General features: G+C 37.6%; 4 protein-coding genes across 6 annotated transcripts in view; 2 read left to right on the top strand and 2 right to left on the bottom strand.

The window, feature by feature from the left end:
- Window positions 1-22,940: 22,940 nt before the first annotated feature.
- On the bottom strand, window positions 22,941-118,389 carry LOC145783114 (dynein axonemal heavy chain 1-like). The gene is made up of 80 exons (XM_082594888.1): window positions 118,208-118,389; window positions 115,628-115,723; window positions 115,198-115,270; window positions 114,776-114,956; window positions 114,177-114,469; window positions 113,619-113,780; window positions 113,124-113,262; window positions 112,267-112,401; window positions 111,517-111,674; window positions 110,942-111,045; window positions 110,537-110,647; window positions 109,918-110,085; window positions 109,608-109,779; window positions 108,428-108,629; window positions 107,694-107,792; window positions 107,350-107,575; window positions 106,621-106,823; window positions 86,878-87,019; window positions 86,437-86,592; window positions 80,649-80,847; window positions 79,992-80,140; window positions 79,387-79,536; window positions 76,809-76,976; window positions 76,138-76,302; window positions 75,476-75,597; window positions 74,899-75,004; window positions 74,134-74,347; window positions 73,569-73,753; window positions 72,137-72,219; window positions 71,851-71,964; window positions 71,366-71,603; window positions 71,052-71,222; window positions 70,191-70,280; window positions 69,807-69,918; window positions 69,326-69,547; window positions 68,918-69,090; window positions 68,387-68,526; window positions 67,896-68,028; window positions 67,442-67,615; window positions 66,766-66,885; window positions 65,674-65,832; window positions 65,039-65,158; window positions 64,187-64,327; window positions 63,700-63,831; window positions 63,424-63,610; window positions 62,626-62,799; window positions 62,040-62,072; window positions 61,270-61,454; window positions 59,046-59,174; window positions 58,371-58,475; window positions 57,881-58,077; window positions 57,270-57,429; window positions 56,275-56,459; window positions 55,546-55,715; window positions 53,147-53,343; window positions 52,519-52,638; window positions 51,913-52,089; window positions 49,985-50,146; window positions 49,414-49,574; window positions 45,859-46,016; window positions 41,223-41,425; window positions 40,138-40,359; window positions 39,213-39,386; window positions 38,702-38,862; window positions 37,493-37,718; window positions 36,294-36,489; window positions 35,808-35,923; window positions 35,233-35,385; window positions 34,520-34,684; window positions 34,029-34,250; window positions 32,923-33,054; window positions 32,080-32,250; window positions 31,637-31,816; window positions 27,873-28,049; window positions 27,541-27,711; window positions 27,077-27,207; window positions 26,295-26,439; window positions 25,659-25,865; window positions 23,731-23,906; window positions 22,941-23,225 (listed from the first exon to the last, which is right to left on the bottom strand). The coding sequence occupies exons 1-80, from the start codon at window positions 118,325-118,327 to the stop codon at window positions 23,045-23,047; spliced, it is 12,729 nt and encodes a 4,242-aa protein (XP_082451014.1). The 5' UTR covers window positions 118,328-118,389; the 3' UTR covers window positions 22,941-23,044.
- Window positions 91,215-105,363, top strand: LOC145783554 (uncharacterized). Its single transcript, XM_082595454.1, has 11 exons — window positions 91,215-91,361; window positions 92,311-92,425; window positions 93,096-93,283; window positions 94,096-94,248; window positions 95,373-95,479; window positions 95,724-95,874; window positions 98,818-98,979; window positions 100,114-100,325; window positions 101,090-101,515; window positions 102,007-102,367; window positions 104,046-105,363. The coding sequence occupies exons 1-11, from the start codon at window positions 91,215-91,217 to the stop codon at window positions 104,301-104,303; spliced, it is 2,280 nt and encodes a 759-aa protein (XP_082451580.1). The 3' UTR covers window positions 104,304-105,363.
- Window positions 118,390-122,365: 3,976 nt separating the features above from the next.
- Window positions 122,366-123,663, bottom strand: LOC145782941 (zinc finger BED domain-containing protein 5-like). The gene is made up of 2 exons (XM_082594701.1): window positions 123,090-123,663; window positions 122,366-122,472 (listed from the first exon to the last, which is right to left on the bottom strand). The coding sequence occupies exons 1-2, from the start codon at window positions 123,661-123,663 to the stop codon at window positions 122,366-122,368; spliced, it is 681 nt and encodes a 226-aa protein (XP_082450827.1).
- A 14,657-nt stretch (window positions 123,664-138,320) lies between these two features.
- LOC145783142 (uncharacterized) overlaps window positions 138,321-144,179 on the top strand; it is an 8,207-nt gene continuing 2,348 nt past the window's right edge. Inside the window, exons 1-9 of one of the 3 annotated variants that reach the window (XM_082594929.1) lie at window positions 138,321-138,578; window positions 139,399-139,531; window positions 139,796-139,945; window positions 140,080-140,175; window positions 140,703-140,825; window positions 141,157-141,290; window positions 141,978-142,102; window positions 142,450-142,635; window positions 142,845-142,957. In XM_082594929.1, the coding sequence (XP_082451055.1) occupies window positions 138,379-138,578; window positions 139,399-139,531; window positions 139,796-139,945; window positions 140,080-140,175; window positions 140,703-140,825; window positions 141,157-141,290; window positions 141,978-142,102; window positions 142,450-142,635; window positions 142,845-142,957 (1,260 nt within the window). In that variant the 5' untranslated portion in view covers window positions 138,321-138,378. Of the gene's footprint in view, window positions 138,579-139,398; window positions 139,536-139,787; window positions 139,946-140,079; window positions 140,176-140,702; window positions 140,826-141,156; window positions 141,291-141,977; window positions 142,103-142,449; window positions 142,636-142,844; window positions 142,958-144,179 lie in introns of those variants that run through there. The other 2 variants (XM_082594928.1, XM_082594930.1) reach the window with 2 other exon arrangements.

Below are 144,179 nucleotides of genomic sequence, written 5' to 3'. Positions count from 1 at the left end.
AACGGGAATCTGCGAAGAGACCATGGGTCTTCGAGTCAAGCAGATACCCCAGATTCTAATAGAAGTTCTAAAATTGCGATAAGAATAATTCAATAACGAAAATTGAGACAAGGTGTTAGAAGATGGTCACAGAGAAATATATTTAGTAGTCTATCGGTAGCATAAAGGTAATACAAAATTAATCGTGCTAATATTTGGCGATGAGTGAATATTTGTGTTGTTTTTTAAAAGAATAAAATGACAATTTACGCAAGCTCGTTGGTAAGGAGTTCCAGACTTTTACTCCGGCATATTTAATGCTGCGCTGGAGTCGGGATGAGGCGTAACGTGGGACAAAATAACAATCATTGGAAGAGTGTCTAGTAAGACGTGCATTATACATGAGTTTGGTTTTTTCAAAGTAGTGTGCGAAAGGCAGAGGCAATACATCCGTATCAAATTTAAACATGAATTTAGCAATTTCGTATTCGTACAAATCTTTAAGCTTGAGTATGTTAAGTTTCTTATAGAAAGGTGTGACATGATCAGACCACCTGCCACCTGCTACTATTCTGACAGCCTTATTTTGTAAGGTGCTAAGCTTGTTCATTTGTGTCTTGCAGCATGAACCCCAAATCGTTATCCCATATAGTCATATACGATATGAGAATGTACCAGTGCGTAGTATAATTGTAATAATGTTTTGTTTGGGAGAATGTATTTGAGTTTCGACAATATCCCTACAGATATAGAAAGTTTCTTGTGGAGCATATTAATATGAGGTTCAAAATTTAGACTATTGTCAAAAATAATGCCAAGGTATTTGGCAAACTTAACTTGTTCGATCTGAACACAATTATAAAGTACATTGATATCTTCTGGGTAGCTGCATTTTTTAGGAGGGATTACAATGACATTTGATTTGGAAGGATTGATAACTAATTTATTGGCATTAATCCAGTTCTTGATGTTAAGTAATTCAGACGATATTTCCTTTTCTAAGTAGGTTGGATTAGGAGCGTTAATTACCAGGCAGGTATCGCCTGCGAAAAGTCTTGGAACAGAAGACGTGCAGTTTGGTAAGTCGTTTACGTACAATAAAAACAGTAATGGACCCAGCGTTGAACCCTGAGGTACACCGTGTGTTATGCATCTCTGTTCAGATTCCTGTTCATTAATCGCGACATACTGCATTCTGTGAGAAATGTTTGACGCCCTCAGGTTAAGAAACACTGTATAGAAATGAAAAACAATTCTTTTTTTGTCGGAATGTAACAGTGATAATGAAGTTAACAATAAAGTACGGGAACAAAAGAAAAGGTGGAAAAACCAGAAACGTTTGAGATGTGTAGCCTACAGCAGGGTTGTGCAACGTGCGGCCCGCAGGCCAAATGCTTAGTCTGGTAGGCTACATGTGAACAATTCATTGTGGAGTGGATTATTGTAATTTCGCACCTTCTGTTAACCATTTTAGAAATTTCCCACCGGCCACCGCTAATCCGTTGTATTTAATTATTTGAAACGTCAGAAGATCAGAGGCGGAGCCCTGCTCTCGTCTCTGGCTTTATCGATTTTTTATTTGATCTCTTGCTTTAGACCTTTTGTAGAGCCGGTTTGCGTCAAATTTAGCAGTTGCCTAATATAAGTCTATACAAGCAGTTGGATCTTAAAAGTAGAAGTAAAGAAGTAGAGGTATTGGAAGAAAAAAAAAAATTGAAAAAGTGGCAATTGAAAAGGGCAAAAAAAACAGTTGAATGAACTCAATACAAAACTGCAGCAAAAAAAAAACAGTACGGTGGTCACAGCGGTAAACCATAATCTCTTCGTGGGAAAATTTTAACATAAAGTTCCCGAATCCGTTCGTCTGTATATAATGACCGAAGAAACACACACTTGAACTTCTTTTCAAACAGTGTATTTCTGTAAAATTAGCCCGCGGCTATCGAAATGGCTGGTGCAACGCCTTACACCTCAAAACTGTCACTACGATACAGATTACTTGGATAAAAGACGGAGAATTTGTCCAGTTAGCAAGCACCAAATAAACCAGTTAAATGTGCGACCGACTTCCAACAAACAACTTCGAGAATGAATCAGAAAAATTTGTGATAACTCAAAGGCGACGCAACATTTCATGTTTAAACCGGTTTCAACAGGATTGACACGAGTCTTACGGACGATGGTGCAATTTTGGCTCATGTTTTAGGAATTTCCATGACGTAATATTCAGTAGACCCGAACGGTTTCTACATGACGTTTGACCAGGCGAACAACCGTCTGGAACATAGCGACCCCTAGTTATGACAGTCTGACATGGCATAACTAAAAAAGAATTGACGACAATTGTGAGCCAATGAATAAAAACACATGATACACAAATTGTTTGAATCACTCACGTTTAAGTTAATACGCAAATACAAAGGACATGCAAAGAATGAACAGCAATAAGAACACGACGATACATGAAATTGGTACCATAGGTATTACTGTAGGTACACGCAAAAATGATGCTATATACAATGATTGCGATAATAACCGACTGTTCTGGGCTCAGACAAGTGTCGGCCACCGCAGACAAAACCAGGCTCAAACCCTAACACTTAGGTGTTCTTTACGGGGGCGAGGCACGAAATATCCCTCAACACATAGTCTACTTTCACTTTCCCCGTACTCTCATCATAGTTGCAGACGGCAACTTTAGCTCTACGAACCACAGGCTTCCCTTTCCTAATTTGTGGAACTACCTCATGCACCCTCCCAAGTTGATACTTCCCACGTTTACCAATGTCCTGGAGAGAACCTACCACAAGTTGACCAGGCTCCAAATTCTCGGCCATTTTTAGCCATTTTTTCCGGCCCTGAAGACCTGGCAAGTAAAAATCGATCCATTTACTCCAAAACTGATGAGAAAGTGACAAATTGAACCGATAATCCCTTCTTAATTGGTCACGATCATGTGGTTGCCCAACAGCACAGTATGGGTCTAAGTATGGGGTCAAAAGTGAGGCAGGGGTGATGACAGTAAAATCCCTAGGGTCGTCACTCAAAGGTACCAAAGGGCGTTCGTTCACGATCCGAACGGCACTGCCTGTGTACGTAAGCAGTTCAATAAAATTGGGCTTACGAATTGAAGAGTCCAAAATGTGAAAAAATGCAATTTTAAATTGTTTAACCATTGCCTCCCAGGCGCCACCTTGCGCCGGAGCATACGGAGGTATAAATTCCCAGTTTATCTCTCTCTGTCTCAGGGCGTTGTGAAATTCAGCTGATCCTATCAACTCGGGTAACTTCTTAGATGCTGCCTGAAAGGTACTTCCATTGTCGGAATAGATAGCATTAACCTGCCCACGTAAATCTGTAAACCTTGTAAAGGCAAGTAAAAAATCACTCAGCGACAATGACGTAACCAGCTCAACATGAATAGCGCGAGATGCCATACATGTGAACAAGAGTCCCCAAGCTTTTTTGTGACTTCTACCTTCAACAAAGGTTAAAGGTCCAAGATAGTCTAAGCCGCAATCAAAAAAGGGTTTCCTATGCGCAGTTGTGCGAGACAAAGGTAAATCAGACATGAGCTGCCTTATAGGTCGTGCTTTCTCAATCGCACATACACCACAATCATTAAGATACCTCTTCACGGAGGCATTACCATTAGCGATCCAAAACTTCTGTCGCGTAGACAACAAAGTGTGCTGTACTCCACAGTGCGCATTTCCATTATGATGCGACAGTACAACAAGCCTAGTGAAGGGGTGCTTCGAAGGCAAAACAATCGGATGCTTTGCTTCAAGAGAGATCTCGGGAGAATTACTTAAGCGCCCTTCAATGCGGATTACACCAGCGTCATCTACACAAGGTCTGTACTTTTTAAGTGAACGTAATTCTTTCAAGCGTTCCTTCTCACGTTGCGAAGCGCCAACACTACCTCGCTTTATCACTTCCTCAAGGGCATCCGGCGATCGTTTGGTCATTAAATGTACCACATCGCCATACACGCTCTTCTGAACAAACTTCACAGCCAACTCTGAAGCACTGTTAAGATAAGATGCATCCAGTTTTGGCTTCACAAAGCTACGCTTTCTCGTTTTACAGCACAAAAATTCAACAAAAGCAACCAAATAAGCGATTCTCTTTTTCATAACATACAAAGAAGGTGCGGCCTCGATCAATCTGTGAAGACCACCCTGTCCAACGTCAAGCGACCCCTCTTCGTCACGAAGGTATAGGCTATGGACAGGTACTGGAGTGGCGTTTTCTACAGATGGAATTTCTTCACACTGATAGAGAAGACTAGAACCATTCAACCACAACTCTCGAAATTCTTTCTTTGTAATAAGATTTGGCCGTGTGCCAACATCAGCTGGGTTCATATCGGTAGGGCAAAAACGCCAATCCTGGGCTCCAGATAACAATAAAATATGCTCAACTCGACGCGTAATAAACTTATTCAAACGTAAATCAGGGTTTTTAACCCACTGCAACACAGTACGAGAATCACACCAAAAATACTTAAGGCAGTCGGGCATCTTCAATGCCTCGTAGGCCTGCTTCACGAGTCTTGCTGTATTCAAAGCGGCAACAAGCTCTTTCCTAGCTATCGGCCAAGAAAACTGATTTTTTACAACAATGGTAGATTTACCCAGAACGAAAGACACACTCGGAACTCCGTTAACCAGTCTACGTAAGTAAACAACAGAAGAGAAAGCTTGATTCGAAGCATCACTAAACCCATGCAATTGATATGAAACAATATCATCCGGACTGCACACACCAGAGTTTGCAAAATACCATCTCGGTAACGAAAAATCCTTAAGCAGGTCCAAAGAGCGAAGCCACGACTCCCACTCTTTAACAAAGCTATCAGGGACCTCGGTGTCCCAATCAAACTTGTCTATCGCCAATTGCTGAAGTGTAAGGCGTGCTTTTAGAAAAAATGGCGCTCCAAAGCCTAGCGGATCAAAATTTTGTCCAAGCTGACTGAGCATACTTCGGCGCGTGTGTTTAGCTAAGGGCTTTAAGGAACATGCGATACGCATCTCGTCAGACTCGGTTTGCCACACACAACCCAATGTCTTCGCTGATGGCAAAGTCATATTTTCAGTCTGAAAGTCAATGTCACGAATCAAAGGTGAAAGCATCTCATTATCCAAATTTGACAAGACAATCATAGCCTCCTTGTTAGCACTCCACTTACCAAGTTTAAACCCACGGCTATCAAACAAAGCAATTGATTCATGAGTGATTTGCTGAGCTTCCTCTAAGCCAGTGGTTCTTAACCTGTGGGTAATTACCCACATGTGGGTAATTTGAAGATAGCAGGTGGGTAATCAGCTGAACCAGAATATATAGAATTATAGATGTAACAAACAATGTCACAGCCGTAAGTGGTAAAGTTGCTTTATTGCTTACACTTTCTTTGATGTTTTGAGTCCCTTCAAAACAACCAAACAAGCACAGTGATATTTTATTATTTTTAAAATTGTTTTGTCGTAGTAATTTATTTTCTCATCATTTTTGTCGCCAGTTTTATGTATTTTATTTTTGTGACATAATAATAAGATTTTTCTTGTATAATCAGTTCAGTTAGCTAAAACCTCAATTGCTAAGGTAACAGGGATCAGTTGTCAGTAGATGTTACAGAAAATATATTTCGCACTTATTCAGTGCATCGTCAGTTCTGATAAAGGGCAGTTAAAACCTACAAGTAATGTTTTAAACAACATTACAGTGACGCAATAATGTCAAAACATGAGCGTAAAAAATTGAAAAAGCATAAGCGTAAATATTGAAAAAATGCTGAATGAAAACTAAACCAAGCCGGCAGTAAAGTAAATTACGTATCAAATATAAAATATATTCTCGCTCTTTCATCAATTCTAGTTTATATTTTATATTTGATACGTAATTTACTTTACTGCCGGCTTGGTTTAGTTTTCATTCAGCATTTTTTTAATATTTACGCTTATGCTTTTTCAATTTTTTACGCTCATGTTTTGACATTATTGCGTCACTGTAATGTTGTTTAAAACATTACTTGTAGGTTTTAACTGCCCTTTATCAGAACTGACGATGCACTGAATAAGTGCGAAATATATTTTCTGTAACATCTACTGACAACTGATCCCTGTTACCTTAGCAATTGAGGTTTTAGCTTTCTAGATATGGAACAGGGATCGTTTCAGAATAAGACTAGGTCAGAAAGCGAGGCAGACTCCGACGCAGCTCAGCATCAGCCAAGAGCAGTTAGCAACAGTTCAGTTAGAGTTGTTTTATGAGCAAGCTTAATGGCTGCGTTGCTGTTTGAAGTATATACTATATAGTATAGCTAAGTGTACATTTAGAGTTAGTGTTGAGACAAGCGAGCTATATTCTTTTGAAGATGAAAGCTTGGGAAAATTCTGGGGAAAGCATATCCAAAAGTTGCGCAAAAATCACTAACATTGTTGACTATGTAGCCTATATATATTCTACTTATCTCTGTGAATCACCAATTTCAAGTGTTGTTGCTTTGAAATCAAAATCCCGAAACAAGCTATTAATTAGATCTGGAGTCAGCTTTGAGTTGTGCAGTATCCAAAATCGCACCCAATATTGCATCGATTGTACACAAAACAACAAGATCAAATGTCTCACTGACACTATTGATGTCGTTCTTTGCATTAAATGTTATTTTTGTTGAATAACGCTGTTCTATATTTTTAATACGGAAAAATAGATAAAATTAGATTTTGGGTAATGGGACTTTGATCTGGACAGAAATGGGTAATAAGGGAAAAAAGGTTAAGAACCCCTGCTCTAAGCTATCAGCCGAAAATATAAAATCATCCATGTACATATTATTTGCAATATTGCAGAGAGTCGATTCACCAGCACTGCTGGGATTCTGCTCCATCATTTTCTTTATAGCCAAGCAAGCGATATACGGGCTACTCTTTATTCCCCAAGGGTGTACACAAAAACGAAATGGTACCATCCTACCATTTTCAAGGTCATCATCTTCAAACCACAATATACGAAACAAATCCCTTTGCGACTCAGGTAACTTTATTTGAAAGAAGCATTTAGTCACATCAGCCATGAGACCAAATCTACCAAGCCGAAATCTAGCCAAGACATCTACCAGAGGGTTTAACAAGTCAGGACCCGAAAACATTACATCATTAACACAAGTTCCTCGAAATTCAGACTTGCCATCGTAAACAATGCGCTTTTTTAATTGTGACGTAACAAAGTACGGTAAATACCATTCAAATCCCTTGACATTTCCTGCTTCACCAGTACGCTCAATATAGCCATTTGATTTAAGATCTTTCATGGTGTCAGTAAGGAAATCACGAAGTTCAGGTTGTTTTAAAGCTTTCTTCCTTAAAGCAGCAACTCTATCTGACGCCAACACAAAATTGTTAGGTAGATCAATATCTTCCTTCAACGGAACAGGTATCTCAAATCGACCATCTTTCAACTCAATATTCGGTTCAACAAGTTCTCTAGCCAACTTATCATTGCGAGACAATTCACAGGTTTCATTTTGCAACGTCAAATCCTGAATGACTTTATTCAGGTCTGCTATTTCCATATCACGAGACTCAATTTTACGCTGAAAGCCAGAGATTACATCCGACTCTGAAGACGTCTGCACTCTGCACACTTTAGCAACGCTTTCCTCTAAGGGTGACTTACCACCACAAGCCAACCAACCGAGAGGAGTGAGTAAAGCATGCGGTTCACTACGATTTTCACCAACACGTTCTTCTTTTGCCCACATCAAATAAGCGTTGTCGTTGCCAATCAGTACATCTACAGTACTACAATCATTCAAATGAAACATATTCACGTCATGAAAATGACGGAAACCATTTAAATCTTGTTTATGCGGTAAAGTTTTAACATCATCAGCCCAAGCTGGGTTAACCACCGAAGTTATATCACAAAACAGTTCATCTGTCTCTAACGACTGGATGTTGAGTTTGACAAGGTCAGCACAAGTAGCTTTCTGACCAGCCAGAGTATCCATTTTAAACGACGCTTTATCGTACGGTTTAAGATCAAGTTCACACACCAAATCACTCGAAACAAACGTCAACTGCGAACCAGGATCATGCTGACAATACACCAACTTCGATTTGCCAGTCATTGGATTCAAAACACGAGCAGCAGTAACGCGGTTAAAGGCTGCTTTAACATTTCCAATCTTAACATTACGCACAGGAACTCTGGCACGAGCATCATCTTTACCGACCGAATCCAGAGAATCACGTGACGTCACATAAAAATCATGCAGAAAAAAATAGTGTTTCCTATCGTTGTTAGGCCCACACTTACGACAGTTATTTGCATGAACGCAATCCCTAACCATATGCTGGCGCAAACAATTCAAGCATTTGCCAGCTTTCACAATGACATCTCTCCGATCTTTAGGTGTCAAGCGCAAAAATTCTTTACAATTAGACAAAAAATGATATTCAACTTGACCACGTGACGAACAACAAATGCATGCCGGTAGGTTTTTACGTCTGGCTTCACCACCGCGCGGTGCGCCAACAACAGTCGAGTACTGCGAACTCCCTGACATCACATCATCGTGGGGTTTTACGGACGTCTGCCTAACCGGACATGAAGGCAATTTTCCTTTGCCAAACTTTTTAAAATGCTGCGACTCACCAGAATCGCCCATTAGCATAATGCTAAAATCAGTCGACTTACGCGTTTCCTCTCGTACAACAAAATCGAACAAACTCTGAAAAGTAGGCTCATTAGTGCCACCATACTGATCACCTAAAAAGTCAAGATAACGCTGCTTAGCGTCAAACGGGAGTCGCTTAGCCAAATCCAAAACAAAACGTCCTTCCAATTTGTCACGCTGACCATAAGCTTGCGCGTAAAGCAAACACTGCGATAATTCATCTTTAAACTCTTTCAGATCACTGGAAGAGGTCGAAGTCAATTTGCTACCATAGCGATACTTTCTAATTTCCGGTTCTGCAAAAAGACCTCCACGAAACCCAAAACGCTGGGACAAGCGAGCTAACGACATTTCTATCCTGTCTTCCTCTGACAAGCCAGGGGTGTCAGAAACCAAATTAGCAATCGTTTGCGCAGCTGTTCTAACACAAGCTGCTTGTAGCAAAGTCAAACAAGTCCCCTTAAAGGGCGAAGCTGCCATTAAGGCCGTAACACGATTTTTAAAGAAGATAAATGGCATATTATTACCATCGTAACCAATCAAGGCCGCCTTATCGAAAAACGTCCTACTATTTTGGTATTCAAAAAAGCAATCTTGCTGTTGAGAACTCGATTTAGCGGGAGAAGACAAGCTATATCCCTTAAGGGGCTGAGTGGGCTCAGTCACATGCACAGCCCGATCACGATCCTCACACACGTTAAAATCAGGAGACGCAATACGCCTCTCACAACCACCCAAATTACGTGTAGCTGGGCGATCAAAACCTAGCGGCGCAGAAAACTGTGAAGGGGGCAAAGCATTACTACTAATGGCGGCCCCGTGACCTGTACGCTCTGGGGGAGGAGTTCGGTTGTAATTCGCAGACCTTGGCTCTACAGCATTCGGAAGACCCTTAGCCGCGGCCCCGAGACCTCCTGAAACAGCTGGAAAACGTGTGGATTGCCCTGGTCCACTCACAGGTTGAACGGGCGTTTGGAAAAGGTTATGTAAATTAAACTGCGATTGATGTTCATTTCTGGAATGCCTAGAAGAGCCCTTCTTAGAGCTACGCCGAGAGCCCACCTCTGATCGATATTCAGCTAAAACTACCTCTTTACGTTGTTCAGCCCTCAACTGAGCGTCTTTGAGTGCGAACTCAGCAGCTCTCGCGGCGGCCTCAGCTGCTCTCGCTTCGGCCTCAGCTCTCGCGGCAGCCTCAGCTCGAATGGCCTCAGCTCTCGCTTCGGCCTCAGCTTGTATCTGGAGCTCCTCTCGTCTTAGCTGCAGGTTAATTTGTGCCACTATCCGAGACGAAGTCATAGACATCCTAGTGCTTACATTTGAGGCGCTATCCTCAGGATGTATGTCAGCATCCAACATAGGCCTATCTGAGAACTCACTTTCTTTTTGTTCAAAGTTATTTTTTAACGAGTTAAATTCGGGGTCTACCCTATCACGAAGTTCTGCCAAGATCGCAGAGTTAAAGATTTTAGTCAAAAGAGCATGGAAATGCCGTAATTCCTCTTCTAAAGTAGATAACTTAGATCTAAAAATTAACAGTTCCTGCTTATCACTCAAAGAACCTAGGGCTACAGAAAGTTTGCCAATTTGAGTCAAAATATCCCGTCTAAGATGCCGGGCCTCTCGAACTGACTTAGCCTCATCGTTAATGGGTCCCTCCCCAGAATGGCCTGCCCGACCGCAAAGAACATCATCAGGCTTAAACTCAGTCGAGTCTACGGCGGTCGAGTCCTTGTCGCCACCGAGTGTAGACATATTAAATGTTAGGGCTAAATTTAACAATTAAAAAAAAAAATTAAGTTACACAAACACACAAATTTATTAGGCTACAGTAGTTATAAAAAACTTAACTGCAAAGACAGTAAAAATACAAAAAAGAATTTAAATGCACGATACCGTAGCTGTACGAGTATGAAGTCCTAAAGTCCACAAAACTTGCTTGGATTCTTCCACTTGAATCTACAAGCACAGATGGATTGTCTTTTAATCTTCTTTCTTGCCAATGAATGTCAAAGTTATTTTTCTTCTGTACCAAACTGAGAAGAATTGTCTTTACTTTTCTTTGCTTCTGTAAGAGTGTAGACTACCAACCAACAAATCTTCTTTTATTATTTCTTGTACTTCTAAGTAGTTCTTCTGCACTAGCTGACAACAAACACGTCGTTTATTTTTATGCCTTCAAGTGCTTCTTGGCCTACCAGCTAACAAATTCGTTTTTTATTTTTATTTTTTGCTTTAATTTCTTCTTGACCTACCAACTGACAAGAATCGTCTTTTATTTTTCTTGCTTTAATTTCTTCTTGACCTACCAACTGACAAGAACTCGTCTTTTATTTTTTATGGTCACAGCGGTAAACCATAATCTCTTCGTGGGAAAATTTTAACATAAAGTTCCCGAATCCGTTCGTCTGTATATAATGACCGAAGAAACACACACTTGAACTTCTTTTCAAACAGTGTATTTCTGTAAAATTAGCCCGCGGCTATCGAAATGGCTGGTGCAACGCCTTACACCTCAAAACTGTCACTACGATACAGATTACTTGGATAAAAGACGGAGAATTTGTCCAGTTAGCAAGCACCAAATAAACCAGTTAAATGTGCGACCGACTTCCAACAAACAACTTCGAGAATGAATCAGAAAAATTTGTGATAACTCAAAGGCGACGCAACATTTCATGTTTAAACCGGTTTCAACAGGATTGACACGAGTCTTACGGACGATGGTGCAATTTTGGCTCATGTTTTAGGAATTTCCATGACGTAATATTCAGTAGACCCGAACGGTTTCTACATGACGTTTGACCAGGCGAACAACCGTCTGGAACATACGGTATGCGAATGAGATGTATGGTCATATAAAAGGCTTTATGAACAAATTACGACTTTGGAAAGCCACATACAGACTGGAAATCTTTTCCACTTTCCAACTTTGAGAGACCATGGAATGCATCCTCAGAAGAAAACTGAATTTGCAGACCAATTTGAAAAATTGTTGTATGAATTTTTAGCTCATTTCAAGGACTTTAAATCTCATAAACATTTGTTTGATATATTTTCTTCGCCATTCAACACAGACATTGACAAAGCACCAGGTGATATCCAATTTGAACTGATTGATCTTCAAGAAAAAACGGATTTGAAAGCAAAGTATTTAGAAATAAATCTTGGCAATTTTTACCGAAAACATCTCAACCAAGATGACTTTTCACATTTGAAAAAATTTATGGCTTCAAAAATGGCTCTTTTGGGCTCAACGTATTTGTGCGAACAATTTTTTTCTAAAATGGGCGTCATAAAATCTCCCTATCGATCGGTTCTGACAGACGAACACTTGGAAAATGGACTTCGAATTGCTAGCACTTCCATTGAAGTAAATTTGGAAAAATTTGTGGGGAAAAGAAGCCAGCTGCAAACTTCTTACTGACCTCGTTTAAAGACTGTGTGACAATAGATTTAAATAGCAGTTTTCTTCAGAAATTTATACGTCTTAATTCATTATTTCTGCAAGGAGATCCCCTAATAATACCATATGAATATTGAATAACAAAAAACTACTTTTTTGTGCCTGCAACTACTAGAAATCATATGTTAAATAAACATGCGGCCCGCGGTTTCACCCAGTTATTTATATCTGGCCCTCCTGTAAAAAAGGTTGCACACCCCTGCTAAAGGCAACTACTTTCAATTCTCTCATTTTCGCAAACCATCATTTTTTCCCGATTAATTTTCTTTTTTCAATTTCTCTTTCGCCTGAGTTGTGTGATGATCTAGTTCTAGTCGATCAGCATTTCGGTCCCTCAAATTACCCAAAAGTTTAATCTATTTTGCTGGGTGTTATCTCATGATGTGCAACTTGACTACACACCAGTGGAAAAGAAATTGCACACTAAGTACGATGCATGCAAAAAGTAGGGGAGTAGGTGTTGCGGAAGGCACTTTCATTTCGTATTGATTGAAGGTGTGTCAATCATTAAAAATTTTCATTTTTTAATTTTTTCCTAAATATTTGCCTTATCTTTAAACCATTCTGCTGGAATTTTTTTCCATAATGTGCAACTTTAGCTACACACTCGTGCAAAGGAAATTTCTCACTGAACACAATGCAAACAAAAAAGTTGGAAAATAATATGTCTCTATACACACTTTAATTGATGTTTGTTTTCATGATGTTGCCATTTGCCATATCGCATTTTATGCCGAGTTGTAGTTTATGGATTACCTTTTTTAGCGGATAGCGGAAAAATTATTTTGTCAGAATGACGACGGACTGACAGTGATCATGAAAGTGTGATTGACAAAATTTTTTGGTCTACGTATTAACTGCATTTATAAAGTGAGCTGTTCAATTTTAATCATAAATTAAGAAATTTTATGTTGGATATTTCATGACCATTGGCCAGTTTTCTATTTTATTTGAATAAGATGCTCTGTAGTTGAAGAATTTGCTGTGTGACTGTCACAACATTGTTCATTCGGATTGTTGCTGCAAGCCTTGCTGACCTCGGTGAGTCAACTGAACTGTCCTCTATAGCCGCTTGACTTATGTTTCAAGTACTTGATTTGCACATTAAATGCGATAAACGACTATGTGAACGTTCTGCCGCAATAAACTAACAGATGTAACGATATCATTCAATCAACCTGGTTTATTTCTCTGTCTTGTTTTAAAATGGTATTCCAATCAATCAATGGTTTATTTGCCAGGAACACTACCGTACATAGCTGAAATAGTCAAGTTGTATAGCTTATACACTGCAAAAGTGGCACTAGTTCCCATAATGACAGGGAGATAACAAAATGACCATTTGGTCTACTAGTCAATTGCCACCCTATTGACTAGTGATAATTACCACTCAATTCCCAAGTGACACATTATATAAAAGGAAGTGGCTACATTTACGGCGCCGTAAATACAGCCATTCCATGCCTTTTTTTAAATCTTTACGTCGCTTTTACTGCGCACGCGCGCTGGTGGGTATTTTTTCTTTCTTGAAATAACAAATGAAAAAAAGTGCATTATATAACTGCATTATATAACCGAAAAAGGCTCTCACCGAAAAGGCTCTCACCAAATCGGACTCACCGAATAGTAGCAGACCCTGAAAAAACGGGCAGAACAACATAGGTGAGCAATTAATGGAAAAGCCTGACGCAGTGCAAAAGTGGTTCGTGTAGGGTAGCTGCATCGGGGATGAAGGAACAGAGCTTAATGGAATTGTTTCTTCATTCTGCTTTTTATTTATGGTTTGCCCAATTATGGGAGAGATTTTTGTCTGCTGTGCTGAGCAGAAGTTTGCACAAATGCAGTACAGGTGTCTTGATTTTAGTTCACTAGGTGCTCGTTTGGAATGGAAACCATACAACTTAAAATGGAGGAGATGGATCAACTTCCAGTGCTCAACTGTTCATCAACCGAGAACAGAGTGACAACTTATTTTCAGCAAAAATTTGAGTGTTAAGTGTAGTGGCAGACCTTTTTTTTTGGTGTTTACTTTTTTTTAGTTGACTTTAAACACACACTAGGTTTACAATTTGCTCAAATGCTCAAAAGCTGTTCAAATCATATCAAAATAAACTGATGTGATATGATTCATTGTGCAAATCAAGCAGGTTTTTAAAACTTTCTAAAATATGTGAACACCCAAAAAAATGGTCAATGTATGCCACTGATTGAATGTTTGCATTTTGCAACAATAGAGGGTTGGCTGATGGTGTGAGACACAGTTAACCGGGCTCACAGTTTTTTAAACATCACCTTGAAGTTATTGGAAGTAGTTTTAAAGATGATTTGTTATGATGTAGTGCTAGTGAAATGTAGTTCCTACTGGGAAATTTGCAAAATGGCTGTGGAAAAATTTGTTTAGCCACACTTTGCAACATTAACTGATCTTATAGTAGTGTACAGTGCAGTGTTGATTGGTTTAGTTTGAGTATTCTTTAATACACCAACTTGTAGGATTTTATAGATTACATGAGTAATGTACGTACCATATTTAATAGGCTAATCTGACAATCATTCAGATGTTAAACTTGATCACGGGTCCACGTCTTTTAGGCGCAGACAGTTAGGCGCCGGTTAAATAGGCGCGCACACTGTGGCGTCTGGATATTTAGATGCGGAGCACTGTGGCGCCCGTTCATTTAGGTGCTATTCCTAGTAAAGTCTACAGATTGTATCAGCTTGGCAGGTAGGGCAATGCTTTTCACACAAAATGTTATATTGAACAGAAAAATATGTTGTTTTGTTAATGCGCGTGTGGAGATGAGGTGCGAGACAACGCTCTACTACTCTTGATATTAGCACTTCTCCACAGGACATTTGCTATGCATCCTGAACACAGGTTGCAGCCAGATGAAACCTTACTTAATCAGTTTTCTTTCGCAATTACTTCTACTCGGGATTGATTGGTCGTGCGGCGAGTTCGTATGAGACAACGCTCTACTACATGAATACATTTCTATAAGGCATATGAACCCTATAGCTACAAGTTGCAAGCATAAACCCCGACTAGGTGTAATTATTTGCTGCAATTATTGCTGTAATTATTGCTAGGTGACTTTGCTCGCTATTACACCTAGTCGGGGTTTTGACGGAAAACTAAGTTACTCTTCACTCAAGCCTACCACCTGCTTGAATATAGGCTACGGTATATTTTTGACTGATGCTTAGTGTAGTTATTATTTGACTCACTAAAAGTGAACTCAGTCATGTTCGGAAACTTAAGTAATTTATTGATAAAGCTTTCGCCGACGCAAACCTGGACTAACAACAAATAAATGCCGAACACACGCATTCAAATACAATATATTTTTCTGTTCAATGTAACATTTTGTGTGAAAAGCATTGCCGGTTTAAGCAGCTTCACTCACGGAAGCCATGACATAGTTTTTTGTTCAATATAACAATTTGTGTGAAAAGCATTACCTTACCTGCCACGGTACACGACAACTGGGTGAGACAAAGTGGGCGATACCCACTTGGGCGACGAGACAAGTGGGCGACGGACCAGGTGGGCGACGAGTCAAGTGGGCGACGGACCAAGTGGGCGACGGACCAAGTGGGCGACGGACCAAGTGGGCGACGGACCAAGTGGGCGACGGACCAAGTGGGCGACAAACCAAGTGGGCGACAAACCAAGTGGGCGACGAACCAAGTGGGCGACGGCCAAAGTGGGCGACGGAAGCGAAAGTTTAGCCGTTCGGAAAAAAATATACGATTTTTAATTTTTACTTTAAAATACAATGATTGATTTGTGGAAGGGAGGCAATGAGAGTTCTCGCGCTGAGTTTCACGAAGCATTGGAAGCAACATTTTCATTATTTTTTGTAGTCTAGTAATAACGCTTGCTGTTTGCTGTTAATTTGCATTGTGACATCATCTTGACACGCTTGACACGCCGCAAATTGCAAAATAATGTGTCAAGATGATGTCACAATGCAAATTAACATCAAACAGCAAGCGCTATTACTAGACTACACAAAATAATGAAAATGTTACTTCCAATGCTTCGTGAAACTCAGCGCGAGAACTCTCATTGCCTTCCACAAATCAATCATTGTATTTTAAAGTAAAAATTAAAAGTCATATTTTTTTTCCGAACGGCTTTCGCTTCCGTCGCCCACTTTGGCCGTCGCCCACCTGGCTCGTCACCCACTTGGTCCGTCGCCCACTTGGCTCGTCGCCCACTTGACTCGTCGCCCACTTGGTCCGTCGCCCACTTTGTCTCGCCCAGTTGTCGTGTACCGACCTGCCACGCTGATACAATCTGCAGACTTTATAAGTAGCACCTAAATCAGGGGTCGGCAAACTGCGGCCCGCGGGCCAAATGCGGCCCGCGGACAAACTTTTTGCGGCCCTCGAACGATCTTACTTTTAATGCATAAACTAAAGTTTCATCATTATGTACGCATGAACTTATTTTATGTCATAACAATGTCTACTTTTGTTAAAATAATCAACTTTGTTTTGGCAAGAGGCCTTAACCACAGCCAATTCAAAAGTTTATTTGAAGAGATGAATGCTGTGCATCAAGATCTGGTGTATTTTTGCGAGGTTAGATGGCTAAGTCGCAGTGCTATGTTACAACGGTTTTATGATTTGCGAAACGAAATAGTGACTTTCTTGAAACAAAAGAATGCAGGTTTCGGCATTGATGAACTTAGTGATCCTGATTGGTTAACAGATTTAGCCTTTCTCAATGATTTCACTTCTCATATGAACAAGCTAAACTTACAACTACAAGGAAAGGAGCAATTTATTAATCAGATGTATGATCATATTACTGCCTTCGTACACAAGCTACGTCTTTGGGAAACTCAATTAATCAATTCCAACTTTGCTCATTTTCCCAATTTTGGCCTTTGTAAACCTTCCAACCCTGATAAGTAGCCTACATATCACTTATCGTTTCCACTAAAAGTAACTTTGAATCTCGATTTTGCAATTTGAAAAATCAAAAAACAGATTCGATTTATTTGCCTTCCATTTTCAATGGATGTCAATGCTGTGCCACATGAGATGCAAATGGAAATAATTGAACTTCAATCATCCAACATATTGAAGGCCAAATACGATTCAGTTCCAATTGCCAACTTTTATAAAGAATATGTCCAGAAATCCACTTATCTTCATCTGTATGACAATGCAAAATGTGTAATGTGCACGTTTGGAAGCACATATTGCTGTAAGCAGCTTTTTTCAAAAATGAATTACGCAAAGAATAAACTTCGCACTCGCCTGTCAGATCGCCATTTGAATGACGTAGGCTACAGTAGAACTCGGTTAATCCGGATTCGGTTAATCCGGATCTTCGCCTAATCCAGATGAAACTGGAAGTACGAGTCAGGTTTGATAGAACCGTCATCGGTTAATCCGGATCTTCGCCTAATCCGGATGGAATCGCCGGTTAAATCGAATCCGGATTAACCGAGTTCTACCGTATTGCAAATATCATCAACAAAGTTGCCAGTTGATTTAAACACCTTGGCCATGACACAGAAACAACATCATCCTTCACATTGATAAATGATAAGTAAATAAAAACAATGCAGTGCATTTTAATACGTGTTTGATAATAAATATGAAACGGCAACAAACACGTCTCATTGTGCAATAGACACAGGAATAGGAGTTGCAGGTGCGCCATGATTTTAAGGATAATGTGGCGATTGTTTATAGGTTGAAATTTATGCGGCCCGCACGTTACCGGAAGTTTGTAGATTTGGCCCAGTACTACAGAAAGTTTGCCGACCCCTGACCTAAATGAACGGGCGCCACAGTGCTCCGCACCTAAATATCCAGACGCCACAGTGTGCGCGCCTATTTGACTGGCGCCTAACTGTCTAAAAGACTTGCTCCCTTGATCACATTACTCGGCTTCGTTTGCCTATGGTTTAACAAGACAAACTCTCTACCGAAGCTCTATAATCTGACAGTGCAGAAGGAATCCAGAAAAAAGTTGGGAAAGGACCAGTTTTACCAAAGTAAAATTTATAACATAGACCAACAATCCAAAACTTAATGTCCAAATAAATGAAACAGAAAGGAGGTATGGAGGGCTTGCCCCCCAGAAAAATTTGACAAATGTTACCGTATCTGGTTTTGGTCATTTTTTAGGCATTTTTAGAAGCAATATTTTTTTTTTATCAAGATGCACACTTTGTATGTAACCAAATTCATCAAATTAAAATTGAATTAGAGTAGAAGTTTTGTTTAAAATTTAAGTCAGCGTACCATTTCAAAATTTTTTACTTGCCACCACAGAATGCTTTCAATAATTTCTTTCTTGAAAGTTTGTATAACCTACTGTAGTGTGTTGTTGCCTTTCAGCAGGCTAGATCTTTTAAAATTTTACCTGACGTGCCCCCACCTTCACAGATAGCATTTTCACTTCATAACCTATCTTGATTCACATCAAAATTTATCAATTTAATTATTACTAATTAACTAAGCTATTTGAGTGAGCAGTGTTTACTTTGAAATATTGCATCACTTTGTTAGTTTTTTAGACACAAAAGGCTAGGTAGGCCTCCATTCCGAGGTTTGGAAAGCAATAAGTATAATACAGCCTTACATGATTTAATTAGCTATTGATTTAATTATCCAGCTTCTGTAGTACCGTATTTTTTATATTTTTAAACAGTCAAAAACATTAGACTGACTAAAATGAGTTGGCCCCTAATCAGCCTTGCCCTTCCCGGCCGCGAATTTTTTTTCCCACGAGCTTTCTGTCTCATTGGTTCTAGTCACTCTAAAAGTAAGATTTTCCGAAAGTGTTTTGAGAGATTGGTTGATTCAGATTGCGAAATAACTATTTGCCAATGAAATTGTGCAATGATAATAAAATATAAGCTTTCCCTAGCCCTACTTTTTTTGAAAAGCTCTAGTGCACCGCAAAAATTAATTTGAAGAAAAAAAAGTTTGACTTCGACGGGCGTCGAACCCTCGTTCTCACGAACACTAGGAAGAGGATGAAACCACTAACTCAACCGTGCCAACGAGAAACTGTTGCATTCACACGGCTTTAATACAAACTTTTACCAAAATATGCAAATGAGACAGAAATCTCGTGGGAAAAAAATGTTGCTCCCCGGCCAGGGATGGTTAACACATCTCGGCATATATTTGTCACCTGTAAAAAACATGGATAGGGGGTCAAATATCATGTGATGCAATTTTTCATTTTCTTCACATTCCAACGTGATGTTGTGATGTGACGTGTTTGACACCCTCGAGAGTGGCATTCGGGTAACTCTAAATGAATAGTTACGATAATGCATAAATTTCCTTAAAACCAAATAAGTGCTTTAAGATCTCATTGCAACTATCGCTTGTTTTACTTGGGAAGTCAAATATGTGGCAGGTGGTTCAGTAATCTTTGTTTATGGGAAAGGTTAACAGCAAAAGATTATTCAGAAATGCTGACGTTGCATTAACAAGAAACTCTATCACACTGACATCAGAAACGTCCACGAATTTGCTGTGTTTTGTACCACGTGGAATTTGAACTTCCGTTTTACATTGTTTTGTTCAGTCTATGACGTTTACAACGATTGGCTGGACAAGGTTACAGCCAGATTTGATATGAATTAGTGTATTGCGGCATGAGTTATGAAGTGCAACAAATTTATTTCGGTTTGCTACAGACTTCTCAAGAAAATGCAGCATTCGTAGCATAATTCACTGAGCAAATCTTTTGAAGCCAGCGCAATTTTCATTTTATCATTAGCACTGTCAGATACTCAGGTCTCAGATTGCTTGCAAGCGATGGCTTGGCTTTTATTGACGAAAAGAAAAAGTTTGTGCTGTAATTTTTGTGCGCCCCAGGGCAGAATTGCACAAACATGTGCCGTGTTTAACATTCCAACGCGATGAGGCGTGACGCTATTCTCTTATTTTCTCGGTACTATCCAGAATAGTGACACAGTGCAACAAGAAAGTACAGCCACTGTTAATTTTCTTCAGCACTGTTCGTATCGTTTTGCTTGCTTTGCAGTTTTTCTAGCGGCTTTCAGCATTAATTTTCCAGTTTACTAGTTAGAAAATGAAGATTTTTAATTTATTTTTTGGCTTCACAGTGGTTATATACTGCCTGTGTGAACAATGACAGGCAGCATTGCTACCGTGCTGTTAAGAAACTCCCTATCATCAAAGAAAAAGATCATCTGTGGAACACTGAGCGTTGAAACTGTAAAAAGGTTACTTTTTGCTGACTGGGTTAGCATTTTGTCGTATATCTTTTACATTGACGATATTGATATCATACTAAGTTTTTGCACGCAGGTGAATGGACGAGTCAAGCTGAAGTCACCTGATGGCGGTTTAAGATTGGGCTGATAATTTCTCAAGCGAATATTTGGATGGTGTTAATGCTGGATCCAGCAGGAGATACGGACATTACATACGGCGCCAGCAACGCGTTAAACATTGTCACGCGGACTGGTTGACGACAAAGAAAATTTGTCAATTTCTTTTACACCGTAGGGGAGACTCGGGTAAGTTGGCCCAGCAAAATGAAAAATTGAATTTTTGAGCTGATAACAAAACATATGTTAAAGCGAATGCTATTGAAGAGTAGAGAATTCATCACTCTAAAAGTGGACATATTCTTGCATCAAACAAACATTCTTAGGTATATAATTTTTCAAGTTTTCCGAAAAAAATAAAATGGACCATCTTGCCTTCATGTGCGGGTAATTTGGCCCACCATGGAAGGTAAGTTGGCCACGTGGAAAACATGTCCATCTACGGTATATTAAACAGTGGAAAAGTTCTCTTTCTCCCCAATTTTATTTTCTTTCTAATTATTTCTTGGTTTTATAGAGGCATAGCCTACATACCGTACATAATTTATTCTATGTATGCATTCATGTATGGTTTATAATATAATCTACTGTTAGGCTATAATCAGTTCAGTTGTTTTTTTATTTCTGACCATCATATTAAAACAATACAGGTCAACATAGCAAAGGTCAAGAAAAAGGTAGAAGCGACAATGCTGTATTTTACCTCAGTAAACTTTTTTTACATGAGTAGCCTACACCAAATAAGCTTTCGAAAATAACAAAGGTTGTATCAAACATCATGTAGTTGGAACGGCATGCCTTTATTCCTAACGATCTGGTCACCTTAACGGTACTGATAGGTAGGACCTTGTTTGCAATAGGCTACAAACCCCATTTTTGCATGTGTACCAATATCGGAACATTTTTTAATGTATCTCCGAAACGAGGTACGTTTTAGACCGTCGCTTGAGAAGTGGTTGATACACATTTCCGCGATTGGTTTTCTTGATTAGGCTACTTAGCCTACTATTATTACCATATGGGTTAGGAATAATTTGTGGCATAAAAACGATGTTAGGAAGTGTATTATTGTTATTGATCGCTTAATGCTGATGTAAAGCCGCGATTTACTTACTTTGGATACTTGATGATAGACTACTTCAATCTTGCAAAAATAAGTCATCGTATTAATTAGTCAATTATTATCATTCTATGTAATACCTCATGAAGGCAAGTTGGCCATGGTGGCCAACGTACCCACCCACGAAATGGGCCAACTTCCCTGCATGGCAACCACATTGCAAAAACTAAAATTTATGTCAAACTATCGAGCTTCTAACAACGGTTTCACAGTCAAAGTGAGCCTTAATAACCACTCTAGCGCTGCACTCACTAAATAATAACCTTTCTTATATAGTAAGAAAAAAATCACTCGACATCTAAAAAATTCCAAAATCCAAAAATTTCAAAAATCATAATTTTTCATACAAAAATCGTGCTCACATGTTTATACTGCTTGCTAGAGCCTCCCAACCTGGTGATAAGATAGTTTCAACAGCACTTTCTCAGTATGCGTACGATACGTAACAATGACTATTTTAGTTAAAAAATTATTTAGAGTGGGCCAACTTGCCTACTGGGCCAACTTACCTGAGTCTCCCCTAACCGTTCCACTAGCAGATTATTTAGTTTCAAAAATAACTTCACACTGATGTAACTGCATCTGACGCCCAAATTAAGTGGGGCTAGCCTTGAAGATATGGGTGCCACGTATTCAAGCTGCGTCGTTGATTAAATGTGAAAAGCTTAACTCACCTTGTCAACATAGCAACTGCACATTTTTTTTTTTGTTTTTTACTGACATAAATTTTTGAAAATTTTACTTAGTGTTTTTTCTCTTTTTCTAAACTATAAAACTGTTTTAAGGTGATGTGACAGTTCCAAATTTTGAAATGGTCAACCTGTTTCGGTCTTAAGCATGTCATAACGTTCGCGTTTGGTCGCTTCTACCTTTTTTTTAGACCTCTGCTATGTTTGGCATATGTTATTTATGTTGTCATGCGCTAACCAAATGAGCTTTCTGAGCTACCACATGTCCGCCCCGATAGCTCAATTGGTTAGCGCGTCACTTCTGGAACGAAGAAGCTTCAAGATCAAGCAGCGCTGGTTCGACTCTCGGTGTGCGCTTGAGCAACGCACGTTAAGGACTGCTCTCCATTCAGCGGCATCTAATGGTTGGAATAGTTCCCCGGCAACAAGACTTCAACAATCGGAAACTTCACTCTGCCAATCTCGGTGACCGGGCCTGTGTCAGTGATTCAAAGCCTCTACAAGTATGCGAAACTGCCAGGATTAAGCTATGCAAGAAGCTTTCCCAGTCCGAGGATAAAAATTCAATCACTGAGTAAACATCACTTTGAATCGATTTTATTTCTTGGAAATACATCCCTAAGAATAGATCTGAACAAAATTGAACCTTGCAATAACTACACTTGTTAAAATACCAATTTATTCCATTTAAAAGTTTTCTGCACATATTGAAGAAACAGCCTAAAAAAACACTTATAATATATCTTGTCTAAAAACAAAATAACTTTAATAATCAAGAGCACAGATCATTGCCACTCCCCGTTTGACCCAATGCTTCTGTTCCATGTCCGTTGGCAATTCGACAGCAATGACGTAGTTTGTAGAATGGCCGGTCGTCGACAAGGTACCAGCCCTGGTCAGTGTCTTGTAGATGGGGCAAGAGTATATTCCTGTGTTCGGGATCACCCTGTGATGTCATAGAAACAAGTGTAGTGTCAAACAATTGAATATAAAAATACAATCCAATGATATAAGTAAGCTTATGAAGTTTATTCGAAAACATTTTATCAGTTTTTAATTTGGCCGTTCTTGCTCGTGAGTCAGAAAGTGGCCCTTCAATTGCAGCCAGTGCAATATCTCAGCGTTGTTTTAGCCAATGAGGAAGAGCTGTGTCACTTGATGTTCGCCACAGGCGAAGGCTGGTAAGTCATATAGGCAAAACAAGTTGATGAAATGACCGATGCTTGTAGGCACACGGAGTGTCGGTGTGGTGTTCCATCTCGTGCCTGACACTATTCGTCATGTTCTCAGATACTTGACGTCAATTAGCCTAGTCACCAGGGATTTTACACTACCAGTATACCACCACAATTTTCGTTTCCAAAGATGACTTTTCTCATCTTACTATACTATTAGACCGCATTCTAATCGGTAAACAAAAACATTAGTCTGCTTCAAACACAATAAGCTACCTGTTGGGTACAGGGATTAACCACATGCACGCCATGTCAGTGTATAACTCTTTGGGATGGGACTCAGCCAAAAGCATTGTTTCATGATCCCATCTCGCCCCCTCAAGGTGTAGACCCCGGATGTAGCAACCATCTTCGGGGCGGTCCACAATCTCTGATGGATCCTCCTTCACAACCTGCGAAATACCCGGGTTAGTGGTGACAGCGATATGGACAATGTCCCCGCACCAGTTTATGGCCTAATCCTTGATGACTAACTAATAATCCCTACACAGGGATATCCTTGTTCCTACAGTTGCAAACCACCTAAACAAGATAGCCCAACGGTGATTGCAAATCCAATAGCGGCGTTCCAGTGAACATTGATTATCTGAAGGCGCAGTTCTTATCGAGATTGTGGATAAAGATAGGCTATCGCTTATCAACCTTCTCTTCGAACAGGCCAAGGCTCTAAATTCTAAAAGAAACGTGAAAGTCGTAAGCTGATAGTTTATTGAAGCTGGAAACAGGTCTACGGCGCTCCGCTCTTCAAAGCCTCTGTGTAAACAAAACACAAAACTGCCTGTTCATTCTAAGGCGATGTGCTTCAGTGAAATTTATTGGAATTATTCTGGTAAACATGCCAGTTCATTCATAGCTTGTCACGTCAGTGTCGGAGCTAACTGAGAGCATTGTTAGTCACCTAACTAATGTTTCTTAAGACGCCACAGGAAGGGCAGTTGGTGAAGATGTGTTGAAAAATCTTTGAAGATTGCGTATGCTTGCAGTAGCCAAGTCTACGTTTGGGGTGTGCGCTTGAGCAATCTATTACAATGATAGCTCTCCATTCAGCGGCACCTAATGGATGAAATAATTCACAGACAACAACAATTCAAGTACACGCGGAAACTTTATTATGTCAATCTCGGTAATGTCCTTACGTCAGGGTAGTGATGGTGCGTCAAAGGTTCAAAGCGTCTCCTGTAGCCGCAAAGTAGCATATATGCAAAACAGCCAAGGCCCAAGAGTAACCTATCCAAGGCTATCTCAGTTCGAGGATACAGATTCAAACTAACCAACTAATTAAGTTAGTAGATCTTTCAAGTCCAATTGCTCGCCTAGCCTACGTGGCAGCTGAGTTAAATCGAAATCTCAGTTTTAGCATGCTGCACTACAAGGAGACATGTTCGCAAATGCATCAACTTTTTTTTTAACCAAGTAGTTGAGCTATCAAAGTTAACGTTGAAATTGAAGTGTTTTAAAGGAACACCTGAATGCAGGTTGAGCACACGTTTTGTATCTTGGGGATTTTCAGTTTTTTCACTTTTATTTAGAACCACACTTTGAGGAAAAACCGAATATTGCTGATGGGACAAAAAGGAACGCCGTTCCGATGTGTCCCAAAAGAGGTTTTAGTGTGATTAAAGCTAGTTTCGTTCAATGAGACATACAGGAATCGAAATAAGCAATGTTATGCTAATAGTTTCATTAAAATTGACCCGATAGCCATTTTTTCTAAATCTTGGATTGTGCTATTCTTGTAGATTGTGTCATCGATATATTGTAGAAAGAAAACATGGTTAGATGTTATTGGCTTAACACTACAAATGCTCAGACAATGAATTACAAGATGATGTACAGTGTACATTCAACGTGTAAAAGATTAAACAATCTCATTTTAGGCTAACGAGAAACCGAAGTTCATCGCATACCCAAAAACAGACGATCCGCTTGTGAAAAGCGGAGCAAGCATTTTATTTTGAAATTGTGCGATGAACTTAGTCATGTACCTTAGAAACAAAAAATATGATATGGTATGTGAAGATACTAGACTTGAAGAGAAATGATTGTCCCTTTAAACAATGTTTGTATCATGCATATAGCGAAAGTTGTACGACAATTTGGAAAATTATTCTGCTTTGCCCCATTTTCACCTGCACCCGACTTACCGCGAAACCAAAGCTGATTGTGTCGATGGAGATTACTTCCTTCCTGGCGAAGTTTTGTAAAGTTCCAGTGAGAAAAGCTTGTGGAAAAAAGAATCCTGAAATCCAAAACACCACCGGCACACCGGATTCGACCCAGGTTTGAATGAAATGTATTCGCGTAAGTAAATCATCTACCCAAGATGCCAACGGCTTTAGTGAAGGATAAGCCTGCAGAAATAAGACAAACTTAGACACCACTTGGTTTGGTGAAATATATTTAAAAAAAAAAATACATCAAATGCAGTTATTATAGTCTCTAAAACATGTTGTGATTGTTGTACAAATGCTTTAAAAAACATTTATTTAAATTAAAAAGCATCGTAAGATATTTGGTATTTGATTTCATGGTAACACTCCATTGAAACATAGCATTTTGGTTCAAAGTCTCTGAACATTAACAGTTAAATCAACGTTGCTGGATGTAAGGTTTCTTTGTAGATAAAAATATGCGTTTGCAAACGAAGTTATCAAAGCGGATGTTGACGGATAGGTCGTTCCACTTACATCGACATAATAGCTTAAAATCAGACATCCTTCTTTTTAGGAGAAAAACGCTCAACAGACAACACGAATCAACAAATTAATCTATTCACTAACCTTCCCAGACCAAAGATCGGGAACCTCATTGATGAAGAGGGAATTAAACATCTTTTCAAGAGATTCTGACATAACTACTAACCCTTTGATAGCTTTCAACAGATCGCTTGATGATTGAATGATCGCACTGAGCAATCTGTTGTATCTAGGAATAAGATGATTTCAATCAGCTTATAACGGATTCAGTAGCGTATTGTCACAATGCTGTGTCCAGTACAGTAGCGTTGCACAGCTAAATTTTAAACTAACCATTTGACTGGTTATTGGATAGCAAGAATAAAAAAAATCCAAAATGTAACCAAAACATAATAAGCATAAAAACTAACATCATGGCCCAGTACCATTTCATTTATAAAAAGCTTGCGTCGGTTTATTGATTCGTAGCAGCCTAGTAGAGCTTCCAAATTTTAGTATTATTATCAAAATTTTATTATTAATTTAGTATTTTACCAAAAAGTTAATCAGATGAAATTATATTTTTTAAACAGCCCAAAGTGGGTACGTTTCAAATTGGACCTATTAGGCGACGAAATGTCGGTTTCAAATTTATAAATAAATTTAAAAAAAAAACATAGAGATAACTGTCGTTTGTTTCAGATGATACTGTTATTCTAAACACGTTTATTAAATTTTCTCAAATCTGTAGTCTAAGCTTTCATGAACAAAATTCTGCCAACGAAAGACCAAGAAGCTATGCAACACAACAGAATATTTCTAACATAGACTATAGGCAATAGATATTTATACTATCACCATCTGTGGTTATATTCTCTTTGACTCACCGAATGACTTCTTGAACAAGTACAGTGTTCATTGATTCTTCGTATAAAACCGGATATTTGTTCATCACTTCTTCAAGGTTAAATGGATGAGAAACTTCGGCCAGAATTGTCATGGTCACTTCTTCAACCACCTAAGAAAGAACTCCTCCTTACAAAAAAAACGATTTAAACTGGAAAGTATAACGATCTGTTTCTATCTTGCCTTGGAAAATTAAGCAATCAATCTTACAAGAAAATATTGCAGATGTGGCAGGAGAGGCTGGCTAAAATAGCCTGATTGGCGATTGACTGGAAATTATGGAGCTATCAATTTAAAAATGAAGCAATAAATTCAGTGCAACTTCAATAGTTAGCCTACATGTTTAGCACTATACAGAAAACCTCACTGAAGATACTGTAGATAGTAACCGCTTGTCTAAAACCAAAGTTTGATAGGTTATCTACTAACTAATAGTCTTTTATACCTCTTCGCTTGATCTTCCTGAAGCTGAAGAAGTTTTAGGTTGAAGATGGATTAACGCATTTAGAGTGGCAAAGCTTTCGTTCTGTGCGAATGTGATGTTCGCGTTGTCGTGCATTCCGAAGATTTCCGGAGTATCATTGATCGGAAGACTTCGGATGTATTCAACGTACACCTATCCAAACGGAAAAGAGCACTTGAAGGATCAAACGAATTAAATAGATGTCACCAAAATGAAAAATGTAGCCTACTGCTTGAATTCAGCAAATAAGATGCCATAGAAATATAAGCTAAAATTTATAGGGTGACAACGTCAGACTATAGCCTACAACTTACCTTATTTTCGCTGTTCGTGTCAATCTGCCTGTACATTCCACTGGCCGAATACTGGTGGCCGACTTCTAAAACATCGTGGCAGTAGAAGTCGGACAGTATGTTCATCATGCACCGTCTGTCCCAATCGTCCGTCACCCGTCCGCCATAGTTGATATGACCAGCGGTGTAGGTTAAGCACTAAATGAAGTCATGTTTTTCAATATGAGTGAAAACACAGAGCGCTCAATATTGTACTTGAGAAAATAAATCAATAGTTTTTTTTCAAGTCTAAACCTTAAACCATTTGACCAGGTTAACACTCACAATAGTATTTCAAAATTTTTTTTAATACAAAGGTTTTGGAAATATGAAGGTTTTGGACATTCAGAGACTTTTATTTATTTATTTAACATGTAAATTTGCGTTTTTTTTGGGCTAGTTGTGCTGATAGTAATCTTCTGTAATTTTTTCGTTTCGATCCAGTTGTGCTGATGAATCCTATAGGAAGAAAACCGGTTCCACAACATAATTTATATTAAAAAAAATTTTGAAATACTATTGTGAGTGTTAACCTGGTCAAATGGTTTAAAGTTTAGACTTGAAAAAAAAACTATTGATTTATTTTCTTAATGATTGCTTTCTGTGTTAGGTTGATCGCCCATTTGAGGAAGTGTCATGGTACCTGATCACCTTTACCAGTTAGTTTTTCTCACTTTTGATATTGTACTTAAACGTAAACGTTTATTGTTGTCACCACAACAGCGGTCCAAGTTTTACAGATCTTGAGATACATAATTGCACTCTTTGAGAAGAGCAGGCGGTTGTTCCTTCCGGCAGTGAGACGACTCGTCATTGGGAAGATAACTTAACAACTACCTTTCAGAAGTGTCGTAGTGAACAAGCGAAAACAACGATGACTTTGCATACAATAAGGTCAGCAAGCGACAGCTAAGATAGTTAAAATGGTTATGCGTCTATTCAAAGCCGATAATTCAAAGTGGTAAATTCAAAGCCGATAATTCAAAGATAACAATTCAAAGCGGTCGATTGAAAGCCGATAATTCAAAGACGACAATTCCAAGCGGTCAATTGAAAGCCGACAATTGAAAGCCGGCAGTTCAAAGTTGACGATAATTAATCCGCTTGATTGGAAAAGTCAATAATTGAAATTAATTAATCTTATTGTGATGTGATAAGAGTGCGAGTTCGTACTGTACTCAAAAGTCCATCGTTTTGCAATGCTGAAGTTAGTCAGAAGTCGAACAAGGAGTAGTATGGATGTTTCTTTCACGAAAACGGAAAGAGGAAGGAATAAAGCATGCCATGGCGGCTACTGCTATAATCACGACAGGGATAGTAAGCTTGGTGAGGGGTTAAGCTTCTGGTTGTGTGAAGAGTATTGGAAGGAAAATAAGTGCAAAGCAAGAATGCATGTCTGCAATGAAAAGGCAGTGAAATTTGTTGGAGAACGTAACCACGCTCCAAATGGTCAGCGTAAGCAGGTTTTGGACGTTTGTGCCCAGGTTAAGTTGCAAGCAGCAACGTCTTACGCTACAACTCAGCAAATCATTACGGCGGCAACAGCAGATTTGCATCCAAATGCAGCAGCTCAAATTCCTGAGGAACGTGTTTTGAAACGCAGCATTCAGCGAGCCAGAAGGCAAGTACAAAATATTCCTGTGGAGCCGTCAAATGCTGAAGAACTGGTAATTCCATTAGAATTCAAGAAATTGGATGATGGTACTGTGTTTCTGCTTTATGATTCTGGGCCTGGAAATGATCGCATATGCATCTTCAGTACCCAGCGTAACCTTGAACTTCTCTCTCAGAGTCAAAGCTATTTCTCTGATGGAACGTTTAGCACAGCTCCAAGCCATCTCTTTCAACAGCTATATACCATCCATGCTATTGAATTAGGCACAATTGTACCTCTTGTCTATGCTCTTCTTCCGAACAAAGCTGCTCAAACCTATTGTCGACTTTTGCAGGCTATAAAAAACCTTCGACCTCAAATAAATCCAATGTCCTGGATGACAGACTTTGAGAAGGCTGCAATCAATGCCATTCAAGACAATTTTCCCGCAACTTCACTGACGGGCTGCTTTTTCCATTTATAGCAATGTGTTTGGCGTAAAATACAGCAATTTGGATTGGTAGCAGCTTATAAAGAAGATGATGGAAAGTTTGCAATGAGTGCGCGGAGCCTGGCAGCACTTGTACCAGAACAAGACGTTGAGAACGCATTACAAGCCCTAGTGATAGATGAAGAATTTAATCACCGAATTTAATCACCGAATTCAACCTGTAGCTGATTACTTTGAGGACACTTGGATTGGTCGACCAACTCGCCACGGGCATCGAAGACCTGCTGTGTTCCCAAATGAACTTTGGAATGTTTATCAGCGCACTTTGCGTGGAGAGCATCGTACCGACAATAGCATTGAAGGGTGGCTATCGGTTTTCAATCAACTGTCGGTTGCTTTCGTCCGTCCATCTTTCGCTGCATCAACGCTCCTAAGAAAGAGCAAAAACATAACGAAGTCCTAATGGAACGTCTTGTGGCAGGCCACAATCCTCCATCTCGAAAAAGGAAATATGAACAACTAAATGAACGGATCCTTCGCATTGTGCAACAGTATGATGCTCGAACAACGGCTCAGTATCTGCGTGGAATTGCTCACGACTTTGGCATGTAGTTTTCTTGCGAACTATTTTCTGTTAGAATTGTCGGCTTTTGGTATGTAATTAAATTGAAACTGTTTTCTTATGAACTATTTTAGGTTTGAATTGTCGGCTTTTCTCTGTTTTGTTTTTTGTCGTTAATCTCAGCTTTGAATTATCCGCTTTTAATTGACGGCTTTGAATTTTCGTCTTTGAATCGTCGTCTTTGAATCAACCGCTTTGAATTTTCGTCTTTGAATCATCAGCTTTGAATAAACGGCTTTGAATTTTCGGCTTTGAATTGTCTGCTTTAAATTGTCGTGCTACCAGTTAAAATTAAGCAAGTGAAAATTGAGCATGTCAAAACTTAGCAAATTAAAAATCATGCAAACACTTTGAGTTTTGATAACAAAACGCTACCATTGGTTGACCTAGTTTATTTTGAAGATAACTACAGGCCCATTGGTAGCACAGTCATGCAATGAGCACATCAACCTCTACGATTCTTTATCCAGTTGTGGAATATATGTGCCAAAGGACACAAGATGATGTTGCACAAACAACAAACTCGATGGCAACATAAAATTCAGAGCTTCCTTACGCCGCACCACTCTTCTGTGTGAAAGTTATGCATGCAACCAATATTAAAGATAAGAAAGTTTTTAATAGGATGAATTACAAAGAATTCGAGTTGTGTCGAAATTCTTCAGACAAAAATACCGTATGATGAACAACGTTTTCCTAAAAATTACTCCAATGAATAAATTTATAACAATGTTCTATCATAGCTCTACAGATATTTTTGATCTTGATTTTTCCACCATAAAAATCTCTCGCAAGAAAGAAAGCATGTTCCAGAATTGTCACAGCAAATTATATTTAACCAACACGTAGGTGCATAGCCCTTTTTTACAAATTTCCTTGAAGAAATGATCCACGATTCTTGATTCTAATATGAAGCTTGTTGAAAAACATGCTTAAATCATCACTGTTATGACAAAGAAGAATAAACTACCGCAGAAGCTAAAGAAAACATAACGCAATGTGAAGTATTGGTCATGCAGTGAAACTTTTAAATAAAAAAAAGCGGAATAAGATTTCACATCAGGTGAACTATTTCTTACCTTGAAAGGCATGTCTTCGTATTCGTTGAGAAACATCTTAAGCTGCGATATGCAGATACGTAAGTCTCCATTGGTGAACTCGTATGGTATGTTGAAGCCCAGAGCGCCAAACTTTCGTCTCTCAATAGCAACTCCGTGGAAGAGACAGAGAGAAAAGAGAAGTGCCTTGAATTCTGTTTTCTGAAAATTTTAGCTGTGATTCTATCTGTTGAATGTTCGTTTTGGCATACATCAAGCAAGCCAATCTTTCTGAAAAACTGAAAGCTCACCACTGGCTGGAGTCCATAAATAGGTAAGATGCATGCCTGGATTGAAATCTATTCAACAAAAGTTGAGGAGAGCAGAAAAGCAGTCATTTGTTTTTACGAGAAGCATTTGTCATTTGTTTATTTTCTTCTTAAAGTAAAATGATTTCGGAAGTCACTAAAAACTTTCCTTCTTACCTTAGAGCAGGAATTGAGAAATTCATCATTATGCGCTGTATAGGCTCGCAGTAAGTTCGCTTTGATGCCGCGAGGAGGTTCGATCGTCATCTTGCTTCCGTTCTGTAGAATCGATACCGGGAACTTGTCGCTTGGCATGGACGTCAGCCATAGTCTGAAATCCCGGTGGACCTGCAAAGTTGCTTCTGTTCAGAGAAAATTAACGTTGACTACCATGAGTCGGACAACGTTGGCTGTATGGAGTATAACCGAGTGGTGAGAGCCCTGATACGGCACTCAAAAGGGCGCCGGTTCGACACCGCTCAAGGAAATCTTTGGCAAGACACTTAAAGACATGCCTGAAAAGTGGGTTCCTTGCATTCCCGCCCACTTAAGGTAAATCTTCAACTGCCGAAAGAATAGTTGTTGAAGATTGTCAAAACTCCACTCTTATTGTTTTTAAACAAAAATCGTTTATGCAACTTGTCTCAAACGGCCCAGGTCATTTTTTTTTTGACCATCACAACGAAAAACAATATATGCCAAACATAGCAGAGGTTTAGAAAGAGGTATAAGCGACAAAACGCGAACGTTACCTAAAACTCAAACAACCTTTTAGTCAAAATATAGACCTTTTTGTTCAAACCTGGTTGTTCAAGGACTCGCGAAACTCCTCTAAGTATGGGACTTATTTTTATAATGGTCAAAATGGAAATCCTGTTTTTACAAAGGATACGTGCGCAGGACGTTCATTGCGCAAGAAGTGCTGTCATCTTGCGTTATGCCTGCTTATAAAGCACAATAAGACATGACGTATGATGTTTGGGATTAACTTCGCTGCCCCTGATGATGTAACAACAATACCTTGTCGGGATCAATGGATTCAATTAGTCGTTCAAGGTTGGGCATCCAGCTCGGAGCGAGATGGCAGTTTTGAAAGAACACCCACTTCCCTCGTTCCATTGCACTGCGTATTAAAGCTTCTGCACGAGGGCCCTATTGAGCCCAAAATACAAAAAAAAATTAATATAGGCTACAAAAACTTAGGATTTTAACACATAAACACTTTGTATCGATAATACTTAGTACATTTTCGGCTTAAGCCCAAACAATCTTAGATGTCTTGAATTGTTTTATCCCTTTTTTTTGCTTCTTTACATTTAAGAAAAAGAAAGAAATTTATTCTGGCACTTTTATTAACGCTATCACACATTTTTGGGTTGCAATCTTGATCTCAAAAGAATGGCTTGAAAACTATCTGTGGGACACCAAAATAAATAATTTTGTTCTTGAGTCAACAATCCCGAACTGAGAACTTTCACAACACACAGCTTCGAATTCTTAATAAGCTACAAGTTTTTGTACATTTGAAACACATCACAAAATCATATGTCTCCATTCTTGTTTAGTATATTTTCCACTAGAATGAAATAAAATCTGTTAAGGTGTAATAAAAATTTCACTGAGCATCTTTTTAATATTTTACACTTGCGTTTAAACCACAACATAATGGTTTTAACCGATACTTCATTTATATTATCATTTAATTTTTACCAAAACGATGACCATAGAGTAAAAATAACTTATGGCTTGCAAAGTTGAGTAAAGCACTTTCAGGAACAGCTATTACTAGCCTAAGTGTCATCTAATAGCTGGAGCAGTTAATGACGCCAACATTACATGGTAATGTTCGAGTGGGATCAGCGAGCCGTCAACCTCAGTAACCCAACCAGAGTAGGCTAAGTGATTCAAATCTTCCACAACTGTGCAAAACTACTAAGCTTGAGCTTCCAGAAAGCATCCAAAGATTAAGACTCGCATAATCGATCATACAAAGGCAATGAAATTAAGGTGTTAATATTAAGGCGTTAAGGTTTAAGGTGTTAATATTAAAGCGTTAAAGTTTAAGGTGTTAATATTAAGGTGTTAAGGTGTTTAACAAGACGTATAGTATCATCAATGTGGCACACCTGTCCTTGCCCGAGTGAAATAGCGGACAGCTTCTTTGAGAATCTCATCTCTTCTGCAAATTTGTACAAATCCGCCGCAGGATCGGTTCCGGCGGAAAGGACAAAAATAAGCGGAGTTACAGGGGAAGATTCCTTGAAGACAACCGATAGATCGCTCGACTGTGGCTCGATAAAGTGCTGACCCATGTGACGTGCCACATAATCCTGCATGGCACTGGTGACCTGAAAAGTTTTCAGGAATTAAAGGTAAAGAAGCTACAGTAGCCTTTATCTTTAGAGAAACTTAGCCGTGCCGCTCATATGGTGTGTTCAGAGGTAGCCAATGTCTTGTTCTCTAACATATATTTATCTAATGTAAATTGTTTCATTTAGTGATTCCATAAATTTAGTAAGAGGAGGGGATTAGCCTCTTGACTTAGGCTACTGTCAGTTATGTTTGGATAGTATTTTATTTTTGGTAGCCTACGTTATTATAAATGTAGCCTACTGACCGTGTCTGCTCTTAAGCATCGAAGAACAATGATCTTTTGAAAATCATCGAGATAATCTTCCCAGGATCCTGGAAGAGGCTCCCGGTGAGGCTCAGCTGAGTCGAACATGTTCTTGAATCCTTCAAGATGAGATTCAAACTCAGGGACAAATTCCAAAAACTTGGGCTGAAATAGAAAAGTTTATTCTTAGATAATTTCTTTAAAACCGAGCGCAATAAAGTTTGTATTGAAGAATGGTTCACAATTTGTGAAAAACGAAAACTGCAGCGGCTAATTTCGGCTTTCTGGGTCTAATTGGTTATAACAGAAATCGCGTTTGTGCATCGAAATTTATTGTCTGTTTATTTAGCAAACTGTGGGAACTAAAAGAATAAAAAAACATCAAACGACAAGATGGAATAAATTTTGTTTCACGCATTCGATCAGTTATACCGTGCGTAAGTAACCTAATAGGCTATCTACTACCATGAACATAATGTGCAGAAGTGCACGCATTTCTGCTTTGTACAGTTGTACACTCCTGGCACTTTACTATGAACGATGACTACAGATTGAAAATCTCAAACTATCGGAGTCGGTTATTGTTTAGATTCTACCTGATATGAACGGCGATGCTGCAAACCTGAGGAACAGAATTTTTCCTGGACACTATTGGTCAATTTATTAACTGGCTTTTGATAATTTTGTTTATGTTTCTGTTCATGCCAACCAACCAAAGTCGAAAGCATCAGTACGTCTCCCCAAGATCTCTCTGAAATCCACGACGGTGAAGGATTAGGGAGACGATGCGATACAACAGTTCCTCCGGCGATTAGCCACCTCCACTCATCTGGGTCGATCTTTCCCTCGTGCATCTGGATGCGGACCTGAAATGTTAAAGATGACGTAATAGAGATGAGTTAAAAAAATAGATTTGATGTTGTGTTTGTCACGGATGAGGAAACCTATGAGAACAAGTTATGGAGGGAGGATGTAGCTGATATGAAACTGATGAAGAAGAAACCATTCGATCATGCGAGTCTGCTAACAATGGGAGCGAATAAAATGGCAACCCTATGAACTGGAGTTTACAGATTTACGTTTGAAAAAGTATCATTTTAATTGGGGCCATCATATTTCTCATTAGTTAGGAAAGACAAATTATAGCGAACGATCAAGCCCAAAAGTTTGCCGTAGAGCGAATTCGCATCAGCATCAAAAAATGAAATAGGTAAGCCTTTCCAAATAGAGTCAAAAACTCTATTTCTGGTTTATGGTGCTTAACAAATGTCAGTTTTTCATCACTCACGCAAAGTAGGAAAGCGAACATGAGCTTGTGGCGTTCAAAGAGCGATCTGCAGACATTGGAGTACAAGCTGAAGGTGTTGTAGTCATTGATGTTGTCGATCCGTTTATTGATCGTATCTAATGGTTGAAGAAAATCATTACAATGGTTATGTTTGCCCAGCCAGCAAAAGTTATCGTTTTTGCATCATTTCAACGTCGTATGACAACTATGGATTCATTTTAACATGTTTAACATGCTTTGGTGAACTTCAGAATATATTAATCAAATATATTCGACTTCACGTTGAAAAATTAACTGACAAAACAAAAAGACGTCTTCATTGATTAATTTTGTATTTTCTCGCTGAAGAGAAAGCTTTAAACGAGGCCTTATACAAGGCAGTGTGTTACAGCATTTCTAAAATTACAGATCTTGTCTTTAAACAGTCCAAATACTGGACAGAGTATTTGAATAAAAAGTTAATCAAAAGCAGCAAAAGTCAAACACCTGCGCGTTCCGCATTGGCGATGCTGTTGAGGAAAATACCAACAAACCACTCCAGAGAATATTGGTACATGGGGTCGATGTTGGCTAGGTCTGAGACGCAGAAGAAAAGTATCTGGGTCCTCACAGCTACGGGAATGTATTGCGATCTCGTGACGTCAATGTCCTTCTCCGTCTGCTCGGCTATCACCACCTTGGACTGCGAGAAGACGTTTGTGGCATGAAAAAAAAGATTTTGTTTTCGTATCGATTGGGTGACAAGGTCAACCACTAATTTAACAAAATGGAAATAATAGACTTATGTCATCACATTACTACAGATTATTATTTTTAGATCATCTCGTCAACTGTATAATCTAATAATAACAATGGTAGGCCTATGTGTCGTTCTACAATTGTCGAGGTCTTTTAGCGACAGGGCTCAATTCAAATTTTGCAACATATTCATGACGTCACCACATTGTTACCCGACTTATCCACATTGCGTTATGTAAAAAAGAACGTAATCGCTAACGTTTTTGTCATCTTTCGGCATGGTTCAACCTGGAATCGAACTCAGGCCTACCAACACTGGAACCGAATGCAATAACCACTCGTCCGCAAAGTCGGTAACTGCAAAATCTGAGATGTTCCAAGCTGGACTCGTGGTCTACGTAGCATGGATGACCAAGTAACACAATGGCTACTTAACATCTGGTTGGTTTTGAATCTTTGTCCTCGGACTGACAAAGCCTTGATAGGTTATTCCTGGTAGTTTCGCATACTTGGAGGCTTTTAACGTAGGGCCGGTTATCGAGATTGACCGAGTGAAATTTTACGATGGTGGTTGAAGTTTTGTTGCCGGGAAATTATTCTATCCACTCGGTACCACTGAATAGAGCAGTCCTGAAATGCGTTGCTCAAGCACACACTCCGAAAGCCGAACCAGTGCCGCGCAATCTTGAGTTGAGCACTTAAACACTGAGTTAACCGGACGGGGGACATTTAGTTCAGCGGGTCTACGCCACTGTTTCAGAGTGATAAACTGAAGAGTCTGAAGTCTGGAACAAGACTTCTGAAGATACTTGAGAAGCGGAAAGCAGACTATGATTGCCCTCTGAGTTAATTTAGTGGACAAAATAACTACCCTTAGCTATTAATAATTGAAATAGTATTGTTACGCATTATCTTAATTCATCTCTCTTAATGGCAGCTACAGTTACCTTGATTTCCTGAGCTTTCAATTTCGACTGTTCCAAGACCTCGATGAGTTCAACATTATCGACCGGATTTCCTTCACTCGTGCTCAGCCGAGATAGAATTTGATCTTCGATGTCTTTCAGTTCCTGCCTCATCTTAGCGTTGGTGATAATCAATTGATTTTTCGCATCTTCCAAATCCGGTCTCTCTTCCGCCACCGCCCGACCAAGGAGCTGGTCTTGTAGTCCACTAAAAACAAAGATAAAAAACCGTTTGCGAACCAAAATAGGCTAATATCGAAACTGTCTGATTCGTTTCAAATTATTTGGTAGGATTGTTTGAAACACCAATCTTCCGAAATATTTTGTTTCAGTAGAAATAGCACTGAAAATTTGGTACCCGGTCAATTGGTCGAAAGACATTTGGTCGACAGTCATTTGGTCGACAGACATTTGGTCGACAGGACGTTTGGTCGACAGACAATTGGTCGACAAGACATTTGGTCGACAGGACATTTGGTCGACAGACATTTGGTCGACAGGACATTTGGTCGACAGACATTTGGTCGACAGGACGTTTGGTCGACAGACATTTGGTCGACAGGACATTTGGTCGACAAGACATTTGGTCGACAAGACATTTGGTCGAAAGAACGATTCATTTTAGGGTTAACTAACCCTAACCTAATCCTAACCCTAACCCTAACCTTAACCCTAACCTAACCCTAACTCTAACCCAAATGTCCTGTCGACCAAATGTCTTGTCGACCAAATGTCTTGTCGACCAAATGTCTGTCGACCAAATGTCTTGTCGACCAAATGTCTGTCGACCAAATGTCTTGTCGACCAAATGTCTTGTCGACCAAATGTCCTGTCGACCAAATGTCTGTCGACCAATTGTCTGTCGACCAAACGTCCTGTCGACCAAATGTCTGTCGACCAATTGACTGTCGACCAAATGTCTTTCGACCAATCGACCGGCCACCGAAAATTTGAGGCAAGTAAATTCTCGCAGACGGCATAGCCTAATTTGTAAAAAAATCGACTTTTTACACTGTTTCTGCAAAACTGTAAATATGCTACACAAAAAAGTTTTTTACCGCAGATGCATATTTACAAATCAAAGTTAAGAATATGCTTGTATAGCGTATGTCAATGTCTTCGCAATAAAATCTCACGAAATTCACATGAAAAATTGACTAAAAGTCAAAACATATTTCTACACATATGGACCTAGGTGCCAAAGTAAAGTTAACCACGGTAACTTTAACGGAAACCTCCGGAGTATAATGCGGGTTGGGTAGCTTTGTGGTGATGTAGAGTTTAAAGTCATCGTGGTAGGGAATGACGGCGTCGCCCAGTTTGATCACCGTGCCACCTTGCTGCTTAAAAGTCTGTGAAAAGATTTTGATCAAAAACAATCTAATTCAATGTATTTAAGATCTTAAAAGAAAGTAATCGTCAAACCGCGCACAAACGGTAGGATGACTCTTGTAGCTCATGAACTTAATACTTTGTCTTATGAGCAAAAAATTGAGTTCAATTTAGGAATTAGAGTTTCTTAAGGTCATCAGTTGCGCTGCTAGAAAAAACAACAACAAAAAAACAACATTTTCTGGGCATCGGTATTAGAAGTTGCAGCTTGAAATTTTTTACTTAAGCAAAAAAGCCGCATTTCAACGATGAAAAAAGCTTTCTCAGAACAACTATGAAATATTTCGTCATCTATTCGACCGGTTCAAACCTGCTTAAGCAAGATCGGTTCAATGGCGGGATCCAATTCTTCGAGGACATTTTCCAATAGCATTGGTTTGCCGAATCGTACAGCGTTTTCCAAGCTCCGAAGAAAATCTTTGTCAGTCAACTTGATGACGTCTAGACCATGATCTTTCTCCATATGTTTGACCCATTTATTAGCCTACAAAAATTTGTTTAACATCAGCCTCAGTATCTTTTATGAACAAAATAAACCGAAATTTGAAGATTACTTTTGCGTAACCTTAAAGTATCACATGACACGACGTATGACACTCGTACGTAACAATGTAGGGGGCTATAGTTACGTTTAAACGTAAAAACGTAAATACGTTGCGCGTTTGAGTAAATTTCATTCGTATAAACGCATAGGCCTATGTTGCAAAAGTGTACAGAAGACGGATTTTTGAAGAATTTAGAAACCGAAGTCTTGGTTTTAGGCAGGAGTCGGAATGGAGCCGGAGTTTGAAATTCTTGGCAAAAACAGGAGCCGTATTGGAGCCAGAGTCTGATTTTTTTGCCAGTTGATACACAATTAGCCTACAAATATTTGCGCTGTACTTGGCGCAGTTTTTATTTTTGTGCACCGTACTTCTATGGTTTATTTGCTAAGCAGTAATTTTTTCATTTAAAAACATGCTTTCTTTGCATGGCAGGAGATAGGGAAGTTATAAGTGCTATACGTAGTAGCCTAGGCTAAAAAATCTGAAGTGCTGTTCATGTTTTGCGTTTGAAGTCGGATTGGAGTTTGAAGTCAATATTCTACAAATATTTAAAGCAGAAGTGGATTTGGAGTCGCATACTTCGGAGTCGGAGGGGAGCAGGAGTCCAGAAAACCTGATACCTTACACCTCTGCTACATTTTTACTTTTCCATAAATGCCGCGTAACTACAGCGCTCATTGTAGATCTAACCTGTCCTTGAGGGTCGATGAACAACGGCCATCTCCGGGAGTAGAGAACGATTATACCATTCTCAACACTCAAGTTATCTCTCGGTAGTCCAAAGATCTGCCAATTTCTGATCTTCACCGGATCACCAAGAGTCGCCACCAGAGTGGGATGTTCAGTTCTTGGAACTTGGCAATCATCCAAGTGGGACTTCCATTCCGAGAGCAAAACCGATCTGTACTCCCCCTGTTGAACAAAAAGTATTTGTAGGAAGGAAAGAGATTTTTAATAAATTGAAAAGTTGTGTAAATATTTATTTATTCCAGTTTTTATCGAGTCTAGCTCAGGGACGCAGCCACGGGTGAGGGCTTGGGGACAATTTCCCTCTCCAAATTTTTCTTTCTAGCCACGTCACTGGTCCAGACTCTACCTAAAGCGAAGGATTGCCTTTCAGTTGAACCGTTGTAGTTCGGTTGTATACAGGCAGCAGATAGTTCTGTAAACTTCCTTTCTCCCACCAATCTGGTCAACCACCAATAAACACTCACTCGCTAGAGTTTGAAAAAGCCAGTTGCAATGACAAGTTCACGATGCAGTTTGCGAAGTCATTTTAGACAAGGACAGTCTTGACATATTTTTGAATTCTGCAGTTCATTGATTATAAGAATCTTTCGTCGGTTTGAAAAAGCTTTGTGGAAAGCTTAAGCTGGGCAGTTTCGCACAAGGTACTTGATTAGGCTTTGGGCCATTAGCACATGCCGGTCACCGAGATTAGGTCTACAGACAACATTTTTTGACTGTATCTTAATCCTTGTATTTAGTAAATCACCCTCTCTCGACCACGCTTTAACGTTCGCGTTTTGTGGCTTCTATCTTTTTCCAGGCCCCTGCTGCCATGTTATGGCAAGTGATGCTGTTTTTTGCTGTGATGGTTGGAAATAAAAAAGCACGAATGAATGACAGAGCAGAGTTTTCTTGTTGAAATGTTGTTCAGTGAATTATTTCATTTACTAGAAGTGCCACCGCGAACTGTCCTTGAAGGTACCTTGCTCAAGCGCCAATCCCTCAAGCGCCAATCCCAATCTTCTTTCACAGAAATCTTTACTTACCGTAAACGCCCCAAGATACGCCACAAAGCCAGCCGAGATCATGACGTCACCGATGACGTTGGCGATCAGGTGATCCAGTGACATCACGGTTTCCTGCCAACGGATTTTTTCGTCAGCCAGCCCGGTGATGAGCTTGTGGGCGCGCACCAGCCTCTCCTCACACAACTTGCACTTGTTTTCCAAGTCTTCTCTCCTTGTCACACCTGCAGAAAGAAAACATTGGGAAATTTAAATTTAACTCAATGTCTGCTAATGGCAAAAACAACCTAAAACAATTGATTGAGTTTCGCTTTTAGCAGCATGATCGTTGCTTACTTCACAATATAGATTTTAACGACCTGTTTTAGCCTGATGCTGCGAGTTCGCTATGGCATGGCCCACTGCAGATAAGGCCAGATTTGTCACATTTTGAAGGATTTAATTAACAGGCTGACTCAAATTGTCTTAAACATTGCAGTTTCTACAACTAAAGTTCTTTCAGAAAATATTGTAAGAGGGTAACAAACATTTCCTTTATTAGTAATAAGTATTTAAAGCTTTGTACGATATCGTGAGCTTTCTTTGAGTTGATTGATAGTTATTAATCTTCATAAATGCCGACTGTAATACGAAATTAAACCTCTATCAGAAGTAGTTTTCTCCAAACCATCAACATTAACGTAAACGGAGAAAATAAACATTTTCTACAATTCAGTAGATTGTTTCTGATCTTTACTCAATGCACATTATAAAAAAATACGTCTTGGCAGAGCCATTGAGTGCATAATTGGGCCCGGTACCAAGCCAAACTCCGGGTCCCCTCAAAGTTTCAATTGGCAATGCACAAATAAATATACGTACGACCTGAATTTCTCTTTCACAAGTTTCCTTTTTCTGCATAATTAGTGCAAACTATTATTTATCACATAGGTCCTCACAACAAGTACGGTGTGTGGAAAAAATAACATACATAAAATAATAACCGTTTTAAATACGTTTGCCTGCAGAAATGACAAACTTTAGAAAAGATCCTGAATACTTGGTGCAAAATAACATACGTCTTTTTTTAGCATACACACAACACGACTACAAAAATAATTGCCAATGCAGCAGCCAAAAGAAAGACCATGAAATTGTAATGATAAATGTTTATCAGGGGTGTAGTCAGGGGGGCGAGCAAAGGGAGCAATTGCCTCCCCTCGAAATATTTTAAAGTAACATTTCACACTCTATTACAGGATCATTTGACAAAGTTTTACTATCAATTTTGGCTGAAAGAATGGCAATTTTAAGATATATTTTTAAAAAAATTCTGGGGGAGGACCCTAGTGAGTGCTCCACCTTCGATGAATCTCGTTGCCACTCCAGGCTCACTCACATATGAAAAAACACTTATTTGCCACCCCTGAAATTTTGTGCTGGCTGCACCCCTGATATTATATTTAATAGCCTACGTAAAATTTCAAGATTTATATTTGATCTTGCTTCACACCATCACATACACCAAAGGGATGAGAATTATGGTATCGCTACTTTACAATCATACATTGTTTTGCATAAAAATACAAGAATTGTACAAATATCATCGGATCATTGAACAAGCTTTGAAAACTTTACTTGGTCAAATTCATTTGAACAGTCTAAACATATAGTACATACAGTAAATAAGTGTAGGCAATGGGTTTAGCAAAATGCAAGATAGTTAACCTATTGATTTAAAAAAATACACTTACAGAAGTTGAAGCCAAACTGATTGTCAGTCATACATAAAAAGACTCTATTTATGACAAACAAAATCCTTAAAAATTGTTGAATGTCATGTTGGCAAATGTGTTTGGTATCACAATAACTACTGTTGTCTTTGTTGCTTTTCACAGCACGTACAATTTCAGAATACATGCAATAATTAGGTGCAGGTTGATTGTCCAAGATACATTGAAGAAATGACTAGAAAAAGGTAACATACAAAAATCATAAGACAATTAACACTCTCAGTTGTGGTACCCAGCTGATTAATTAATACCAATTTTTTAACACATTGTTTTGAACATATCTACAACGCAAAGGTACAAAAACCAACAAAAGTATAATAATCATCACGTTCCTATCTTGTAGGAGGGTTTGGATACAATGCATCATTGTTCATCACGAAGAGCACTTCTTAGTCTTACAGCATTTTTATAACAAAAGTAGAGCACTCCTAATGCAGTAAGCTACATACTCACCAAGGCACTGAGGTTTAACACCAAGGTCTACTGAAATCTGTACATGCCAACAATACCAGCTCCACCAGTCACTCTGACTTCATCAACGGATAACGAGAGAGGTGAACAGGTGGTAGACAAAAACTTTCTAATTACTTTTATGTTCATACATGTCACTTAAATACTTTTGTAGTAAGTATTAATTCTTTCAACTTTGTCTTGTTTTGAAGTTGTTCTTGAACTCCTTTGTTTTTGCTTCTTGTTTTTATATGTGGCAAAGCTTCTTTATTAATGAAGTAAAACCTGGTCAAATGCTGAGTCATTTTCAAACCACTGATATTTTATTAAGAAATTGGAATGCCTTTCTACCACCAGAAAGTGGTCCATCACCATGAATATGCTTAAAAGCAACTTCATTCCTTTGTTCAACATCACACAACTGAACTTTCCCTTCTATTTTCCTGTTCTTTTTTTGATGAATGAACTTTCCACGGAAGGACACAATCATTTAAATACAAAATTATAACTTTCAAAAATGTTTGTAATGGCCCTGATTAACTGTAACAGCAAAAATTCTGCATCTAAATGGTGATTGCTATGAACTACGAATAAAATTAGATAAAAGTCTTCGCTAAGCACCTTGTTATAACGAGGATTTTTAAAAGTACCCCACTTTTGAGACGATGTTTCAGCCTAACACTTACCAGCAAAAAATAAACTTGTTGCTTCAGGATGTTCACAAACGAGTTTAATTAAAAAAGCGATGGCATTTAAAAAAGTTTTTTCTAGTAGACTCACTTTTTAACATATCCATCATGTATTTTTGTTTTTAAAAACACAGCTCCTAAATGTCAAAAAGCTGTTTATGGTAAATATAACACAGTGGTACTTTGTTGGCTATTGTTGCCGCAAAAGTGTTTTAACTTGTAAAAACATTAATGATTTTGTTAGATTTGTTTCAATGTTAATATTATGTTAAGACTAACTTGATTGAGCAGTCTTTGACCCATTGCAGATTTAAAAGCATTTCTAACTCCTTCAATCCTATTTATTTCCAGTAGATTTAGTCTAAGTCTAAATTACCATAGTCCAAGTCTAAATTACCATGTTGTACCGGTATATCGTGATTTCGGGTATTGAACCATTTTCAGTACAACTCCATAACCAGCACGTTAAAATTTACAGCAGTTCAGTTTACAAAAAGGCTAAATAAAAATGACTGTGGCTATCATTCCCATACAAGGGTTGCCAGAGATGGAATTCTGCCCAATTTTGAGAAAATACTGTAGCCTACGTTAAATTGCCCACTCCATTTTTTTTTTATAAAGTGTAGCACACTGCAAAAACTTAATCCAAATACAGTCAAGTTACTACAATTTTTCATGCATATTACAAAGTATTTGACTTGCAATAACTTGAAAAGATCCAGTGTCTAAATATACCGTACTTGGAGCAAAACTAAAGTTCTTAATTTTTTATTATTACAGTGCAGTGTTAAACACTTGTCATGCAGCCACTTAAAAAATGTGGGCATAAAAAGATCTGGGGGCTTGATTTAATTCTTTCAATTGTGATCACTTTCACAAAAGCATGGCTAATAAAACCTACTGAGAGACAAATGTCATTTTGAATAAACCATGCCATAATAGCAACCACAAAAATGACTGCAATGATGAATGATGAGTTTTTTCATGATGAAATCAGCACCTGTCAGTTAGGCAATTAGGCATACTTTAAAGCTTGGAAAAACTTAAATGGTATAGTTTTTGCATAGGCAAAATAAAACATTCATACTTGTTTGACATATCATTGGGCTATGTTAGCTAAAGCAGTAAACACTAGACAAGGCACTCTAACAGCTGCAAGGTATTACGGCATCTGTTAAACATACCCAAAGATTAAATTGGTGAATGCCTAACCTATTCTGGTATACCTATGCCTGTTGAACTGCCCAGATACTTTTCAGTTTTAACTATCAACTAAGCAGCTTCAAAAAGAAAACAGACCCATCACCAGTGGTTTGAACTGCTGGACTTGGCTGGGTTGCATTGATCAAAAGTCACACCAAATAGCCAGTTGAGTATGTGGGAGTGGCAAATACATCATGTTTAGTTAACTCTAGTTAAAATAACAATAACACACGAACTTTTTATCAATCAACTGCTTTTAACTTTTCTTTAGCAATCGCTATCTTTTCGAGTATCCTGCCACATTTTGCCAGCAACTCAGACTGTTAATGTTTCAATGAAAAATGTGACAAATCAGGCCAGACTCTAGAGGGGGCCATGGCTATGGTAATAGCGAATCGCACTAGCTGTCGGAACACAGTTCCCTAGTCATGTGCTATGATGAAACAAATAAATCAAAAAGGGTTTCCAAGAACGTATTATTTTGTCACAACAAAACTATCGTAAGCAAATAACAAGACTCACAAACACTTACAGCAGACTTACATTGTGTATATTTATCTTGCAATGTCGCTATGCCCTGCTCCACTTCTTCAAGCTTTCCTTTAGCCTCGTCCAGGATAGCCTGAGTGCTCGCCAGTTCAGACTGGGCTTGTAATAGCGCCGCGCGTTTCGGGGCCACTCCTTTGGCAACGTAATGGTATCTATAAAGATATACACAAAAAATAATTCTTCTTGTTTTCATGGAAGTTTCTATGGAAGTGAAAGTTGGACCTACAACAAAGAAATTCACAAAACAATTAATGTTTTTCAACTTTGGTGTCACAGAAGAATATTAAAAATATCATATAAAAAACACATTGCAAACGAAGCAATTAGAAAAATAATTGTAAGGCAAGATAGACTGGCAAACGATTTAGTAAAACAAAAGATGAAACTCGCGGAACATATTTTGAGAGGGTCGGCAGGACAGCTACATCAATTGGTTATTGAAGGTATGGTGAAAGGAAAGAGGTGCACAAGAAGAAGGAGACGAAATTGGGGAGCTAATGTAAAACAATGGGCTGACTTGTCAAGCATCGGAGAAGCAAAAAGAGTGGCAGTAGAACATGATGTGTGAAAAAAATTGACAGCCAATCGTCGGCTCGGTGACGACACAAGATAACGATGATCCTCGAACTAAGAAAATATTTTCCTGGCAGTTTCCTTAACACGAATACTTGCGGCAGGTCACAAGCTATGGGAAGCTGAGAGCTTGATATTCCAGAGGTAGCTTAAACGCAATGCGCAAAGTGGAAGCAGATGCCTCAATAACTGTGCAGTGTGCACTGTGCTGTGCAGTCTTTCGCTGTTCTTCCAGTTGTTTATTGTGTTGTGCCTGCACTTCACAGGCCCGTAAGTGGGGGGGGGGGGGGGGGGCGCAGGGGGGGCGAAGCCCCCCCTGCAATAATGTTGGCCCCCCTGAAAAAAGTGATGTTAATTAGCTCTGTTCGCTAACTTTTCAGTTTTATACCCAATTTTCTTGTGTTGTTTAATTGTAAACATAGTGTGTTTAATGTTGTGTTAGAGTTAGACAAACTCGAGATTTATTGCTGGTAAGATCCAGAGTAGGTTATACCAGTTTACAACTGAGCTAAGCAGTGTGATAGCCGATCAGTCTCCAGAATGCTGTGCAGTTGACTGCCACTAAGCGTTATTAAAGTACCGGACAATCACCTTGACATTTGCGTTCTAGGTATGCTTCTATGCATGCAGTTTGAAACTTAGGTTGGCAGACAATTCACGGTTTTACTCATCTGTTAGTGCCCTTTAAAGAAAAAATAAAAACTTCTTGGACCGTGAATCGCTCTTTCCTATCCACTATATACGAAACTGAAGATAGATAACTTATTCCACCAGAGGCGGCATTGCAAGTCGCAAAACAGTTCCTATATGACCATGTGGAAGTTGCAGAAGACCAGGATTCCAATATAATACCGTACTGAAACTCTGAAAGAACTGTATAATCAACATTCAACAACTGGCATTCTTGAATGTATATAAGCTATTGTGGCATCATTCGGGTCCAGTAGTGCGGTTTGTGAGAGTGGTTTTTCGGTCTTATCTCGGATAGACAAGCCTAAAGGCAGGTCTATGTTCCAAGCGAACTTATTGGTTCTATTGGGGTTTGAAAAGGAAATGACCCAGAAAATAGCCCGGGACTTTTTTGTTGATAGATTCAGTGGTCCATCCACGCCTTCTGTTAAGGTATGCGTAGGACCTAGTCCTAACAACCCATCTACGGCGAGGATACATTTCACTAATGGTGTGAATTAGCTTCTCAGTATTATCATTACGGGATTGATCAGTTGATCTTGAAGAGATGATTGTTGATTCTGCACTAGAAAATCATGAGCTGCATTGTAGGCAACGATTATTTACAAAACGATGAGTGACAGGTGCAGCGGCTGCAGCCCTATTTGATCATAGTTGAACGCCTATTTTCTATATATTGGCCAAGTATATTTTGTGTGATTTATGCAGCGCATTAGAGGAAAATGTAAATGAACTAAAACGAGCTCAAAGTTCATGAAAAGCAATGGATTAAATAACAAAAGAATCAACTACAAAATCATACATTTATATGCCAATTTTTAACCATTTTTATCACTATTGATGGTCGGATGTTTTAAAAATGATTTTGCTTCTCAATTTCCATGCTGTCGTCATTAGGCCTATGACTGTTTAAGCTGCAGCATGTAATTCACTCTATATTATAATACCAGTTCACGCTGCTGTTTCTATGCTAATGTAAACGCTGTAATACGATTAACGTTTTTGCGTAAATATACCCACATTGTGTACAAATGTTGTTTTAGTACATGAAGGCAAAAGTTGGGCCCCCTCTAGGATACTTATTGATCCCCCTAGTGCTCCAAGCTAGTTACGGGCCTGGCACTTCACATTGTAATACTACAAGACAAGTTATTACAATGTTAAAATACATTGATTACTACTATTATTAATGTGAAAAATACAGAAACTTGAGATAAAAACATAGGGAAAACTAGTATAATTTGAACCCATAACAGAAAAACGGCAATAACTCTATAAAATGAATGTCAATTTTCTTTAATGCAGGTACCACTACAGCATTATGTAGCATATTTACCAAGTGTCGTTCAAAAGTTATCAAAAACAAATGAAATAATAACATGACAACAAATTGAAAAAGTGGTCTAAATAACACAATTTTGAGTATAATTTGGACCAGGGGTTTGTTATTTGGACCACAGACATTGCCAAAAAAAACTTTTCAAAATTTTGTTTTTTTTCTATAAAAGTAAATTGTTCTTCATGTAGTCTACACCAGCTTTATCACTGATGAAGCAATACTTTGAGTGCAATTTTAAAACACCTGATTAAAACATAATATACAAAAAGCAACCTTTGGTGCAGGCCAAAAAACTAGTCCAAATTACATATTGCTGTTTAGTCCAAATTACAGACTCCTACTGTGGCATCTAACAATATTGATTATTTCTTTAACTATGCAACTAGAAGATTTATATCTGCTGCACTTCAATCTTAGTCAGTAAGCAGTGTACCAGCACAATATGAGACTTTATTGATTGAAGCTCTTCCATACAGCATCTCAAACCATCACTAGATCAATTTGAAAAGTAGCACAAATTCGAACAGCTATCACGTTTCTAAATCAAATGGACCGAGATTTTAGTGATGTGGATTATTTCAACTTGTTCACAAACCATAATCAAAGACGTTTTTATAATATAGATAGAGGTGTTTGTCTATATTACACAATGGTCAAAATAAGACTACTTTCCCCAGACTTTGTACGCTCAAAATATGCTTTTATGTAGTGGCCAGGTTTACGGTATGTAAGTGGCTGCAGATTTACTGTAGATTTAAGTGGGTAAGTAAAGAAGCCACAAGCATGTTATTAACAGTTTTGGCGAAAAAAAATTGATAAGAAACAAATCTTGATACTTTGGTGCGGTGTCGAACCAACACCCTTTCAAGCATCGTGCAAGAGTTCTTATCACTTGGTTATGCCGCCGACAAAATACATTAACAGACCTACGCACAGGCTATACGTACTTGTGCATTGCCCTGACCCATTGGCATATTGAAGTGCATGCTTTGGATACTTTAGCAATCGCAGCAGGCATGAAGTCGTCGCTATCGATGAAAGGCTGTATCTTTGTGATGGCCGAATCGGATATGTTGTCTTTGTCGTATTTGAAAAGAGATTCTAGAAACTTAGAGAAAAAACATAAAAAAAATTAGTCAAGACTTTTCTGAGAGAAAAAAGGCTGAAACTTTAATGATTTTTTCTGCACTTAAAGTCTTTTTGTGGCAACAGTGGCATACAAGCAAATCAGTAGCTTAGTAAAAATTCCCAACCAAAATGTTTGGTGACGCAGCTGTGACAGGCTGTCGCAAATATTCCGTCTTTATCAGTTAAATAAATCAAAAATCATTCAAATCAAATCTACAGCTCAACACGGACAACAATCAATAAGAATAGGCCGTATTTTATTTGAGGACATTCAAATGTTTAAAAGGTTATTGCACCAATGACTATAGTCTGTTGCTATACAGCCACAAAGTGAAGAGTTTTGAACAAAACGTCTTCATGTCAGTGTTAAAACAATCCAACTACTTTCACCTTCGTGGGATCTTGGAGAAGAGCTTTTCCAGCATCCCAGTAGTCATCTAATTTTGTCCCCAATTTTTCTCCAGCCACCTTCTTGGGCTTCACTCCCTGCATGATGCAGACCGCCTCCATCACCATCCTCACGCCAGCAGGAGGACGCATCATCGTTCTAACCTGGAGGAGGAGAAGGCATATTGCAAAAAGAAACAACATAGAACATGATAGGATTCCCACAAACCTCTAGAGTATACCACTACACACTTCATTCATGTCTACTTGAGGATAAATACTAAAGTTAAATTGAAGAGGTGAGAATGATAAGTACATAAGTCACAATTTGGCCAACACTGAGTTATCGCTTATTTTGAACTTCCTTATTTTGGACTTCCTTTGCAGTCCAAACTCACCTACCAAAATTTCTTAACTGACAGTTGTGCATTTTTTAAAATAGGAATTTTTTACGATAAAAGTGCTTAGCCTAATTCCTTTAACAGCCAATCAGATGGCTGGTTAACCTCACGTAACATCCAATGCCGGCTTGTATCAGTGTTGCCAGATAAATAATTATGTCTCTAAACTGGGACAACTTCAAGGTTGTTGTGGAAAAAAACGTGATCAAGAAAACTTTGAAATACCGTCAAGAAATTATGCTAGTCATTTTATTATCATTTCTTGTTTTGTCACGCCACCGATTTTGCAGTAACTGAGATAGCCTAGTTGCAAAGAAGCGAGTGTTCTTCCTAACTATCAGCACAAGGCTGAGCACTCACTAACACAGCATAAGATTATGAACAGACAAAGATAGCCTAACTTTTGCAGCAAGCTAGGCTCATAGATTTGCGCTCTTATCATTGTATACTTGCTTGCTAAAGTTTAAGCTCATGGATTTGAGCTCAGTTTATTCAATACTCACTGCAGCATACACTATGCAACAGTGTTCAGCAAAAGAAGTGTTGCCGAGTGTTTTTTAAATTTATATACCACAGCAAAAAAAACACATCTTCAACACAACTAATAGTATCTCCACTGCAAGTGGTAGCTATATGACACTACTGTAATTGTTACCAAAAATCATGTAAATGTAAAAATCATGTAAATCATGCAAAGGAATAGCCTACACGTTTTTGTTCTGAAAAAGTTACACGCAAAAAAAGTACTTAAGTCCAAATCGTTTTTGTTAAATTTCTTAAAAACAGCACTAAGCCAGAGATGGATACTATGCAGTATGCATGCTTATTTATTGCTTAATCGTCATTAGACAACACACTGAAATATGCAACAAAAAGCAAAAATTGCTTCTCCTGTGGATTTCAGGAAACGTAACAAAAATTCAAATGCCGATGTCTAAAAACCGACATTATGTGTCTTAAGTACTTTTCGTTCCCATCTCTTCAATTAAAACTACAGTGTGGATGTTGTATGTACCCTACGAGTACATAGTCTAATACTCAATAGTTGAGTGTTTCCCAGTGGGAAAATAAACTCATCAAACTTATTTGAGAAACAAAGAAGACTAGACTGGTCATATTAGCCGGTACTCTTAGCATTCTAAATCCTTTCAAGCAATAACTCATCATATCCATAGCCAGCTAGTCAAGTCCTATCTGATACACCTTAATCTACTGGTAAAAGTGGGTGGCGTAAGTAAGGGGAGCAGCTGACTCGAAGACTATATGCCACTTCGCTGCTTCCTGTCGTCTGTTGTATCGCAGCTGTGATCGCAGGGCACTGTATGTTATCGCAATGGGCGCAAATAAAAGCATGATTATTATTATTATTATTAGCGCCTTTTCGATCCAACTATGTCAAGCGTTATGCAAAAACGAACACAATCAGTACCGTTTTTAAAGTCATCGGTTTGACCCAACCTGGAATCGATCTCAGATCTACTAGCACCAGAGCCGAAGGCGCAACCACTCAAATGTACCCAAAATTCTTACTTCTGTTACATCGGTTTTGTTGAGAGTTTTCAAACTTGCAAGCGCCGCTTCCAATGCGGGCAGAGCCTCATCGAGATCTCGTTGAGCATCGGCGGCAATCGCGCCCGCTCTTTCCGCATGAACCGACGCTTCAAACTCCTGCTTCTGCACAACGACCTGAGTGTCTTTTGCCACAACCTGTTGAAAGATAATAAATGGAAGCAGAGACTAGCTATATGTACGTAGGCTTAGATATAAAAAACCTTTATGGCATCCTTGATATTAACTATTCTAACTATATCAGTCTTAACTGCCGCAATGGAGTTCATGGTTAGTTTATGCAAATAAGAGATGTAATACCTGGCAAAAATTTTATGTTTCTCACTTCTATTCGTAGTTTGCAATGCTTACTGCATTGTGGCACAATAACTTACATGAGAAAAAAAAGACAAATAAAATGTTTTCTGCTTTGCCACAACGTGCAGTGTGTTCGTTGAAGCTTTGGACATCTGCGCGGTATTGATCGTGCTCATGAGGCGGAAGCAATTGTATGCCGCTTCCATCCATAGTTTAGTCAACTGCCGTAGTACATCTAGATAGAATATCGTCTTTTTGTAAATAACTCACTGTGTCCTTTGCTATTTGCTCCATGGTGGCAACAGTCTCCATGGTGGCTTCCTCCAGTTGAGGACCCATAACTTCCAATTCCTCTTGCATCCTGGACACATCATCTGCCGTTTTCAGAAGCTGCAAAGATGAAGAAAGAACTTGACTGCTGGATACATACTCCGATATTTAGCTCAAAACAATCTATAACATTATAATGTTAACATTCATTTGGTATATCACCTAGTTTGCTATTTGCTACTGTGCTTCTGTTTTAATAAAACACAACCACTTTCAAATTTGAAAAATTATTATCTATCCTGAGATGTGCAGCAAAAACAGAAACAACAACAGTGAAACTGTTTGTGAGAATACGAGTTAAGTGAGAAGTTTTCGGACCCGTCTTACGACTCCTTGCAATATAGCACAAATATTAAATGAAGGAAAGTGACAGAAATTCCCACCATACAGCAAAGAAATCTTGCATATTCATTTTTGAGCTAGTTCTATATCCTATTACGCTAAAAAGCGATTTTGATCTTAGCGTTTAATTCCAATTAGTTAGTTCTATCTTATTAGGCTAAAAATTATTTTGGTTTTTACGTCTGATTCCAGTCAAGTTGATACTAGAGCGAATCATTTTCCTTACCTTGTCCAGACCAATCTTCATCCGGTCTCGATTGTGCGTCAACTCGTGAATTTTCATCCCGATTAAATTGCTGAAAATGCCCAAGACTTCCAAAAATGACGTCGGCGTGACGTAATTGTGACGCGACAATTCCAGTAAGAAGCGGTGTGACTGTTTGGAAACAGACTGGTGAAAGGTGACGCACATGGTGATCATGCCTGAGAGAACAAGATGCATTTTTCACCAGGATTTCCCAACTTACTAAGTTCTATTGTAGCCGATTAAGTTAGACATGCATGACAGTGGTCCATGACTTCCAGGCAGGGCCGGATTTAGACCATGAGAGGCCCTAGGCTATTCCATTTGTGAGACCCCTCCATATTTTTGAGCTCAGAATTTCTCTCTAAATAACATCCCATGTCATTGCTTAATGTTAAAAATATGAGTGCATTAAACCCTTCGTTCTTTTCATTTTCCACATTCATGGGTGCAAATTTTTAATTAAAAGAATAAAAATTTAGTTAAGGCAGTTTTGCTTTTAATTTCTTTGATCAAACAACCGTTACAATAATTGTAAAGTTTTTTTTACGAGGACATAAGAAATAGTTACAGCCATCAAACAGGGTAAGACTAGGCTACCAAATTTTTTTCTAGCTTTCGTCAAAGCAAAATCATGCGAAAGTTAATAAAAATTTATCTGTGTAAGTTTGTCACTCTCAATGCACAGAATGCTCAGTGCGGACAACCTTTCTTGAGACATTGTCGATCTCAGTTTATTTTTATGCTTTTGAGCCTTGAGAAAGATCTCTCTCCTGAGCAGTTAGTGACCATTAAGCTTAGAAACAGTCTTAATATTGCTTCCACATTAGGAAAGGCAGTGTTAATTTTTTCCTTGCACATAGTTTCATAAAGTTCTCCATGAGAAGGAAATAGATTGCTTTTCTGTACCGGTAAGCCCTTGGTTTTGTGTTTGTCTCACGTACAAATGAAAATGTAGAAGTTCATCAGTAAGTTTCGGGTCAACATCTTCCGGATACCCTTCCTAAGTTTTATACTTTGGTTGTCCATTTTCAGTTTTAGCCAAAACTCTGGTGGGCTAAGGTTATCACTATCATGGAGAGCATTGCACGCTTGAGGCAAAGCTCCCTATTCTTCTTGCAAATGATCTAAATCTTCTTTGTTAACATCAGAAGGAAAGTTGATGCTTCTACTCTCAAAAAAAAAAAAAAAACTAGATTCTCCAAGAAAATCAATAGACCACTAGATTATTTCAAAAACACTAGATATAGTGAAAAACCACAAGGAGTGGCAGCAGTGGCGTAGCTAGGGGGGGGGGGGGGAGCGGACCGCCCCGGGTGGCACGTCTGGGGGTGGCACTTTCAGACCACGATTTTTGATTTTGATTATAATCTGATAAACAAACTTCATTTTCACATGCTTTTTCTTGAAGGGGCGCCAAAATCTGAATCCGCCCGGGTGGCACATTCCCTAGCTACGCTACTGAGTGGCAGCCCTGATGTCAACTACAGATACTGTTTTTTGCAGAGAAGACTACGGTACGTTAACATGGAAGCTTTCAGCAGAATGCACGTAATAATTGCCTTTATTGTGATGCAAACGACGTAATAATGACTGTTCACAACGTGGTTGAAACCAGTTGTGTATAGAATTTTCCACTCTGAAAAGCTTGATATATATATATACTTTAGGTAGGGTTTAAACTTGTCAAGTTTTTAAAAGAATTACAAACTTCGAAACCGAATTTCGAGGCCCCTGGACGTTGAGGCCCTAGGCTTCAGCCTGCCTAGCCTATTGGTAAATCCGGCCCTGCTTCCAGGACATGGCCCGGCACCGCTCCGTTAAGTGTTTGTTACCAGGCTACACATAACATAAACCTTTATTCACACACTTAATTTCTGCTCAATTATTGGTTATACTGAGGCTACGGGTAGGCTATCTACGTTTTGTAACGCAGCGTTATTAAAGTTGGGAAATCGCTTTGGTTATAAAACTAGGAATGATAAGGAAAAGAAAACGTCTCCGAGATTCATAATAGACAAAAAATATTCGTTCGCTGAGGAAAAATAACTTATTTGACTGAAACCAATCCGTGAGTCAAAGAAAGTTTAGAAACGTTGAATTAAGTGAACCAAATGCCACTCTTGGGCGGTGGTATTCTCTGCATAACTAAACCTATTAGCTTTACACATGGAGGTTTACTTTTGCAGAGCATAGCACCGCCCAAGAGTAGCATTTCGTTCACTTAATTTTGAATTAACTTATCCAGGCCTTAGGCCTATATCTAAACAAAGATTTTTTTGCAAAAAAAAAAAAAAACGTATTTGAAAGTGAAACAATGCCAAGAATCGGCAAGTGGTGCAGCTGGTTGTTATTTAAACATGATTCTTATTGAAAATTACCATCCAAAAGTTCAGGGTTTGAAGAATCGATGTCAGTGATCTCTCCGAGAAAGGTCTTGGCCACGCTCTGCAGTGCCTCATCTGGCCACTCACTGAACCAGTCGATCGTGCAGCACGTGATCAGTGACGGAAACATTCGCAGTCGAGCGCGGAATATCTCGCCGATCGGGCTGAAAAGCAACGATCGGTTTTTGGCGATAGCTTCCTCAGGGAACACAATTAGCTCACTTGCAATCTACATCGAGAGTTAATTTGAACAAAAAAGCTATCCCTACGATGATCGCAAGTGCTTAAAAAAGATGATTACAAATCACAGATTGCAAAGTTAATACCAAATAACAAACAAATAGAAATTTGCGTTTGAAAGTTTTCCCTTTTAGAAATTTTCTAGCCATTCAACTCGGGAATGGTTGGATGATGTCCCACATCATAAAAGCCTCTTTTGTCTTTGCATAATGTCAAGCAGTAAGTCTGAGGATTATTTACAACATCTATCGGTAGATTTCCGCTTGTGAATCTAAATCACTGGCAAAGCGAAACAACAGTGTCTTTAATATTGAAAAAAAGTTACAAAGTCAATATACAGTATGTTTATAGCCCCAAGCACAAGAAACTAAACTCATAGTTTAGCAAAAGTTTCTAAACCAAGTTTTTCTGTTTTAACGGCAGATGTGTCGCAAACGTCTGAAAAAATTCGAATAGGTTAACGTAACATATTCAGTTATTCACCTCATGCACGCTATGGTGTGTAGATTTGATCTCACTCGCTTTGTGAAGGCATTGAACAAGTTGGACTTGGTTGGGGGAAGTCCCTGGTCAATCACGATTGGTTTCATAGCAGAGAAGATGTTGTCCAGATCATCAATAGCGTAAATGTTCGGTACGTCACCGGAGTTAAGGATGTTGTTCAAGTCCTGATTGAGACGATGAAGTATTTCAAAAATTTCTTTTAAGTTTATTTATTAGAGATATGCAGAACTGCAGTAGAAAAATCTCACAACAGAGAAACTTGGCGTCTCATTGCCTACAACCCTCGACGAGAGGAAGGAACTTAATGGTGATGATTATTAGAGGTCAAAGACGCTTAAAACCTTTGAAACCATTTGCTAAATCCAATGTTTTCATCGAAGTAACTTTACATTAATCGTTTCTGCCTGCAAAGTCTACTGCAAAGGGGGCGGCGAGGAGTAAACTGCTGCCAATAGCACTCTTTACGTAGCTTACTCTGTCTGTAAGACACCAAACGGGACACACCGAATTTGGAGAAACTAGCCTGACCAAACTTTTCACCACCTGTCTTGAACTTTGAAAAGCTCTATTTTTTATGAATAGGGAAGCAAAATTTTGTTTCCTTAGGAAAGTTTCCAAAAGGAAAGTTCTAACTTCTGCCATGTTTCTCTAGATAATGTCTTAGACTAAGTGTCTATAGTCAGTCTCTTTTGCATTAAGTGTCTCTCCAGATCAAGGCAATCATATCAATCTCTCGATCACTTCAACTGCAGTGTGACTGTAACATACAATTTTTGTAAAAACCTGCGATTTTTAAAGCTACCGTAGTCCGTTTTCTGTTGAAATCACTCAAAATCTAAATTTCTTGCTACTTTGTAAATACTGTGATTGGCATCTACTTAACCCACAGTAGCCTACCGTTTCTGCGTAGCATTCACCTTTCTGAATATTATTTTAAAAGCATAAAAAAAAACATCTAAAAAAGCGGTATTGACCTCTAAGAACGACTCGCTTTTAATTTGAGTGTCACTGAACAAGAATGTGATTGGTTGATTCTGCAGTCCTGCTTTCAACATGCATCGCTTTATATCTTCCCTCCAGTCTGACACTCCGTAGTTCTTTGATAATTCAATTTGAAACAACTCATAGTCAGATCTGTGATGACAATTGAATGAAAATGCTTAAAACAACCACAACTTGAATCAAAATTTAAAAATACAACTTTCTATGAGTAGTGAGATAAATTTAGCCTCGTTATTATCATTATGGTCATCATCATCATCTGGTTGTCATAGCATGGTTAGGTGAAACTCTGTAGTTGTAATTTTAAGCGATAATAATCGTCGGAAAGCAATTATAAGCGGTACGTCTAAGATTTAGGTGGAATAATGATACAAAGACAGTGTTTTAAAGCTTTTTTTAGATTCCTTTTACCCAGGTGAAAATAAAAGATTTAATAAACATAAAAAAAAACATATCAACACGAATAATCTTAAATGTACTCACTAGCTACATACATCAATGTGTAATGTTATGTTACATCAATGTGTATAGATTTATAAGATTCTAGCACATAAATTTTCAAAAAATAGAAGTAAAACTTTACATGTAAGTTGCGAGTCTTGAAAGGCTCTGCCGACCGCTTCCTCCAACTCCAAGAAGAAGAGCGTTCCCGAGAGGTTGCCGAAGGATTCTAGAAATGCGACAGACATGTTGGACAGCGTCAAGAAAAAGCACGAGCTTCATTTGAGCAGTATTCACTTGATTGTATTCTTCGAGGAACTCTTCCATGACAGTCACCATCTGAAAGTAACAAGTAAATTTGCATTAAAGTTGTCCACTACAAAAGTATAGAGAGGTTTTACGATATAGTATGACTGTTGTAACATCTCCAAGTGCGTCATGTGATATTGTTTCCATTTGTTAGTGAATTTTTGAATTTCACGTGAAGCCAAATCAATAAATATGACATAAAAAGTAGTTCAAAAAATACCAACGACACTACAACAACGACACCTCCCTCCTTGCATCTTCATATTTCAAGAAAAACAATACTGTACATTTTTCATTGACTGATTCCTATACAGTTATCTTACTTGGTTATGGTCCTCAATGTAGCTGTATAGTTTGAATTCAGCATTTGGGTGCATGAAGTCTCCAAAAAGAACTGGACGAAGAGGGAGGACATCTTGTATGTCGAGCTGAAAACAAATCATATCAATACACAAGCAAATTCTTCTTTTGCATGTCAATGCCCGCTTTCAAATCTGTTTCCACTGTTGAGGCGTTTTAACTATTTTAAATATTTTTGGTCTTGAGGTGAATAGCCTACGCAGAAGACCAGTTGGCCGGAAAAGACTTACCGCTGACTAAGTTACTTTTAAATATTTCTACAAAAGTCAATGAGCTTGCTTAGAAGGAAGCAAACCAACAGATGAGAGTTCGATTCTCAGTTGGATCCATACATACGATTAAAAAAAAATTGCTGTCCAACTATTATACCTTTTACAACAATGTCAAAAATACCTCAATTGATTCTTCTTTAGTTAAGCGAGCTACACAACAAGATTCATAGACCTTTTGTTTATGGTACATCTTTTTTAGAACAAACAAACTTCGTTTCACTTTTACGAGAAAGGATAAGATCGAAAACCTTATAGTAAAAACATAAATTTCCACAAAATATTAAAGGCGAACATCCTCCTTCACAAAACTTTTATGTGAATTTAAGATATTTTTTCTTCAAACCTTGCAATTGTGTGTTGTGTTACCTTAAAAACTTCAGTTATTTTGCACTCCAGTTGCTCAGAGAACCAGTCGCTATCTTCTGCGCAGACAAGTCGATCTTGAAACACACGGCAACTTTCATGGAACCACAACCTGAGAAGCATCTCCTTGGACTGCAGCAGAAAAGCAAAGTTTTAGTCTTTTCCGACAAATTTCACTCAGCAAAAAGTGCCATTTTTTTATCGTTTGAACGTTTAGCGGCGTTCAATCATGTAAAATGATACCTTTTTGCTGGCAAGAATATGTCATAAAGATTTTTCTTCATTACAAAGGTAAATACAAAATCGCTACAAAAAGCTTGAGACGGTTTACGCCAGGTGGCGAATAAGTGGCTTGTGTTGATGCAAAAACAGATGCAACATTTATAATGATATGAAGCTAAACAAGACATTGAGAAATATAACTTGCAGTTTGCAATATATCCCCAGTTTGAGCCGTTTTTTTAAAACTTAATGGGACAGTTAATTAACCTATAGTTTAGCTTCATATCACACGGGTGTGGCAGACTTGGTGACCAGTTCGGTCCTTCTGCCACTCCCATCATCATCAGCAAACAACCTAACTCACATAGTAATCTTGTATTGTTTTTTGTTTTTTTTTCACATGTGCCGATGATGCAAAATAAAAGAACTTCTTCTTCTTCTACAATACTCGAAACATCTAGACCAGAGGTTCTCAACCTTTTAAAATTCAAGAACCACTTTAAAAAATTGTGTCTCAGTCACGGACCACTACTCCCCTTCCTCATCCCTTCTCTTTCCTCCTCCCCTTGTAACGAACAAATGTCATTTATTGCTTGCTAAGTCATAAACAGTAATTGGTTTTAGAAAGAATGCTACATTTAGTGCGAACCTTGAGCTTGCACATTTGAGCATAGCATATCCAAAGGAGGTGTAATACTTGAAAGACTCAATCGGAGTTCATCTTCGACTTCAAGTCAAGAACAATACTTCGTTTTTATTGTAACCAATGCAGAAATTCACATTCACTAAGATAAGAAGTTGCAAAAAGTAAAATAATTTTCAAAGCTTTCTGAGACAGTTGTGGATACTCATGTGAAGCTTGTATCCAAAATTTTATCAAGCTCACTCTCAGGTGGATGCAACATATTCAATGTATAGTGTCACTGGTCAGCTCACGGACTGGAAACCCATGAAAAACTCTGAACGTTCAAATCACCAAAGTACAAGTTAAATTGATCCTGCAATGACGGAGTATGGTCAGAAATAAAATGCATCAACAGTTGTTTATTGATTTCAGCATTTTCTGGTTTCTAAGTGAATTCGTACAATTGATCAAACATGTCAAAGTTGCCCTGCAGTAATCTTGTCTTCCAAAGATAAAGTTTTTTCGTAAAATCAGATACTTTATCACTGAGGGTAATTAAATTTGTCTTGCTTTCCTTGCAGCAATGAATTAAGTTTGTTCAGTTGTTCAAAAATGTCAGCCAAATAAGCCAGAACAGCAACCCAAAAGTTATATCGTTGAAATGAGCAACAAGCTTGGATTTTTTATCCAAGAAACTCTCCGCAACATCACGTAACTCAAACAATCTGTTAAACACTTTGCCCTTGATAAACAGCAAACTTCAGTATGCATCAGTATCGCTGTTCATGATCAAGATCCTTATTCGAACATAATGAAGCAAAAATACGACAATTTAGTGGATAAGCCTTGATAATATTAACAACTTTTATGCAAAGGGTTAAAAAACAACAATTTCAGACTTTGCTCGAGGACCACCAGGCAAATGCCCGCGGACCACAGGTTGAAAACCCCTGATCTAGACCGAGTCGCCGCCACTGCCCAAGGGTGGTAAAAGGCAGAGTCCTTCGACCCCTGGAGTGGAGAAGAAAGTTCACGAGGAAGAAGAATACTCCATTTTTTTACTATTTGATCGCAATTTATGTTTCATTTTTTTATCAATCGTTGGACATTTTCTAAAAAAAAGAAGCGTTTGAGAAAAAAATTCTTAAAATTTAAAAAAAAAAAATTCTTAAAAAAATAAAATTCTTAAAATTAAAAAAAAAGAAAAGAAAAAAAGAAAGTGAAAAAAAATTGAAGTAAAAAAAATCGAAGTAAAAAAATCTTTTTTTACTTCAATTTTCAAAGGAGGTTTTCAAAGGGGATTTTCAAAGGGGATTTTTCAAATTTTCAAAGGGGATTTTTCAAAGTCAATTCTCAATTTTCAGAAAAATCTTTTTTTACTTCAATTTTCCCAATTTCCATCATCAGCATCCCTTGGAAGACTTTGGAGAGATCGCGGAGATTGAAGGTGTAGTGAGACTTCGCGGGAGTCGGGAGGAGTTGGGTTGTTATTAAATCGTATATCTCCACGGTGCAACTGACGATAGATGAGCAGAGATCTTGCAATTCTTCGGGAGCTGCCTGAGCTGGATTGGCAGAAAACAAAATGAAAAGTTATTATAAAGCTACATAGTGCATATCGTTACCAGGTCAATTTATCTTAAAACCTACTTTCTTGACTGCCACGAGTGTGAAGTTATTTTTACGATAGCAGCATCCTTTAAGTAGCGTCGTCAACTTCAATCTTATGATGGCAACCGATTAGGTTGTATTGGGATAGATCGCAGCACACGTTGAAAACAAACGGAACAACAAGGTATAGCGTTGACAATTTGCAAGCGTGGGATATTTGAGCTCAATATGCAAATTCACAAAACGTGTTTTTCTATACATTTGTTTTTTAATACATTTTGTGTTTTTCAAAGATTGTTAAGTTCACGAATAACCGTTTAAGTAGATTTAAAATTACAAAACAAAAAAAAACTGAAAGCATTTAACCATGGAGATACCATGGATCATATACTGTGCAGTTCTGAACATGCTATTTAAGTCAATTAGACAAAAAAAAAAAAAAAACGGAGCCCAAACCCCAGAAACCCAACATGATTTAGTAAACGATTCAGAAAGTATGCTGCTGTTTCCAGAAGTTAAATATTGGTTAGTCTACTCACGAGCAGCGTCTTCTAGGTTAGTTCTCAATCCATCTGAAAAGTACAGACGTTAAAGATAAACCAATATGATAACGCGAAGAGGATGCATTCTTATTGCATCATCAAATTTTGAGTATAACTGTATAATGTTCAAGATGGTTCAACAATATATGAACAATTGAACATACACAGGCCTCCCTTCAATACATGATAAATGCAGTAAACTGAATGAAACTCTCATCGACTTTCCTGTGTAATGTCAATGGAATAACACGTAATTTGAGTTGTAGAGTAGCTTTGAATTCAAGGTGACACATACCAAAAACATGTATGGTTGGAAGTACATTTCGATTCCGTTGTATTCTTTTACTTAATGTGACGAAAACCTTACGCTCAGTTGTAGAATTACTGGCAATCGAGAACTTCACGTTCATTAGATGCGTGGTTAAACTAACCAAAATTTGCTGTTTTTACATCTGTTTTCATTGTTTTTGCATCTATGAAATGGCTTGTCCCCAGACAGAAACATCCATCATTTTACATTGACTCCGCCTGCAAACGTTGAATCAATGTAACCCAATGACAGATACGTGCAACAAATACTTACTCATCCAACTGGATACGATCGTACTGAATATCCTAGACTTGCTTTCCAGCTCCATTTCTGTGCATCCGATGTAGTTGAAGTGTCGGAGGAATCGAGCGGTAATCGGATTCCTTCCTCCTCCGGGAGGACCCATCGCACACAGGAAGGTGATGTCAACAAGAGTATGAAAAGATCCTAACCATGAAGAAGGGTTCTTAGAATAAAACATTTCTTTGATAGCCAATTTTACTTTCATTTATTTCAGGACAAGAAAGCATATTCGCTCCTTCATGGCTGAAAAACTGACAACTTTCAGCACTCATGAAAAAACAATGGATTGAAGTGTTTGGTACAAACTCTTTTACAATATCACAAATGTAGATACAAACGACCTGTTTTAGCCTGATGCTGCGGGTTCGCTGTGGTAGTAGCGGTTTTCACCAGCTTTCGGAACGCAGTTCCGTAGTCATGTGCCATAACGAATGGTGTTGGAGTCAGTGCGTCGTATTGTCCGTTACGTAGTGTTGCGTTACGTTGTGTTACGTTGCGTTAAATTGTGTGTTGCGTTACGTTGCGTTAAGTTGTGTTGCGTTACGTTGTGTTGCGTTCCGTTGTGTTGCGTTACATTGTGTTGCAATAGAATATTTATGAGCTACACAGAAGCCATTTCAAACCGTCGCATAATATTGATGGTAATGAGGGATAAAGCCATCAACAAAAAAACGCAGCAAAACGTTTTTAACTTCTCGTTTTATTGAAATAGTCATACCACGTAGAACGTTAGTATGAATCCCGCATAAACAAAATAGCATTCCTTACCGATCGCTTTGCGGTCGTACCATCCGTTGTGATCCATCCATTGTCTCAGCAGTTCAATAGGAGGTTGAGCTCCGTACTTTTCAAGGGACGGCATGTTGAGATCATCGATGAAGAAGACTGCATACTTTCCCAGTGGGGGTGCAAATACCCCCTTTCGTCTTTTGTCAAGCTTACCGTCAATGAGATCCTACAAAAAATTGTTTACCATTTTTCACAAAGTTTTAATGCTGTAGAATGTGATAACAAAATATGGATGTCTTCAGACAACGGACAGACCTGTGTTTGGTTAGCTGAAGTCTTTGCTGAAAACATCATAAAATTAGGAATGTACTTCGATGGCATTCCTTTGAGAAGTTTTTCAGCCAAAACTACAGTTTTTCCTGTTCCGGTGGGTCCGACCGTCAGTACCTGCAAAGGAGAAAAAACAACAATTTCAAAAACGAACAAAGATAAAGCAGAACAACAAAAGTCATTGAAACTGTTTTAGATTAAAGTTGGTTAAGAACGTTTTAGAAGGGAAAAGATTTCTGCAATTTTCCAATAAAATTATGTTAATTTTATCTCCGTACTTTGACAAGGTTTTCAGAAAACAATACTTAATTTGTGTCAGAATTTCGAATACGTTATGTAATAATATTACACTAAAAGTGGCATAGATGAATATATTTATGACACAGAGAAACTCGTTATTTGGTCTACAGACTGCATAACAGAACACAACAGAGCAAGATGCTAAAATAGCGCACTCAATGGACAATAATACCTGTTTTCTGTAAGTGAGCAACATTTCCAACAGAGCGGATGTTCGCACGGTGTCAATGGTGGGTACGATGATATCAGCGTAGGACATTGAAGGGGCTATGGTCAGCTCAGGAGCTGTCTCCATCCAATTTTTCCATTGAATCTTAAGTGGAAGGTTAAAAAACATCATGATGACAGATAATGTGCACTTCCAGAGAGGCGAGAAATGACGATGCAAAATGACGTCATTTTCTTAAACTTCCAGGGAGGCTTTTTCAAACGAGAAATAACGATGCTATAAGTATAATGAATATCAAGTAGGCTACACGACTGGATATAGTTAAAATACCTACAGACTAATACATTTTCATATGCCAACCAATGTATTTACAGATTGATACATTTACGGACGAATACATCAAGCTTTAGTTTTAGTTTGTATGCAGTTGATTTATTTCCATTTGGCTAACGGTTTAAAACTAAAAAAATTTGGAAAAAGAAAATTACACTTAAGGGATATAAACCATCATGTGTCAAGTAATAAATCTTATAACTTCTTTCTGGTAAAAAGTTCTGTACGTAAATTGAACTTGTAAGCATTACTATGCTTCGTTAAGTTTGAACAAGATGATAAAAATTGCTTTAAATTAATTTTGGAATAATTTGCAATGGGCAAGACTTGGGCGATCACTACCGTAAAATAACGCAATATCGGAAAAGTTTGAATAACATCTGGCAACACTAAAATTTAACACATTCTTTTATTGGCAGGTAGTTGGACATCCTATGCTATTAGAAATCCTTGATTTCTTTGCTGGAAATTGCTATAGAAAGTTAGTGATCAAAGCAAGAAAATAAACCAAAATTTGCGAACTTCGTGTGAATCGGTTTTACACGTCTCGTCCTCGTCGGCATCATGGTCAAAGTGCGTTAGACCACCATCGTCCAACAGGTAATCATACACAAGACCATCGTCTGGGAACAAGAGATCGATCTGCAACGTGAATTAATGTCGTATCTTGTAATAATTTTATGTAGTATATTTTCAGTGAGTGTTAAAAATAAACGTAATATCATATATTACAATTTATTATAATATATATCCTGTCTTGCAATAATTGAGCAAAAACATCTGGAAAGAGTATTCATAGCACCGCAACAAAACAATTTTAAGTTGAAATTGATCTTGTATAGTTCTTGAGACAACACTTTTCATGACTAGGGAACAGTGTTCCGAAAGCTAATGCAAACCGCTGCTACCACAGCGAACCCGCAGCATCAGGCTAAAACAGGTCGTTGGTATCTACACTTGTGAAATAAACCTTTCACAAAGTTTGAAGACAAGCATCGTGTTTTTCTTTACATTGATTTACTCTAAGAAACAACTTTTACCGTTACTAACATAACAAAAAAAAATGAATTTTTGCAGTTGACTGGTTGTTGCGATAATGGCCTTTGAAGCTACACATCAGTATAATGTAACAGCACCAACTGTGCTATTTCAAATACCATTTCCTCTTCCATTCGTTCGTTAAGATACAGAGAAAATTTCTTTCTTCCATCATTATCGATGGTTGCTCCAACACTCCACACTAGAGAAAAGAAGAACCAAGGTTCTATCAAATCTGAAATTGCTTTAAGTTGATGTTTGGAAGGTTCATGATGACCCTGGAGAAAAAGTTAGATCAAATTTTTGGTTTGGTGGCTTTTGATGATGGGACATTTAATCACTCCACAAGTGATTACTGACATTTAACACTGTCAACCCCTGAGGTTGGAATGTGTAACCCTGTTTGTGACATCAACCCTATTTGTGATGTCAACTCTGTTTGTAACGTCAAACCTGTTAATGACGTCAAACCTGTTTGTGACGCCAAACCTGTTTGTGATGTTTTTTGTATTATGATACCTAGGCAAAAGTTTAGGTTAGCCTATATTTGTTTACTTGTGATAGGTTGATTTCTTTGGTAAACCAATTCTATTCGTGCTTTTTAACTCATCGGTGTATATTGGTTTTCACATTGCATGCCATTGGGTCTCCATGAAATATTTGGAAATCTTAGTAATTAGACATGTGTGTGAAAATTAAGAACCACTGCACTAGACATTAATCTCCCAAACAAATTTGGCACCACACATACAAAATCTTGATGTGCGTTTCTTCCGTCAGTTAGGCCACTTACAAAACCAAAATTAATCTTTTTGGGATAAACAAGTGTGATTATTGGTAAAACAAACTGTTTAAATATTAGCTGCAACATGGATAAACGTTTTTATAACAAAAATTCACAGCGTCTTCATCACTTAAAGAAAACGAAACCAAGTGCTGTAAGTCTGAGTTCGATTCTTGGTCCGGAATGTATTCTGTATGGTAGATATAGTGTTGAAAAGGTAGTGATAAAGGTTGTCGGCCAGCAGTTGTAGAGTGACAAAACATACTGTAGATCTTATGGCTATGACAAAAAATATTGGTATAAATTTAAGGTTGAATTAATGTGACTCTCTTAAAAATGTCTTGTGCAAATAAGTAATATTGAGCTGTGAAACTATGAAACAATAGCAAACTATTAAAACACACTGACTAAACATCAAGTAAATTACCTCTTTCGGTATCAGAGGAGCAAAAAAGCAATCGAGAAAATTGAGCAGACTGAAAGTCAAGTTGGCATCCACTGAAGGGACTATTTCCTTCACATTTTTGCGGATGAATGTCACTGACGACTACAACGCAAAAAAAAAGGAAATCACATCGTTATCCAGCCAGAAAATTAGTCCTATTTACTTACATTCATATTCTGCAGACGTTGAGTCAATAGTAATAGAGGTTGAGTTATGCTTGTGTAGTGAGAAGCACGAATTTTGACAATTGCCATAGTCAGCTCAGACATATTTCACTTAAAATGTGATTTACTCGTGTCTGCAAGTAATAAACTGAGCTCTGTGAAGAAGAAGAAGCGTTCTTCCCGGCCGTCAGCACAAGGCTGAGCACTCACTAGTACAGCGAGCAGCAGTTGCGATTCGCTAACCATAACGGTGTAGCTTCCACGCTAACCATTCAGACCTCCAATAAACGATAAGTTTCTGGGCAGCGATAAGTTTTCTGGGCATACGGTGCGATACTGATAAGCCCAGCCTCAGGGCGAAACACGTGTCTATCGCTGTCAATTCTTGCTACAATCGGCTGCCCAGAAACCCAAACTGAGCTCTGTCGCCCGTCGGAATAAATATCAAGTCAGTTCAACAGAAAACATGAAATCAAAATCCACGGTTCACCAACCTCCAAAAATTTGTCAAAAAGATGTTGCAGTCTGTCAACGTATGGTAAGATGACGTTAGGTACCCGCTTCAACCAACAAAACACAAAAGGGTTGAGTCCTATGTAGCCAGGCTCCAAGTACACCATTCCACATCGAGATACAGTGGCAGGGGAAGCCACGGCTAAATCGGCAACCTTGAGGGAAGGATTAAAAACATTCAGTTGGCACATGATTACATGCATGGTCAGAAAAGCAAATGCTTGTTTAGTTCTTTAAAGTTTATCGAGAAAAATTAGACCAACAAACTGCTTGAAAGAAACGACTCGCTGCACATTTACGACATTTATTTTGCTTTTACTACGCATTTCTCTTTTTGCCAGACAATGCCTTTAAAAAAAGTTACAATGTTGAGTTTCAAAGATTGCACAAAGCTTGACAACTTTTTGCGACAAAGTTTGATTTCAAAAGCTAAACCTCAAACATCATTGTCATGTGGGAAGTGAGCTTGATAATTTCTCCACTGCTCAAACACAGCTTCTTGTTGTCATCCAGAACAGTGTTCATGTTCTCGATCCAAACAGCGTCCACTGGTCCATCGAACATGTACCTTGGGTGACCAAGGGTTAAAACGTTAAAGAAAAAACAAACAAATACAATGAACACTGAAATCTAGTTTCTACTATTACAGAAACAATTCAAGTAAACAATTCCGTACAATTCCGTACCGTATCAAGTAAACAATTCCACTTAAGATTAATTAAATTATGCTTTAACGTCCCGGGGGCAACAATATGAAGTCCAAAGTTTTTGAAACCAAGTTATGTAAAAAAAAATAAAGTGGGAAATTCTTGATAGTGTACAGTAGTGCTAAGTAAAACTCTTTAATTAAAAATAAAGTGCATTTATGTCGGTTCAACAACAGATCAAACTACATTAACAAAAAAAAATTAATATTTCCTACTGACCATCTCTTATCCGCATCTGTTGCTGCCACCCCCTGCCTTATGAGAGTTGACAATATCCCATCAGTCCATTCATGTGTCATGGCGTCGAACTCGCCATACAACTGGCCCATCGTGATCGATTTAGGGTTCAGAACATTTGTCTAAAGTAAGAAGCAATCAAAGTAGGATGCGACACTTCTCACAACGTCGACGCAGCCAGTTAGCATTTCTTCTTTTCTTTCTTACAGCACAGAAGAAAAACAATTTAAGCTTAATTTAAATTTTCAAATCAGTGCAATATCAGTAATTTAAACTATTTTTTTTATCTGTTGAATGCTAACAGATAAAAGTTTCTGAATGTTGTATGCGCTCCAACAAATAAATCATTAAGCTTTATGAAAGAACACCCAGTTTAATTCCCATTTAAGTATGAATTTTGCACATGTCAAAAATATTTCTTTAATCTAAATTTAAACCAACGTAACTTGCAGTCCATACAAGAACATGCATGTCTTGTAAGCGTGGAAATTGCTTAAAACTTGACTAACTTACATGGACAGTTTCATAAGTCCCTCCACTAATTGATGGTTGGCCGGCAAGACGTGTCAGAGCTTTTGCGAGCACGTTGTAACATTTTGTCTTCCCTGAGCAGGTTGGCCCCACCAACATGAGACCATGTCTTACAACTGTGGTCTCATACAACTGTATACACTTTGTAACAAAGCCTGGAAGATTAAAGATGTAGTTGTCATATTTGCATGAAAGTGGCCTAAATTATAATCGTATATTGGTAAATCGCTACAGAATTACGTATATGTCTTAGAGTTGACAGGTTTTGTTTTTCGAAAGAAATCTTTCTTTATTTTGAGCCCATTTCTAGTCTGAGTTTTCAATTGGTAAACAAAGAAGGCATATTCCTGTAATGGTCATTCAATTTAAAGACAAACTTTATCTCCATACCTTCTACCGCCTGCACACCCAAAAGAGGACACGATTCAATGATGGATTCCATGAGGATGCCGTAATCAATCGCTTCCTCCTTAATCTTAGGAAAAAGATCAGAGACAATGCCGCGGAAAAGCTTCAAGTCATCCAGGAGGAACTTGGGAACATTTACATCTCTGATGGCGCGAAGGCAGATTACTTCCTCTTCCATGTTCGGATGTTCTCGTTTTAGGTTGCCTAGCAACAGGATGAGTAGGAATTAATATTTTTGCAATGATAAAAATGGTTGTAAAATTTGAAAAAATCTGGAGCAGTTGACAATGGAATTAAAAAAGTCAAAATTTGAAAATAATACGCAGGCAGATATTAGCGTTTAAATTAAGTTTTTACTTAAGTTTGAGACGTTGAAAAATAACAAAAAAAAAACACGTCCACGTATGGCAATGCAAAACGATTCTACATATCCATACTGTCAGGGGTAAACAGTTAATCCTACCGGCAGCTGAAATAACAGTCTTCACAGCTCTCATTCCAAAGTCGTAGTGGTCTTGTGAGCTCAGTTGTTCTGAAGAAAGCTTGAATGTTGACACAATCTTCTTGGCAAGATGCTGAACGAATCAATTTTCTTTGTATAAGCAAATTTCTGAGCTATTTGACTTGTAGTGTAATACAGTACCGTATTCACACTTTGAACTGTTCGCTGCCTTTGTGGGGGCAACAGCCAAATTACGGAGTCAGTCTGGAACTACTGAATCTTTATATAAAAAAAAAATTAGCTGCATTAGACCATGTACTGTAGAACTTACGCACAGGGTAAAAAGATGAATGATCCTATAGGCAATAAAGCGTAAAAACAAAAAATGCAGGTAAACCACCGCACCTTTGCATCGTTGAATCCAAAACTGTAAAGGGAAATTTCTGCAATCATTGCGTAATCAGGCACCATCATTGCCACTGGACGAAACAAAGCCTACAAATACAAGATGAGAATAAATAGCTAAAAAAAACTTTCAAAACAATTATAGACTGGTCTTCTGAATGGTTGTTGTTTAAGACAGATTCGGCTTGTTAAGTTGGCTTTACGCAAATTAAAAACGAGACTTAGATTAAAAAACTGCCACTGCTCTTTCACTTTCAAATAAATAAAATATAAACAATAAACATATTACCGTAAAATATGTTAAAGAAAAAAAAGAAATCTAATAAAACCGTTTCTCCACTGAAAATCTGAGACCAGGTAAACTATTTGCTTGGAGACTTTATTTCCAGAGCTATGAAGTCGGAGTCGTGGAGTCGGTGGGATTTTGGTGTGTCCGGATTCGGAGTCGTTAAAAAAATGGCCAACTCCGGCTCCGGTTTGTTAAAAAACTATAAACAATAAAATTTTTGTTTGCAATGCACTTTTTCAAAATATTGTTTCTTATTCTCTGTATTGCGCTCCAAACTTTTACCAAAAAATAGTAGTGTTGGTTCTTGTCAGTTTTGTGAAAGTCTCCGTTTCAACTTTGATTACAAATTTACTGAAATTAATTTTTAAAAAAATGAAAAAGGACAAAATTTCAGAAAAATCTGGCAACCCTCTAAAATCTGGTAACAATGAATTCGGAGTCGGTCTATTATAAACCCAAAAGTCGGAGTCGCATATTTTTCGCCCGACTCCATAGCCCTGTTTACATTGTTTTCAATGTCTATAACAAAATCCGTGAAAAAGGATCATTTGCCACGCAACACTGTACTGTACCTTCAAGTTGTCTGGGAGCTCTGTACGTCCAGCGTACCCGGGGTTCATCGTTATGAATACAGCACAGGATGCTTTCAATAAGATTTCAACACCCTCAAACATAAAACTCTCCAACCTTCCTGCTTGTGCGTTCTGTATTGTTGCGATTTGCTGAGCCACGACGGACAAGACCTGCAGCAAGAAAGAATTAGAGCGTTGGTAGATTTGAACTCTGCACTTTAAGATTATGCATAATTTTTTGTACCGGCTTGAAATTTCTTACATGCCTTGCGTGTTCTGTTTGTGTTTCAAACATATTTCTTACACGTCATTACCTCAATGTCAATTCGGTTAAATTCATCAAAGCAAGCCCAAGCTCCAGAACTGGCCAAGCCTTTGAAGAACTTCCCCATGGCCATGAAGTCAAGCTGGTCACTGCAGTTAAACACCACGGTCTGGATGGCTAGAGCTTTGCCGAGATCTTTCGTCGTTTCGGTTTTTCCTGTTCCAGCGGGCCCAGCTGGAGCACCGCCAAACTTCAAGTGCAGGGCACCAGTTAAGGTAAGGTAGCATCTGAAATTTAAAGAACAATTTGATGAAAAGTTAGTTATTTATGTGACGTAAACAACATACAAGACATCAGTCGTATTCTTAGAGAAAAAACTACAAGCAGTATGCACGCTAGAGAAAAAAAGGAAGCGACGAAAAAAACGCTGAAATATCCCAATTTTCGACAAGCCACGAGAAAACTGACCAACAAACTAAGTACTGTATAATAAAAAATACCGACAAAAACATCACTCCACAAAAGTCTTGTTACCTGTCTGTCAGTGGGGTAATGACTAATCTACCAGTGTTTCCAAGGTACTCGTAGCCATATGGAAACTGCGCATTCACAGCTCGAACAAACATGTTGTCGTTAATCCAATAATATCTAGAAGAAAACACGAACATACAAATTTATGCAACAGGCTTAGCAATCCATACATTTTATTAACAAGAATGTTATGCTCTGAGTGATTTGTTTGCTTCTTTTCCCCAAAAAATCTTGTTTGATGAAATATAATTCCAAAAAGTGAGCAATCAAATAAGCAATAAGTTCCTACCTAAGTTGACTGATCCATTCAAAATCGTTGATAGTTTTGACAAGCTCGTCGCACAAATTTCCCACAACATCTCTGGCATGTACCTGAGTATAGTAATCTGATAACTCTTATGAGCTTACTAACAATTTTGTGATAAAGAAACCATGTATTCCCTCGCTAATTTTATATCCTTGACTATGAATTTAATTTCTTGGATTATATCAGGGGTGGCGAACCTTTTTGCGGTCGCGGGCCACTTTGTCAATTACACATGAGTTATCGAGCCGCACAACTTTTTAATCGTAACCTACTATGAAACCTTTATAATCGACTCAAGATATTATTCATGAAAAGTAACAAACGGCAGATGAAAGTAATAAAACCCATACAGTTGAAATTATCTTACGCAGAATCGAAACATACAACAGTAAAAAATAAAAACAAATCAACTTGAGCAAAAAGGATAGAGCAACAGTACTTGCACTGATAATGAAGACAATTTAATTTTCGAAGCGTTTGCTTTCATATGAGTATGATTTCTTCTTTTTTTGGCTCTATCCTTTTTGCTCAAGTTGACTAAATGTTTCGACCATTATGCTCCGAAACAACAAATCAGTTAATGAAATTTCTTTTTCAAACAACAAACAAAAGCCCATGCGAATCATACAGCTGAAGCTATCTAATGCAGCATTGAAGCATAAAATATTAAAAAATAACATTGAAGCATTGAATTTTTTTGCTTCGTGGGATTTTGGAAAGTTTTTTGCTTGACTAAGCGTTCAATATTAGGTCGAACAGACGATGTGGCAACTCTCAACTGCATACTAAGATTTTCATCTGTCAGCCTCGACCTGTAACGACTTTTTGTAAAGTGCATTTTAGAAAAGAACTGTTCGCATAGGTACGTGCTGCCGAAAACAGATAACCATTTGAGAGCGTGAGCGGCAAGAAAATAGCAAAGGAAAGGTGTACCAGTGCAGGCATAAAACAGCTTTGAGATGTCTTTTGTCTTTAATGCATGAGCGATTGTCAAATTGTTTTGCGGGCCGCACAAAATTCTTTGACGGGCCGCAGGTTCGTCACCTCTGGATTATATAATCATACTTTTGTTTTATTATTTATATTAACCATTGTCACAATTCTCTCTATCTCTTCGACGAAAAGAGACTTCAATATCACGTTACCGTTTTAAAGTGACGCATACCTCGTTAATTTCATTATTCTTCTGAAATAATGTCCGCTAGTTTCTATAATAATTAATTAATCTCAATAATCCAAAACAACTAATACGCAATTCAGATTTATAGTTCCAGTCTTTTCGGTGTTTAGAAATAAGACTTGAAGCAATTAAAACAAGTTCAAATAGAAATTCGACAAAGAATAACAATGAGTAACATCAAAGAAGATTCCATTAAGCAGGAGGATCAAGCATTACTTTCTTCTCAAGACCTACCTCAATGACAATGAGAGAGGACATCATCATCCTCTGCAGAGCAGTCAGTTTTCCTCGGACCAAACCAACGAGATCATTAAGCATCCCGATCAACGTCTCATGTAGCTCTGGAAGTTTCCCTTCTTCAATAGCTTCCTCTACCATCTTCGCCCAATATACTTGGGATACGGCAATCACAACTTGACCTGAAATAATTGAAGATGTGTTGCCGGCATTCCGTGTCAAAACAGAAACAAAAAATGACAGAGAAGCGTAGAATTTCACATATGAAAATGAGAGATCTATAGTAGAAGGCTACTATATGAATAAATTGAATATATACCATCCAGAAAGATTGTAAACGTTCTGTAATAACATTTCGTCTGGACGTTCAAACTCTCTCTGACATAACTACTTTTGAAGTGCTTTTTTTGTTACGAATGCTTTAATTTTAGTTTCTTGTCATTGAAAATCTAACCGAGCATCAATATGAGATGATTCTCACAATTTAATATTTCCACATGAAACATACATTGAGTTTATATCAACAACCAATGGCATGAAGCATCATATTACATAACCTCACCTGGCCAATGCAAAACCCAATCCGTTCGCTTAGTTCGAGGGTAAACGGCCACAGCTTTACGACATTCGTTACGAACAGACTCTTTCATAACCCTCTCCACCTCACCAAGCCAATCCTCTACGTTGCCAGTGGGATAAAGCTCCTCCGAAAATTCAATTTTCTCCTCCTCACCGGATACCATCTCCGACATCCTCATGTCCGATTCGAAGTGGATCTGCAGACCAGTCGGATGGAATCAGCATTGAGATGAATTGTTGCGGGAAAGTTAATATTTTATTATGAATACTGCATGCAAAAAGCGCTTCTATTCTATGGTAAAAAAAGAAAGTTAGTGGAATGATTTTTAAAAGCAGACGGCAATTCAATCTGTTATTTGTCTGCAATTTTGAAAAAAAAAAGTTTGTGCGAGTTTCTTTTTTCATCATCATCAGGTCTCTTTCTTTCGCCAAGGATTGGAAGCAGCAATGAAGCGCGAAGTTTTCTGTTGTGAAAGTTTTCGATTGCAGTTTTGTAGTAAAATCTCGTCTAGTCTTTAATAGACTAGTTAAAAGTCATTACTCAAAATTTATCTCGTTTTTTTTTAGCATAAAGAAAGTCCAAAATATGCTAATGGCATAGATTAATGCAGTTTAATAAATTTAACAATTTAGAAAACGAAAAAAGATCAGAAGAAAACTTTCAATTTTTTATAAAGTGAAACAGCACAGTACAGGAAAACACAAATGAGTATAAGACGAAAATACTGTCTTAACGTCCTTGCGGTACCTTGAATATATTTTCAAAGCACTTTCTGAGATGGGGCTGGACGGCTGTAGGATCTTTCGTTTGCGAAAGGATTTCTAATAGCTCATCATCGGATAAAAAGTAAAATCTAAAACATCGCAACATCTGTGTTACATTGAGTGAGATTAAGTTAAAAAGACAAAAGAGTTACAAATACTTCTCCTTTATAGAGAAATAACATGGAAATGTAAAAAAGAAAATCAACAGCAAAACCAGTTTTTGATTGCTACAGTTCAATTAAGTAGATTCTTATTCTTGACACTTTGATGTAATGGTGCAACACGGATTGACGATGTTGTTCTAAACAAGCAAACTTTGATAAAATATAAATTTGTTAAAAAATCCAAAGTTCGGACGCTGGTTGAAGAATCGTTTCAACAAACGAAAATCTTTCACTCATCTATATCACAAAATACCAAGCGTTGGTATAACTGCACTATCATATGAAAAGCGCACAAATGTCTTGCCCGAATCTTATCCAAACTGAAACATGGCTGTCAAAAGTAAACTACTGCATAACACACATAACCGGGAAAGTTTAATATAAGATTTAATTTACCTTGGGAAAGCTGTGCGTTTTGTTTCAAGGTATTCACTCAGACCTTTCTGAACTTGTTCCAATAACTTATTGCACTCCTTTAATTGTTCCAGTAGCCGAACGTCCGGGCATAAAGATATAACCTGATGTATGATTATTTTGGTATTTATAAATCGTTTGTTAGCTGGAAATGAAATATTGTTACTTGATTACCAACGATTCAATGATAGTTAGGTGACAATGCATGGTTGGTATGTGAATTGTCAAGTGTTTCCTAACCTTTCTGATTACGGCATACTTTTAATGAGACAAGCGTTACACAGCACCAATACAGTACGAACATTCACAACAAAGGTGAAAACCTTTGAAATACAATGTACAGTATTAATGGAAAAAAAGTATATATAGGCCACAAGGATCAGACCAAACCAGAACAAGAAAGTGTTAAAGAAAAACACTCTACAAGATCTATCTCTAACGTTTCTCTGGGTCCACCAGTGTTGAATCATGTAAAAATAAAGAGAAGATATCGGCTTCACGCCCGGATAGCCCATTAGTTCGAAGCACCATTGTTTGAATTCATTGGTCAAAGTTGTCCATCAGGAGCCTATTTTTCTTTACACTATTTATGACCAGTTGCCAGATGACGTCCAACACCACGTCACTGCCAGATCACGTCATACCTGTCTGTTTTCCTTAGCACTTTTCATAATCTTCCTCCACATCCTTTCCATGGTCTGATAGCGCTTCCCCTCCACAGGGAGTTGCCGATTGATGTCATCCGAACTGAATATCGGCTCCAGATAAAGCCAAGAGCGCTGACATATCATCCACTCATCCATGACGTCCTGGAGGATTGAAACAATCGATCTTTACGAAAATGCAGGGGTGTGCATATCTGGTCTTTTTCAACAACTTGATAATATGTACTTCATTCGCATGTCATTTAAAAAGAGATGCATTACATAATACCAAGAAAATTAAAATATTTGGGAAATGTGAAATTTGTAACATCCAAAAAAGAGACTGAATTTTGTTATAAAGCCTAAAAGTATAAATAAAAGAGTTTGTAAAGGAACACATGAATGTACATAGTTGAAACATAAAAATAGAACGTCAAAATACACTGTTGCGATCGATATTTACTCTAAAAAAACACTCAAAACGAAACTATAAACTGATTTTTTTTCAAGTCATATAAAGAAAGAAGATAAAGAAATTAGAGTTAATAATTATTAATAACTAAAAAAATACAGAAGGTAAAACGAAAAAATCCTTTAGATATACCATAGATATGTATCCTGCATACATACATATTAACAATATGTATGTGTATTATGGGAAAAAGACATGCCTGCGTCATGTTTAGTCTGCCATCCCATACGCTTATTCGGTCTTCGAATGGTTTCTTGTATGGTGAGAACGACATGGTCTGCGTCATGACAATATGGTCATCGAGAAGTTGTGAAGCTTCTTCTGGAGTCTTTATGATAAAAGTTCCAGTTTCTTTGTAAGGTTTCACCTAGAAAACAATGAAGATGCAATAATTATTATTGACCAATGACCGTACTTTTCAGCTAACCTAGTTTAAACTTAATCGTGTTCAAGTTTACGTCTGGTGGTTCCGGCTACATAACCGGGAGGTGAAGGCCCTAGTTCGAAAGGGAGCTAGTTCGACACCGCTGAAGAGCATGTGACTGCGACTTTGGTAAAGTGACCAGAAGATTGGCTTCCTTGCCTTCCTGTCCATTTAATCCAAATCTTCAATCACAGAGCATAAGCCTGGATACGACAAAAAGATTTAAAGTATAAGTCAACCGTGAAACAAGGAAGCCAATATCTATATTCAGCCATGCTGGAGCAGTTTTCGTATTCGATGACGTAGATTTTAACATTTTTTGGGTCGTTTCCTTGTGGTAATAAAAATATGAAGAGCTTCATTATTTTACTGCAGTTGAAGTTGTATGACAATATTGGTCAGGTCCAGGGGCGGCTCGCTAGTGTGTGCTGCGGTGTAAGTTTTTACAAAAAGTTTCTCAAATATCTTAGCGTTTCTTCTGACCAAAATGTAGTTTATGTTTTCTGTTCACAGAATTGCTGACTGTGTAAATTATTTATTTAAAAAAAAGGGGCAATTACTTTAAACCCGTATCAACGTAAAGTCAATCGGGGATCCGCGTAAAGCAGATACAAAAAGTTGTACTGTTGATAAAAGTTGTACTGAAGAGGATTCAATACCCGAAATCGCGCGATATGCAACATAAGAATTTCAATATGTTTCTCGGCAGCCGATTTGTAGTTGATTGGATGGTCTGAATGGCTAGCGTGGAAGCTACGCCGTTATGGTTAGCGAATCGCAACTGCTCGCTGTACTAGTGAGTGCTCAGCCTTGTGCTGATAGCCGGGAAGAACGCCCCTTTCTTCACAATGTCCTCTGCCCTGGCGCCTGCTGGTTTTGTTGGCTCTTTTCTTTCCACAAAGATAAGAGTTAAACTGACTGGTAAAGCGGTGGTCGAACTATGAGCCCAGCTTCATGGGCGAAACACGTGTCTATCGCTGTCAATTCTTGCTACAAATCGGCTGCCGAGAAACATATTGTTGATTGGATGGTCTGAATAGCTAGCGTGGAAGCTACACCGTTATGGTTAGCGAATCGCAACTGCTCGCTGTACTAGTGAGTGCTCAGCTTTGTGCTGATAGCCGGGAAGAACGCCCCTTTCTTCACAATAAGAATTTCAAATTGGAAAAATGCAACAGAAGAATTTCAAATTGGACTTTGTCTCACTTTTATGCATGTACTCATACAATTAACATGTAGGCCTACTCTAAAAGGTCGTCGTTTATATTATAGTGTTCACATTTTTCTTAAATGTGTAAATTATATTTGGCAACTCTGCGTGCTGAGAAATATTTTGCTCAAGGTTACAATAAAAGAAACACTCAACCGTGATGTCAACGAGCCGCGTGTTTTCTTGAGTTGCCAATACAAACTAATAGCAAAAGCTTGTGCTGTGTTACAAACAGCACAATTCAGAGTTGCCAGGTTGGCATTTTTTATGTTGTTTGGCATGAAAAAATCCTGTTTGGCATTTTTTCAAAATGTTACAGTTTTTTGGCCTTTTTTGTTGTTTTTTTGCCCAAAAAATTTTGTTTGGCATTTTTTAATTTGGGCTTTTAAACGTTATTCACATGACTAATCACTTGTTTGGTTTTAAGCTTTGCAGCTGTTGTTTATGACTGACCAGTCAGGCCTGCCTCCTGTTACTGTAATGAATATTAATATTGTACTAATAGGCTACTAACATTGTTTTACCATGTGAGTTACATTACCCTGTCGTGCTCAGATGCTGTGACGGCACAATAGCTAGAACGTGTTATTCACATTTGTTTGTGATCGTCCCCTTCAAAATATTACACAGTTGCGAAACTCTTAAATAAGCCAGTTTTACCTTAAACTTTTATCACAATTTAGAGCTGAAAACACGCTCAGAATGCACCTAATCAAACGTGATTTTTTAAAATTTTCTGGGGGAGGCCCCCCAGACCCCCCACTGTTGAATTCGCCTTTGGCGAACACGCAGCACCTCCATTTCTACAACTCACCAGCCGCCCCCACTGGTCAGGTCTGTGTCAAAGGGTAGCTAAAATACGCACCGATGCACTGATAAATACATAAATTAAATTCAACTAAAAAGGAAGCTGGAATGCATGTATTTTTATAACCTTTTCAAAAAAATTGTTACTTTAATCGCAATTTCAAGCTTTCTTTAAAAAAACGATGAAATTTTCTTCATTTTTCACATCAAAGTACCGCAGCCAATTCATTTTAATCTAGACCGAAAACTTTTCGTCTTGTCTTTGCCTATCGATAGGCCTATATACCTGGATTTTGTCAATAAGTACAAATTGAAAAAAAAAGCTGATGTTATCACCTCAAACTTAACGGGTTCCCATTCTTTCTCCATCTTATCAAGGGCCTGTTCAATGCTGTATTCCTTGCCTGCAACCTCAGCCACTTTCGCTATCTTGTCAACATGATCCTCCAAATGCATTTCCAAGCACTTCTCAAACGTCAACGCCGCCTGCATAGACGAACAATAAAGAAAATAAATTTTCAGTTCAATGAAGCCGTTAGGTGACGGTGGTGGAGGAACGCATTTGCATTTTATCTCAACAAAGATACACAAGTATAATTTTGAACCTGAAGTATTTAAAACCTGTTAAAAATGTTTCCGCCAGATAGTTGTCTCTCCTAAGAGTTACCTCGTGCGGCTTCCCTGTTTAAACTACACCACGTGCGTGCCTACGTGTTTATATAAAAATTCAAAAACTTGATTGAAATAAGAGTTGCCAACAAAGATTCATAATTGTGTTACAAGTATATCGTGAAAGCAAGCAAAAGTAGGTAACCGCCCTGTGTCAAGAGCCTCTACAAGTATGCGAAACTCCCAGGAATTACCAATCAAGGCTTTGTCAGTCCGAGGATAAAGATTCAAAACCAACCAACCAGATCTAGCGGTCATGTATTTGTCTATACCTTGGGTTGGACAGGAAATCCCAAGTCCTGAGACAGCATGTTCCAATGTCTAATTCGCATGCCAGGATTCCTCAAACCTTGGATGAGCGGAATGTAAGGTTTGAATTCCTCTACTTGAGATTTCATTCCATTGGCTACTTGTTGCACGCCTGTGATTCGGACATACTTTGATAAATGCGGTCGTTCTTCAGCATTTACCACAAATTGAAGTATAAATATAGTAAATCGATTAAGCATGTAGGAGACAGGGTGAGTGCCGCAGAACTTCCACTAAATATGATTGAAAAAAAAGAGAAAAAATAAAGCAAACAAACCCATGAAAACAAATTCAACTAAACTACTGTAGATATAGGCTAATTACGATTAGAACTTATTTTCTAAAAAAAGAAGAAAAATGAAAGATAACTTTTTATCAAAAATCTTACTGGATAAAGGTAGACAAAAGGTGAACTAAGAAGTGTAGTAGTCCTGAAAGCTAAAAATAACAAACCAACAATATTACTGAATAAGATCACAAAAAGTGACGAAAGCTTTCTTCTGGCAAAGGATGATAAAAGTCATACGTAAATCGAAAGTCCAATGTGGAAAAAATGTGTAAGGGCAAACGACTCCTTCCACTAATAGGAGTCTTGCTTCTTGCTTGTAGATATCTCAAACCTGGAATATCTTTGAACAGTTTCCCACACTTGTGAAGAGTCCGAAAACTTTCGTTTACGTTCCGCTCCAGTTGCTCAGCGTCAATGGATGTCAGAGGATCAGTCATCCATGACTCATACCATCTGATCCAATCAGAAGTAGTAGTCCACAGATCACGATACGGTTGAAAGTCTTTCACTAGCTTTCCCAGTTTATCGTACTGCGGAATGTCAAGAAATAAAATTTTAATCATGTTTAGTTTACAAAATGCGATAATGATAGTAAATAAAAGTTGTCTCATCCTTTTGATAAAAGCAGAAGCAGAAAAATTCGAGTGCCACAGTTAAAACAAGAACTTCCTTGGAAAGCACAAGTTGTAAATGTGGACAGGAGCAAACGACGCAACATCTCATCGAATGCCCTAACCTAAAAAAGCAAGATGCTCTGCACAGGATTTAGCCGAGTTCAACCACAGAGCAAAAGCTTACGTGATGCTCTGAACTACGACCGTGTGACACACGACGAAGAAGAAGCAGGAACCATAACAGCGCGAGACAAAAATATTCTCCACCGACCCTTCTGACGTTATGCTATGTTCACTTGTTGTAACTTCACATTTAACACGTGATTTCAGAACAAAACATACCAAACACTTAAATCAAACTTTATCCATTAAACTTTTATACATCGAATCCTTTTTCTGGAGGAGGTCCGTCAGACCCCCCTCAGGGTCAGGCGCGAATCTAAGAGTTTTTTTCGGGGGGGGGGGGGCCAGAAAATTTGAAAATCAATTAAAAGGAAAGAAAAAGCTAAACAGGTATGAACAATGATACTACGACATATACGATATGCTAGAAAATAGACATTAAAACAACCATTTTCATCAATTGTGATGCCGAGGGACTAATATCAGCTGTTTAGAAGCATATCAAACTATTTGATGCGGAAACATACAATTTTTCACAAAATTTCGGGGGGGGCCCGGGCCCCCTGGCCCCCCCCCATAAATCCGCGCCTGCTCAGGGTGCTTCATCTTCTGTGACTCATTGCCAGGGTCTCACATATGCAAATATACTTATTTGAAATTTTGTGTTGGCTATGCCTCTGATGAAGTGCAATGCAAAAAATAATGAATCCTAGAAAGGTTGAGATTTAGGCTGTCCTCCTTGAACGTTGCTCAGTGTGAGAAGTTGAATCCCCGTCGATTGATCTTTGACGTTTCTTCGTTCTATCGGCTACAGCGCGCAAGTTTTTAAGTCATCGAACCGGACGATTGGCAGTTGTGAATACATTACAGAACTAAACGTAAATATTGACGGGAAAGAAATTCATTAATAATGCAGTAAATCGGAATCTAATAAAAGAGCAAAAGTAAAATACAACTTTTTTCAAGGAGAAAAATTACATTTCAAGAATAAGAACTTGTATGTGTATTTTTTTAAATGTTAAAAAATACGAGGGCATCTAATTCTAAAGAAAAAGATTAAAATCTCTTAGTTAAGGCACAACACGGCATCAATCTCTGCTTCCTAGTGTTTTGGGCACTCAACTGGTCATAACATTAAAAATCAAAACCAAAAATAAAGCAACGAAAAAAAGTTTAATTGCACATTAAGTACTTTCAGATATTTTTTTCAAATGAAAACACTGCACGGAAACTTCACATTAGCAATAATCAACAGTGATAAAACATAAAATTAATTCAAAATATGTATTTTTTGCAATGTTCTAACGCCTAGAGACGTTTAAACGATACAAAAATGAAAACTTGACAGTTGGCATGAAAACAGACGTGCTGCGAGGAAAGGTCTGCTGGGGGTGAAGACAATGCATTGAACAATTTTCTACCAGCACAATTAAGCTCAATAGCGTTGCTGTGTTTGACGGTTATCAACGAGTCAATCAAGCTTAATGTAATATGTTATTTAATCAACATCCCTATTTCAAATTTCTTTATAGCTTTCTTCAATAAAAGCCCGAAGCTCAACGTAAGGCGACGTCTTTTGAAGTAACACTAATGTATGTGTATTTCGATAATATAATTGCTATGTAATATACTGTATTTCAAAAGCCTACGTTTCCCATGAGAGAATGAGAAATGAAAGATCAAGTTGAAATTTTCACACTTTGTGCTTTTCGACAACAAGAAATCGATGTTTCTCGGCAGTAGAGTGTAGCAAGAATTGACGACGATAGACACGTGCTTCGCCTACCAGGCTGGGCTCATCAGTATCGCACAACCAATTCATGCCACAGAGCAAAACAGACTTAGCTTTTGGTTGTTTGGTAGTTCATAGAAAGTATAGTTTTGTAATCTTGAAATTATAAATCACTTAGTCACCTAACAAATTCAACGGTAAAAAAACAGACTGAAACTGATTTCGAAACAAAAGACTTCGATCAGACGTCCTGTTTTAATGTCACACACGAAAGATTAAATAACTTGAGTAATCTTAATGAACCGCTACGCGCAATCACTAATTCTTAAAATGGCAATACAACGCACTGAAATGGACGCCACAATGTCGCGCAAACATCAAAAATACAGCACGTTTGAGACGATCAATGACAATTGGAGTCTGTCAAATTCTACGTTTCAACTAAATCTGTTTTGGACAAGGTCGAGGTCAAAAAAGTCAACTAATCGAGCAATAAATATTGATTCTCACGCAAGAAAGACAACATTCAACAAAAACGTTGAAAAAGGCATTTTTGAATGTTGTATCGTTTTCCTAGTGTCAAACAACTTTGCTTGGACAAATCGCTCAACTTTTACCAGTGATAAAATATATGACAAAAATTTGACAGAAAAAAAAAGACATGCAGTCGTAAAAAAGATTATAGGCCTACTGTATAACTAGGCGAACAACGCTTCAGCTTTAGTTGATGTCAACTTCTCTTTGGCTAGCAAGATCGCAAAAAGCACATCAAGGGCTTTGTACTGATGCCAAAATTTATCGAGAGAGGAAATCGGAAACAAAGGAAGGTTATCGACTGTGTTATCTAAGATGTTGTGATTTGGCTTGTGATTTGTAGAGTTCAGATTCTTTTTTATTCGGTTAGTACTACAGCACGTGTAGCCTACATCGGTCAAGCTACGCAGACGCATAAATTATATACATGTATTTTGAATGTGGTGCTAGTAGTAGAATTGCAGCCACCAAAGACAACAGGGCAACAAAATCAGCTGCCATCCTCATACAAATAAAAAAATACCAAAAGAAAGAGGCAATAACAGCAAGAGAATAGATGTTATTTTATCAACAGGATCTCCTTTCTTCTAATTTACGATTGGGATGCTTAAGAGATAGGAATTAGGTTATCCATCAGTCAAGTTTGTTTCACATGATACAGCCCCACATAAGTTTAATGTACAAAAGCAGGAAATATAGCACGTCACTTTTATTCATGGTGAAGATACACCGTGGAGGCACTACAAAAAGACATGCGGTTAGGTAAAGTTTCCCAAAGAGTTTGGTGAGTTACGGCAGAAGTTAGCCTACTTTGTTAAATTAGGTCGGAGGAGTGCGGCAAATGGCTCGGGAGCCAGAACACATTGCACCTCCCTTGTTCTTTCATCTTTTTCTTTAAGTATACTCAATATATTGCTGCTATCTGAAATAAAGTACTGTATAAGTGCTTTGGTTTGATGACTTAGAGCAGACAGGTAGCCATGGAACTGCCTATGTGAAGCAGACACCATCAGTGGCGGATCAAGAGGAAAATCGCCCCCATTAAAATAGAAAAGTTACTTTATTTACGGTGTGTTTGCAAAGTCGAATTGTGTAGAGCAGACCAACACATCTTTGTGTTTTGCTGAAATCACTTCCACTTAATGAATGCGTTTCTACTACTGCCATTGATATGAAAAGCAGCCCGTGATGAGAAGTAACTGCACGCCTCTGCGCAAGGGTTTGGGATCGATAATAAAGAATACAGGCACGATGATAGCTACAACCTAGCAACAAAATCCATCCACTCACTGACGTTGAATCAAATGTAAAAAGAGGGACCGATGTACCGGTCGAGAAAAGGCTATTTACCAAAATAGTTTTGTAATATTCACATGGCGTACCGAATCAACACCATTCAATTAAGAGCACATTTGCCTCGTTTACTTGAAGACAATACGACGTCACAAATCTATTAAACCTCCAAACAAAAATCCAAGGAGCGGCAATAAAACATGAAAAGCAACAAACGAAGTTTTTATTGTTGGAATACGCAAAGGTTACTTGGAGAAACAGAAAACTTTTGCTTCATTTTAATAACAAGGAGGTTGTAGTTTGAAAGAAATTTTAATACTAGCTTAGCAAATCAAACTATCCCTCTCAAAGGAAAGGCCTTTGTAATTGAAAGTAGCCTATGCTTATAAAGTTCATGTTTATATGTTTATAATGCGGGGAGGGTGACTAGTCCTCACACAAATAGAGCAAAATTCCGAAAGCGGATTAAGCTGTTTCGTGCCACAATAATACAACATAATACAAAGTGTAAAAGGAAGTTTTTCATTAGTAATATACTATTTTAGTATAACTGAAAAATAATATAATTTTTGTTGGGCATGTAGCCTACATTTCCTAAAGAAATCCGAAAGCACCGGCTATATTTCTTTGTCGCTGTTGTTTCAGAATTTGGTGCCACATGTTGACCTTTTACCATTCCGGGTTGATAGTTTTCTCGGACTAAACTATTATATTGGAGACCAGCCAGTTAGATGCTAAACCCTGTGTTTTTCTCTGTTATGCTGTTTGTGTAGAATAGTTTGAGGTTGTATGTGATGTAAAATATTTAAACTAAAATTGATATCATTTTTGCTAAAATCCTTAAGGCAGGGGTCGGCAACCACCGAGCTAAAAAGCTTTGCTATCGGTTTGAACAGAGGTCTGAACAGAAGGAATAATATTTTCATTCTCTATAATCATTTAAGTAAGTTTTATATTTAAATTTGCATGGAATTGAAGTCAGTCACAAGCCCGCAGTACAAATAGTTTGCCGACCCTAAAAGGACCATGAATCTGTGTGAAACACAGATTGCAACTGGAAAGCAACATGAAAGTGAAACAACAAACATTCTTTCGGTTTGTTGAGTGATCAGTTACGTTAAGTCAACGCAAATATTAAAGATTTTCCAAAGACTTTATGCACTCAATGGAGAAATTTATTGAATTCGTTTGGGAATAGAAAAAAAAATACATGAAAAGTTTATAAACGACAGGAGGGGCATCCTGCTGTCTTGGATTGTTTCATTTTGGACTGTTGCAAGTTAAATGCATTCAAATGTTGCTATAATGCTCAACTAAATTGCAGTAACTCACGTTACAAGCTTCCATAACTTTTCCACTAAAGCGGCTTTCAATTTTGAATTAGTTTTGCTGTGGCTGTCTGCAAGGCCAGCGCCAGTACAACACTGCGCCATCAATCATACATTATGCTGCTTATGCGCCCAGGCAGTGCACACCAATTGTACACACTAACTTTGCAAGCAAAATAACGTTTTCAAAATATACTATTATAACAACATATAAAAAACAAACAATGAACTGTGCGCTGCAACAAATGATTCAAGCTGTGTAAATTAAAATGCCAAATGTTGAAAAAAACTAACAAATTCGCCTAGCTCTGCATTCTAAAACGGCTGTTTGCATGCACTGTTGGCGTAGCAAGTGTGTAGTTTATTCAGAATTACCATCCTTTTTAAATTCGTTGTGCCACTCAGTTCAGTTTATTCTTTTCTCACAATCACAACGAAAACCATCATGCCAAACACAGCAAAGGTAAACAAACAAAAATCAATGACAATACTTACGTTGGTGATTGGCATGTTGAAAAGTCGTTCTCTTTGGTTGTAAAGTTGTGCTAAACTTTGGCAATCCTTCAGCTGTTTGTAAATACGACGAACTTCGTTAGCAATTTCGTGAGCCTTTCCTATGTCAACGTGCGCAGCAAATCCAGCCACCATCATCTACAGAGAGTAGTCAAGTCAAAGAAAGCAGGCTGTGCTTGATCTGATGTGATGCGATTAACGTGATTGACTGATTGAGATTGGGCAACTGATTAGAAAGAAACCAAACGGGTAACATTTTCTCAAACAATGGACCATAAACAGACATAACTCAGCAACAACACTACATTTAACATTATAAAAACAATGGACGTTGACAAACTACTACAGTTCATTTCATCGGTGAATGAAATTGTACGGTTCACATGGTTACATTTGAAACTTTTGCTGGTATTGTTTTGGTACCTGCAGTGTATCCAGTTTATCCTGAAAGGTGTTCTGGTCGACCAGTTGTAGCATGTGGAAGTGCTCCTCTTGCTGTAGTAAACTCACGTACGTGGCATCCATCTGATCTTCAAGCCTCTTAGGCCATCCAATGGCAGACCACCTGGAATGTACGTCCCAAAAATTCAATACAAAGGATCATATAATAACATAATTAGCGTGAAGAAAATTTAAAGCAAGATAGCTCTTTTTCCCCGTGGTTGTGATTTAGATTTTAGACATCGCAGCCTTTGTCGTTATTCAATGGAGCTGGAGTGCTGGGTCTACAGTTTTATTTGAAAAATAAAGTTAGTTTAAGGTTATGCTTTTTACAAGCAAAGTGCTTCACTATGTTTTAACTGGATAGTTGTACGATCTCCACGTAGTCAGACACAAAAATGAAATACAGGATACAGCACGGAGTAAAAAGTGTTTTAACAAAGGAAATGATCTTAATGCTAAATAAACCAAGCCATCTTGGTGTGATGAAAAATCTCCTAACCCGTCATTTGTCGGAGCAGGGAAACTGTTCAAGAATGAAAGTCACACAAAAGATAAAATATCGATTTGTGCAATTAGTTTTCAATGCTGCACTTTCTATGAGCACAAACGTTGGATGACGTATGTTTATGAAAAACTAAAATATGAGCATCGAATGGCGCAAAACTCGTAACACTGTATACGATTTCTAGTCATGAAATGTATTTATTTTATATCCTCTGTTGAAACGGAGCGGTACTATGAAAGACGAGGTCTCAGCCAGTGACGTAGCTAGAATTTTTTTATCAGGGCAAAAGCAACTGTTTGGAGGGAAAATATTTTAATGTTACAGATTAAAAGTTTGTTTAAAAATATGGCTATTGAGTGCAGCAAGACATTTATGAAACGTCTTTCAACATGTAATACAACGTCGTTAAACGTTCAAATAGTATAAAAAAACATTTTTTGGAGCAAGATTAAAGTTTTTGGGGAGGGCGATTGTTCCCCCAAGCCCTACCGTGGCTACGTTCTTGGTTTCAGCTTCTCAACACCAAGAGTGGAGTTGGTAGGCCTACGCAAAAGCTAAATACTTCCTTGAACCATGGCACCGAGGACAGAGCATTAAGCGGTTCGATGTTCTGTCTGTGCTTTAGCACTTGTCATAATTCGACCCTTTGCGTTCTGAAATAAGCTTTATATGTTTTTTACTCATGGAATACTGAGCGAAATCGATACTTTTCCAAATGCACTCTAACGTAGGCAGTAACTCGTGCACAACCAATCCGCTTATTCAGGGTAATAAGATAAAAACAGCAATTTGTGTCAGTTTTGACGTAAATGTCGCGCCATTCACACAGTTTACAAAAATACAGTATTAGCTGCAAGAACAATGTTTGACAGAATGCAGAATTACAGAGTTAGTCAATCTTCGGTTAAATCAAACAATCTTCTATAATTTCATCAGAAACGTTTCTTTTTCACTTGATTCTTTACTAGATTGATCGCGTATAAATGTTAGGCCAAAATGACAGCTCTAAATTGTAAAGATTGAGAATAATTATTTGTATAGCCTATCAGACAAGCAAAATTCGTCATTTTTACATGAAAATGACAAATTTTGATGTCTGGGTACATCAAGTGTGGGTGATCCACTCTCATGGACAATAATTGTACTTCAACTTGATGCTATAGAAAATACCAGCAGGCATTTTCGCAAGATATTGATTCATGTTTTGGAGAGGATCAAATGACAAGAATGTCACCTGCCACGTAATGTCTTGACAATGAAGTCAGCTAAATATAGATTCAATGTGAGTGAACCAATGCGATCTTTAACCGTATGTTTAACCAAAATAGATTTTCTAGACTACAGTATATGTTATTTTCCTGACTACAGTATTATGCCATGTACAATTATATATTTTTTTACAGCAAAACAACGTTTTTTTTGGTTTCAAACTTCATAAAAAATTCAGTGAGAATAGGTGAAAAAACATGGATTAAAAATAAGAATGAAAACAACAATACTCACAATAGCACCACTCAAGCAATTGCACGTGTTAGGTGTACTGTAGACACAATGACCGATCGACAAGAGTAATTACTGCATAGCCTACCCATCAGCCTTTCAAACACAGACAATGTGAATAAAACAAAACTCAGCTTCATTTTCAACTGTTAATGAACGTTTCAAAGCAGTTGTTACTTTTAATAATGTTTTGGCGTAGCCTAAAAGTGTTTTTATTCATATTTAGAGCGTATATTTAACTGTCGCGGTTGTTGAAAAACTTACGTTAAAATACGTAAGAGACGTTGAAACTAGTGTTAAAAAATCTATGTGTATAAGTTCCAATCACAAAAGGTCTTGAAGAGCAATTAAGGTTTAGAAGTTGAACTTTCTTATTAAACAATATTTTATGCTTCCAACTATCGCAATAAAAGGAACATAAATTAGCTCGCAAAAATCTGTCCTTTTTCAGTGCATTTGTGCATTTCTTTCAGATAGTTGTACAGAATGCGCCAGAAAAACCTACCACATTTCAAATTGTTACTGTACCAAAGCTGTAGCAGTCTGACAGGAGGTTGAATTGAAATTTTGCAGCAAAGGACTTACCATTTGTGTTTCAGGTTTTAGTTTTTATAAGTAAATAATTTTTTGTGCAAATTTTTAAAATTTTGTATCGGTATGTAAAATGGCCTGGACTGGCGAACACCGTGCATTTATTGTTGAAGATTTCAATAGAAATGGGAAAATTAAGAAATTTTAAGACTCATTTTAAACTAAACCATAACGATCCTGGACCCAATCGAAAATCTGTAATGCTATGGGTCAAAAATTTCAGAGCTGCGAGTTCAGCACTAAAGCGAAAGCCACTCGGAAGGCCTCGAAGTGTTCGAACTATAACAAACATCCTTGCTGTAAAAGAGTCAATTTAGCAATCTCTTGGTCGTTCAGCTCGCAAGCACGCCTCGGCATTGAGGCTTTTGAGCGAAATACATCAAATGGTAACCTTTTCACTTTGAGATGAGACAATAAATGTTTTGATTGCTTATAAATTTTGTCTCTTTTTCCTAGTTTGAAATGTGGTAGGTTTTTCTGACGCACCCTGTATTTTTACACTGTTTTATGATGTAAGGACTGATTTCCCTAGACGGGGTGATGAGAACCAGCAATCAACTTGCAAATTTCAACATTTTAATCTATTTCACATGACTTGTATTTTTGTTTCACTTTATTATCTTCCAAAACAACGTGGTGTTTTTAAAAATACAAAAAAATCTGAAATATTAGTGGGCTATCGTGCGTCTTGTGAATCGTTCTAACAGTTATAACTAATACTTGAATTTTTTATCGATTTTACCTCATCACAAAGTTCTTTTCTAAATTATCATGGCGTCAGATATAATAAAACCTTCATTGAAGGCTGAAGAGTAATATGCTGACGTCCATTATTGCCAGAGCGGCAACTGATACATGAAAGAGCAAAATGCGTTATTAGTTCAACATGTCGAAGTATACACAGGCTAAGCTTTTTTACTGTCGTAACGTGTGCAAGAAATGATTTTTGAATATGACTGGAGCAATTTCGTACAAGTTAAAACTTTTATATTTTAAAGATAATTCAATGCTTGTAAGAAGCCTCACTTCTGTGAACAGAAAATCTCAAAAAGTGTCTTCCATAACTTTCGTTACTTGCATACTTTACTTTGTAAGGCTTATTAACAGACTAATGTTACAAAGAGTAATACGCTATAGGCTAACATGGCATATGTACAACTAAACACATTCCAAACACACAGTTTAAGCATGAGCAGGCACTTTTGACACCTTGGTAATGCCTACGTTGTTAAAAAATGATGAATAATTATTGCTTTAAAGACAACTAAAGTTTTTATTCTCACATATCCTATATTTACAGACGATTAAAACAAGCTGGAGTGTTACGTGAAGTTTTTGTAATAAAACATGCGCAGGCGAAAACATCGTTCACCAAGAAAAAGTGTGATTCTGATGGGTATCTGGGCTGTCCTGTTAGTCATCGATACCGCAGCAGGAAGAGCGAAAACTAAGACAAAAACCGCAATTTTAGCAGCTTCGCAAGTAAACAGTGTTACAAGCACAAAAAACAGAGGTGAGTATTGAACAAACTAATCTGTTGTGCATACATTGTATAGGCCTAGTGTATAGACATCACAGTTGGTATAATTTTCTAAGTCTTCAGAACAAACTTTTGCTATTTTTATCGATATCGATCCATGCAAGTAGGTATGATTGATGAGGTTGCAGCAAATTAATTGAGTTGTGCTTTATAGCCATACTGCCGGATCCATCGGGTAAAATGAAACAAATGTCAAAAAAGAACTTGACCTTAACCAGCGCGCATGCATTGAAGAATTACTTGTTGCTAAGTTACGACAGCTCCCTCAGACCAGTGCTCAACCACAATGAAAGCATGAACGTAAAAGTTGGTTTCACATATCGGCAGGTACAATACTCAAAATTTGAAATTATTTGACGTCTTATTTGTGCTACTATTGACACAGCTGTTTTGACCGAGTTAGCAATCCTGTTTCTGTGTTGCGGTATATTACAACATAGCTTTGTAGTTGATAAAAGTGTTGGAGTCCGCATCCACGAGTTGGTTCAACAGCATTATGAATAATGAACTACCAGTAACGTTGTATTGATTGTTTTCATTGAGAATTTGTACAATTTGTAAACAAAGTTTAAACTCACCGTCTTAGAAAAACTATCGCTGAAGCCAATAAGTAGGCTATCGCCAAGCCTCCACAAAGTGGTGAAATCTCTGCACATCGATCTGTCTTTATATCAGTCATCAAATGAAAGAGAATTTTGGATAAAAACCAGCTAGAATACTGTAGTAACTAATTCTATCTTCACGGACACGTTCACTAAAGATGAAAGCAAATAAAATATAGTCTTATTCCGAGCTAACCCAAAGTGTGGTTTATTGTGTTGCGTTTGTGATGAGTGTTGCTTAATAACTTTCAACAAAAAAAGTTGCATGTGGAATCATATTGATATCAAAACTCTTTAGTGTATGAGCATTGGAACACATTACAGTACCGGTACTGTGTTTCAGCATCGGTGGCTTAGTGGTAAATGCGTCCGCCTCTGAATCGGTAGGCATGGGTTCGATCACCTTGTCTGGTCATACCAAACACTTTTCAAAAATGGTAATAAATCTAATTCTTGCTTGGCACTGAGCAATGGAATGGATTCGGGTAATAATGTAGCCTACTCATTTGCTCCTCTATACAGCTGCATTGACACTGTCCGCTTTTTAAAGCGCTGATGAACAACACATTCTGCGATGGAGACAGTGTTTTCTAAAAGCAAACATTATTATTATACCATACCTACTGATCTCGACTTAGTTATAATAAACTAAGATTTAAATATTTTTACTGTAGGTGCTTGATTTGGACGAGAAACATCAAATCTTGAAGAGTTTAGTGTGGTTACGAATGTCATGGATAGATCAATACTTAACTTGGGATCCAAATGAATTTAATGGAATTGAAGAAAGTATGAATCAATACTTTAACTTTTGCATGGTGAAATGAAATTAGCTATTTTAGGAATAGTATTGCTTAAAATCTTTCACGACTGGAAGTTTAAAAGCAATATCCAGTATATAGGAACGTCAACCTACAACCTACAATCTACATCAACCTACCATCAACAACCTACATCGCAATAAGATACACATTAAGAAAGTATCCACGAAGTATTTTTTGCTTTCGCGTTGATTGAAGCAACGATTACATTTGGAAAGAGAAAAACTTCTGGAACACAGTTACTGTGTGCGACAGTGGGTAGTGATGTGAGACTTGAGTGACAGAATGCATTCAAAGTCACTCACACAACACACAAAAATCATCCAAACATTGGTTTTGTACATAACCCATTCAGTGCAATTAATGAGCAACGGTAATAAATAATTTAATTTCTCATTTCTGCGAGATTTATTTGAAATCAAGAGTTTATTTAGAGTTTTAGGTGACCTTATCATCTATTAATATGTCCCAAGTTTAATACAAAACCCATTGGATGCTCTTCTGATGACAACATACTTTTGCTCATCTTAAGATGTATACGTAAACAGACAACCGGTTTTAATTTTAACGTTTTATAACTTTGATACTTTAATTGGTGAAAGAAAGCTTCAAACTATAATGGTGATCATTTTATGCAGTTGAACTTGCACATAATTTAATATGGAGGCCTGACATTGTGGTTAACGAAGAAATTGGGATAAGAGATTATTCTCCGAGGCTGCAAAAAATTAAGGTCTTTTCCGATGGCCGAGTACAATATCACGAGCCAACCGCGTTTGAAACTACATGCAGTATTGACACAGCTTTCTTCCCGTTTGACGTTCAGGTGAGTTGCATTGTATTTACTGCAGTACTGCATAGTGCATATTACTGCACTGGCTGCCGTTTTTCATTCCAAACAAATTGCCATCTTCCAGCCAAACACAGTTTTCTTAAACATAAATCGGGTGATGTTTAATTTCATCTGATTCAGTAGAACAAAAAGGCTTTTCGACTCAACTCTATTTTGTGATTTTTGTGTTCCAATGAATCTAATAGAGATATCGATGCCATTCATGCGTAGTTAATCAAGTTCTGAAGCTTATTGATACCAAACTGAGAGCTGCTAGTATTTATTAAAACTTCCAGAGTAAAGCTTTGTTAATTTGTCTGGTAAATACTGGAGAGCAAGTGCCTGTGAGAACGAAAGACTGTAGTCCCTCTTAAATTGCTTTTATAGGACTAAAAAAAGCTTCATTGTTGCAATGCAAAACTCGATAGTTGATTACAAAATACATATGAAGTTGTTTTGTTTGTTTTAAGTCTAAGAACACAATAGATATGTTTCAAGATGTGTTAATTATCATCAGACTGTGATCATCATCATCATCATAATCCATCGTCGGTTTGTTCCCCACTAGTGGGGGTGGCCGATTGTTTCCGCGCAGCAATTGTTTTAATCCCTTTTCTCCATTTCACCCTGTCCCTTGCATCAATTGATATAATTGTTTATACGGGTCATATTCACTGGATTTGTCAAACTCATCGGTCTCACAATTGTTGTAAAACTGACCTTTCTAGAGTCGATAAAATCAAACGTAATTGCATACAGTAAGCAACAATACCTTGCGATCCATGTATTTTTAATGGCTTTTCTAGGTTTGCTACATCACATTTGTCTCGTGGTCAGAACCAGTATTGAAAATTGATTTATCAAGCGACAGAAGCTCCAAGAAGTTGTTTGAAGACACGAAAACTTATTTCATCAATTCTGGTGAATGGAGGCTGGTTGGTATGGCTGTGCATAAATTTGTAAGTATGAAAACACAAGGTCAATAAACCAATTTTTGCTTTGTCATATCCAGACAAATGCCCGGTGATTGAAGATTTAGACCAAATAGACGGAAATGCAAGAAAGCCAATCATTGTGATCACCTTCAAACACGCCATTAAGTTGCTCAAAGACACAGCCGCGTGCTCTATAAAAGTATCGAGCCGACGTCATTCATGGCGTCGCACCAGGGGGGTTTGCACTACTGGGCTACGTTACCGACAATAATCCAATAACCAAATTGCGTTTGGAGTTTAAAGAGTGACAGCTAGACTTGCCATCGTTTGCACTAATCGGCGAAAAAACTATTTTTGTCTCTTTTTTTTAGTAATTATGGGGTTTTAGAGTCTGACTAGATTGTTAACATTTTGGTAACTTGTTTATGATTAGTTCAGCTCTGTTGTTAGACATCGCATAAAAACGACAAAAATTAAAAAAAGTGTGGAGTGCAAAAATAACTAATGCGGAGCATTGCATGGGAAATCAATAGAGCAGCCAAAGACTTTAATCTTGAATAATTTCAATATAAAAAAGCGGCAAAATGTCTACTCATCACTAAGCTCCCATTCAAAGAACATTTTGCGCTTTGTAGTGTACTTTCATGATACGGAGGTACCGAATTACAACGTTGAACAAAGTATGCCGGTGCAGGAATATGGAACAAAACACAGCCTGAATTTTAAAAATCTTCTATTTCATCTCTTCAAAGAATAAATAAAAACATATTTATTACACAAAATTCGACCATCACAAATTATATCTGAAACTCGCCATGCATTTTTTTAACGTTGTTTTTTTTAATCTTTTTCCACACTGATTACTTTCATGACTGAGAATAGCTGCTTATTTTAAAGACCTAAAAGATCACCTCACAACTTCCCATTGTCAATGTATTCTAAGTGATATCTGCAGTAGCCTATGTATCTTTGTGGTCTACATGCCATTATTTTGTGCTTTTGTATCATTGTATGTGCTCTTTAGTAGCAAAAAACAAAACAATTCTTACATACAGTAACACAATAACTTAAAAATACTTTAAACAAAAAACTACATTCATTGTTCACAATATTCCCTTGTGACTTCAATTGAAATTATTTCACTGCAGGCACGAGACTATGGGCAGTTGCTGAGCACAACAGCAGTAAACCACACAAAAGAGATGGAGATGCTTGAAGAATCCGAGTTATTTAACACAAACAAGTCAAGCGACAGGTGCGAATGAGCTATTGTTAACATTTTAGTAACTTGTTTATGATTTTAAACAATATGATATCAGCAGTGGTAAGTTCATTCTGCACTTTTTGCAAAGTTGGCTACAAAAAATACATAGATTGTGCGGCCTACTGAAAAACTTATTTTTTTTATTTTTGAATGATATTTTTTCATGTCTCCCTGATATTTTTTCATGTGCTACAGAGGTATTGATAATAGAATTTAATTTTCATGCCATGTCCAGCTTGTCACCGCATTCAGAAGATAGTCGATTGGAGAAAATACAGCAAGCCCACAAACAAATTCACAAGATGGTATATCCAATGTCAGCAGAAGATCTCATAACTTTTACTACTTTGGGAAATAACAGCGTAAAAAGAAGCATGTTTTCAGAGGTAATTCATGCTTTTCAACATTGAAAATGCGTAGCCTACCAGTTAGACTAATAAATAGCTTTTCACCTATGTCCAGTTGTCCACTTTACCATCAGAATTCAGCATATCTGAGCGTGGAACACCTCGTATGCGTGCGTGTACAAAACGGAGCAGCGTGCCATGTTAAATGTGTTACATTCTACTCAAGTATACCGCACATTTCTTCTCGAAATAACATTCTATTCAAAACTACAAAAAATTTTGCTATCACACCAATACAGCAATAGTTAAGATAAGTTACAATGAAACGGCAACCACTTGATAGGGTGGTCGAAACTTATCCCAGTGCTAACCGGACATGTCTGTATGTCAATATTTTGTGGTACCATATCTACATCATTCCAACATCATATCTTTTATCGGGATGAATTGTACATGATAGAAGATAGCTTGTGGTCCTTGTGTATTGCATACTTCCGAGTATACAAAACGTTTTCACGAGTATAGCTATTGTCATGAGAGTGTGCAGAGATGTACCGTGTCTTTGCGCATCATAAATTAGTTATTATTTTTTGTGGCTTTATATTCTGTGAGGCTTTGTGGATTTTTACTAGATCGCGTGTCTGCTACAAAGCATATTTAATTCACACATCTACAGTTTTTTTAGCTTAACATGTTTTCTGATAGTTTTTGTCAACAACTTTGTTTGTATCTCGTGAGTAGGTGTGATTTTAGGTTTTTGTTGACAACTGATTTGATGATGATTGGAATATTACATCCTCTTAGCTTCTGCGTTCGAACAGCTGCGTGTACAACTTAGGCTGCTGTTATTTTTATTTTTTCTTGTATAGCAGAAGTGTTTGTCCAACATAGACATAAAAATACGAGAAATTTGACTTGGTTGAAGAAAGTACCGGTTTTCTAAATAAAGATGTACCCTTTATAAAGCGATGAACAAGTGCTGTACTAGCACCTTAGCAAAAATGCAGTGTCACTTTCACGAAACCCTTGATTCAGTCATCTTACCACTGAGTCATATAATGAGAAATTAGACATCTCTAAACGTGAATCTCATAAATAAATATTAAAAAATATATTTGTCGTTCTAGGATAGATGGCGAGATAGCGTGATTACCGTAGATAATCTTTTCAACAATACCAATAGAATGTAATGCTTTATCTTTTCAATAGTATGTAATGCTTGCCCACAAACATGTGCTACAAAGCTATTTAGTAGCATCCGATCTGTTTTCAAACATAAGCTTTTGCTCGCTCGAGGCTATAAAACAAGCCATCCTAGATTCTCACAAGCAAGAACGTTCAAACAAAAATATGTTTTGCAAATTAGTTTAATCCAAGAATTGTGCCAGAAAACCACAAAGGTCAAGATACCAAGTTTTTAAACAACAGTCAGAGGCGTCCGGAGACGATTTCTGAAGGCTTATGACATCACAATACATAAAGTATGCCAACTATCATGGAATTACCTGGATGGAACTACACAAATAAGAAATACAAAAAATAAGGACAAGTACCGATAAAAAGGCTTGAACTATTGGCAATGATTGACATAGTATATGTTTATGTCACATTTGCATTAATTCTTGGAAATTGAGCATATCTTTCATTGAATTTCCGTGTTGAAATGTTGGTTTATTGGTAGAAACATAAAACTCAATTTTCAAACCGGACATCTGTAATATCTATTGAAAAAAACGTCACCACATTTAGACAAGGCAATACAAGAGTTTTTTTTATCTATTGAAAAACAAATTTCAAAATTTCTTGAAAAACATTAGAAAAATCACTATTTTCTGTAATACTCTTGTTCTTATCGTAAAAAAAAAACATAAAAAGTTTATTTCTATTGATGATATTCGATATTTACAATCAACAAGACTCATGAGGCATTCGAGTTCGGATAAGTTTACATTGATATTTAAAAAAAATTGGAAGTTGTTATGCCACAGTTTGTGAGTCACATTTTGTTATAGGAAGCTTTTAAAGAAACAACCTCAGTCGTTGACTTACATAAAAAACAATGGTAGTCACAAAAAGCAACATCTTTAATTGTTATTTTCGATAGAAAGTGATATTTTTAGCTTTAAAACGTCAATAAATTTGTAAAAACGTTGTTGTAAATTTATATAAACTTCTTAAATTCAATATCTACCGTAGCTTGCAAGAGTGTAGTCGAATAGTAACCGCACTCCACAGACAACCTTCAGCAAAAATATTGATAAAAAAATTTGAATCTCATGTAACGGGCGACGGGAGACGCGTTATAGTTCGGCTACCTAAGATTCATGGCCCAAATATTACGTCACAAAATGCGGTTGTTCAAACGGAGACTGTTCTAGAAGCCACAAACACAGTGATGTGAGTCGCTTTTTACAATCGTTTTTTTTTTTAACTTTTATTATTTTTTTACAAGAAAACGTGAGTTTAAGAAACGTGTTTTTCAAACAAAAAATACATTAAAAAAACGGTGAAATGTTTTTTTGCAATTTTTTTTAAAATTCAAATGCTGAAATTAAATTTTAACAGCTTTACAGTTCTCAAATAGACAAGACGTTTATATAAGTTGACATGTATCCGATAACTCAACTGCGGGATCCATAATCAGCTTAAAAACATTCACTCGCAATATGAGATTCATAAAACTAAGTTGAAACAAGCTAATTTCTAACAATCAAACCAGCAACCATACTTTTGATAGTTTTGGTTTAGTTTTTACTATTATAGTTCTTTATATTGATTATTGTAAATCTTTGTCGGTGGAGAAATCTAGAAAACTTGAAAATAATTCACAAAACAAAAAACTATGAAAAAGAAAAAACGAAAACAGTTTTTTAACATTTCTACACAACAAAATAATAAAACTTTTAGTGAAGTAGTTTCTAGGTATAGCTGTTATTCAATTGCCGAATAATTACGTTTAATTGCTCTTTTTTTATGTTAAAGGTACAATTTACAATTGTGGTGAGAAGAAATTCATCCCTGTACATGCAGAGTATGCTCTTCCCTAGTATTCTGCTCACAACTGTTGCTCTTCTCGGTTTTTATTTGCCTCCGGATTCAGGAGAAAGAATTGGACTTCAGATCACAATCCTCCTAACGTTTATGGTAAATAGTTTTGTAATCCTAATGATATTTTTAAAATTACACTTGTCAACAAATTTTTAGTAATTTTTTCAATCAAAGATACAAGAAAACTTTTTTAAATGAAATTTTGCGCTCATTGCAAAATTGCACCCATTTTTCTCCAACACATAAAATTTTCATATTTGCACTGTTATTTTATGTATTTAGTAATATTTATAAATTAAGTCAAACATCACTTAACATTGTTTTTTTTTTCAAACACCCTACAAATTCCCAATTTCATAGCTTAAGCCTACAATACTTTCGTATACAATGGTGAAATCCGCATTACTTAAGCTTTATACATTACATCAAATCTTTAGAACAAACGATTCAAATATCGACCTGATGTGCTAAAAAAAATAAAGCCATTTCTTAAATTAGCGTTGAAATATCTTCAAAAACACTTACTGTAAAGTCATCTCTGAACAAAATTTGCTGCTGACTAGTGTTATTTCGGTTTGTTAAACATGCGCTCTATCGGTTTAAGATTTTGTAGCCTACTTTTTCAAGCTTGAAATATCGTCAGTGCCGTTTAAAAATAACTTAAATCTAGGTAACTTTAGCGTAACAATCAATAAAATGAAAAATTACACGTTGAAGGCGTCCATCCCACAGAAAATCAATAACGCTTAGGGCAATGCTTTTTCAATAAGAAGCCAAATCTTTCATATAAAAACTACTGATATTTTTAACACTTTTAAAGCGTAAGTCAAGAGAATCAACACTGGCTTAAGGAATCTTATTATTTTCGATATGCAACACTGCTGTGCAATGATCCCAGTAATTTGTAGCCAGTAATCTCTTTCATCTGATACTGATTATAATATGATTGTGATTACGGAATTCAGAGAAAATGAACGTTTGGATAATGTAGCCTATTATATAAAAGAAAAATGCCAAAAATTTTCTTTTACAAATTTTTAGGACTCTCCGAAGATCCCGTTTTAGAAAAATAGGCCGCTTTAAGGTTAATTTTAAAAATAGTAATTATCATAACGTGTAAAAAAAATGTCGTTAAAGAAAGGGAGTAAAATGAATTTTTAGAGCTACTGCACTGCTGTGAATAAATACAAATTGAAGTAAATATGAACAAATCTCTTTGTTTGTACACAGGTTTTCCTTTTGGCTGTTGGAGAAATGTTTCCAGCATCAACTGGGCCTTATCTAGGCGTGTACTTTGTTCTGTGTATGGGCTTGCTTGGTATTAATCTGGCAATGACAGTTGTTGTGCTACACTTGCATTTCAAGCCCGTCATTAACCGTAATCCGGAATTAGAAAGTAAACTTAAAAGGAAAAATCAAATGAGATTAAAAGCTAAACAGATGTAAGTATGAATTATCTTTTCAAGTTTTTCTAAGGTAGCATAGTTTTGTGAGTTATGCTAAATCTTTGAAGTGTAATCTTTGCCATAGCTGTCGACTTGAGCCAATAAAAGACGAAAACATGTTTAATCCTTAGTAGGTTGTACAAACAGATCAGATTCATCTAATCAAAAAATAAAGAGCCCAAAATGTAGATACCAAACTCATGTTCAGTTTATGTTTCAGTTTATCAACTCATGTTCAGTTAATGTTTGCTGAACATGAGTTTGGTTTCTACATTTTGGGCTCTTTATTTTTTGATTAGATTAACCAGGCGTTCCAACCATTTTGCTCCTAAAATCAGATTCATTTTTAAACTTTTGGAGCTTGCTGTCGTAGATGTAACTGTTTTATACTTCAACTGGAACAAGTAACAGGCCGTAGAATTACGTCTCAAACTGCTTTCCTGATTTAAATATAAACGCTTGTCGTTGAATGTCAACATAATATAATCTTCAAACCCAGAGTCTTTTCTGATGACTGGCGCAATACAAGAGTAAAAGTCGTCTTCCACTAAGCACGTATCATATGGACCAGGTCTTGATGCGGTATTCAAAATCTGTTCATGGAAATCCCATCCTTTGTCATATGTGAAGTCAAATAGATAAACCACATAGACTTTGATAAATTACTCAAAATTTTAGCTCAAAATTAAATCACACCATCACAGATAGTTGATTGGTTGAAAAACACTAGCTTAAGCAACTAATCAAGATTTTATACCCAGAAAGTACGCGTGCTGTTGCATGCCTTCCGGCAAAGACGAGGAGGAAAGCTTTGACGAAATGCTCCAAAAACCTCAAAAGCTGGAAACGTCAATCGTTCCAAAACGTCTGCGACGATTTCTCCAGTTCTGCAACAGTTACTGGAGCCTAAATGAATACAACGCAAGATGGCTGTATGACGTCACAGATGATGAAAAGTCGAAAAAAGATGCGAAGAGCATGTTGGATGAAGAGTTTTCGTCAGAGGACGACGACAGCGTGTCATCATTTTACGGCCAGCGCGAGACAATGGAATCCAGTGATTTAAAAATAGAAAATGAGACTTTCGCAAAGAAGAAATCGCCCCCCAATCACTTCGAAGTGTTGTCCACAACAGCTACAACTAATCAATTAAAAGTTCCAACTTCAAGACAGAAAAGGAGCAGAAGGTAAGATTTATGATTATTTCGAAAGGAAAAGTTTTTTCCAAACAACTTATAAGGTGTTATAAAAAGTTTTCACTTCCAATGCTATCTGTGTCAACTGCTTTCTTTGCTTCACTTGGCTGTCTCAGAATTAGATACTTTTCGTTAAATCCGTCAAATTATCACAGAATGTAAGTAAGCGTACTGGATATCACATAATGTAAGTGAGCGTACTAAAATAAGAACATTATCGAAGAAGAGATATCTCTGGAAAAGATACGTTTGCATTTGCATGTGATTGCATAAACATGTCAATTGTCAATGCATCCAACAACATGTAATCTTTTAATCACAACTGTAACGTGTACAGTACTTTGTATAAGTTCAATTCATAGATCTTCTCAAGTATCGGACCATTCTCACCAAGAGGACAAGTAAATGAATAAAAGCGTATGACGCTGAAACATATCAAAAAATTAAAGTTTTTCATTTTCTTATTTCACCATTTTTTGCAGTTTTTCATGCATACCAGGAATAACAACGAGTGAGATAATTCCAGCATCCAATCAACTGGAAGAATCTACGGAAACATTAAAAGAACAACCATTGGATCCAATTGGGCTGAGTCTTCTTTCTCATGCAAACTTTGGTAACATGAAGAAAAGCGATAAAAATGGAACAAGGCGATCCAACAACAGAAAGCACTCAACATCAGCAATATCACAACTCAATAACGGCAACCAGTATCAAAGTAAACGCGGAGACACTTCGATTTACAAAAGAAATTCAAGATCTAGTGACACCGGTGAAAATATTGGCGTTCTTCGCCATAAAGTCATCGGAGCAATAAGCGATTTGAAAAACTACATAAAAAAGGTATTGGCTTATAAAAAAGGCTTTGCTCCAAAGGTTTTTATTTGTCGTATTCAGGGGTTGAAAATTTTAATTCAATGGACGGGAACGCAAAGAAGCAAGTCCGTGTCGACTTGTAAGCATGTTCTTAAATGTGTTGACAACACAGCTGCGTGCTGTCGATAAGTGCCCAACCACCATCGTTTGAGAGTTGTGATACTTCGTTGAACTCAGTGGTTCTTAACCGGGGGGCACGCCCTCTTTGGGGGCGTCAATCACTTTTCAAGGGGGAGCGAGCTTTTCAACCATATTTAATCATTTTGCAGTATTTTTAATGTCGAACTATTTTCTTTGCCATTTACATTTTTGAAGAACTGAAAATAACAGATAGGGGTTTATGCAGACGGAGCATTTGTTACCCTTGTTCTGTAATCTGGTTTCTTTACACGTGAAAACGAAAAGAGTAAAAATTTAAATCTTAAAACTTATTGCGCAAATTATCGAAGAGCCTTAGCATCTAAAACTTTGCGCCCAGTAAAGCAATGAAGGGTGTCCTGATCTTAATTATCAAGATAGTCAACTTTGCAAAAGCAGAGTGCTTTATAAAAAGGAGTTCTTGCAGTTGTTTTTTCAACATGTGTAAGGGGATGCAGCCTGAATAATGTCTAATCCGGTGTAACTTTTACACGAATGTAATTGATGGTTGTCAAAAAAATACATGCTAAGTAGAATTTTTTTATTTAAACTATACATCTGGAGTCTGGACGACACTGGGCGAGCAAGCTAAAAACCGTGACTCATGGAAACAGATAACCTATGTTGATGCGCAAATCTGCTTCAAGCAGAGATGGCGATTGAATATATAATATATACATCTGGAAATGGGGAGGTAACAAGGAAATTCAGTGAGCTTCAGTGGCCTAAGTTGGACGCTGCACTCACAGATGGTAACTTTAAGTTTGAGTGGACTAATCAAGCAACAGCTCATCTAATTGCCTTGAAAGCAAACAGCATAAAATAATTTTCAGATGCAGATGAAAACATAGAAATCAATCAAAAATTTTTTTTTGAAGAACCATAAGAGAAATTTTCTGCCTTGAAGTTTAACCACACAGCCAAGTTAGCCTTTGAAGAACTGGAACTGGAGATTATCTTCTTATTTACCCACTTTCCTGAACTCAAGGTATTCAAAGACTAACGGTGATTAGATCCACATGGCTTTGCTTCTTTTGCTACTGCAGTTGCTGTCAAGACCAACGACAGGCCGAAAATTGAAGACTTAAGCAACGTTGGGCAATTTCTGGAGTTAAACCTTGCATTAAAAATCTGGTTGCTTAGAATCCATTTTAAGTACTTCACTCATAGGTAACGTGACCAACTGACCATTGTGATCAACAAAACAAAATTAGTTTCATGGTGTTACAGTTGTTCGAAACTGGGGGAGGGGGGACGCAGAGCTTGTAATCATTGTTAAAGGGAGGCGTGCCAAAGTTAAGAACCACTAACACTTTATCTCTTTAGACTAAAAAGGCTACGTTGTAGAAAGAAATAGCAAGCGACATAACCTGATAACATGTGGTGATGTAATGTGTCAGCATGTTTGGTGAGTTATAATGAGCAAACAATGTTTTAACTATAAATGAAACTTTAGGTTCAAAATAGAATGTTGCAAAAGTGACAACTTTTTATTTTGTCCTTGCAGAGTGAAAAGAGGAATAAACAGAAAAGAAAAACAAAAAAAGAGAAAAAAGATGAATTGAAACAAAAACGTAAAGAAGAAGCACAAGAACGACAGGACATGGAGCAGGAGGAATGGAAAAGTGTTGCAAGAGCAATTGATATACTCTGCTTTCGAGTCTACGTCATTCTAATCGTAGTGGCTCATGCAGGTCTTTTTGCCGTTGCGCTGGAAACCTGGTTTACGGACCACAATCTCGCATTCTTAGATCACGTGGTGTGACGTTGATGTACAATTTTTATGATGTCATCAGCAAGTTAATGCCAGAAATGATAAAGTCGATCGATTCCAAACAAAAGACCTTGTAGTAGTTTAGTTCGTTGTGATTTGGATTCGTTCTCAAGCTGCTTTGTATTCATTTCATAGGTGTGTGTGGATCTCAGAGCTTTACATTACAATGCAAAAAGCTTCAACACAGCAGACATGTAGAAATGTGTATCCAAGCTGAAAATTAAAGTTTTGTTGCTGAAAATTAAAATAGATTCATCTATTCTTGGCTGAATGCTGTGTGATAATGACATTCTAATTTAGTTTAATCGTACAAGGTGTTTTGTGTAGCTCTACAAAATGTTGAACTCATATCTACCAAGTCAGAGGTGAACTGTTTTGCCCATGTTTGAAGATAATTATGTTTATTCAACCAAGAGATTTCTAAAGGTACTAGACGTAAAAGTATCCGACGAGAGTATGGTGCGTTAAATAAAAGTGTTGCCAGTTGTCCTTTTGGCATCAATCTCATTCAATACCAGCTCAAATATAGATCGATCCTTGCCTGATAAACTAGTCTAAAATTTAAGCAATTGCAAAAAATTAATTCAAAGCGATTTTAATCAGCTCCCCAATGCAAAAGGGTGTGTAGATTGGAATTTAAATTAAGATACTCATCTCGAAATAAAGAATATGTTTATCAAATATTGCAAAAATCACTTTACAATTTCACGTATATGTTTACTCCAAATAACGTGCCATCTACGTTACTGTCCCACGATTGCGCCAACGTGATACCAATGTCACAAAATCACGTCGCAACGACGTTAGTTTGACGGTTATTTGTCATTTTGCATATAGGATTGAATGAAATGGGGAACGGACGTATTTAGCAAGGTTTGTTTAAACGTAGTTTTAGCGTTACTTTTCTACTTGACTTCAACGTTATTTTACCACGTTTATTTCAACGTAAATTTTAGGTTAGTTTGCAACATTTGTTTGAACGTGGCATTGTTGTTACAAATTCACAATTTAAAATGCTGAATTGAACGTGGCACACACAATACACCATCATGCAGCCGCAAAGTTGATTGCATTGAAGAAAAATACTGCAAATAAAGTGTTTAAACCAGGGATGTGCATACCTTACCCTGAGTACAAGATTCGAATGCAACGAAATCAATCTTTTCTCTTAGATTACCAAAAGTGTCAGGGAGGTAGCCAGCTTGTCGTTTATAGTGCGCACATTCGTTAAAATCATATGCGTAACGCAATTGTGGCCAGCAGATCTATCCGACCATATGCATTTGTGTATATGACACAAAAATATGGAAGAATTCAAATATAACAAAACATGAGAAAGCCATGTAAGTAAAAGCGCACACGTTAATTTTTTTTAAACATTTTAGAAAAGGTTTGATTTTAATCGCCCCCCCCCCCTCCCCTGCTCCAGGCACTCAGCAAAGCATTATGACACTCTGCGACACGGTTAATTTTCATAGGGTTAAGCTTTGTTTTGCAAGTAGTCTCTGTAAGCATTCGAGAAAAATTAGAAAATAAGCCTCTATCTTGTCTGGATAAAATATTACGGTCGCGAAAATTCCCTGTCAAGTAATTTCAATTGAATTGTTGTGGCAATCATAACGAAGAGAAAACCACAGAACATGATAAGTCGCTGAGATTACAGCATCATGTAAAAAGTGTAGCATTTCAAAAACGCACAAGTTGTCAGCTAATTTAGCAAAATGGTGTAACTGTAAATTCACACCAAGTCAACGTTTCAAATCAACACCAAGTGTTTTTAGCGCACTTCTTATGTGCATCATACCCTTAGTACCTACTTAGAAAACATTATTTGTTTCCTTGATTTTGTAACTGCATGTCTTTTTATGTAAGCCCATACCCTCTAAAAGCCAAAAATCATTTAGTTCAAAAGTAAAGCAACTAATTTGGATACTATACATATACTATACAGATACTTTTCTATTTGAATAAGACCTTCTGATGATCCGTTAGGTGAAACAATTTGTAAAGGCTTCAGATAGTAATAACTATATTTGATTTAATTCGCTCTGCTTTGACTTTTTGCTTGGCATTGAGCACTTTTTGTAGTATTAATAGTTTTCATTGTTTTAATTTGGATACTATATATTTTTCAAGCTACAGGATGCAGAGCAAAAAAAAATGGTGATGTTCTGCTTAGAATGCAGCTTCTTGCAACGGAAAATCGAAGCTATTCGTCGGTATGACTCCATTTAAATAGAAACACAAACACCTTCATATTCAACTCATCGTCCATTTGAAATTTTTCGAATCAACACACGACTCTTACTTGGCGGCAAAGTCCTCCTGCGAAAGATTGTAGTAAAACTCCTCAATCAATTCGTAGTCTACCATTGCTCTGTCGATACGCTCTTGATAGTGGAGCAGAAGTTCTGGAACATTTTTCATCCAATCTCGCATTTCAGTGAGCTCCTCAATTGAGTTTGGCTTCTCAAAAAGCTTCCTACTTATCTTCTTGCATTCTGCACACGCCTAAAAAATTTTAGAATTTAAAAATTTGTGTATTCGTCTAATCTTGTTGTTGTGTCATTGAATAACATTTTAAACGTCGGTTTACAAACATATAACATCTACACTTTACAGCAACTACGGGTATCCTAAAATGTCAGAATGTGTGCTTTATTGAACCAATGTGTCGTTGAACCAATGCCCACTTTCTAGTAACCTCTTGAGAAACATTGATAAGATTGGGTAGTCAAAGGCCTCAACCGAGACCAACCCAGACAGCAATTCAGCCGTTTTTTACATTTATTTAGCATCAGCAAACGTAAAATCAATGTAAAAAAACGGCTGATTTGTTGTCTGGGAAGAGTCTCAAGCGACAGCGACGAGCAAAAGCGAGTAGCCCATATGAAATAAAACATGAAATTCTTTGGAATACAAGAATGGAAGGGCGACTGAAAGTACAAAGCCAGTAGAGATATTTCGTTTCAAGCAACAGTAAATACACAAATGAACTATTGGATGGTAATGGGTAGGACCCGATTTATTGACTTACCTCGTCAGCTTGTTGGCGGAGTTTTTTTGCAAGAAGTTCCAATACAGCGTTCGCAAGGGCTTTCCTCTTCTTGCAAAGAGCCTGGCGTACGTTATCCGTATTAATCCAGAATGCTCCCACAACAATGCTAGATGGGAGAGCTGCCTCTAGCTTTTCCTTCTCCAGCAAATGCATGTCGACTTCCGCTTTAACTTGGGCAGCTGTGTGCTCATGGGAGTTGAATTTTCTGAACAATACAACGAGAGATTAAGTGTAGGGCTGTATGCTATACCTTTCCATTGTTGAATTTGACAACAACAAATCACGTAAAACAAAAGAGAGATTACATTAATAACTAATCGTACCTGGTAAACTCTTCCACGTTGATAGCGAATAATTCCAGATACTTCTCGTAACACTTAGCGTACGCCCGCATTGGTATAATTGCCTTTCTTATAGCTTCACTGCAATAATGTGATGCGTTATAATTATCACCATATTCATTGCTGACATTTGTAGCCTACATCTCAGCGCTTCACACGGCAAGCAGCTTCAATGCAGGTGTTAGTCCTGTAGCAGCGGTGCACAGTGTAGCTGTGCAGTTTCACTGCAGCGGTAATGCATGAAAAGTTAAGCTCAGATATTTTTATAGAAGTACTTTTGTTTGCGAAGCGAAGCATTGCAAAGCTTAGATTCAAATTGCAAATGACAAATACCGCAAAAAGATTTTTAACGAACGATTTAAACTGTTGCAACGAAGTAACACCACTAATTTATAGGTAAAAAATGTTGCTATAGAGTTTTTGTGGGCAGATTAATGAAGTGATTACGTGAGTGAAAATTTATGAACAGTAAGTTGTTAGTATTTTACACATTGCGTAGCCCAATAGTACGACGGTCGTAAAGACGAAGTGCCACATCTATCGAAGACACGGGACTGAACCTATGGCTAGACACTCAGAAATTCTTGAAGGTGAACACGAGAATCAAGTTTTTTGCATTTCCACCTACTTACTCTAAATTACCAATCATCCGATATAAGTCTAAAAAAAACAAAAACAATACGTTCATTAAAAAGCAATTTTCATTTAAATCTCACATTATGCTTGTTCTCAATTTCTCTACATAAGGCTCGTGAGCACCGACTGACTCCAGGAGAGCTGATCCTCTCCAAAACAGTTCTTCAAGAACGAATTTCTCCAACTGTGGCACATGCTGAGTAGAGGCAATGGCCTTGTCAAACAAACCAACCAATACCGATTCAAAATTTTCAAGTGGATTGCTATAGTGCACTGTTGTGTCTGAAAGATAAATAGCATCGAAAGAAAAACTCTACAAAAACATGTCAATGCGATGTAATGATAATGCACTTTAAAACAGCGGTTCTCAACCAAAGGTCCACGGACCTCAAGGGGTCCACGAAGCATTTTCAGGGGATCCGAGAAAGTTTCCGAATTTCTAGCATAATTGCTAAATTACGACATTTAAAGATTGTTTGTGGTTTATTTGTAAATCAGGCTGCAGTGGTTCTCAAACTGTTTAAAAATTTCAAAAGGCGTCGCACATAGGTTCGGTTTCCTAACTAAAAAAAAATCATCTGAAAAAGTTAATATTTTTTATAAAGCTATGTATGTTCAGTTTAATGGTTTTGATACAACAGATTGTTGGATCAATGCTTAACTTGGAAATGCAAACGTTAGTCAACAGCCAATTAGCACTCACAGTTTTGTCATGACTGTGATTACAAAAAAATATTGATTACAAATGAAAAAAAGGAGAAATTCTTTGTAAAGGTAACAAAAATTCTATTAATTCTCGATAAAATTTATAGAAAAACGTTGAACGCAGTAACTCCTGGACGCAGTAACTCCTGAACGCAATAACTCCTGGACCGTTACACCGGCATATAGATTGCTAATTTTTGATCCTGTCTGCCAACATATAGCAACTCATAACATAACTTCGTCAACATCATAAGTGCGTCGCAAGTTCAGCAAATTTTACAAAGTGTGTCGCTTGGAGACTTATGCACAATTTGTTTCCGTTAGGAGACGCGATATACTGAAATTTCAGATAGATTTTTTAGGGGTCTGCGATCACTTCAACGGCACCAACGGGGGTCCGGTCCGCCCATACAAAAAGGTTCAGAACCACTGCGTTAAATACGTAAACTTGACAACTTTTGCTAGAGTGGAAACACCAATTCATTGTCAGTGACGTGACAGAACAGCGTGGAAGTTTTCTACACATACCTTCAGCAGAACATACAAGCAACTCACCCATGACAAGATCAATCACAAAGACTGGGTTTCGTTTCGGTTTGTAGTTGGATACAAGGATCGATGTGTCCCATTCCATGTCTTCCGCGCAATTGACGACTTGATAACAAGCATCTAATATCATGGTTGTGAAATGGGTTAAGGAATCAAGCACCAAGTACCGCAGCGAATCCTGAATGAAGAATGGTCATAGGTGTAGGTTAAATATATGGTTTGACATTACTAGTACAGCATTTAACATCGTTAGACCTTCAAACAGCATCATCACGATATAGAAGATAATAATCCTAAAGACAAATTTTTTTTTCACCTGCATACAGAATTTAACCATTTCCATGTATTTCCTCAGCTTGGAGATGCGATACACCTCCCAGCTTGCCTCATGCATGTTAAACCAGCCTTTTCCAACGTATTGGAAACTGCCACGCACAACAGCCCGCAGAGTTGATATCCAAGAATCCTTCAAGAACAACTGCACCTACAAAGCAATAAAACAACTTGTTCAACAGTTACTCACAAGTACTGTAAGTCCTAAAAGAATGACGAAAAAGTTGAATCAAAAGTTTTTGTTTTAAGATAAGTCTACACAAAGTTAGAGAGAGACATTTTATTTCCTTTTTTATTTATTTCCTTTTATCTTTATTTCCCTTCAATGCAGTATTACAAGTCATACACATTGAGCAAATATTTAGGAACGTAACCATAAAAAAGTAAATGAAAAAATTTTCTTACACTGACCCATTCTTGAACGTGGTAGTCTTTCCTTGTTTGCTATAGTTGCCTGAAGCTACGTGAACGCTTTACTACAAAAGGCACACTACTTCAAAAATAACCTCATTCATCATTTCGCATTCGGGGGCTTTTGTATTCGCTGCCACATACACCGTCCACGCTACGTGGGTTTTGAAGCAAAAATAATGAAGACCCACTTGCGTGTAGGCTTGTGATTGGTTCTGTTCAAATTCGTCCAGCTTCATGCTCTTGGTGAGTGTTGTGTTGAAGAGAGACATCAGCTTCACTTTGTTGCATTCAGCATGAAGCTGAGAAAGACCAAGAACATTATAAAACCAAATACTTGGACACAAGCCCTCTGCTAGATCTAACACTACCATAGAGATGGAAAAAAAGACAAGGCCTACAAATCCGGGCTTGTAAATTCAATTTCATGACAATTTTTAATTAATTTTGTCACTAGAATTACGTTTGGTTTCTCCAATAAGGTTAACATGCCTGAGAATAGAGCTTCATTTTTGGTGTAATTAGTATTTAAATTGCTGTTAATCGTAGCAGTATTTTTCCAACAGGTTATACTTTTCTCAGAACAAACATGCTACCTTTGTAGAGGCATTAATCGCTTCCACCCTGGTCCACAGCGAGTTAAACGAAAATTTATCACGATTTTCGTCGAAGTTGTAACGAGGCATATCCTCAAGACGACCTGGGCAAAAAAACCAAGATGACAGTTTTGGAAATACTCATTTTAAATTTCTAGGATCTTACGGCAAGGGGCCTCAGTTTATTAAGTTATTGGCGACAATAAAGATCATGTCACACTTATTGCAATAAAGATGATAGCCTGTACTGTACGTACAATGTTGTACGCACGGTAACTTGCCGCAAAGGCTGCAAAATCGACTTCGCAAGCAAAATAACTTATTGACTATATAGTACATTGGAAGTACCAACGAGAATATAATTCTTGGTACGGTATAAGTGAATGCATTTCTCATGGTTTTACAAGTTCTTGATGTCGTTCTCTTGAGCTTGTAAGGATGAAGGTCCAGCATCCTTTTACAATTTTGGGTTGTTTCTCCAGAATACACCGAAGAAAGCAAACAAAGACAACTCCAACAACAAAAAATAAAAAGCAATACCCATTGCACAGTTCGGATTCATATTTATTTCCAACCTTTGTTAGACAGAGGTTCCTTCGTTGGCTCTGGCAACGTAACGTAGGCAAACCTTTTCGGATTCTTGGATACGAAGTTATCAAATATGAGTTTGTTCATAGTGCGATGGAAGTCAAGGCCTACTTGAGTCTTCAATGTTTGCAAGTAGTCCAGTACGCTTTGAAAACACGCAGTAAATGTTAAATAGATGAAGACTTTAGAAAATACGAGGCTTTAAGTGTTCTGATTGTGACATTTGCCACCATTGTTGATAGCAATCGTTTATGATATATCAATATTCAAAATTGAGAAATACGCGCATGCAAGTTAAGAATCAAAGAGGTCCTTGAAACGGGGCAAAGTCTGAAGTGACAATGGGATGGCCATGGTCATGCAACAAACATAAAGAGCAATAAATGGACCAAAAGAACCACATGTCCCAGAGATTTAAAAAGAACCAAAGGGACACCGAAGAGATGGCGTAATTGATGTTGAAGGAAACAAATGTCGCGTCGCACAGTGAAAGATAGAATGAAGATTATCTGCCAGCAGAGTTATTATTAGTAGTTAATGGTGAGTGATATTTACTTGTATTATCTATGGCCACTGTGGATAGTTTGCGTATGCACGTGTGCATGGTCAGAGTCTCTTGCAACGCTGATATTTCAGTATCCCGATGTACACTATTTTATAGCTACTTTATTCTATAAACTACAAAAAAAAATACTACCGGTACATATAAAAAAAACAAAAAAACATTCAACTCATACACTGGATCTTCTGTTCTCAATCCTATAGTAGAAAGAGCCTTTGACGTCATATTCGAGAACGACAGGTCATCCAGTTGAATTCCATTGGTGGTTGCTTTGTTATCAGTCGGCATACAATCAATGTATAAGTTGTATCTGAAGTTATAAGTTGAACTTGTTGGAAGAATGCCACGCAGCTAACTAGTTATCATCCATCGAGAATGTAAGTAGTTATATTTGTACAGAAAAAGCCTGTTATGATGCTCGATTGCTTGCCAAAGATGCATGCTTGCCTGCCAAAGTTTACATTAAAGACTACCACAAAAACAACATTTGCATTGAACAACCTTGCGGAGATTTTGAAACAAACATTGACATGTAGATCAACCCATCAACTGTATGTACAAACTTATGCATTGCAACAAAGAGTGACTTTGGTAAATTATACCTGAAAATGTTGAATGTTACTTTACAAATGAAGCAATCCCATGTGTGCTGCTGTTGGCTCAGGCAGCCATGGTATATTCACTCATCTTCAATGTTAAAACACAAGAAAATCGATTTTATGCATATCAGGATAGCATTTGGTAGGGGTATCTACCCTGAAGAAGGCACAATGACACAAGTACTCATGGTAAGAATGCACAGTTTCTTGCTTTATCTTCTTGGGCCGAGGGTTTATAGCTTTTCCAGCTTACAAACGTTTTGGGCTGGTGTGTGTATTTGCTGGATTTACCCTTGCAAAGTACATGTTTCTGGCACTCGCCGCAGGAAATTAACAGCATAAATTTCAATTGTAAACAATCTTGGATCCCTCTAATCACCTCACTGTAATAAATACTAAAGATAAAACCATATCACAAATTGACGCAGAATACCTGATCAATCCTTCAGTCCTTTTGCGAAGGTGGTATGCTTCTGCTACTCTGTGAGCGAAGACAGTTGGATCTTCAGCTCGAAACATCAAGCGAACTCGCGGAATCCAGTATTGAGTAGGAAGACTACTTGCTCGGTGTCCTAAACATTCATTTTGTTGAAAACATTTGATGATCGAATCAAAAACAAAGAACCAAAAATCGAGTTAGTAAATTCTTATTTAGCAAACGTTTTGAAAACTAAACTGTCTTCATCTTCACAGCTATAATATTATGAAATAAATATTAATAAAATATGATAGTAAAATAAACGTATATAACTGTATATAGCGAAACTCAATCTATTGCAAATGTATATAATACATACTGTACATCTATATAGCCTAAAACAAACACAACATAATGTAAAAAAATGCCCGTTGAATTAGATGTGGTCAATTTGTAGGCTACCGCTGTCTTTAGGCCGACATGTAGTGAAAACATACAAAGCTCAATTACCATTTTTCTTCATTCCTCCGTTAACGATAGGATTGCCTCTGATGTCGAGTACTCGGCCTTGGTCATCAATTTTCTGCACCAACCACATGTTGTTTTTTTCATCATAGTCCAACATTCCAACATTCACCCATTTGTATGTCAAGTTTGGGTCTTTAGGGTGGCCTGTGATGAACAAACTCATATAACTGACATGTTGTTACTATTGAGGGTTAAACTTCACCTTAAAACTTTTTGTTGTTTAGATGGGAAATCGCAAGCACGACATATAAATCAAAGACATCTTCTCTAGCAGTAGTTGCAACGTTCGTCTTATGAACGTTTCGCGCACCATGATATCATCACAAAATTAGTCGGTTTAATGTAGCGTTGTAGGTTATTCATCACAAATGTACATTTTCTTTTTATGACTTTAGAGTTTAGAAGACATCAACCATGCAAGTTCTTGAAATTTAAGCTTTCATGACCTGAGAAAAATCGTTGTTGTTCTTATTCTAAAACATTGTTGTGCTTAGCTACAAACGAAACGCCATGGCATTCTATAAGACTCAAGTCTCCTACATTGTGATTTTTTATCTTCTGTTGGAAGAAGAGCCTTTCCCGGAACCGGTTTCCTGGATTGCGATCCAGGTTCGACGCCCAATGCAAGCCATTGCTCGGGAGTCTGGCAATCGAAATCGGAATTGTCAAATATTTCAAGAGGCAAAAATGCGGGAAAAGGAGCCGGGTCGGAAGCTTGATTCAATTGAACCATGTGACCATCAGGATCGTATTTTGGCATCAGCTTGGCCGTTTCAATACCTTCCGACAGGAGTAACTGTGACAACTTCTTTGTGGCATAGAGCCGCTTTCCCCTGTATAGACAAGTTAAATGGCTGTGTGAAAAAAGAAGAAGCGTCAAACAAAGATCACGCAACAATGGTTCGATTCTTAGCTGGTATTGTTTTTTTTTTGTGAGGTTAAGCAACGCACATCACGGCAACAAACTTCGTTCAGTGACGCCTAATGCATGCAATAATGTACAGATAACGAAGCTTCAACAACTAGTGGAAATTTCACACTTTTAATGCAGAGCAATTAGTTTCTAAATGTCACAGATAGGGTAGGCTACTGGTAAAAATGACATTCTGTCCTTGCTATATTCATCAATTAACTTTTACCTCTCAATCACGATTTTCCGTGGTACTTCTCCTGGAGCCACATAGAAAGGTGTTTGTACTTTTGGTCGCCATGATTGGGAGGGAAAATCAGTTTTCATTGTGAGCTCAGTGGTGGGGCCCATTTTTTGCTTATTGACTATTTCAGTGAGATCTTCGCCGTTTGGTCCATCAAAAGTAGTCACTAAAAAACGCCAGGTTTATTTACTTTGGGCCAATTCGGCATGGGCCTTTGTATCATGGGTTAATCCTATAGATGTTTGCACTTTTTTTTCTTAGAATTTGTTTACTTTGTTGCATATTTAAAAACTTTAACATAAACTGTCAACAACATAGCCAACCTAGCCAGGGCAGCTAGCCGGTCTCAATACTTTATTGTATGAATAAACTTGATCATCGTCTTCAATGCTTAAATCTTAACTTACCAAATGGTACATGCTCCCTTTTCATGCTTTGGCACAAAAGATCTTGGTGAACATCAGGGCCTGTAATTATGTGCTGCAGCAAAACAAGAGACAAAATTATCATCATTCAAAAACACAAAAAATGTATCCTTATAGATAGATTTACTAACATTGCGTGCCGTATGCTGACCTAAAAGCCTTATGTAATTCCACAGACATGCTGTTTAGATTGCATGTTCTGTAGAGAAGCTGTAGGCTATACTTGGTCAAACTTTTCAGTGTGGTAGTCCTCCTGCAGAGACCCAGGAAACCTTTCTAGCGGTTTTCACCCTGTTTTCAGTAATTATAGAAAATCAAATATTGAAAAGTTTACATATAACATATTGTTAAAAATTGTGATATGTAAAAAGGTGGTGGAAAATTGAGAATGTATAAAAAGTTTTCATCTTACCCCCAGTTCCTCAGCAGCGCCTTGATTAACCATGTCAGAATAAAATCCTCGCTGAATTACCTCCAACTTCTCATTTCGATAGATTTCTTGCAGTGCCTTAAAAAATTTCATTATCCGCATAGCTACAGTGTAGTACAGGGATACTCAACTAATCTTAACAAAGGTTCAGTTTGACAAGTTGAATATTTTTAGCAGGCCGGTGAATAAGTTATTTCACACCAACCACGAAAGTTAAACTATCTGGGAGTGACTATTGGGGAGTCTGGGAGTCGAAGCCCCCCAGCAACTAGGATAATCACAGTAAAAATTGCTTTCTCTTAGTAGAAATCTGTTTAAAGAAGCCCTGAAATGTGGCAATGAGGTTATTCTTCCAAAAGCCCAAGGTCCACCATCAACACCCTGAAGGTCCGGATTCGGACCGCGGTCCGCCAGTTGAGTAGGCCTGGTGTAGTACATAAGAGGGTGGAGTCAAGGTCCTCCCTGAAAGTGATATCTTAACTTTTTTCAAATACAGTTATTACTCTCTAAACCCTTAACAGCCTGTTTCACCCTAAAAGAAAGATCATCAGAAGGTCCTTATTCAAACAGAATTTATTTGAATATAGACCTCTGATGATCCTCCTTTTAGGGTGAAACAGGCTGTCAAGGGTTTAGAGAGAGTAATTACGAGATTTGATTTAATTCGCTCTGCTTGGCTTTTTGCTTGGCATTGTGCACATTTTGTAGTGTATGTAATTGTTTAATCTTAACTTTTTTCAATACTTTGTTGTCTATTATGAAATTTATTAATAGGTGATTTATTTTTGGCATTATAACTTAATTTTGTTCTCTTGTCAACATTTCTAATAGGCTTATGGTGATCAAAAATCTTCAAAACAAAATAATTTAAAAGCATTTTGCAAAATTTTGCTTGACACAAATTTGTTGGCTTGATTTCAAATTTTATTCAGTCTGTTAGTTTTTTTTTATAAAGTAAAACGTTTGTTTTGTTTTTAAATAAAATAAATTTTCTTTTATTGTCATCTTGGAATAAAAAGCAAAAAAAATAAAATATGGTAAACTTCAAAATGTGTGGCCTCATGTTTTTTGAAAATGACTGATTAATCATGAATGACAATATCAAATAAAATACAAAGATGGTCAAAGTTCGATAACTCAAAGGTCCTCAAAACTCTCCCTACATCGAATTAGGTTAAATGGTCCCTGCAAAATGCCTATCAAGCACATGCAAAAACTATCCCTATCTCGAGGCTCTATAACTCGAAACTGTGGTTAACTCAAAGCGTTTTTTGGTGCCCCCAGGGCATCTGCAAGTAGTGCAGCGTTCTGTATCTTGAAATTACTGATACTTTCTACCCATACTTGCAGCAACAAAACTTTTGATCAGTGCATGAGGATATAAGACTTACATTTGCAAATGCAAGAAGGTTCTGCTAAAGCTTTTGTCCATCTAAAGCAGTGTTTCTCAACCTTTTTTGGCCCAACGCCCCCTTCATAAATTGGCAAAATTTTACCGCCCCCCCCCCCCCCCACAACAACAATTAATTATGAAAAGCGAATATAAAACAAAAAATGCTATTAATACTACAAAAAGTGCTCTATGCCAAGCAAAAAGCCAAGCAGAGCGAATTACATCAAATATAGGCTAGTTACCAGTCTCTAAAACCCTTACAGTCTGTTTTACCCTAAAAAGGGGACCATCAGAAGGTCCTTATTCAGATAGAATTCTATTTCTACTAGAGTAAGGACCTTTTGATGATTCTATTTTAGGGTGAAACAGGCTGTAAGGGTTTTAGAGACTAGTAACTATATTTGATAAAAAGCAAATATATATTTGCGAGCATGAAAACAGTAGGACTATAGGCCTACTGGTAGTCAGTGTGAACCTTGGGTTTGGTGAGAAAGTGCCAGTTTTTCCACATCCGGTGTAAAGCCAGTAAGAAACATTGGAAGATCACCTCTTATGGATATGTCAAGTGGGTTGGTAATTGGTATGTAGCAGAAAAACACAGCTGAATCCCTTTTCCACCAGGTATGAAGTAGGAAATGTTACCATGACAATACGAGCTCTTTGACGAAATCTTTATGCTGGGTGGTGGATGGGTTAAACCAGAATGCACCCTAAAAATCAAAACGCCCCCCTTAATCCGAAGTAATCATACTGCCCCCCTGAAAAACCAAAACGCCCCCCGGGGGGCGGTACCGCCCCCGTTGAGAACCACTGATCTAAAGAAACTTGAACAGTAGCCTACATTGCTTTGAAGAAAGTGAAGGCACTAAGAAACTATGCTGGTGACAACTATTTGTGTGTATAATTTATGAGAGTGTACCATCATAGTAACATGTTTTTCACAAGCTATAAATAACTCGAAGCAAATTAGCTGGCCCCTTCAACTTTGAATTAACGAACTTTGACTGCATGTACAAAAATCATGAATTGAGCTCACATGTAAAGTTATAAATTTCCACAAGCCAGCGACACTTTCGTGAAACATCAGTAACGCTTTCAGGCACAATTAACACAGATTGTTTCTATAATCTAAATTCTGCAGGCTAATAAAGTCTCTCAGTGATTCTCACCTGTTTTGATGGAGAATTGGGAATATGAACAGAGGTATGTCTTCTCTTATTGCCTTGAGCAGCTACTGGAGGTTTGGGAAATGAAGACTCTCCTCCATTCCCGCTTGTGTGCATACTCATAGCAAATGGTTAGTAAGCCTACGTTCCAAAATGATATTGGTACATAAGTATACTTCAATGACAGGATGTAGAAACAAATTGTATGAATACAAGCTGCAAACAGACAAAGGTGAATCAATCAGTTGTCTTAAAACAAGAAAAATTCTAGATAGACAGATTGTTAGCGAATAGCTTGTTATAGTTGCTCATAATTACTGCCTAGTAAAAGCACGTTTTTATCACTACCATAACCTTTGGACATTTATTTGACTTCGGCTAACTGAAACACTGCTTGTGATTAAAAAACTATTGAACATACTGTAATTTGTTTAATCATCAGATTATAGCTAGCAGTTCACCAATCACTCCATTTCAACATACAAGTTTTTTGCAAAGTAATGCCACTAGTATCACATTGTGCCAAATTTTGTATTAACAAACTGCAAAAGAACATTTATTATGATCAAATCATTTAGCCTACAAATATCTTGCTTAAAACCTGACACTCTGTGTTCAATCATCAGTCCATATCTATCACCTTAAAATACTCTAATTGAGTCAACACTCAACAGCTTATGGCTAATAATTCAAGAAATAAGTGCATTACAGAACATCTGTTATTAGAAGTTATATGTCAGTAAAAACTTAATTAAACAGTTAGAATGATTCTATGAAGAAATTGTACTTTTTTTGCTTCTTATTAAGACAACAGGAAGCAGCTAAGCTTATAAAGTCAGTTACTCCCAAGTTGTGGAATCTAGATTGTTATGGTGCTATTTTATTCATATTGTTTATAATTGTAGCGTACTACTCTCGCAACAAACAAAGTAAACGTTTTCTCTCTCTCTCTCTCCCAGTATGCTGGCATGACATTTTAAGTGTCTTGCCCAGACATAGCTGCATGATCTGGAGCGGTGTCAAGCTGGCATCCTTTTGAGTGCTGTGCAAATGTTGTCACCATTCACAAATCACCATGTCACCATTGCAAGTGAGAATTCTTTAAAGCAGTGCTTTTAGGTCTGATACCTGGTAACTTCCAAAAGTAATTTCTAAAAGGGCCTTGCTTATAAATTTTAATTCAGGTACGATAAGTTTACAATCTTTCTTTTCCACAAGAAACATCATAAAAATCATTCAGGCAACAAGTTTATTCAAGAAACGCTTCTCAAATTTTTTTATAGCTGTGTGCTGTGCAGCCTTCTTCTTCAATTGCCTTGCCTGAACCAGGTATCGACGACGTCAGATAAATAAAATTAGACCAATTATTCCTATTATATGTTGCATCATGGATGATTGTTTTTGTCTGTCATTAAATTGTTTCAGATGAGTTTGTTTTTGTCTGCCAGGTGTCCGGCTGTCCGCATTCCAAAAATTTTACCAATTAAAGAGAGATGCTCCAGTTTTTGCTTGCTTATTACATGGCCGAGAAACTTATATTGTCTGGTTTTTCATATTTTTTAACAGAGATCTGGTTTGGTTCACTTGTAAAACTTCTTTATTTGTCTTCTTTGCAAGCCATGAAATACGTTGCATTCTACGGAAGCACCACATTTCAAAACATTAACTTTTTGAGCCATTTTTGTTGAGATATTCCTGGTTTCAGAGTTGTAATGAAGAGTTTTAATGTGTAGCCTAAACTACCCTACCCTACTTATTCGGGTGCCATGCTGAAAGCCAGTATATTGAACCGAATTTAGTTTAAAGTACATCTGATGAAATGTCTAGAGCACAAATAAGTGTCTTTTATCTGTTTTAATTATCCCTTCATACATTTGATGTGATGAATGGAGGTTGGTGTTACTTGACAGATAAATTAGTTTTTAAAACTATTTTAAAAAGCTTTAATAGAGAGTTTGCTTTGTTTAACCATAGACAAACAAAACAAGTAATCTTAGCGAGTTTAACATGTTTTATTACACAGAGATATAACATAATTAAAACAAAGTTCAGTTTGTGCTTTTCAATCCGAAGTGTCGTTACTGTTATAGTGCATAGTCAGATTTATCTTATAATTTTCATTTTGTGTATATTGCAAATTTAGGTAATTCCTGATGAGGATACACGTATGTGTCTGAAACGTTTGAGTTGATTTTTTTTAATTATGTTATATATATACTTGTGTAAGTTAAACCAGCTAAGGTACTTTGTTTTGTTGTCTAGTTTAAAAAGACACAAGTGTCAGGTATGTTAACCACAACAAACTACAACCACAAAATGAAACCACAATCACATCACTTCCCTTACACACTCACATCACAATTCCAACAATCAATCAATCAATCAAACTCTGGCATAAAAAAAGTGTTAAATTGCCAGCATGAGAAAATCACACAATTTTTCTTTTATGGGCACTGAAAGTTCATATTTCAGTTTAAGAACATATGATTTCTATAAATTGAATAATGCCACTGACTGTGATATGATCACCTGCACTATAGGCAATGTGCCTTCAAAGAACTCTTAAAAAACTTATTACACCAAACTTAGTAGTAGTTTACTTCTGTCATTTCTTACTTTGTTGTCTGGTGTATGGCATACGGTGGCCGGTCGATTGGTCGACAGACATTTGGTCGACAGTCATTTGGTCGACAGACATTTGGTCGACAGGACGTTTGGTCGACAGACATTTGGTCGACAGGACATTTGGTCGACAAGACATTTGGTCGACAAGACATTTGGTCGACAAGACATTTGGTCGACAGACATTTGGTCGACAAGACATTTGGTCGACAGGACATTTGGGTTAGAGTTAGGGTTAGTTAACCCTAACTAACCCTAACTCTTGTCGACCAAATGTCCTGTCAACCAAATGTCTGTCGACCAAACGTCCTGTCGACCAAATGTCTGTCGACCAAACGTCCTGTCAACCAAATGTCTTGTCGACCAAATGTCTGTCGACCAAACGTCCTGTCGACCAAATGTCTGTCGACCAAATGACTGTCGACCAAACGTCTGTCAACCAATTGACCAGGTACCTGGCATACAACCCACCTATCGAGTAAGACTCTAAGCTCCACACACCCAATGAAGCCAGGTCAGCACCTAACTGGCCGGGGGCTGCCCGGCTTAAAGCGGGCGGTGGCTGAACCAGTAGGATTTAGAGGATCCTTCCCACTGTCGAAAACAACCGTGGCGTCTAGCTTTTACGTCAATTTAGCAAAGACTTATAACCCGTAGACTGCTGTCCTCCGGTTTGTTTTTCGCACCCAGGGATGGAGGCGACTGGAGTGGCCTCTCCAGAGTGCTGGCCTGGACGTCTGTATGGAGGTCTTGCGCTGCCCAAAAACACAACAGGACCCTCCTCTCTACCTCTCCGGCGTGGTCCTAGGGAACGCAAAGCGTGACGCTCGGCGACGGTTTGGCTACAGGAGTTGCCGGAAGGATGTCAGAGTTTGACAGTCGACCGCTTCACGTACTCTATCCAGATTTTCTGTCTGGGTTGACTCCCGTAGCCTTTTCCAGGACTGGATGTAGCCGCAAGACAGCGGAGATTTTTAAATCAGGGTTTGCCTTCCCCTAGAGTCTACCCCAGGGGTTCCCAACCTTTTGATGTTCTCGTACCACTTGGCCACCACGGATTGTCAACATGTACCACTATTTTCAAAACAACTAATTTGATCCAATATTAAATTATTTGCAAGATAATGAATCTGGATGTAAAGTCAGCGAAAGTAGCAAAATTACCAACAAAACCTCATAGAGTCCATTACACCACACAGCACAGAACGCATCAGAATAACAAAGAAAAGGATACAACTAAACACAAACACAATACAACTAAATTTAATGAGATTTTTTTTTTTTTTTATCTTTTACCAGTTGATCAATGCGTGGCATAACTTTGCTAATAGCACATCTGAAGTCATGTCCAGGGGCACTTAGTCGGTTTCGATTTTTTGATTTGATGTTCATAAGAATAGAAAATCCCTGCTCGCATTTCCAAATAGAAGGAAAAATCAGTAGTTGTGGAACAGCGTGGGAAGCTAGCGTTGGGTATGAAGAATCCATACTAAGCCAGAAGTTTATTGCACAACATTCTTAGCATTGTTTTTTTGCTGTCTAATCCTCCTGCATGTCTATCAGTTCCTCTTGTTCCCCTGTACCGACAGGTAGGTCGGCTGGGTCCACTGAGAAAGGATCTGTGATGTATGGGCAGCTTGTGGTGTCTGGAAAGTAATGCTGCAATTCAGCAGTTAGCAGCGAGAGGTGCTGGGTAATTTCTCAGGAAAAGTCATCACTGATTTCCATTTCAAGGGCTGACAGAAATTTAAACATACCATAGCGCTTGTTTTCCACATTTTTCCTCCATAATTCCAGCTTTTGGAAACAAAGTCTACGACAGTGCAGTTTTGCCCTTGAAATTACAGATTTAAATGATTGAAAGCTTCAAATATATCTGACAAATAAGCCAATCTTGTAATGAATTCCTCGTCCTCCAGATCGTTTTGAAATTCATGGTCTTTCTGTTGGAAAAATAAAAGTAATTCATTCCTCATTTCAAAAAGATGCTTAGCTGTATTTCCTCGAGAGAGCCAGCACACTTCTGTGTGATGGAGGAGACAAGCGTGGTCTGAGCCAAGATCTTCACAAAAAACCTTAATCAATCGAGTATTTAAAGCTGATGTTTTAACAAAATTTACGATTTTGACTCCCCTGTTCAAGCACATAAACAACTTTGCAGGAAGAACCTTTGTGCAAAGAGCAAACCTGTGTGTGAAACAGTGAACACTTATGATGCGAGGTGACGCAGCTTTGACATGAGCTTAAAATCCAGACTTTCTACCAAGCATAGAGGGAGCCCCATCTGTCATAAATCCGACAAGATTTCCCCAATCCAGTTCATTTTCCTTGAAAAAATTATCCAAAGAGTTGAAAATATCTTCTCCTTTTGATATAGTGGACACCTCATGATTCAACAATAATTTCGTTTTTACAGCATTGTTCTGTGTAAAGCGGACGTAGACAAGCAGTTGGCAGCAGTTTGTGACATCTGTGGATTCATCAAGTTGTAAGGCAAATCCAAACTTCAAATCTCTTACTCCTGCAATCACTTGGTCAGTGATATCAACTGACATTTCCTTGATGCGTCGTTTCACAGTATTGTTAGAAAGCGATACACTATCCAACTTTGCCACTGAATCTTCTCCAGTCAAATTTCTGACTGATATCTTTGCTGCTGGCAAAACAAGTGACTCCGCAATGACATGAGCTTTTTTGTTTTGGGCCACCAGAAGAGATACTTCATAGGATGCCTTCACAATTCCGACATTATTTCGGTAAAACTGGCCTGTGTGATCCATGCGCTGTCGCTTCACGTTCTCCCCAAGTCGCTCAAAATAACTCTTATCTCGATTCATTTTATTGCATGATTGGACTCAAGATGCCGCTTAAGCAAACTTGGTTTCAGCTGCATTTGAAAGGGTTTTCATACAGATCACACACTGAGGTAAGCTATCTCCACAATGTTGAATAGCAATGAAGCCATACTTAACAAAATCTGCGCTATACTTTCGCTTCGACATTTTCAAATATTTAGACAAAAATGTACAGTAATGCTGTTCAGGATTCAGCCACTACACGTCGGAAAACCAACATCAGAATAAACGCAATTCTGCAATTGCACAGACCGCATTGCACACGTAATAGTTTCGTCACAAACACCATTTACATTGCACACATAATAGTTTCGTCACAGACACCATTAAGTTTGCACAGCAGCATTGTATTAATAACAATGACAGCAGGGAGCAAGATCGACAAAAGTAGCTTACTAAGTGCAGAGGATTTAGTACGGAAAAAAATAAAAGTGTTGTTTGCATATTTTAGAAACTCAAAATTAAATAATTGTTGCAATAGGCCTACTTTATTTGACAATACTACTTACATATCGCATGCAACGGAGAGCTGCTCGCGTACAACCTGAAAAACTCCCGCGTACCACTAGTGGTACGCGTACCACCGGTTGGGAACCCCTGGTCTAGACGAACTGCCGTCCAAGACTGACGGGCTCCGTCTGCCCGGCTGTCAAACTTAATTAACAGTTAAAATGACTTTAGTTGTTCCAGTTTAGATAGTTAGAATATAATGGATGCAAATTGTACTTCAGTATGGCAAACCCTTCAATACTCTCTTGCTGTAACGTTACTGGCATAAACAGCACTTTTTCTGTGTAGGCTGCAATAGCTGGTAAAATAGAGAAAAATGTGTAACAGAAAAAAAGAATATTGGGTAGGTAGTAGACCTATACACAAACCAACTTCGTTCAGAAAATGATCAAGTAATTTATTCTATAAGTTATAAGCTTCTGCAACTTATTAGTCGATAAAAATACCCTACTGTATGAATGAAATTATAGGCTAACCTGGAAATAGTTTGCTTTCCTGGCAGACGACATTGATCCAATTTGCCTACGTTTCCATAACTACAAGATATATCTCACCACTAACGGCGAAAGAGTTCTTTTTAAATGCATAACTGACAGAAATTGCCATGCGATTCCACTGAGGACGGTTTTTATTCCCAAACAAATGTCGTCTTATGATATTTTGTAGGCCTATCCTTAATCAACTTGCTTATTTCGGTTGGTTACAGTTTATTGCATTATCAGCTTATTGCAGCTGTAGGCTATCACTCTCCAGCAGTTTGTTTAAAATTCCTTTGAAAAAACTCCAAAGAAACTTCATCCCTCACAACAGCATAGTTACTCGCATGCCAAAAAGACCGTTTTCATGTCATCTTCACTACGTTTTTCATCATTTATGATCATCACCTCAATAACATGCGCAAATCATAATTATGTGAATTTTCAAAGCCATTAGTTATAGACTTCTATTTTAAAACCATACCACTGTCGTTGTAGTCTGGGAGCCTACGACAGAAGATTTCACCCCATAAGGTACAAAAGGTTTGACCCCTTGAAGTTACTGGGGTCAACCATGTCACTTACAAAAAGTATGGAAGATTGACCGCACCGGGTGGATCTGGACCCTAGAGCCCCCTAAAATGCCCAAAAAGGGGGTTAATTTCACCCCATAAGGTTGTTCCAGACAATTGTTCACCTAATCAAACGTCATATAAAAACCGTTCAAGTCTACTGAATCTTACGTCATGGAAATTCCTAAAACATGAGCCAAAATTGCACCATCGTTCGTAAGACTTGTGTCAAACCTGTTGAAACCTGTTTAAACATGAAATATTGCGTCACACTACTGCTGACGTGCCTTTGAGTTATCACAAATTTTTCTGATTCAAAGGTACATGGACCAAACTTGGTGAAAACGAAGTTCTATGTCAGGACATCACAAAAATATTAAATCTAACAATATTTTCGAGTGGAAAGGTGATGTAAGACCCCCCAAAGTGGCCCCCCAGGGGGTTAATTTCACCCCATAAAGTACATGGACCAAACTTGGTCAAAACGAAGTCTTATGTCAGGACATCACAAAAATATCAAATCTAACAATATTTTCGGGTGGAAAGGTGATGTAAGATGCCTTCAAAGTGACTTCCCTTAATGTGACCCCCTCGGAAGGTGTATTTCACCCCATAAAGTACATGGACCAAACTTGGTCAAAACGAAGTCTTATGTCAGGACATCACAAAAATATTAAATCTAACAATAGTTTTGGGTGGAAAGATGATGTAAGACTCCCTCAAAGTGACCCCTAGGGGATTAATTGCACCCCATAATGTAGGCTACATGGACTAAAGTAGGTTAAATCGAAGTCTTATTTCACGGCATAACAAAAATACCAAATCTAACAATATTTTCGGGTGGAAAGGTGATGTAAGATGTCATCAAAGTAACCCCCAGAGGGTTTATTTCACCATAGAGTACATGGACCAAACGTGGTCAAAACGAAGTCTTATGTCAGGACATCACAAAGTATATCAAATCTAACAATACTCTCAATTGGGAAGGTGATAAAAGACCTACCCAAAAGTGAATCTCCTCCTATAGTTTAATTTACTTCATCCCTTACTCGAACCAATCTTGGTGTAACGGAAGTGCTATGCCAGGACAGTAAGCTACGAATAGATTAAATCTAAAAATATTTTTATATAGGTTTTGGTGAAATACTTTCACAAGCTGTCCCATGATGCATGAAATGGAACTATAGCCTACTTTACAAAAAGTTTTTGTATAAATCATATTCAGTCAATCGAAAAAAGGCAACAGGACATGACAATACATGGCTTTGTAACACCAAAGACAAAAAGTACATAAGAAGCATATAGGCTACAGTAGCCAGAAAATTGATCCAAGATCTTGATACGACCACTAAATGTGGACTTAATCGAACAACTGACTATCCAAATCAAAACGTTTCGAAATGAATCATTTGGAACGTTAATTCAGGCAGTAATGAACATTTTCCAGCTGCTACTGTACAATAAATAACTCAATAAACCCAATGTAGTAAATTTTTGTTTAATGCCATTTGCTTCATGTCTCCAATCAGTTATTGTAACTGTTCATTCATAAACAGAGATTGTTTGTGTAAATGTAAACGGTCGTTTCTTTATTCTTCATTGTCACTGCTGTCGCTTTCACTTTCTTCATCTTATTCTTCAGATTCATACAATTCTCCTGTTATATACAGAGATAAAGCAAGCTGTCTGCGATGTACCAGCCCCAAGCAATGTGGTTATCCGCACGTCTGACACTGACTGTCTTGTAATTGGCCTAGGTTGCTACGGAACTTTTGATCCTTCATTAATCCATTTGTGCCGAAAGTGAAAATACTTAAAAAAAAATTTTGAAAATTTAAGTATTGCATAATCACGACCTAAAAAACATTTCACAACTAATTTTTTCTTAATTATGTTAGTACTTGTCGAGAAAAAGACCGTCCTACATATAGGACGCTAGGCAAATCCGCTATCAAATTTGACAAGTTTCTTATGCGTAATGCATAGGCCTAATCGTTATCGATCAAAGTGATCAATCGGAAATGTCTTGTCATCGAGCATTTTTTTGAAATGAAAGTTCACAAAATACGAAGATGAAAATTAACAAAGCAACACATCACTGATACAAGTCACTTAGCGGATCGAAATCGCTTTGAGGCCAAATTGGCCTATGTCAAGATGCCCTCCATGTAAAAACGCCAAGAGGAAATTAAAAAATTATCAAAAATTTCAGTAAATTACGATAATTATGTGGTACCCGGACATTTTGCCGAAAGACATTTTGCCGAAAGACATTTTGCCGAAACACATTTTGCCGAAACCCATTTTGCCGAAAGACATTTTGCCGAATGGACATTTTGCCGAAACTCATTTTGCCGAAAGGACTAATTGCCGAAAGGACTAAATGCCGAATGGACAAATTGCCGAAATTATACAAATGCATTATAATGTATTATCATAACCTAATAACACATAAATGTCATTCACAAACAGACTTCACTCACAAATTATGGGCGACAGCGCGTAAGTATCAGACAGAAATGTTATATAAGCAAACGTCTAATACTGATCTCCAAAACCAGTGGAGACTGCATAATAATATACTTATAGATGGGACTTGGTGTCACTTAAACTAATATTGATTTCCAAAACTGTGGAGACTGTATATAAAGCAATTTTTAGGCAAACAACAGTAGCAAAGTAATTACTACTTCAAAGCCACTGCTTGCATGGTAACGAGACTTGGTGTCACTTCAAAATAATTATCAGTTTAAAGGCACTGCATAGCAATGAGACTTGCGACTTGGTGTCACTTCAAAATAATTACCAGCTCAAAGGCACTGCTTGCATAGTAACGAGACTTTGTGTCACTTCAAAGTAATTTTTTTCCAAATTGTTTCGGCAATTTGTCCATTCGGCAATTAGTCCTTTCGGCAATTAGTCCGTTCGGCAATTAGTCCTTTCGGCAATTTGTCCATTCGACAAAATGTCTTTCGGCATAATGTCCTTTCGGCTAAATGTCTTTCGGCAAAATGGGTTTCGGCAAAATGTCTTTTAAAAACAAACACAACTACTTTGTTATACAGCGTAGAAATCGTAGAGAATCGCTATTTGATACCGCTTGATGCGTGGGAATTGATTGCCGCTTTTGCTTCATTTTGCTAACACGTCTGCCTAGCGACCTATATATAGGACACCTATCTTTTGAACCAATTTTCTCACAAATTTTGGTGCCAATTAAATTTAAACATTTGCTGTAAAATATGTTGATACATAACGAATAAAGACAATGACAAATATTTTTGGAAGCTTATTTGCATATGCGGATTTATTAATATAATTCGACATGCACTTTGAAAATTTCAGACTTAGCAAAATGGGGAAAATTGAAAATGATGTCACGTCTTAACCAAAAACGCAATTTTTGAAAAAAGTTGTGATATATGCTGCAAAAATACTCATAAATGTATTTTGACTTCGTCTAAATCTAAAAACTGAACATGCGAAGAAAAACTTTAATTTGAGTAGGTGTCCTACATATAGGACGCTAGGCATAAATGGGTTAAAGATATGGATAGAAGCTGGCTTGCAAAGCAATAACACGCAGCGGTACATCAACATCAACCAGCTGCATACCGCACTTGGAGTGACGATTTGCAAGTGTTTACCTGCATATCATGCCTTTACAGATTCTGATTACACCTCGTCATTTAGCAGGAAAGGGAAAGTGCGGCCGCTGAAATTACTCCAAGGAAACCACGAAGTGCAGGCAGCTTTTAGCCAACTCGGACAAGACAAAGAAATTAGTGAAGACACTATCATCGCAATAGAGAACTTTTTGTGTAACATGTACAAAAACAAGAAAATTAATTATGTCAACGAAGTCCGTTTACAAATGTTTTTAGGCGGCTATAAACCCAAAAAAGAAAATGAGAGGATATCATGCATACCAGAAGCTACTGTAGATAGTAGTACTTGTTCCAGACAATGGTTCACCTATTCAAACGTCATATAAAAACCGTTCAAGTCTACTGAATATTACGTCATGGAAGTTGCTAGAAAATATGCCAAAATTGCACCATCGTTAATAAGACTTGTGTCAAACCTGTTTGGACCTGTTTGGGCCTGTTTCGGTTTGAAACCTGTTTAAACATGAATACATTGGATTACTAGCTTTGGACACCTGTTTTGAATTGCGTGACAATGTCTTCATTTATTGCGTCACAGTTACTTTCTACGTGAATTTGAGATATTGATATCTATTCTGGTCATTCGTGAAATGGTTGCTTGAGAGTTAGTCGCACATTTAACTGTTGGCTTAGTGCTTGCTAGCTGGACAAAAGTTCCGTCTTTTATCCAAGTAATCTGTTCTGTAGTGACAGTTTTCAGTGGTGTACGGCGTTGCACCCCCCTCGTTTTCGATAGCCTCGGGCTAATTTTACAGAAATACACTGTTTGAAAAGAAGTTCAAGTGTGTGTTTCTTCGGTCATTATATACAGACGAACGGATTCGGGAACTTTATGTTAAAATTTTCCCAAGAAGAGATTATGGTTTACCGCTGTGACCAGTACTCTACCACTTTGTTTACGAGTACTTCTCCAGAAGACAAGGCGCACACATCTCATCACAAGATGGTGGTTATCTTCAACTAGAAGTGAACAAGCAGCAACGTCACTGCTAGAGTATGGCTGGAAAGAAGAAGGAGGTTGTTATAAAGTGGTGTGGTTTGAAGGTAAAGGTATAAAGCATCTTTAGATGTCTCTGCGTGGAATCTGATCTCATCCAGAAAAGTCAAGAAGAAGGTAAACAGCATTGGATGTCGCTTGGGTTACCCTTTATAAATATAAAACTTTCTCCTGGTCTATCCGTCATTTACTTTCTTACTGTAAACATTAGCCAATAACGGGCTGTAAAGTTTCGTTTTAGGAACCTATAACCAATAGTTTCTGCAATCTTGAGAAAAATGCCTGGGTGCACTAAATAACAAATAAATGTTGAACTTTTTCCAGTTAATAGTAAGTTGCAATGTTGCATTATTCGAAGAAAAATAGACGTCTGTAAAAGATAATAAAATTACTATTGTATGTTACGCATATCTGTAGTGCATAATAGCAAATGTTTCGTACAGTCTTTATTTCTGTATATAACAGGAGAAATGTATGAATCTGAAGAATAAAATGAAGAAAGTGAAAGCGACAGCAGTGACAATGAAGAATAAAGAAACGACCGTTTACATTTACACAAACAATCTCTGTTTATGAATGAACAGTTACAATATCTGATTGGAGACATGAAGCAAATGGCATTAAACAAAAATTTACTACATTGGGTTTATTGGGTTATTTATTGTACAGTAGCAGCTGGAAAATGTTCATTACTGCCTGAATTAACGTTCCAAATGATTCATTTCGAAACGTTTTGATTTGGATAGTCAGTTGTTCGATTATGTCCACATTTAGTGGTCGTATCAAGATCTTGGATCAATTTTCTGGCTACTGTAGCCTATATGCTTCTTATGTACTTTCTGTGTTTGGTGTTACAAAGCCATGTATTGTCATGTCCTGTTGCCTTTTTTCGATTGACTGAATATGATTTATACAAAAAACTTTTTGTAAAGTAGGCTATAGTTCCATTTCATGCATCATGGGACAGCTTGTGAATGAATTTCACCAAAACCTATATAGAAATATTTTTAAATTTAATGCATTCGTACTGTCCTGGCATAGCACTTCCGTTACACCAAGGTTGGTTCGAGAAAGGGATGAAGTAAATTAAACTATAGGAGGAGCTTCACTTTTGGGTAGGTCTTTTATCACCTTTCCAACTGAGAGTATTGTTAGATTTGATATTTTGTGGCAGGGGCGTATCCTCAATGGAAGCAAGGGAAGCATTGCTTCCCCTGCCAAAATTGAAAAAAGAGAAGATGATATTTTTAAGTAAAACGATTTCGTAATTTCTTTACCTGAATACGAATTAGAACAGTTTCTCACTCACGCTCCCGTATGATTTCAGCTCGGTTTTATTTTTAAAAAGTTGGAAGCTTACGGATGCAAAGATTGTATCGCTTCCCTTGCTCTCGTTTTTGCTATAAGGAGAAACAAGCAAGAGAGAAAGGAAAAAAAGCAGCGCAAAGTTTGCGAGATTTATGTTTCTTTTAACAAATCGATGGAAGCAATATTTAAATTGCTTCCAGAGTTGCCAGATTGGACGAATTCCTCGAATTAGGCTTTTTTTTAAATTAACTCTTCAAAATGCATAATCAATATTTCTCAAATATCGTAACCTTACCAGATAAAACCATATTCACCATTGTTCAATACATGTTCTATACTTATTTATACTCGTAATGTGGCCGATTAAAACTCATCCGCTACAGTATTTTTATATTTGCTATTTTTTTGGGATACTTTCAGAATTATTTTTGCTACAGTTTATTAAAATCCGCTACAAGTCATAAAATATATGTAGCCTACATTTCATAATTTTTAATAGAAACAGGTAAATAGGCCTATATCCATTTGGCCTTTTTGTCTAATATTTTCCTTGTTTTGGCCTTTTTTGTATCATTTTGGCTTTAAGGCCTTTTCATAGTCTGGCAATTCTGATCTGTTGGATATTGTGTCATTGAGCTAGGACGCTAGGTAAGGGAACGTTCAAATATTACGTAACGCTTTTTTTCCGAATTTTTGACCCCCCCCCTCCCTCATGTAACGCCAACGTAACGCATTTTTCAATCCCCCCCTCCCCCATGTAACGCTTTTTCACTACGAATTCAGCACAAAAAACTACCATTCCGTACTCGAAAGCGTTACGTAACGTTTTGCTTGAACCCCCTCCCCCCCGATGTGACGCTAACGTAACGCTTTGCATAAACCCCCCCCCTCCCCCTCGAAGGCGTTACGTAATATTTAAACGTTCCCTATGAGAAAATCTAAGGCGCTGTTATGGTTATAATATCGGCCTAGTAAGCAAAAGTTTGAGCCAAATGTTGGCTTTACACTGTTATCTTGGCTGGGTAGACTTTGGCATAAGACATGATATGTGAGGTCTAGGCTAGAATTGACTTGACTGAAATGAATTCTGGCTTAAGCTACTTCAGCAGTAGGTAGCTGTAGCTGAGTTTTTGGTGTTCTCTAATTTTAGCAGCATATTTTGCCCGTTTGTGTGTAAGAGCTACCTTTAATAAGTTAATAGCTGTTTATCTGCTAATAATTAAATTACATACAAATATTAATTACCCTAAAAGTGTTTCTAGAAAGCATTATAATCCATTATTTGAGTGTAATTTTGCAAAAAATTTCCTGGGGTGGCATGCCCCCGGACCCCCTAGGATACACGTGCCTTCGGCACGCTCTAACCCCCCACGAGTTATATTGCTTCCCTTGCTCAACCAACTAGGATACGCCACTGTTTTGTGGTGCCGTGAAATAAGACTTCGTTTTGACCACGTTTGGTCCATGTACTCTATGATGAAATAAACCCTCTGGGGGTCACTTTGATGACATCTTACATCACCTTTCCACCCGAAAATATTGTTAGATTTGATATTTTTGTGATGTCCTGACATAAGACTTCGTTTTGACCAAGTTTGGTCCATGTACTTTATGGGGTGAAATACACCTTCCGAGGGGGTCACATTAAGGGAAGTCACTTTGAAGGCATCTTACATCACCTTTCCACCCGAAAATATTGTTAGATTTGATATTTTTGTGATGTCCTGACAAAACAACTTTGGTCCATGTACTTTATGGGGTGAAATTAACTCCCTGGGGGGTCACTTTGGGGGGGTCTTACATCACCTTTCCACTCGAAAATATTGTTAGATCTGATATTTTTGTGATGTCCTGACATAGAACTTTGTTTTCACCAAGTTTGGTCTATGTACCTTATGGGGTGAAATTAACCCCCATTTTGGGCTTTTTAGGGGGCTCTAGGGTCCAGATCCACCCGGTGCGGTCAATCTTCCATACTTTTTGTGAGTGACATGGTTGACCCCAGTAACTTCAAGGGGTCAAACCTTTTGTACCTTATGGGGTGAAATCTTCTGTCGTAGGCTCTCGGTCTATTGCTGCGAACACTTTATTTTACTTAAAAGCAAAAACTGTAGGCCTACATAGTTTTTGTTGTATTATAGGCTCAGTACCTTACTTTTCTTCATTCTAAAATGCTCGTGTTTTTTTTGTCTTGTTTGTAAGATTCAGTCGTCCCCGTATGCATTGGCGTAGCCAGGGGGGGGGGGGGAGGGTGAAAGAGGCCATGCTCTCCCAATTTTCAAAGTTTGGATTCCGCAGTTGAGCCCTTTGTTGAAAATTTAATAAAATTTGTAGAAATTTATATCGTTTGGCTATTAACAGTGATGTACGCGCATACAAAAAATATTGACGCCGTCAGCGTTAACGCAAACGTTCGAAAAGCCATACGCCGTATGCGTCAACGCAACTTGTAAAAAAAAATTGGCGGCGTCAGCGTCAGCGCATACACTAGCGTAAACTAATTTTGTTTGCTAGGTGCCAAACATTCACACGGTATAAACCACTCGAAACAAACAAGTTTTATTTTGAATTTCCACGAAGAAACACAAGCATCTGAAAGTGTTCATCTGACCTTTTGCTGTGTTTTGATTCCAATATGTCTTTGCCTATTGAAAACATTCTTTCAACTGCAGCGCTGGAAGGTATTGGCGTGTTGTAGCGAAAAAAAAACATGAAAAAGTATGCATTGACGCTATGCGCTAAAAAACCGCGAAAACTTTACGGCGTAGCCTCAAGCGCAAACTATTCAAAAAAATGTGGCCGCAAGCGTTAGCGTTAACAAAAAGTCTACGCCGCAAGTATGCGGTGTAGAATTTGCGGCGTATAGGCTACGTACATCTCTGGCTATTAACACTCCCAGGACTTGTTTTAGACACACAGAAGACACCAATAAATTTTGCAAATTGTAGCCTAAATAGCGCAAAGTTTACGCGATTTACGCTTCTTTTAACTAATCTGTGGAAGCAATTTCAGAATCGCTTACTCTGTTGGCTTTTTGTGTAGTTTTTGGTGTTTTCTAATTTTAGCCGCAGTTTTTACCCGTTTGTGTGTAAGAGCTACCTTTAATTAATGGCTGTTTATGTGCTAATACATTTCCTACAAATATTAGTAGGCCTACACTAAAAGTGTTTCCAGAAAGCGCTACAATCCATTATTTGAGTGTAGTTTTGCAAAATATTTCCGGGAGAGCATGCCGCCGGACCCCCTAGAATACGCGTGCCTAGGGGGAAAACACATAAATTTTACACCCTTGCTGAGACAGCGCCTGGACCCAAGTTGGCCAACTATATTATTTTCTACAGTTCTGTATCGGTCACTAGTGGGTAGGAGGCGCATATATTTATGGTGTAGTCAGTAATGGAGGCGTAAGTAAGTAACCTTTAAGCCAATTTACTGTTCTTCGATAAACTTTATCAAAAGTTAATGGAATCTTTGCGACCTTCACAAAGAAATTCTTTTATTTTTTATTTACTTTGAATTTTTCCTTTGTAATCAATATTTCGTTGTAGGCTTAATCACGCTCTTGGCAAGACTGTCAGATAGGCTGCTGATTAATGTTTGAGTGTAAGTTAAGCATTGATCAACATTCTGCTGTCTCAAAAGAATTAACTTAAGTTGAACATAAGCTACAGTAGCCTACATTGCCTTACAAAAGATTTAACTCTTCTATATGATCTTTTCTTTATAATTTTGGGAGAGGTCGTCGTCGTCTCTGGGGCTGATGGTCTATCCTTTTACTACCCCAAATTCATGATCTTTTCGAGATAAGCTGGAAGGCTACTAGAGAGCAGCTATAGTCTTTTGTTTCATCATCAAAAAGACACTCAGACATTCCACTCCATTAAGTGGCTTGAAGATGGTGCAATCGTTGATGATGTGATCTGCGGTCTGTTCATCAGCACAACATTCTCAAGTAGAGGAAGAAGCCATTCCCCATTGGGGCATGGTTGAGCGGAAAGGCCCGACGCCGTACGGAGACAGTTGAGGCGTACCCACGCCTGTCTTTGTAGTGTCAAGCCGGTGAGACGGATGTTGGCATCGGGGATGAATGGATGGAGTCTGGTGGTGCTTGACTTCTGTTGAGAGTTCCATTTATGTCCGTCTGCCCAATTAACCGCTAGATGTTTTTTTCATCAGCTTCGTTGATCAGATGTTGAGCGGCTGCACAAATGGGTGTCTTAATTTCAGTTGACGGGAGTGCTTCTTTGGGAGAGCAAAGGTCTTGGAATGGAGAAGATGGTTGGGCTCCAATGCCCTTAGACGGAGAGACATAGTGGCTTCTTCGAGACAAAGATCAGCAGGTTGGATGCTAGCAAAAGTGGGGAGACTATCCAATGATGTGGGCGCAGGCACCCTGTCACTGTGCACTGTTGATGGCAGTGTCGATGTTGTTGCAGTGAGCAGTGCAGCACGGCACCAAACAGGTGCACAGTATTCTGCTGGAGCCTGCCAAGCGCTTGAGCAGCACAGCGCGTGCTGAAAGTTTCTTGCGCAGTGACACCAAATGGTGGCGATACGTGAGCGATCTGTCCAATGTCAACCCGAGGTATTTCCGTTTGGGCGGAGGACAGTGATTTTCTGTTGTTCAGGACATTCAGCTCACGATCAGCTTCCCGGTTATCGCTGAGTTGCAGTTGCCATTTCAGAAGATAAGCTGAGAAAGTTATTTGCCTGGTTCTCCGGCTCGTTAGCTCAGTGGTTAAGCAGCCGCTTCAAGATCACGCGGCGCTGGTTCGGTTCCCGGAGTGTGCGCTTGAGCAACCCACGTTCAAAGACTGCTATCCATTTAGCGACAACTAGTGGATGGTACAATTCCCCGGCAACAACACTAACAATCGGAACATTTCACTCTGTCAATCTCAGTAACCGGCCCTGTGTCAAAAGCGTCTATAAAGAATGCTTAACTACCAAGAATAACCTATCATGGCTTTGTCAGTTCAAGGATAAACAATCAAAACTAACCAACCAATGCCCTGGCTCAGGATGTCTTCTAGGCTTTCCCACGACTTTGTGGAGTGGAGAATTGCCTGGTCATCCGCGTATGCCCATTTTCTGAGACCGTGCTTGGCAAGTCGTGGGTGTAGATGTTAAAGAGATGATTTTATTGAACCATAGACAAACACAACTTGCAACCACATGGCATTTAACATAATAATACAATAAAATGAAGATAAACTGTAATTTAGCCTATCAACGTTTTCGGTCATACACATGTTAGCTCTTATCAAGTAACAATAACAAAATGACTGATTTTATACATAAATTGAAAATACATAACTGTTCTACATACAGTGAATCGAAAAAACAAATGCACAAAAATAAATCGGCAAGGCAGAGGAGCGGCAAATCTCATGACGGTTAAATACCTAAGGAAAAAGCAAATCACAATTTTTTAGTTAGAAAACCGAACCTTTGTGCAATGTCTTTTGAAATTTCAAGCGAGACATCAGAGCGTCACGACCCACAATTTGAGAATCACAGTAATACATAAATAAAACATAACCAATTTTTAAATGTCCTAATTTATCAACTATGCTGCAAACTCGGAAACTTTCATAGACCTCCCAACCGTCCAGTTCCCCCCCCCGGTTGCTGTTCTATACAAAGCCACTCACTTTGAGGTAAAAGTTGAAAAAGGAAAATGAAAGTACTTTTTTCTGAGAAAAATATGAACCAACCAACTTTGTTCAACCAAAACAGTTAAAAAGATTTGTTGACGTAAAAGTACTAAAATCTAATGATTTGTTGTTGCTCTGTTTGTTTTCATGAAGGAGACAAAGAAGAAGGCTATCTATATTTTCACGATTTCAAACCCGCGTAATTTTCAAATCTCTCGGGCATCATGTAAATATCAACATTAGATTGCAACTTTGCAGCAAATTTACATCATGCTACGGAATAGAGGCAGAGAAGTGGGCGATCGAATTATCTCAAGCTATTTTCGCCTGGCGAAGATAACATCACGTGACCATGATAGCATTGCATGTCTGAAAGTGCACGTCATAAATGAAATGTTAAGCAACTGCAAGGATATGTCTGACGTCAGAACCAATAATAACCAATTGAATCGGTTTAGCAGTCTTCGTCACCAGTTTGAAACAAAGGAAAAGGAACCCGGAGTTATTAAGTGATAAGCATTAGTTAAGCTACGTATAGATCATTAAGTTGCCTGCGACACTACATGCCAGTGACAGAAGCAGGTGATCATTCACGAAAGAAAGATTTGCCATCTAGAAGAAAAGACTACGTTTCATTTTGAGTCAGAAGGCTGCTGTTTTAAAAGGCTTGTTTGTAAAACATCTCAGCACAAAAGATGGATGGAAACAAGGAACTGAACGTTTTTTATATAAGCCACTTTATCTCACAGAATAGAATTACAAAAATAAAAATTAAATATCAAATTAAAAAAATTGCAAGTTTGATAAATTAAAAATCTGACCAATATTGATAGACCTCAACACATAAATTTAAATAAAAAATATTTGAAATTCCAAGTTAAAGGCTAGTAGAGCAAGCTGTACCTAACTGCAAGAATTTACACTCCCCGAGTCTACCTTAACTTTTAGTCTACCGTACTTAAAATAACTTTAACTTTTTACGCAAGTGAGCGCTTACAGCAGACTATATAGCCTATTTGTGTTTCCAAATTAAATTTAATCAAAAAATAAAGTGCCAAAAATGTAGATATGTTTTGACTGGATTAACCAGGTGTTCCAACCATTTTGCTCCCAAATTAAATTTGATTAATGAATAATTTGATTTTGTAATAGCCTATATACATTGGCTTTGTTGTAGCTAATTTTAATCATAGCCTTCACTTCAGCATAAACATATTATGATAGTCCGGATGTAAACACGTTTACATCAACTAAAACCTAATTTTATAGGCTTACTAAAAATATTACATATTTAATATTAAAAAAGGAAAACTTGCATAGGATAGGCTACGTTAATAGTCGCATTGCAAAGCTTTACAACAAAAAATTACCAAAAGAGCAGATTTCTAAAATATCATATTTTTTAAACAACTATTTTACAAAATAATCATTCAGATTTAGGTTGATTTTTAATGTGTCGTCTGCAAGTTTGCAGCAAGTGAAAGTAACTTGCTGAGAAATACAAACAATATGGAAGCTCTGCGTTTGATGACTGGAACACCGACTAGAAATTACGAAGAAATAGATCGGCTTTTATCTTGCCCTATTTGTTTGGAAATCTTTTCGAAACCTGTAGTCATTCTTCCGTGTCAGCACAATCTTTGCAGAAAATGTGCCAACGATGTATTTCAGCAGAGAGGAACGCCAATGGGATCTGGCGGGAGGTTCAGGTATTCAATGAGACAATGGCACTGGATCGGGTTTGCTTTTTCAACCCTTTTCAATATTTGTCATTAACTAATAAAAGCATAAAAACTCAAATTATTATTAATCAATGATATGATGAACATGGATAAAAATTGTAAGCTAAACCTATTTATAAGTTGCCCATTTAATAAAAACTACTGCAAATTCATTGATTTAAATGGAAAGCTTGCAGTTTGTCATATACAGTACATTAAACTTTTTCCATAGTGCAAAAACATAAAATATAAAGCTTGCATCTTGCATAGCATACTACTGCATTTGTTCAAAGTAGTTCAAATCTACTGCATAGTCTATCAAAAAAAAGTAGATTAAAATAACTAAATTGATGAATTTTAAGATCAGTAGCAGATCTTGGAGATACTAATTGTTCACATGTCTCATGAGTTATGAACCCATAAAAAAATCAATATTTTAAGCGTTTTCTTGTGTACAAACCATCCAATCGGGGATCCAGGAAATGGAGGCTTGAACCTTATCGACTGCCAGTTTGTTGATTGGATGTTCTGTAAATTTTGTATAGTTGGAAGATTAGGCCTACTAACCATAGAAGAAAAACAATGAAAGAAAAATAATCACCATGGAAAAACATGGCTAGCTATTCCATGACTATACAACGGTTATGGTACTCTAACAATGATATTCTTGAAATGCAAACTGTAAAAAACGCTGAAAATTGGATTGCGCAATCCAACAATTAAACACCTAGTTTCAAAATTAAAAGTAGCCTATGGATCAAATTTCTGGTTATTTCAGCTGAGGACATAATTTTCTGTGCTGTATCAGGTGCCCGACATGCAGATATGAAGTGATACTAGATCGGCATGGAGTCTACGGACTTCAAAGGAATTTGTTGGTTGAAAACATCATTGATATGTATCAACAAGAAGGAAGAAAGCCTAACTTCATGAAAGTTGAGGCAGGTTATAAGATATGTGTTTGGTTGTCACTTGTCACATTTTAAGGCTGACATTACCTGTTTTTTGTTATCATTTTAAAAGCTTTATGTGCACACTATAGGACACTTTTTTTTAAATAAATATAAGTATGATGTTATGGTTAACGTCAAAGAAAAAATGCCTTTTACGGTGTAGGCTAAGTATGATGATTATCCTATAGCCTAGGCGTATATCTAAAGCTCATGATTTATTTAAAATTTATTTTAATGCTGTAAGTTTCACAGCAAAATGTGATGTGTGAAGACCATGAAGAAGAAAAAGTCAACATTTATTGTCTGACTTGCCAAAAACCAACTTGCTCTCTTTGCAAAGTGTTTGGGCAACATCAAGAATGCGAAGTTTCGCCAATGGATAAAGTATACAAGGAACAAAAGGTAATAGGCCTACTTGCTTTATAAAAAAAGGTTTAAACTAAGAGCCAGATAACACTTACAGTTCAAATTATAATATTTAGTCTAAAAAACAAAAATATTACACTGCAGAACTTTCATTCTGTACTTTTTTTCAGAAAGAAATATCAGACGCCATTGCTCTCCTTGTGACGGGGAACGATCGACTGCAATCGATCATCAAACAAACGGAGGAGCTTGGAAAGATGGCAGAAGTATGAGCTCGTTTTAGCGTTGTCTAGAAAGGTGGTAGGCTACCAATGTGATCTTGCGAATATAAATGTAATTATGAAATTTAAATGTTCTACGTGTCTAAAACATCCATGGCAAAACCACAATAAGGTAACTGCTGTTGAACTAAAACTGAAAACGATAAAACATACAATGGTGATCAGGTTGATCTTTTAATAAGTGCAGTTTTTATAATTCAAAAAGACACCCTTTGTGCAAATAAATCAACTGTACAAGCCTGCGGAACTATTGAATGTAAGCTATGTTGTCTAACTGTTAGACAACATAGCTTGTTAGCCTGGTATTGACGTGTTAGACTCTAACACGTCAATATCAGGCTGCTGCGTCTTATGAATATACAGTATAATCCCGTAAGCTAGCGAATATTACACTGTTAGCATATAGCACCATTTTAGTGTGGTGGCCATGCAGCTGATATGGTTGGCAATAAAGCATCCTGTACTAAATAAAGAGTAAAGATTTATCAACTGGGGCAAACTATAACGTGCAGGCCAACGGGCGTCAAGTGAAAACTGAATTGTGCGAAGCATTCGACAAGCTTTACGCGGTTTTGGAAGAAAGAAAAACTAGCATGCTTGCAAAGATAACCGCAGATACTCTAGAAAGAAGCCAGGTAAAGCTGAAATGCAAATCTTAAAAACTTGATTGCTGTTTGCTTTCGTTGTAGCCCATGCAAAATTGATTGCAACTTAAAAAAGCCTGTAGGCTACGCTTTTGCATAAAATCTTATGCCAAAACTAACAAGACGTTTAATATTGCAAATGGTGGAAGCTTTTTGAGAGGGTTGTGATATCAACTTTGCATGTTCGAAAATCTATATGTCCATATAGGCACAACTGAGAGTAAACTATCTATCAAGCAAAATTAACTCTCCATCCCTCTAGAAATTGTGACCACGCACAGCCAGCTAATGAATTAAAAAAATAAAAAAATGAAACTTTTAGGTGATGCAGGAAATGCTGAAAAACTATGGTCAGCAACTAGAGGGAGCAAGCAAGCTAATGGAAGCTTCTTTGGGTTTGTTGGAAGAACGAAGCATTCCACAATTTCTTTCTTTGTCAAGAGATATGATAGAAAAGTAAGAAAACTTAAAGTTAAATCGCAAACAAAGATAAACTTTTTTTTTTAAATTTGCCAAGTTTTATTTTGCAGGACAGATCGACTCGTCAATGTTTCAAATGACTTTCAAAGCAAAAATTGCTAGTTCGTCAAGGTTTATGTTGTAATAATACTAAATGTAATTAATATCGATACAATGTGGTTTCACGCACTTGTCCACAGGGATTTTAAAATTCACAACCACTCTCTGGCTACCCTACTACTAAATGTAGTGAATTACAGATAACTGCAGCGGTCCAGGTAACAAGCAGTGACAAAGTCAGAAAATTTTTTTGAGGGGACACAAAAACTGTTGAGAGGCAAACGTCATCTAACATGAATTATAATAGTTTCAAAACGTTGTAATTATACTGAAACTTGATTTGAGGGGGAAGATAAAACTTTAAGGGGGAGGCGATTGCTTCATGTGGCTACGTTCCTAGTTACAACTTTGACAATTTAACTCTTCCACTTTTGATTGATGCGTTGTGCAAGTGATTAGATGCAATGAATTGGGGACAGTCCTTAAGCCGATGTTCAACTGCACATAGCGAAAATTGAACCATCGTTGTTTTATATTGTTTTACTTCTTTACAAACGCCTAAATTGATTGAACTGTTGTGTCAATAATCTGAAAGTAAAAAAGAACTCCACCGTTTGCATGCAGAATTATCAATACAGCAAGGTCATCTGAAGTTAGAAAGCCGCCTTACAACATACAGAACATGGACGAATTTCATGTTAACTTTGGTGCTCATGAATCACTTTTGTATCAGCTGGATTTTTCTCCCGGTGAGTATAACAATAAGTAGGCTACGGTAAATGTTCTTCGAATTTTTGTCATAAATAAAAATTAATTTTAACCCGTCGTTTGCTTAAATTCAAAAAAACTATTTAAATGCCGTATGTTATTTCTTAAGCGCTAGTGCTTTGTGTTTTTCTACTCATAATTACTGTGAAATTTGAACAAAATACCTTAAGCATGCTATAATACCAAAGTAGCCTACTGTTTACTCATTTAAGTAGGCCTAAAACTTTTTTGCCCAATACAGTTGTCGTCTTGGGTTATTTTTATGTAGGCTAGTGAGAAGACATGCTCCAACAAACCAATTTGACCCAACGCTTGACGTTATTTTCAGCAGAAGAAGTGAATTCAAAGCTCAAGTCGCAGCAATCTGTAGAAAATGGGGACCTTGATTCAGAAGTTGATGAAGACTGCGATGTGAACGTGGAACATGACGCAAATGATTCTGATGATGCCACAAACGCTTCTGTTACTTCTCGTAGTGATGCAGGCAGTTACACAGCCACTCAAGCATCCTTCGGTAACATTTTAAGAAGTTATTTAAACGCTACATTGTTTGAATTAAACTAACTTAGGCCTACGTTCTTCTGTAAAATTCAGAAAAGCTAATTTCTCCAATTTTTATATTGCAACATAATATTAATATTTGTAGGCTACTTATGAAGCTGATTGGTATTGATGGGATGATGGAAACTTATTCGCTGCTATGAAAATTCTATTTCTGTTTAGATAACACAGGTCCTTCTCACTCACGTGATCACGTTACCAGTAAGCAGACTTCTATCAGCCCAGTGTTGAGTGCTAGCAGTGAAAGTGAAACCAAGAAAAGCACCTCTGAAGAGGTAAGTTTTCATAGGCTGATGCAACTGTGTGAGCTGCAATGGAAAGGAATTGTGTGGCGCAATACCTTTTATTTTTACAGTTTAATATAAGTTTAGTCAACCTTTTGCTAAGCTCTAAGTTTGTTTTCGAAGTGTATTAGCTTTCCAAAATAAAACTTCGTCACTGAACTTTTCGTTAAAATCGTCTTTTGACTTCACCAATGATCCAAAAGGATGCGTAGTGTGATAAAATAATTAAAAAAGTATGAAGTATTACCCTAAATTGGCAAATTCAAGTTTATTATAGCTTTCGCCGCACAAGTGTGGCTTCATCAGTAAATTATTTTATTCAAATAGAAGTGAAATATAATTTCAAATAGAAAGCTCTTTTAATTTTGAATTTACCAATTTAGTGTGGTACTTTCTACCTTTTGTGTTACCGTAGCTTTGTTGTTTATTGCCCCATGTCATAACTCACGTGTCATCTACTTACATTGCATTTCCACAGAGTCACCAATGGGCGTTGTGGTGACTTATGTCACATTCTCCAGCCTTCATAATCATCGTTGTCGCCACTTACGGTTTGCAGATTTGTTTGCATTTATCTTGCTTCATTATCAGTAGCCATCCATCTTCAACCTCAGACTAACTGGCTAACCAAGCTCGTCATTCTTTGCTGCATGATTGATTCATTGGCAAACTTAAAATATTTCTTGCATGTGATCAGCATCAGACTATACTTTAAGTTTGCGCTTGAACCTTTATGAATATGTATAATGCTAACAAAAGATGTCAGACGGTTTTTGATTATTTTCGGTTTTATCATGCATATTTACTTCATATGTTGACCAACTGTGTGAACCAAAAGTTCATCCATGCTTTGCATTTACTGGAGCTGATGTTTATTACATAGCATGTGCAGCCTGAGACCTGAATCAGCAAAGACTTATAAAAGCAACGTAAAAAGATGTACATTTATTGTTTTCAAATAAACAATGTAAAAATAAACGAAGGTAATTCAGAGTTTTTTTGCTGGTTTTCCGGACTAGCAATTCAAGCTACTTCAACAAACAAAGATTATGACTAATTTATGGTTTCATAAGGTCCATTCTGGTCTACTACCGGAAAGCGCACAATATGCTACGAGATTTCACAAAAAGTTTTTCATGCTATGACGTTCAATTCTTTCGTTAGTGGTAGACTATTGCTACAGTTTTTATCTGCAGTTACAGTGCAGTCCAAA

This window comes from Aplidium turbinatum, chromosome 14 (genome assembly GCF_918807975.1).
Source record: "Aplidium turbinatum chromosome 14, kaAplTurb1.1, whole genome shotgun sequence".
Classification (NCBI taxonomy): domain Eukaryota; kingdom Metazoa; phylum Chordata; class Ascidiacea; order Aplousobranchia; family Polyclinidae; genus Aplidium; species Aplidium turbinatum.
This window is presented reverse-complemented; position numbering and strand designations above follow the sequence as displayed.

Bases quoted from the DNA above. Each gene is read 5' to 3' on its own strand.
- LOC145782941 (XM_082594701.1), bottom strand. From the start codon at position 123,663: ATGAATCGAGATAAGAGTTATTTTGAGCGACTTGGGGAGAACGTGAAG. The intron at 122,473-123,089 runs GTAGAAAGTCTG...ATTACTTTCCAG, and splicing joins TGGGGCTCCCTCTATGCTTG to ACACCACAAGCTGCCCATAC.
- LOC145783114 (XM_082594888.1), bottom strand. From the start codon at position 118,327: ATGAGTATGCACACAAGCGGGAATGGAGGAGAGTCTTCATTTCCCAAA. The intron at 76,977-79,386 runs GTGATAACATCA...ATTGTTTTCTAG, and splicing joins GGGAACCCGTTAAGTTTGAG to GTGAAACCTTACAAAGAAAC. The intron at 69,919-70,190 runs GTGCGGTGGTTT...TGATTCGTTCAG, and splicing joins TTGGATTCAACGATGCAAAG to CATCTTGCCAAGAAGATTGT.
- LOC145783554 (XM_082595454.1), top strand. From the start codon at position 91,215: ATGAAACAAATGTCAAAAAAGAACTTGACCTTAACCAGCGCGCATGCA. The intron at 94,249-95,372 runs GTAAGTATGAAA...ATTTCACTGCAG, and splicing joins GTATGGCTGTGCATAAATTT to GCACGAGACTATGGGCAGTT. The intron at 102,368-104,045 runs GTATTGGCTTAT...TTGTCCTTGCAG, and splicing joins TGAAAAACTACATAAAAAAG to AGTGAAAAGAGGAATAAACA.